This window comes from Sorex fumeus, unplaced genomic scaffold, assembly GCF_029834395.1.
Source record: "Sorex fumeus unplaced genomic scaffold, SorFum_2.1 ptg000072l, whole genome shotgun sequence".
NCBI lineage: Eukaryota > Metazoa > Chordata > Mammalia > Eulipotyphla > Soricidae > Sorex > Sorex fumeus.
This window is the reverse complement of record NW_026606129.1, coordinates 49,414,058-49,521,686: the sequence shown is the minus strand read 5'-3', so window position 1 is coordinate 49,521,686 and position 107,629 is coordinate 49,414,058. Positions and strand designations below refer to the sequence as shown.

Here is a 107,629-nt window from a genome sequence, read left to right as displayed (position 1 = left end):
TCCATTCTCTGGTGTTTTTTGTCATCTACCTCTGGGGAGATAAGACAGGTGTTTTTTTTAATGCTCAGGGGTTACTCCTGGTTCATGCACTCAGGTGGTGCTTGGGGGATCATATGGGATGCTGGGGATCGAACCTGGGCCGGCCACGTGCAAGGCAAACGCCCTACCTGTGTACTGTCGCTCCAGCCCCAATACAGGGTTTTTCCCTTCCTGTGCATGTAGGACCTGTTGACCTACATCTCCCGCTCCAGGTGGCGGGTATTAGAAAACTCCCACCAATAGCAGATTCTTGCTTTTGAAGCAAAAAAGAATTATACGATCAACTTTGAAAGTTGGTTTTTATTTCCTAGGGACAAGGGAACTCAAACACTGGGCGGGAACTGCCTTCTCTTCAGACCTCACAGCTGGGTTTTGGGTAGGCCTTTATCACCTTCCAGCTACTGGGGCAAGTGGGGGTGCAACGGTGACCAGACTCAGTGTGCTGCCTGGGCCTATGGAGTGAGTTGGGGAAGAAAATAGGAACTATCTGGATTCAAAACTCCTGGTTGGGACTGGAGAGTTAGGTTAGCAGATAGGGTATATGCCTTGCATGCAGATTTCAAATCCCTTGGCACCCCATATGGTCTCTCCAGTCTGCCAGGAGTGAGCCTAAGAAACACTGGGGTGGCCCCCCCAAACCAACCAACCAACCAACAAATTTCCTGAGCCCGGCAAGCTACCGAGAGTATCCCGCCTGCACGGCAAAGTCTAGCAAGCTACCTGTGACGTATTGGATGTACCAAAAACAGTAACAACAAGTCTCACAATGGAGACATTACTGGTGCCTGCAATGGGAGGACAGTGACAGTGCTACATTTGCATACGTGAGGCCCTGGGTTTGACCATGGGTACATCCCCCTACCCCAAAACAAAAGTCCTATTTCAGTTACCTGCCTGAGTGGGTTACATAGAGGAGAGGGGTGGTCAGGGCAAGAGATTAAATCCTGTGGTCAGAATTTAAAGGGATCCCTTTTCCTAGCCTGTCACAGCAAGACAAGCAAAAGCCACATTCCATGCCAAAAGTCCCTGGCACAATCCCTCAGCAAAATCAAGAAATGGTACAACTCAAGGCCTGGAGAGGGCGTGCAGCAAGGAGCACCTGCTCTGCCTGCTGGAGGCCTGGCCACCACATGTCCCTCTAAGCACCAAGCTGGCAGCAGTCCCTGAGCACACGTTGTGGCCCCAAAACCAGAGCCAAACCAGTAGGACATAAATAATAAGCCACTAAGAGCACTGATGCTGGGAGCGGGTCTACAAAGACTTCCTTCTCAGTGGACAGGATGAAGCTGGGCCTGGGAGCTGGCCCGCCTGTGCCTCACTCAGTGTATCAGAGCTGCAGGGGCTTCTCCATTCCCAGTTGATCTGAAGTCGCTGTCAGCCTTGACTCTGCCTTGCCAGGCCACCATAGTGTATGATGGGAAACCAGGGAGGAAGCCTCTTAGAGGCAAAGGCAGTTCTGCCGGAATCAGGTGGACACCACCTGGATAGTTCCTGGTGGACAAAGTTGGGGAGTAAATTTACTAATCCCCAGGAACTCTGAAGCTCCGGAGACCTTCTGGAGTTCCTGGGGTGAGCATCTGACCTTTGGGTCTTCCCTGCACATTTTGAAAGTGTTGAAGATTTTTGGGAAGCAAGAACAAAAGGAATGATTTTAAATACCATCAGAATTTTTCTTGAGGAACTGGAGAGAGAATATAATGGGTAGGGTGCTTGCCTTGCATGCAGCCAACCTGGATTCAATCCCCAGTGTCCCACATTGTCCCCTGAGCACCACCAGGAGTAATTCCTGAGTGCAGAGTCAGGAGTAACCTCTGAGCATCACCAGATTGGACCAAGAAAACAAAACAAAACAAAAAACCCAAAAGGAAAAAAATTTCTTCATACCCAATATTCTCATTTAACCTAGAAAAAAAATTGTCATGTTGAAGGATTTTGTAGCATTTTAGGTTGTCAGGAAACAGTAGACAGCAGATAGCATCAGATCATGTTGTAGAGAATATGGTTATAGGGGCCAGGGTGATGTGATGGCTTAAAGGGCTCAGTGCAAGTTTTTTTTTCCTTTTTTGATCACACCCAGTGATGCTCAGGAATTACTCCTGGCAGTGCTCAGGGAACCATATCAAATGTCAGTGATCGAACCCAGGTCAGCTGCGTGCAAGGCAAACGCCCTACCTGATGTAGCAGCCAGAGTGCAAGTTTTGTTTGCAGGAGTTTTGAGTGCAGTCCTGGCACTATAGGACCCTCTAAGCACTGACACGGAACCAGCACCTGAGCACCACTGTGGGTGGCCCCAGAGAAAACACACAAACAAAAGAATTCTACCTGTAAGATGCTTGGATATATTGCTGTGGTAGAACATACCCTTGGGGTCAGCCCCAAAGACAACAAAAAAGGGAAGCTGTTGCAAAGGCATGTTTCAGCCACATTTGAATTATGTTTATAATTACACAGAATATATAAATATGATATATCCTTCGATCTATAATTATCACCTGCAAAGGGGAATATTGCTATGTTTCATTTAAACCAATCATTACTTATCCCCTAAGATCTGGCATATTATAATTTGAAGAGAAGGATTTCATTAAAAGTGAGAAATGGCTTGTAGCAGACAGAAGTAGTTCATGGTTGCAGGTACAAGAGCCAGCAGGAACCTGTGATGCCTTTTGGGGGGGGGGGTGGGAGCACACTTAGTAGTGCTCAGGAGTCACTGGCTCTGCACTCAGGAATCACTCCTGATGGTACCTGGGGAACTATATGGGATTCCAGGGATGGAACCTGGATTGTTGTGTACAAGTGTGCTACCCACTGTGCTTTCTTCCCAGTTCAACCTGTCCTTTGCTTTGACAGGATCCTTCCTAAGGGTACCACCATTCCCCCAACCCTCACTGGGGGCTCCTGGCTTTGTTTGCTAATCTTGCCTGGAAAAGAGCTGAAAGATCTGAGCTAGAAACAGTCTGGCAGGTAGGGCACTTGCCTTGCACTCAGCCGACCTGAGTTCAATTTCTGGCATCCCACATGGTCTCTTGAGTCCTCCCAGGAGTGCAGAGCCAGGAGCAAGCACTTAAATAAAGAAAACCCAAAAGAGAGGTGAAAGATTTGCTCCACAGTCAGATTTTGTTCACCTTCCAGCTCTTCAGAGGTATGCCATGAGCAGGGGCTTTGCTGGCCTCCCCATCTATTTTGGTGCGGGGGTTTCTGGTGACCTTGTCGTTCTGATCATTCGGGAACTTACTAACCCCCGCTCCACCGAACTCCACACCACCCTCCTCTGACAACTCAGCAGTACAGCTTCGTCCTCGTCATCAAAGTCCTGACATCTGCATGGAGGTCGAGGAAACATTTCTATGACTTTCGTTCAAATCCCTGCATCACAGAGAATTAATGCCCTTGCTTATTAAGGGCATACTCAAGACTTTCCATTCAGACCTGAGCATCTCCGGGAAGAGTACTGCTAAAGATATATGGAAATGAGGTCAGACGGAAGCAGGCGGAACCCCAAACCCAAACTTGCTTAATTTAGGCTTCAAGCAACCAAGGCAAGGCTGGGCAGAACAGGAAACAAAACCTTTCTGTGGCCCAAGCCTCCCAGACACCACAGCACTGGCCAACTGAAACTGGGACCTAGTGTGCAAGCCCACGCCCAAAGGTACACCACAGCTAAGGGTGCCAGGCGTGTGTGTAACCCTGTTGCCACAAAAACAATGAAGGGAAGGGGAGGGGAGGAATTTTAAAACAAACAAACAAAAACATCCTATTGCCATTTCTTTTATACTGAAACATTATTTTCTCAAAACTCCATCCTGTTGGGCTCAAAATCTACCTCCTGTGTTTTGTTCTGTTTTGTGTTTTCAGGAAATAGACAAGATAGTTGTTTCAAGTACCTCATTCTGCCTGTATAAATGACACAAAGGGACACGAAGGGACAGGGAGGTGGCTTAGAGTCTGGCTCCTGCTTTTTTCTCTCTCCCCGAAGGCAACAAAGGTCTTTCCCTGCTGGCAGAGGCTGGCGTGACAATACTGGGCTCTCTGATGCACTGGGCAGCAGGCCCTTGTTTGGCGTCCAGCCCAGAGCCTCAGAAGATTAATTCATGTGTTCAAATAAATTTCGGGGACTTGGAGTGATAGCTCGAAGGGGTGGAACACACACTCTGCGTGCAGGCCTGTCTCCATCCCAGCCCTACGTGGCTGGTGACTCATGTGCTGTGGGGGAGAGAAGAGCCTGAAGTCTAGAGAGGGGGAGTCTCCCGACTTCCTTTTGCCCCATCTCATCATCTCAGGAATGTCTGGAAGGTTCAGAGAAGATGAAATCGGTCACGAGCACCAAGCTAGGCACAGGCTTAGCTTGTCACCATGGCAGTTGGCTCCATGTGGCAGTTGTCAAACTGTACCTGAGACCCACTTTTGATCTTCACAGCACGGAAATTTACCCCAACACTAGAGAGCCAACAGCTACAACAGCTGCTTCTGGCTTCTTGGGAAGGCAAGTAAGAATCACATGCTAGAGGCCAGACAGATAGCACAGCAAGCGAGGTGCTTGCCTTGCACGCCACTGGTCCCCTGATTCCTGCCAGGAACGGTCTCTGAGCACCGAGCCAGAGGTAAGCCCTGAGCACAGCCTGGTGTGGTCCCCAAACTGAACAAACAAATAGAATAGCACGCCAAACATTGGTTATCTTGGTGTTATTACATTCCTTTCTTTACAGCTGGAAAGAAGACAGCAACCTCTGTCTAGAGCAAGGGACCCCGTGTCTCTCTTATAGCAGCTTCTCTCCAGCGTCTCTCCCACTGCGCTTCTTTCCAGCAGCAGCTTCTCACAGAAGCTTCTTTCTTTCCCAGGACCACCATTCCTGGCAGCTCACGGCTCATGCTTATGTGCCTTTAATATCCCTGCTCCTATTGTTCAATTGGTTATGCCCGGTCTTAACAAAGGTAGCACTGTAGCACCGTCCTCCTGTTGTTGTTCATCGATTTGCTCGAGTGGGCACCAGTAATGTCTCACAACAATTTGTGAGACTTGTTGTTACTGTGTTTGGCATATCGAATACGCCACGGGTACTTGCCAGGCTTTGCCGTGTGGGCAAGATACTCTTTTTTTTTTTTTTTTGTACAGACTAACACAAGAGTTTATTATTCTTTTTTTTTCCCTTTATTTTATTTTTTTTTAAAGTTGTAGATTTACAATTTTTTGTGCTTTGGTTTCAATTATACAATGATCAGATACCCATCCCTCCACCAGTGCCCATTTTCCACCACCATGGATAATATCCCTCCCACCCCCATCCCCCCATCCCCCCTGTCTCTGTGGCAGGGCAATCCCCTGTGTTCTCTCTCTCCTTTTGGGTGTTGTGGTCTGCAAAAGAGGCATTGAGTGGCAAACATGTTCAGTCCATAGTCTACTTTCGACACGCATCTCCCCTCCTGGGAGGATCCTCCAAACATCCTTTATTTGGTGCTCCCTTCTCTATCTGAACTGCCCTTTCCTCTAGGATACCCGCTGGCCTCTAAGTTATGGAGTAATCCTCCTGGTGCTGATCTCAGCTATTCTTGGGTATTAATCTCATACTTTGTTACTTTATATCCCCCAGATGAATGCAATCTTTCTATGTCTATCTCTCTCTTTCTGACTCATTTCGCTTAGCATGATACTTTCCATATTGTACCACTTGTATGTAAATTTCATGACTTCATCTTTTCTAACAGCTACATGGGCAAGATACTCTTGGTAGCTTTCTGGGCTCTCTGAGAGGGCAGAGGAATCGAACCTGGGTCAGCGCATGCAAGGCAAATGTCTTACCCGCTGTGCTATGGCTTCAGCCCCTTAACAAAGGTACGAAAATTGTCACTGTCACTGTCTTCCCGTTGTTCATCGATTTTGCTCGAGTGGGCCCAGTAACATTGTGAGACTTGTTACTGTGTTTGGTATATCGAATACGTCACGGGTAGCTTGCCAGGCTTTGCCGTGCGGGCCAGATACTCTCGGTAGCTTGCCGGGCTCTCTGAGAGGAGCAGAGGAATCGAACTCGGGTCAGCCATGTTGGCTGCATGCAAGGCAAACGCCCTACCTACTTTGCTATCATTCCAGCCCACGAAAATTAGAAAATTAAATCTATTCTGTTTCACAAAAGAACCGATCAGATAACCTAGGTAAAAACCAATCAGACTGCCTCTTTTTTTTGGTTTTGTTTTTCGCTCTTGAGCCACCCTGGAGCACCACACTGGTGCTCAGGACTGACTCCTGCCTCTGCACACTTACACACAAATTACTCCTGGCAGGGCTCAGGAGACCATGTGGGGCGTTGAGGATCTATTCCATGTTGGCTGCTAGCAAAGCAAGAGCCGGCTGTGCTGTTCCGCTGGCCCCTCAGACTGCCTCTTACAGGCACTACTCAGATGAGACATCTGCCTCCATCACTTTTCCTGGAACACCGCCAGAGGACTTCTCAGGGTGCCGTGGGCTCAGGCTGGAGAGAAGGATTGTTCATTGTAGGAAAAGGAAAATAATTACTAATCTCTGCTCTCATTCTTTTCACTTTCTCCAGTTCACTGCCTACCCGCATAGAAAATAATTTCAGGAAGGAAAACCACAGTGAAGTAAGAGAAGTTTGTTTGAGAAATAAGAGGGAAGCGAAAGAGTGCAGGCTTCTCCAAGAGCACTCAGTAGTTTTAGGGTGGGATTTATATGAATATTTTCCATAACGGCCTCAGTCTGGATTCGTTGCACAAATAGGAGTTGGGGAATTCTTATGGATAGACTTTGAACTCCTAGCAGCTATTTTTATGTTTTTCTCACAGCCTTTGTGTTCCATGGTTCTCCTACCAGAATAGGTTCAAAGATGTTCTGGGACTGGAATTCTGCATCTTGGAAGTTTCCCAGGGTCCTTACACAAGTCCGTATTTCAAAGGCCTTTGCGCCATTGGGCAGATTTTTCTTGGAGACACACTATCTGCCCTAGTCTATATTACTAAGACCCCCCCACCCCTTATCTCTTGCCTGCCACAACTGCATGTGCCCCCACCCCCAGCACCCTAAGCCTAGAACTGAGAGTAGTCCCCAACCTCACCCCAATACCAACCAACCAACCAACCAACCAACCAGGGTTGGGGAAATAGCTTAAAGAACTATTTAAGCTACATTCTGTGAAGCTGGGAGGACAGATTTCAACACCAGATTGAAGAAACAAAAAGAAAAAAAGTTCTGGCACATATACACTTACTGACAAATTCAGTCCAATCTTAATTTATGTTCTGTTTTCCTTTTTGCTTCTTTTCCCCAGCCCCTAATGCTGGGGCTCAAACCTAGGGCCTCACACGTACAAGGTAAGTGTTCTACTTTGAGTCATATCCCAAGGCACAAACTTATGTACTTTTTTTTTTCTTTTTTGGTTTTTGGAACCACATCCAGCAGTGCTCAGGGTTTATTCCTGGTTCTACGCTCAGGGATCACTCTTGGTGGGACTCAGGGTTTCATATAGGCTGGGAGGGATCAAACCCAGGTTGCCTGCATGCAAGGCAAACACCTTACTAGCTGTACTAGTTCTCTGACACCTCTCTCAAGAAGTACAATCTTGAATCAAGTACTCTGTGTGAGGGACTTAGTTTACATAGGTGCGGCTCTGGGTCTGAGGAGGTTGGGGTGCATAGGTATGTAAGACACTTACTCCCACCATTACCTGGAGGAGGAGTAACTTTCTTTGAAACACTGTTGCTATTGTTGTTGTTGTTGTTGTATTAAATTAAGGCCTGGAAAGACAGTGTTAGTGCAAAAGCAGCTTTTCCTGTGCTAGTGGTTTCTTGAGAATTGTATGAATATTTGTGTACAAAACTTGGCAGGGAGTATGGCAAAAATGCATCTGGGCGGCATACATGGCCATGGCTCCAGAGGCAAAAGGGCTTAGTCCAGAGCCTGGCAGAAAAGTGAATGGACCATGTGCTAAACTACAGTGCCATGCCTTCCCAGGAGGGAAAGGGTGTTGCTCCCTTTCGCCCCCCCCCCCACCCCCCGCAGCAAGATGGCCGCCGCCTCAGAGCTTATTGGAAAGCCAGGTATGAGCCAGCGATGACGGGGCAACTGCAGTCTCATGGGAAGGGGGACAGTACCGGCTCGTCCTTCATGTCCTACCAAGGTCCTGAGTTGCCCCCTACGAGCGGCTCTCTGGCACAGCCATAACACCGGACGCACAGAAACCAATCTCGTAATTATCTGGCTCTTTGCAGAAATCCAAAATTGCGTGGCCGCAATAGCGGCTGCGCAACATTGTATGATTCTCATAACCAGCTATAGAAAACAAAGTATTTCACAATGCCTTTTCAGCAATTCTGATTGTTGGGGTGGGGGGAATTCTAAACAATAATGGTGCATCTTTTGTCGAAATAATGAATGTACTCAATGTAGAGAAGAGTTAACTGGAGATCAGCGGCCTCATAAGCATTGGAAGGGGTGGGAAGGGGGTATATTGGGGTTCTTGGTGGGGAAAAATGAGTACTGGTGAAGGGAGAGGTGTTTGATAATTGTATTACAGAGACTTAAACCTGAAAGCTTAGTAACTTTTCCCACAGTGATTCAATAAATAAGACGAAAAATAAATAAATAAATAAATAAAAGTATGAAAAAAAAAGTAAGGTGGAGTTCATGCCCAATTCAATCAGCTAATCAGTGGCTGAATAAATAGTAGTAATCCTCCATTAAAAAAAAAACTTGGCAGATTAAAAGTTAGAGTTTACAGGGCACCCCAGAGGTGAGAGCCCTCCCCGCCCCAAGGGACCCAGCCCTGGCAGCCAAAAACCTCCAGAACCCAACCGCTGCCTGGTGCAAGGCCACTCCTCACACACTTGGGCCGAGCATCACGCATGAGTGAAGTCCAACAAAACCAAAACCCAGGTAATGCGGAACTTTGGGACCTTGGACTCTGAGCTCAATGGGACTGGGAGCGGAGATCCTCTGCCCACTTCCCCCCAGCCTCTGGTGACCCAGGGGTCACACCCCTAAACCACCTCCTGCCGGGCGCCAGATAATCTCATCTGCCACCAGATCAAACGGCTTTTTCTCCTGGAAGGGAACAACCTGACACCCTCCATAGCCATACCACCAGACCCCTTGCCAGGCTGTTTCACTCAGGTGCCCCAGAGGGGAGCGGGTGAGAGCCCTCCCTGCCCCAAGGGACCCAGCCCCAGCAGCCAAAAACCTCCAGAACACAACCGCAGCCATGCTCAAGGACGCTCCCCACACACTCGGGCCAAGCCTCACGTACTAGTGAACATATTCCTGGATAGCGCATCTGAGACACATCATAAGACACTCCCTACCCATTCTCCATCAGTACCACACCATATTTGATGGGGTTCAAATAGTAGGCAACAAATCATAGAGGGAAATATATATATGCATATATACATAGTTTTAGATATATATACAAAAGCTCACATCACTCAACCTTTAACAACAGGTTAGTGATATTCTAAAGAATGTCTTAATGGCCCCTGCCAAAATAGAACAATCTTCACACTGTCTCCTCTATGGATATTTTTTTGTAGCATTTCCAGCATTTTTCCATAACAGACAATATAAAATATATTATTTCGGTTGTACTTTGGGAAAGGGATTGGGGCTTGGGATGGAAACATCCCAAATTTGGTGGTGGGAAGGCGTAATGGTGGTGTGATTGGTGTTTGAATATTAGCTGTAATCAAATATTTTGAACCACCTTATAAAATTAAAAAAAAATAAAAAGTTAGAGTTTATTGTAGACAAAGTAGATGGGTTGGAGTTCCTCCCCAGATATCCACGCCTCTCCCTTACCCATGAATGGTCCTGTCCCTGAGGCTGTCCCGTCCCAGGAATGAGCTCCATATTCATCCTACTCGGTCTGTTCACTTCCGAGGAACATTTGCATCACTCTCTGTCCCGTGGACACTTTCCTTGGTCTCTCGCCATAGCCACCTGCCAGTGGGTGACATCCCTGTGCTCTATAACCTCTCACTGGGCTCCCCACTGTACCCCAGAGGTTCCTGTCATCCTGTCCTGGCTTTCCTAATCTCTGACCATGGCCATGTGTGCATGGGTAAGACACCTGTGCTCAGAGCCTTGTCACTGCCTGGATGTTTGGGCCCTGCCTGCGCCTGAGCTCTCCTGGGTGTCTGAGCCCTGCCTCCTTATTCTGCCCGTATCTGGGCTTAAGTGGCTTGTCTGTACCAGGCCATCTGACTGCGCAGCCCTACCTGATCCTGGAGTCTGTGTAGAGAGAGAGCTTCTCTGGAAAGAAGGGCAAAGAGAGAGAGAAGGGAGGGAGGGAGAAAGGGAGGGAGGGCTGAGCTGGGGGCTTCCTTTTGTTTGCTGCCATATCCCACCTGCCAGCCATCCTGTCATCTATTCTGATTGGCTACCTGTTCCAGGAGAGATTTAAAGTGACTAAATTCACCTGGCACCTCATCCTTCCGCTCCTGTTGTATCAATAGTACAGCAGGTAGGGTGTGTTTGCCTTGCATCTGATTGACCAGGTTCAATCTCTAGCACCCCATATGGTCCCCCAAGCACTGTTAAGAGTGATCACTGAGATATACATGATAACCTTTCAGTATCTCTATTGCAAACCATAATGCCTAAAATGAGGGGGGGGGAGAGAGAGAGAGAGAGAGAGAGACAGAGAGAGAGAGACAGAGAGAGAGAGAGAGAGGAGGTGCCTGCCATAGAGGCAGGCTGGGATGTGGGGTGGTTTGGGAGAGGAGGGTGGGAGAGAAACTGAAGACATTGGTGCTGGGAAATTACCATGTGGAGGGATGGGTGTTAAACACTGTATGACTGAATCCAATCATGAGTAGCTTTGTAATGCTCTGTCTCACAGTGATTCAATAATTGAAAAAAAAAAGAGTAATCCCTGAGTGCAAACCAGGAGTAAGCCCTGGTCACTGTCCCACTGCCAGTTGTGGCACCAAAACAAATGAAAAAATCGTTAACTGTGTGTCCTCCCCCAGTCCTTCACCCCGCCTCCTTCTTTCAGGCACGACAACCCTTACAGTCCGCTGGTCCAAGCAAACAATCAAGTCAGTCTCTCAGTGGGGAGTTCTGTTTTGTTTTTGTTTTGGGGGGAGGCCCTAGATATGCTCAGGTTTACTCCTGGCTCTGTGCTCAGTGTCACTCCTGGTGGGCTCTGGGGACCATATTTTGTACCAGGGTTCAAACCAGAATTGACAGCATACAAGGCAAACACTCTACCTCCTTTACTATCACTCCAGCTCAAATGCTATGCATATTTGTTGTTGTTGTTTTTTGGATCACACCTGGAGGTGTTCAGCTGCTCAAGGATTACTCCTAGTGGGGCTCAGGGAATCATAGGGAATGCTAGAATCAAACTGGGATCAGCTGCATTCAAGGTAAAGGCCCAACCTGCTATACTATATTTCCAGCCCCTGTTATGAAGATTTATTTATTATTTACTTTTTTATTGGAGGGAGGCATGGCCAGTGATGGTCAGGGTTTAATCCTGGCACTGCACTCAGGAATCATTATTGGAGGGTTTGGGGGACCATAAAGGGACTGAATCCGGGTCGACTGCATACAAGCCAAGTGCCCTACCTGCTGTACAGATTTAAATCTGGTGTCTCCACTACTGGTGGAGGTTTGCTTATCCTTCACTTCCTGTTATGGAAAGGAGACACCTTTACAGAAGTAGATTTTCCTTACAAAGGTTATTCCAGAACCGGATCTCCTACTCTGAGCTCTTCCCATCTGCTATTTCTTAAAAATAACCAGCCTACCATAATCCTTGTGCTAAACAGGCATCACTCTCCTCCCATCTAAGTGGTGTTTTTTTCAGTGTGTGTGGGGAGATGGGGAAGTACACCTGGTGGCACTAAGGGGTTGCTCCTGGCTCTGTGCTCAGGGGTCACTCCTGATGACGCTGGAGATTAAACCAAGGTTGGCCACCTGCAAGGCAAGCACCTAACCCCTGTAACTGTCTCTATAGCCCCTTTCCCACCCGCTTTTTTTTGGGGGGCGGGCCAGTAGCACATCAGCAGTGCTCAAGGCTTACTCTACTCCTGGCAGTGCTGGGGCACTGTGTGGTTCCAGGAATGGAATTGGATTGACCACATGCAAAGAAGGTGCCTTACCCACTATACCATCAGTGCAGCTTCACCCAGGTCCTTTTGTAACCATTTTACTATCATTAAGGTAACGCAGTTTATGATACAGATACATTCTTTACCCTATTTTTTTTCTTTTGGGGTTACACCCAGCGGTGTTCAGGGGTTATTCCGGCTCTGCACTCAGGAATTACTCCTGGTGGTGCTTGGGGAACAATATGGGATGCTGGGGATTAGAACTCAGGTTGACCGCGTGCAAGGCAAATGCCCTCCCCGCTGTACTATCGGTCCGACCCTATTTTTTTGTGGAGGAGGGGGAAGTTTGGGTCATACCAGGCGATGCTCAGGTATTACTCTTAGCCCTACACGCAGAAATTATTTATGGTAGTGCTCAGGGGACCATTGATGCCGGGTATCAAGCCCGGTATGGCCACGTGCAAGGTAAACGCCCTCCCTGCTGGGCTATGGCTCCTGCCCTACATCCTTTACCCTTCCATGAACCCAAGCCTGCAGTCTTGTCGAGATGGCCACATTGGACGAGGGACTAGATTTCCATGTTGGAGGGACTGATTTCCTCAGTAAGTGATGAATATGAATATTGCCAGCTGCCCAAATCTGGCCACAGGACATGTGCCCAGCCAAGGCACAGCTGCGATTTCCAAGCCATTGGAAGCCTTTGCCTCCACTCCTCTGTCAATCCACACAGGACCATGAAGGCGCAGCTGGGATGTCTGGGAGGAGTGGGCAGACTAGAGAGTGCTCTGGGGGCCCCAAAACCATGGTCAGAAAGGTGAGGCAGGGGCTGGAGCGATAGCATAGTGGGGAGGGCGTTTGCCTTGGATGAGGCCGAGGTTCAATTCCCAGCATTCCATATGGTCCCCTGAGCACTGCCAGGAGTAATTGCTGAGTGCAGAGCCCAGGAGTAACTCCTGAGCGTTGCTGAGTGTGACCCAAAAAGAAAATAAAAAAGAAGAAGAAGAAGAAGAAGAAGAAGAAGAAGAAGAAGAAGAAGAAGAAGAAGAAGAAGAAGAAGAAGAAGAAGAAGAAGAAAGGTGAGGCAGGAGAGAGTCCCTAAGTGGAAATGGGAGGGAGGACAAAGGGCAGGTGAAGGGGAGAAAGGGCAACCCAGGAGTTTGGTGAGGGTTGGGAGGAGGATGGCAGGACTATGTTAAGAAGCGGAACAAGGGGCCAGAGCCATAGTACAGCAGGTAAGGAACTTGCTCTGCTGTCGGCTAATCCAGGTTCAAACCCTGTCATCCCATATGGTCCCCGAGCACTTCCAGGAGTGATTCCTGAGTGCACAGCCAGGAGTAACCCTGGAGCTCTGCTGGGTGAAACCAAAACTGGAGAGATAGTGCAGCAGGCTGGGCACTTAGTTTGGACACAGTTGATCAGGGTTCAATTTTTGGCACTTCATATGGTCCCCTGAGCCCAACCAGCAGAGAGCCAGGAGTAAGCCCTGAGCATGATCAGGTATAGCTCCAAAGCAAGCAGGCAAACAAACAAAAGCAACCTTGGGAGAGGCAGGAGGCTTGGGGGAGGCAGGAGGCTGGGTGCACGGTATGGAGCCAACAGGGCTGGGAGCTTGCAGCTGCTGTATGGGACAGGGGCACCCAAGGGGGCAGAGGCATTCCTAGGAGGAGGCTGGGCTGTCAGGGAGAGCCCCAGAGCAGGGCTCTGTTCCACAGCTGTCCCCCAGCTGTGTGCCCAGTATGCTGAATCTCCCACAGGCCTTTCCCCATAATGGGGGGCCAAGGGCTCTCGGACTTCTGCTCCCTATTCTCACACGCCAGTCTGGGCACTGTCTCCTCAGGTCTCATTCTCTTTCCTGCAGGTGAGAACCACGTATATGGTGGCTCAAGGGCCCCAGTCAGTAACATTTTTCAGCATTGAGCCTTTTACTGGGTTGGAGCAATAGCACAGCGGGTAGGGCGTTTGCCTTGCATGCGGCTGACCTGGGTTTGATTCTTGTCCCTCTCGGAGAGCCTGGCAAGCTACAGAGAGTATCCCGCCCACATAGCAGAGCCTGGCAAGCTCCCCGTGGCACATTCGATATTCCAAAAACAGTAACAACAAGTCTCACAATGGAGACGTTACTGGTGCCCACTCGAGCAAATCGATGAACAATGGGAGAACAGTGCTACAGTGCAGAGCCTTTTACCAAGCATGCCAGGTGTAGGGAGGGATAACGGGGCAAAAACCCTAGAAGTTTTCTGTTTTTGGGTCATACTCTGCAGAGCTCAGAGGTTACTTACCCCTGGGTTTGCACTGAGGGATCACTCCCAGAGGTGCTCGGGGGACCATATGGGTTGCGGGGTATCAACCAGGACCAGCCACACACAAGGCAAGTGCCCTCCCCACTGTACTATCGCTCTAGCCCCAGTTGGGCATACAGAAATCGTACCCCCTGGAGGAGGCTCTGGGAGATTAGATCCCAGGGTGGAACCCTTGTGAACAGGGTTAGTGTCCTTTGAGAAGGGACACAGGGGACAGACAGACGTCATCTATGACCAGAAGTATAGAATCTGCTGGTCCCTGTGTTGGCCTGTTCAGTGGCCTCAGAGGCTAAGGCAGGTGCTTTAGCTCTTTCTCCCGGCTCTGGGAGACCCCCTGTCCCAGGCAGAGGAGCTAGTCATCACCCCGCATCACAGCAAGGCCAGTGGCCAGCAAGGGAGCAGATAAAGGTACCGTCCTGCCCCCACCCCCACCCCTGGAGCCAGAAGATGGCTGGAGCGAGTGCCCAGGGCTGCTGCTTTCACAACCCCACCAGGCCTGGGGGTTGGATAACCAAGGGATGAAAGGTGTCACCAAAGCGGGGTGGGCTGACTTCAGACTTGGCTTCCAGATGGGGTCCCCTATCTGTAGGGCACCCATAGAGTGCCAACATGTGCCCTGGGCATTGTCCACAAGGCTAACCTGGTCCTTGGGTTCCTCTCGGTGCCAATGAGCACCCTCAAGAGCCTGAGAGGGTCTGCATCCGGGCTCCCATAGCACAGGGCAGGCGTCCCAGTTGCTGCAGGAGGTTCTGGGGAGACCCTCGGGCGACCCTCCAACGGATGGGAAAGTACCGGGAAGCCCAGGCAACTTGGGAGTGAGGGAGCAGACACCGGACGTGGCCTGGGAGGGGCGTCCGCTTCCCCGCCCTCTCCCCTCCTCTCCCTCCGGGGTTCCCGGAACGGCCGGGGCGGGGCGAGGACACGCCGGGCCTCTTGGGTCGCAAAGTCTGAGCTACCCCCGACCCTGGTGCTTCCGGCCGTCGGTCCGTCCGTCCAGCCATGGCAGTGCCGGGATCCGCGCCACGGATCGCGCTGCCGCTGCCGCTACTGCTGCTGCTGCTGGCGCCGCCACCTGGGGGTGAGCTCCGTGCTGGGGGGGGTGGGGGGGGCGGAGTAGGGGCGGCGAGACTCACAGGACCCTCAGGACTGCTTGACCCCGACTCCCCCCCAACCCCAGGCGCAGGACCCCCCAGGACTGCCTGACCCCTATCCCCAGGCGCAGGACCCCCAGGACTGCCTGACCCCAACTCCCTCCACCCCCAGGGGCAGGACCTCCCAGGACTGCCTGACTTCTACCCCCAGGCGCAGGACCACCCCCAGGGACTGCCAGACCCCCACCCCCTGACCGGCGCAGGACTCCCCCACCCCACCCCGACGGTCCCAACCTCCCCCCCCAACCCCTGGCGCAGGACCCCAGGACTCAACACCGCTGTGTGCCAGCAGGGACCCAGCCCATTGTTCTGCCCGGGCATGTGGGGGAGGGAGCCGTCCTCTGTAGTAGCTGCCAAGTGTCTGGGTCCCAGACAGCTGTAGGGGGACTCCCCATGGTGTCTTCATCAGAGGTTCCTTGCCCTGTCTCCTTCAGGGAGGTCCCACTTCCTTCTATGGCTTCCGTCTCAGAGGGCCTCTGGGTTGGGGATGATCTGGAACCCAGAGGCCCTCTGGGTTGAGGATGATCTGGAACCCAGAGGTCAGACCAGAGCTGACTGGTCTGAGTAGGGATCTGCCCCCGACCCTCTGCACCAGGGGTCCTGAGGATCTGATGGCTGGAATGGGGGAGTGAGCAAGGAGGACAGTCCATCCTGAGTGGCTGGGGGCCCACTAGCTAGAAAGGATTTCCCAGCCCCGCCCCCACTCTCTGCTCCAGCACAAGGCCCTGGCCTGCCTGTTTAGGCTGGAGGTGGGGTCACCTGCCATGCTGGGTCTGTTGTGGACTCAAGGTCCAGCAGGCCTTGCCCAGAGCAGGGTTCTGCCAACAGTTACCCAGAGTGAAGCCATCATCTCATTCCCAGCTTCCTCCTCTCTATAGCCACCCTACTCTGCCCATGGCCCTAAGGTTATGATGCCGAGTGGACCCTGCTGCCTCTGCAGACACGTAATTGTTCACCGGTCCTGGCCAGGCAGGGGCAGAATGTGCCAGGCCACTGGGGGTTAGCAAGTGGCCCTTTTCCCTGCACTTGGCATTTCATTTGGTGTGTACCCCGTCTGCTGCTGCCTGACACGTCCAGCCTCTGAGGAGACATGGGGACATTGTAGTGAATTCCTGGAGCTTTCTAACCGTCTGGTCACCCCAAGCCCTGGAACAGCTGCGGGGGTGCTGTCAGTCATCAGGGCAAGGTTGGGGTGGCTTCTGGAATGCCAGAAAGAAGGCCTGGAAGTAGGTGGGGGATGGGAAACAGGAACGAATAGGGACAGAGTGAACCAGGGTGGGAAGTGAGGGTGACCATCAAGGTCCTTGTGGCTTGTCCCCTGCATTGTAGACCCTGGAATTGATCCCGTGGTAAGGGGGACTGGGGTGAGAGTTGTGGAGAGCAGGGGGTGACCCTGTGAAACACTAAGCAAGTCCATCTGCCAGCCGAGGGTGTGCAGAGTGGCGGGCAGAGGGGGACCCAGTTAGGAGCCAGTGCTGCCCAGTAGGTAGGGCAAGACTGGTAGGGGTGGTGGCCAGCGGAGGCCAGTGACTGAATCTGCCCAGTTTGTTTGTGCCCTCTGGTCATGCTGGGATAGGTGCTGTGCTGACCGGATGTGGCTGAGGCCTGGTGTGAGACTGGGCCCCGTGGCCCCAGGCAAACAGGTGTGTCTCTGCTGCAGCCCAAGGTGAGGTGTGTGTGGCTTCCAGTGGACGTGGCTTCCCTGAGTTCTGTCCCGTGTTCTGCTGTGGCACCTGCAGTGACCAGTATTGCTGCTCTGATGTGAGGAAGCGAGTGCAGAACCCGGAGAGCTGTGTTGTGGCCAGGTGGGTGCACTGGTGGGCAACAGGTGGGTGGGCGCATGGAGAGAGATCACCTTGCCCCCGCCCCACCTCCTCCAGGGGGCCCTCTCTGTTGGAGACTCTGTTCAGTTTATTGTATGTTTCTCTCTCCCTCATCCTGGAAGGCTCCACCTTATCCAGCTGACCAAGCAGCCAGCTGTGCATTTCCCTTATCCCAGCATATCCTCAGAGCGGGCACTTTGGTATGAGTACTCCTCAGGACACGCCTGCATCTGGTGGGCTGTGATCTCTGCATGTACCATCTTGTGACCCTGCCTGTGGATCATAACTTGACCTTCTGGCATGACCCATGGATTTACACTTGGGTGTAGAATATAGATGGTTTCATGGGGGGCGAGAGAGATAGTGCAGTGGGGAGGGTGTTTGCCTTGCATGTGGCTGACCCAGGTTCAATCCCCAGCATCCCATATGGTCCCCTAAACCCTCCAGGAGTAATTCCTGAGTGCAGAGCCAGGAGTTAGCCCTGATCACTGCTGAGTGTGTCCCCACAATGCCAAGGCCCCCCCCCCCCACATACACCAAAAGATGGTTTCATGAGCCGATAACCAAGATATGTGCTCCTATCCAGTGGTGCCCTTTGCAATATTCTATGTTTCCTTTACAAGGTGCTCTTACAAATTTACTTCAGTGTTTTTTTTTCCTTTTTTGGGTCACACCTGGCGATGATCAGGGGTTACCCCTGGTGGTGCTTGGGGGACCATAATGGATGCCAGGAATTGATCCCGGGTCAGCCACATGCAAGGCAAATGCTCTACCTGCTGTACTATTGGTCTGGCCCCCATTTATTTATTTTTAATTGTATTATTATTTTGGTTTGGGGGCCATACCAGGTGGTGCTCAGAATTTATTCCTAGCCTCAGGGGTCACTCCTAGCAGGCTGTAAATGCAATCCTATGCAATGCTGGGGATCAGTCCCGGGTTAGCTGTGTGCAAGGCAAATGCCCTTCCTACCCACTGTACTGCTTCTCTCGCTTCAGATTTGCTTTATTTTTATTTAATTTTTTGGTTTTTGGGTCACACCCAGCAATACTCAGTGATTACGTTTGGCTATGGATTCAGGAATTACTCTGAAAGTGCTCAGAGGATCATAAGGATGTCAAGGATTGGGCCTGAGTTGACTGTGTGCAAGGCAAAAGCCCTACCTGCTGTACTATCTCTGAACCCTCCAGATTTACTTGATTCTCCCATGACTGCTCCAGTTCTCCCTAACCCCTTGGCCACCAGTTTTCTGGTCAGGGCATTTCCCTTCTGTTGTGTACTTGCCCAGTCTGTGCTGCTTTGTGCATATCGAGGCCCCTTTGGAGTTCTACGCGGTGTGGTAAGACCTATTCACTCTGCCCTGTGCCCTCCCCTGCTCAGCCCATATCATCGCTACTACAGATGGCTACAGCAAGCATCTTTGTTCATTTGCTTCTGCCTTTTATTGAGCTGTGGAGAATTTCTTGGAAGTGTACCCAGGGGCCAATTTCCAGGTCACAGAGTGGTGAGGCATTGCCAGAGGCTTCCCTGGTGCTCTTGGGAGCAATGCTCTGCACTGTGGTCACCTGATGCTTCCGGCAGGTTCAGTATGGCCTTATGTTTCACAAATATATTTTGATTTTTTTTTTTTTTGAAAAATTTTGGGGCACTCCTGGTGGGGCTCCTGATACTGTGCTCCGGGGTTACTCCTGGTGATGCCCATATGCAATGCTGAAAATCATATGTAGTGTACTTCAAAGTCCGCCTCCCAAAAAAGAGGGGGGGGGGGGGGAGAGAGAGAGAGAGAGAGAGAGAGAGAGAGAGAAAATAATTTTTAGAGAGAAATTTTTTGTTAGTTTGTTTTTGATTTTTGGGTCACACTGTTGCTGTTGAGATGCTTCAGGGATTACTCCTGCCTCTGCAATCAGGAATTACTCCTGGTGGTACTTAGGGAATCATATGGGATGCTGCTGATTGAATCCAGGTTGGCTGCATGCAAGGAAAACACCCTACCTGCTGTTCTATCACTTTTTAGAGAGAAATTTATATCTTAAATGCTTGAAATCTTTTTGTGTTTTGGGCCACACCTGTTGTGGCCTTACTCCTGCCCCTGCTCAAGGATCACTCCTGGCAGGGCTCTGGGGGCATACAGATGCCACGGAGTCCGCTGCATGAAAGGCAAGTGCCTTAACCCCTGAGCTCTCTCTGGCCCCAAGTGCTGAAATAATCTAAAAATAATCTTTTAGACAGAGAGACCGAACGGGGTCAAGGTGCTTGACTTCAGGACCCGGGTTTGACTCCCAGTGCAGCATATGGCCCTGTAAGCACCAGCAGAGGTTCCTCCCGAACACAGAGACATAAATATTTCCTGAATACTTGGGGGAGAGGGTCCCAAACAGTGCTCAGAGGGCCTGGGATCACTCGCTCTGATTTTCAGCCAACTGGGCCAGATGGTTGAGTACTAGAGCTGGGGTACTGTGCCGCTTGGGCACTGTCGTGCTGTGGTCATTGGGCTTAGATCTCAGGGACTTCAAGGGCTATACTCAGAGGCCCTGCATTGCCGTGTGTGTTTTCAAAAGGTCCGGTGGCGCTCTTATCTCTCTTGCTGCCCGCGTCCAGTAGTCTCACTTCGCTTCCCCCACCCCGGGGAGGTCGAGGGCAAGGTAGGCGAAGGAAGGAACAAGGGCCAGGCTGGTCGGTATCAATTGTAGTTTATTCCAATCTTCACTCTCACCTCTGACTCTGCCCTCTGGAGACTGAGCTCTCGAGCCCGAGCCCGCGCCTCAGCCTGAGCCTCTGCCTGAGCCTCAACCTGAGCCTCAGTCTCTGCTCTCTCGAACCCAAGCCTGAGCCCGAGCTTGAGCCCAAGTCTGAGCCTCAGCCTCCTCCTCAGCCTGAGCCTTCTCTCTCTGCTCTCTCGAGCCCTAGCCCCCTTTGAGTTTCAGTCTTAGTTTATGTAGGGTGTTGACACAAAGGTGGGTTGAACATTAACAAATCAGCAAAGAGAGGTAAGACCACTCCTCCAGGAGATTAACTCAAGGATAAAATCTCATCTAAAGATCTAAAGAGATTATTCCAGATTACTAGGCTCAAGGGTGGGATCCCAACAAGGGTGGTTTTTTTTTTTTTTTTTTTTTGCTTTTTGGGTCACACCCAGTGTTGCACAGGAGTTACTCCTGGTTCATGCACTCAGGAATCACTCCTGGCGGTGCTCGGGGGACCATATGGGATGCTGGAAATCGAACCTAGGTCAGCTGCGTGCAAGGCAGACGCCCTACCCGCTGTGCTATTGCTCCAGCCCCAAGGTTGTGTTCTTTCCTCAGCTAGTAATCTACTTAAATAGTTGCAGTAAATCTACTTCCAATATTTCTAGCAATGTCATTCTGTATGAGCACAGAAAGAGATGTAAACTTACAGTTTGGTTCTTCCTGAGGACATCTCACTATATATTCTGCAATCCTCAGGCCAGGTTAGTCTTCCTAGCCCCAGCAGGATCCTAGTCTTGTCGTTACTTACCTTTGGGTCATGACAGCATTTGTCCATGATCATGCTCTCAACTTCTAGTTGAGTATTGTGGTGCTTTGGCCTGACCCATTTCGATGCCAGGGTAGCTCACAGCTTGCCCTGGATCCATTCAGTCCCTCATTGGGACCCTGCTTTTGGGGAGCTAGGAAGCGAGGGCAACTGAGTCAAGAAAGCAGATGCCTAGGAGTAAATATTATTTGGAGTCAATCAACTCCCAAGTTACAAAGCATAATATTAACTGTCTTCCTGTGTCCATACAGAAAGGACATTGCTTTAAGGTAAACTATGCAAAAGACATAACTTACAATACATGTTCAGTGTCCTTAGAAGGATCTGATCTTACAAGCTAACAGAATCTGAATAGGGAGAAAAGGTGATTAACTGGATGGGGAGGAGAGCACAGAGAAGAGTTTACAGATAAACAGAGGATTGGGAGTAACTCGGGAGCACTGTGATGGGTGTAACCCGATAAACTTAAGCTCCCTGTGGCAATGTTATCCTACAGTGCTGGGAGTTTTTTGTTTACTTTCTGGAGCCACTCTGGTGATGCTCGGGGCTTACTCCTGGCTCTGAGCCCAGAGATCACTCCTGGCAGGGCTCAGGTGAGCATAAGGGATGCTGGGAATCAAACCATGGTCAGCTGTGTGCAAGGCAAGTAAGTGCCTTACCCACTGCTCCAATCCCTGGGAGTTTTATTGTTTTCTTCTGCAGTTCTGCGGGTCACGCCTCGCCTCATGCACGTAAAGCATGTACTTTGCTGCTGAGCCACATCTGCCTGATACTGGGATGAACTGGGGTCATAGGCATGAGAAGCAGGTGCCCCTAACCCCTGTGCTATCTCCCTAGCCCAAGGACTGTATTTTATTATTGTTGTTGTTGTTATTTTAGTTTTGTTTCTGGGCCATATCCAACCTGATGATGCTCAGGGCTTATTCCTGGCAAGAGTCTAGTGACAGGCATTGAATCCGGGTGAGAGAGAGAGAGAGAGAGAGAGAGAGAGAGAGAGAGAGAGAGAGAGAGAGAGTATTCCCTAGAGAGATAGAGATGTATGCACTCTCTCCGGCCCTTGTATTTTTTAATTCTGTGATTTCTGTTTGGACTCTCCTTAAATTTCCTCTCACTTTCTTTGTCTTTGTTGAAGTCGTTTTCCCTTGATTGCCTCAGTTTCTGAGCATCATGAGGACTGTTGCTTCTTCAGGTCAGCTGACAGTTTATTATTGCTCCATTGCAAGGCTTGGGGGACTATTTGGGGTCTTAGGGATTAAACCAAGCTTGGCTGCTTCCAGGCAAGCTCCTTTTCTGGTATACTCTCTCTCTCTCTCTCTCTTGCTCTCGCTCTCCTTCCTCTTCCCACTTGGGAGCCCCCACTGTGATTTTAAAAAAAAAGTATTATATATATATATATATATGATTTTTGGGTCACACCCTGGTTCTGCACTCAGGAACTACTCCTGGCAGTGCTGGGGAGGGGGGGGGGGACGACATATGGGGCCATATATATTTTTGCTCCAGCTGAAAAAACCACATATTTTTAACACTTTTTTTTTCTTTTCAGTAATCTTACTGTGGTGGTCTAGATGTGTTTTATTTTCCCCCCCACTAAATTTAGGCTGCTTAGAATTCTCAGCACTTCTTGAAATCCTTGCTTATTTTATTTTTATTATTATTTTACTAGTGATAGCACTGCGGTAGAGCATTTGCCTTGCGCGCAGCCAGCCTGGCCGAGCTGGAATCGATTCCTCTGCCCCTCTCGGAGAGCCCGGCAAGCTGCCGAGAGTATCTCACCTGCACAGCAAAGCCTGGCAAGCTACCCTTGATGTAATACTCCGAACACAATAACAAGTAACAAACACAGTAACAGTATGCCAAACACAGTAACAACAAGTCTCAAAATGGAGACATTACTGGGCCCGCTGGAGCAAAATCGATGAATAGGAGGACAGTGTTTGTTTCATGGTTGTTTTGACGATTATTTTGGTTTGGGGCAACATTTGATGATGATCAGGAGTTACTCCTGACTGCGCTCAGGAATTGCTCCTGGAAGTGCTAAGGGATATATGGGATGCTGGGGATCGAACCTGGATTGGCCGCATGCAGGCAAGTGCCCTACCTGCTGTTCTGTCTCTCGGTTATTTTTAATCAGTGAAAAAGATGTTAGTCGTTATCACTTTTTTATTTTCTCTCATAGTGCGGGGTCTCAAACTCGGACCTCCTACGTGCAAGCCCTGCTCTTTACTGCTGAGCTACGCCCCCACCCACACCCTCTCTGTAACGATCTGTTCCTGCAGCTGCTCTCTGCTCCTTTCAGGCGCTAATCATATGTCTAAGATCTTCCGTAAATTCTGTTCCGTATTTCACTTACAGCTTCTGTATTTACATTTTCCACTTTATTTTGATGACTGGGTTTCTATATATATATCAGTTTGAACATATGCTCAAGTTAATTGATCATGTCGTAGTGATAGCTCATCCTCTGTAAAGTCCATCTAATCACTTACTGATTTGTTGTTGTTTTTGTTTAGTTTCAGTGTTCTTTAAATTTATTTCTTCTTCTCTCTCTTGCTTTTTTTCTCCTCCTTTCTCTTGGATTTTGTAGTGTTAGGGATCAAGCCCAGGAGGTGATACAATGACAAAAAGTACTTCCCTGGGGACCAGAGAGATAGTACAGCAGGTAGGGCATTTGCCTTGCATACCTGGGTTCAATCCCCAGCATTCTATAAAGTCCTCCAAGCACTATCAGGAGTAATTCCCTGAGTGCAGAGCCAAAAATGACTCCTGACCCTAAAACAAAAACAAAAATGCAAAGTACCTGCTTTGCCAGCATGAGGCCCTGAGTTGAACCCCTGATCTGTCCACATGTGCTCAGTATGGTGTCCCAGTGACTCTGTTCTTCGGAACCCGGTGCCACAACAAAGTCCACTGTGCTGATGGGCTAGAGTTTAGCAGGCTGAGCACACACTTTGCATGCAGGAGCCTTGGGTTTGATAAACACTACACAGTCTCCTGAACACCACTCCACTGGGAGTCCCTGGGTCACTCTCTGGTGTGACCCGAGTTGCATGCTTGCCAGGCTCTGTGTTCCCATAGTTTTCAGCCATGGAGGTTGCTGGGGTTCACGTGCTCAGTAGTGCTGTGGACCGGGTTTTGCCCTTGCTGAGTAGTTACTACAGAGCCTGCACATGTGCTCTCCTGGCCTCACATTCTTGGGTTTTATTTATATATTGGATTTGGGGCCATACCCAGCAGTGCTCAGGGCTTACTCCTGGCTCAGGGATCACTCCTGGTGGGACTTGCGGGACCATATGCCGTGCTGGCGATTGAACCCAGGTCAGTTGCCTACAAGGCAAACACTTACCCTCTGTGTTACCCCTGGCCCTTGTGCCCACACTCTCTTTTTTTGGGGGTCATACTCGGCAATGCACAGGGGTTGCTCCTGGCTCATGCACTCAGGAATTACTCCTGGCAGTGCTCAGGGGACCATATGGGATGCTGGGAATCGAACCTGGTTGGCCTCGTGCAAGGCAAACACCCTACCCGCTGTGCTACTGCTCCAGCCCTGCCCCCATTCTTAATCGAGGCATGCAAGTAACATTTGTGGTGTTTACGGGGCTCACTGTGGCTCTCACACCTGTGCTCACTGTGGGTCATACTTCCTGGCTGGTGCACATGCACATTTTTTCTTTAAAGTTGTGGTGTTTCTTGGGTGTTGAACCCCTTTTTTTGGTGATGCTTATAGACTCCTGGCCATAGTGCGGTCAGGGGTTCCTTTTGACACAGAGTTGTCAGAATCGTGCCCAGCATACGTGGGCACAGAAAATTTGAACTCAGGCCCGAACTCTTGCAAGCAAGATGCTCTGAGCCCCTTCTTTATTCCTTTGGGCCCCTTTTCAAATCTCTTTTGAGCAGTGTTCTGTGGTTTCACATGTAGTCCACCCTGGACACCCTGTAGTCCCCTGTACACTTTCTTCGTGTGTATTATCTGTCCTGAGGAGGCCATCAGAGCTACCACTGTGACAGTTCGACATAGAATTTTTTGGTTCGTTGGCTTTTGTTTCGGAGTTTCGGAGGTACTCAGAGGGTCCTCTGACTCTGTGCTCAGGGTTCACTCCTGCCGTGATTGGGGGACCATTTGCGGTGCTTGGAAGGTAAGTGCCTCCCCACCTGTTCTGTGACTTGGGTGTGAACCGAGATTTTTTTTTTTCTTCTCAGTGTGGCTGCTGCTCTGAACACAGCCCCGCGGGAGCAGCTGGGCACAGCTCTGAAGTTCAGCATGGACGATGATCCCATGTCAGGGTAAGTGAAACCTGCAAGCTGGGTGCATGCGTGCTGGAGGGGACGGGAGCTCTGGTGGCCCGCCCAGAGAGGGTTTAAGGGCCTGGATGGGGCACCAGGAAGCTGTGTCTGATCCCCAAGACCTTTGCTTCTTATGCTAGGAAGCTCTTGTCCTGATTATTGAGCACTGCAAGGCGGGCTGGTTGCAGGTGGATAATTAAAGGATAGTGGCACAGATCTGATTTGGTGTCTTGAGACTGGTTTTCAGAGAGGGTATATTGGAAGCCTGGTGTGTGGTGTGGACCTCCTCATAGCAACGTGCCAACGAGAATACACCTCAGTTCTGATGCTGTCTAACCAGAGAGCATGCCCCTTCTTGGGCAGTGATCCACAGAGCTCAGGAGCCCCGCTTGATGCTCTGCGTTACAGAGGAAATGAGGGCAGGAAGGTGGCTCAAGGGCTGAGCATGTGCTTTTGCATTCGGAGTTCTGGGTTGGATTCCTGTTGCACTCTAGCCCTGCTAGGAGTGATCCCACTCCTAACCCCCTCACCTCTCCAGCACAGAGCCAGGAATAGCCCCAGATCATGGCTGGGTATGCTCCTCCCCGCAAACAAACAAAAAACGCAGAGTAAGAAAGAAAACAGAAATAGCCTGGTGGAAGAGATGCAGCTTAGGGGAAGGAGAGGCAGGAGGCATGAGCCTCACCGCACTCCCTTCTCCCCTGACCTTTTGCCCTCCTCTGCTTTGCATGCCTTGCCTTGACTAAGATGGAGCCTAGTGTGGGGAGCCCCCGTTCCCACCCCTTGGAGGGGTGGTTCCATGAGTACTGTGACATGTGCCATGGACCCAGTGACCCCCATCCCAGTATTGTATTTTTTCAAAGTCTCAGGCTTGACTGTCCTACCCTACCCTAGGGGCCCCGTGGGAATTTATTCTATTCCTCAGGGATTTAGTGAACATCTACCCTGGGCCACGCTGTGAGCCACAACAAGTGCATGGGGCCAGATACTGATTAAATTCTGGGAGAGCATTTGTTAAGGAACCTGACCTGGCTTGCCTCCTTACAGGTAATGGGGCGGTGTGAGTGTGAGTGTGTGTGTGTGTGTGTGTGTGTGTGTGTGCGTGCGCGCGTGTGAGCGCACACATGCTCTAGGGCTTCTTCTAGCAGTGCTGGAGGGACTCTGTGTGTCCCCAGAGTGGACCCTGAGCCTTTTGCATTGAATAGATTACTCCTGGCCACAGAAATGAAGTTTTGTGCTGAGGTCTGCAGGGTGAGCAGGAGGGAGTGGATGGGGATGGAAGAGAAGGTGGACGGGTCCCGCTGGGCAAAGTCCCTGAAGGTCTTTCCAGAGCTGAAAGAAGTAGGATGTGTCTGGAGCAGTGAGAAGATGAGGGGGAGGGGATGAGGGTCGGGGCATGGGAGTTTTGAGTATATAAGGAGCTTGGTTTATTTAGAATTTTTGATTTTTGTTTTTTGGGCCACATCCTCCTGTAGGGATGCAAGGGATCATACTGGGTGCCAGGGATGAACACTGGTCAGCCAGGTGCAAGGCGAGCATCGTGCCTGCAATACTATCTCTTTCTGGACCCTTATTGGGGGGTGAGGGAGCGGGGTGCCTGGGGGGCCCTATAGGGAGCCTGGGTAGCTGTAAGCTCTGCTGGAGCGCCTGGGCACTGAGCAGGAGTGAGAGGCGGGGCTTCTCAGACCCTGAGTGGTAGTGCTGCCCTGCCCCTATGTGAGTGGCAGCCGGGAGCGGTGGGAGCCTGGGCCATGCTGTGTCTTTAAGAGGGCCCCAGTGTTTGTCCTTCTGCCATGACGTCAAGAGAGGGCGGGCCGGGGCGGGCCCGGGCAGGCCAAGGAGATTTGCTTTCTTTTTCCCTGAAGGGGAGGAGATCCGAAACTCTTAGAAAGCGGGAAGTAGGGGATGCCAGAGGCCCCTGAGTGAAGTCTGAGGCTAATATGGGGTGAGCTTGGGCTGTGTTTGTGTGCTTGTGTGGGCATGTGTGCGCGCATGTGCATCAGAGGCAGAGGATGGCCCTGTTGTCTGTCGTTGTGTGTGTGTATGTGTGTGTGTGTGCGCACGCGTGTGTGCGCGCACACACACATGATGGCCCTGTAGCATGTCATTTTGTGAGTGTGCATGAGGTAGACCTATTGTCATTGTGGTGTGTGTGTATGTGTGTATGATGGCCCTGTAGGGTGTTGCTGTGGTGTGTGTGAAGGCCCTGTTCTTTGTGCAGTGTGGCATGTATATGTATGTGTGTGAGATCCCTGTAGTGTGTCATTGTGCGCTCATGTGTGATTGTGTGATGGCCTTGTAAATGTGTATCATTTTGTGCAAGGTGTGTATATTTGTGTGCATATGTGTGATGACTTTGTAGTGTGTTGTGGTGTGTGTGTGTGTGTGTGTGTGTGTGTGTGTGTGGTCCTTGATTCCTAGAAGGGGGCTGTGGGTGAGGAAAAGGCAAGGGCCTCCTGTGTTGAGCAGAAGGGCAGACCTCTCTGATCTGGCCTTGGGCCACATTCAAGGCTCTCTGGGAAAGGTTCCTTTGACTCTTGGGCTGCGCTGCCCAGTTTTGGTCTGATAGAAGCCCCTCACCCAGGTAGCGAGGCAAGGCCCTGCCTCCACTCCAGCTGATCTGGCTCCTTTCATAACTACATGCGCTTGCTGCAGCTAAGCGTTTGCCTTCAATAGACTTGACTTGGCCTCTGGAAATGGGAGGAGAGTGCGGGACAGTCAGGAAAGTCAATTTTGCTGAACTTCCCAGACCAGGGCCTGCTTACTCACAGGGAAGGTCACACTGTGGTGTCCCAAACCAGCAGGGCCACATCAGGCCTGTCCCTGTCATTGCCTGACACAATTTACCTGCCAGCCAGCTAGTCAGAGCATGGGATTCCAGGGATGTGTGGACAGCTGGTCTAATGCTGGCACCTGGGGCCAGCAGCTCTGCCTTGGGCACAAAGGTGGCTGTGTGAGGCTGTCACCCCATGCGTTTTCTCTCCTCATTGGTCTGCCTTGTGAACCTTGGCATTGCTGGAATATCAGCCTCTGCTTTCTGAGCCATCCTGCCTTCAACATCTGTTTCCTCCCTGGCCCCGCCAGCTATTCTGTTTCCTGTCGCAGAGTTGGGCTCAGATCACACAGTGTCTGGCTTGTGGCCTGTGTTCCATGACCATCTGCTGATCAGCTGGTGGGGTGGGCAAGATGTGTGTGTGTGTGGGAATTGGTGTGGTGTTGCTCCTGGCAGATGGTGTATGACCCTGGATTGTGATTTGACAACTTTGCAGGTTCGGGGCGACGGTAGCCATCGGCCTGACCATCTTTGTGCTCTGTGTGGTCACCATCATCGTCTGCTTCACTTGCTCCTGCTGCTGTTTGTACAAGATGTGCTGCAGACCACGTCGTAAGCCTGTCTATCCCCACCCTTACTCTGGTCCTTATGCACACCCACTGCAGGGGGGCAGGGGTTGCTGCTCAAGACCCCAGTTGGGTTCAGCTGGAGGGAGACGGTGAGACTGAGGGTCCTGACTGGGCTTCTCTTTTATAGCGGTCGTGACCACCACCACGTCCACCACTGTGGTGCATGCCCCGTACCCACAGCCTCCTCCAAGTGTGCCACCCAGCTACCCTGGACCTACCTACCAGGGCTACCACCCCATAGCTCCACAGCAAGGGATGCCAGCAGCACCCTATCCAGTGCAGTACCCACCACCCTACCCAGCCCAGCCCATGGGCCCGCCGGCCTACCACGAGACATTGACTGGTGAGTACCACTGCCACCTCCACTACACCTGATCCCCCTACTATAGCCACGGGACCTACAACCACCGAGTGTCCTCTCTGTTTCAGGAGGAGCAGCCATGCCCTACCCTGTCAGCCAGCCTCCTTACAACCCGGCCTACATGGACCCACCGAAGGCCGGCCCTTGAGCACGCCTCTGTCTCTGGCTGCCATTGATGTGTGAGTGTGTGTGAATGCGAACGCAGACACGGTTCTCTTTATGAGTAGTGAGTGTGTGAGTTGTCTCTACACAGGCTTTTTTACAATGCTGACGTGGTGGTGAGCGGCCCTCGCCAGAGATGCTGGGACATACTTTGTTCTCTTCCTCCCTTGACATTATGCTTCTTGAAATTACAAGACTCAAAGAATGACTCAAAAGAGCTCTTTTCCGGACCACCCCCAGGAGACCAGAGGGCCATGTCACACTAGAGTCACACGGTTTTTTTTTTTTTTGTTTTTTTTTTGGTGGCAGCATGCATGTGCTCTCCTTTTGGTGGAATGGCCACTGCTTGAGGCCAAGAAGAACCAGAGCCATGATGCAGGCAGGTGGGTAAGGCTTGTGGCCCAGCAATAAGGTTCAAGTCACTAGAGTGGGAATTCCAAGCTCCTGGGCCTGTGCTACGCCCAGCGAGGGCAGGCAGCGTTCGGGCATCAAAGCACCCCAGGCAGAGCCTCATCCACCTGTATGAACCATCTGCTCAGACTGTCCCCAGCTCCTCTCTGGGATCGCCGGGGAGCCATGTGCACCCACAGGTCACCCTCTACTGGTGCCAGCCCATGACAGGTGGTCAGTGTGCCACCTACACACTCAAGTGTCTTCTCCCTGCAGTGTATCCGTTTTACTTTTAGCCAAATATTATGCCTTATCCTGTTGCAAAAGGTGTGTGAAAATTTCAGTGGGCTGAAACCACTGGGACATGAATAGCCCACTGAGAGGGACCATCTGACGCTCGTCATTCCCTGCTTCCTCCAACAACAGCCCCAGCGAGTGTCCAGCTTCTGTGCCTGTCAAGATTGTCTGGGCAGTGGGACCCTTGGGTCAGGGGGCAATGTGGACCCAAGGTGGAGGGGAACTCTGGGTGGCAGCTCAGACCCAAACTTGAATTCCTCCGTGTCCCTGGCCCTCTGTTCATTCTCACCAGGTCTTGCCTAGATTTGTACCTGTTCACGTGTTTCTGTGTTGTTTATAATAAAGGCAAACTTTTGGAGCTGCTGCCCTCTTTTCTTCTGTGTTGGCTGCTGGGATTGGATAGTAGGCCTGGTCCCAATTCCGATGGGCACCTGGGTGTCTTGCCTCTTGTTGAGGTTTAGGTGTCTGACCATCCTGCTGGGGAGGGTGAGAGGGAGGGTGAATCCCTGCCACCCTCTGTGCCCATCTTCCCTAAGTGTCCCCAAGTGGGGCGGAGGCCCTTGTGGCTACTAAAGAGGGGAGGAGACAGGTAGTCAGTGCTGAGTGGGTTTTTATTAGTCAGACTGCTCTTCCTGGCCTACTGTCCAGGTGTGGCCAGGGACAGCCCATACAGTGTGGCTATCGCCAAGGTCAGGAAGGCCAGCAGGCCCAGTGGGGCTAGCAAGCCTTCCTTGGGTGATGCTCCGGGGCCGTGCACGGGAGGAGGGGCATTGGATCTCCTGCCTCTTCCAACGTTGGGATTGGGGTCCCTGACTCTGTTCAGGGATGCAGGGACTATGGTAGCATACGGCCTTGGATTGGAGTCAGCCGAGGTGGGCCCCACCTCATACATGGGCTTGACGGTGCTAAAGGGCTTGGCGTGAGCGTCCACCCACCGCAGGAGGGCCTGTGGCCTCCACTGACAGATGCTGAGCAGAGCCAGCACGTCCCCCTCAGCCGTGTGGGAGTCTGGCGCTGCCTGCCCGTACAGGCGTGTATAGATGCTGCCCAAGCTGTAGCTCTTCCTTGGTCCATGCTCTGAAGACCTGCCCGCTTGCTCCAGGGCCTTCATGGCTGCAATGCTGTCCACACAGAAGGCGCTGTCCAGAACACTGGAAAGGCCCAGAGTGGCCAGCTCCGCCTGGAGCAGAGGGAAGTCGTATCGGTCCCCGTTGTGTGCCACCAGGCACCAGGGCTGGGGCTGGCGCTGCAGAAAGGCCTGGAGCATGTTGGCCACGTTGGTATCGAAGTGTTGACGCCCATGTGCTGCCAGCAGATCTGTGTTCAACCCTGTGATCTCGCTGGCTGCAGGGTTACAGGCCTTCCCTGGAGCCACGCACAGAGAGAGCTTGTCCACCACACGGGGTGGAGGGGGCACTGTGGGAGATGGCCCCTGAGGGCTGGGTGGGCTCTCCAGAGCACATCTGTGGATGGCCAGCAGGCACAACTCCGTGACCTTGGGCTGGGAGAAGGGTAGGCCAGTAGCCTCCAGGTCCAAAAAGATGAGGGTCTGTATGGGGGCCGGGGGCAGTGCCTGCGAGCCCATGGTGAGGCAGGTACCTGTGCTGAGCCTGGGAAGAAGCATGGGAAAGGAGTGGGTATGAGTGCCCGGCAGCAAGAAGGCAGGTGGAGAGGGGCTGGGAGGGGCCAGGCAGAACAGCATATTTCTGGCCCTGGCCAGTCATGCTTGGGAGCTCCAGGACCCATTTTCAGGGCAGGAAGCCTGAAAATGGGGGAGGGAGAGGGGAAGGTGGCTTCCTTGGTGGGGCCAGCACACAGCTCCGGAAGATTGGGCTCCTCCCCCATGTCCACCTAGTCTGGGAAAGGGCACCGGTGGCCTTTCCACCTTGCCCAGCCCATTGAGGGGGAGTGGGGGGTCCTCACTTACCGGTCAGCAAGCAGCGGCACTGACTCTGGGCGCACACTTTCCGGCTGGCTCTCGCAGCTGGCAGCAGTGGCGGGAAGTGAAACTCCCCGGAGCCCGCCCAGGGGCTGGCCTCTGCAGGGCCTGCCCACCTCAGCTGCCTGCCCGGAGGCCCCTCCCTCCCCATCCGTCCTGCTCACAGCCACAGTGGAGGCCTGTTGCCTGCACAGTGCCATGCAGGTTCTCTCATGCTTCCCGCAGCCAGCCCAAACTATGGGAGAATGGTGGGATTTGAGACCTCCCGGAGACCCTACCATGGCCATTATGAGCCCACACTTGTCCCCACATTCCCAGGACTCCCTGGTTTGGGCCTAGGCTAAGAGCTGCCTTCTTTCTTGCCACACCAGATTTCTTCCTAAGGCCTAGGCCCAGAGCGATGACTCAGGACAATTCACAGGCAGGGCAGGGCTCCTTCCCGCAGGCTGACTCGTTACCATGGGGACAGGAAGAAGGATCCCAGCCTTCCCGGAGTCTGGTCTTGCTCCATCCCTCCCACTCAGCCAACACAGATCAGACTCAGGAAACACAAGCTGCACTCTTTTAATCAGCAAAGGAGGTGAGGAAAGCGGTGGTGCTGCTGCCGCCACCATGTGGCCCAGAGCGCACAAGCCTCAGCTACAGTCCATGTCATGGTCGTCGGCATCGGTCTCGGCAGCGCACAGGTCATCCAGGGCTGCCTCTGTGAAAGGAGGATTCAACAGAAAACCCCGAGAGTTGGGGGTAGGGAACCCACCTCTCCCCCGCCCATGCCTGCAGGAACCAACCAGCCCCTTCTACGCCCAGGCCTTGCTCCCTCAGCTGCCGCAAGCAAAGTGATTCAAAAAGGCAATTCAGATAGAGGTGTTTCTGGAAAACTGTGACTCTGCCCAGCTGACTCAACAGTCAGGAGCAAACATCAGCCTACTCAGCTCTAAGACCCGGAGCAGGAAGACAGGAAAATGGGCCCAGTGCTGGCAACGGTGCTGGGGAGGGAGGCCTGTGGAGAGCCCCCAGATCCCTGGCGCCATGGGAAGGCCTGAAGGCGGCTTACCTTCACAATCTGTCAGGTCAGGAAGCCCTCGAATCAGCACGCTGACCCCTGGCATCACCTGGTCGTACTGGTGCAGGACCTCCACACAGTGCACTGTGAAGAGCTTGTCCCTCTGGGCCAGGCTGTGCATCAGCAGCACCGTGTCCCGCAGACACCGCACTGTCCGCTTCTGCTGCTCAGTCTTCGGGTGTCCCCCTACCCACCGTACTGTCAGCCACTGTCTGTGTAGCATCACTGTGAGCGCCCTGACCACCTGCAGGGTGGGTGCAGCCTGAGGCTGGGTTTCCACTTCCCACAACCTCCCCTACCACCAGCATAGCTGGGTGGGGTGTCCAAGGAATGGGGGAGATGCTGCTCTTGCCCCCACCCTCAGCCGGGTACTCACCTCCACATTGCACTGGCAGTCGGAGCCAGTGACTGGAGAGGTGGAGTTGTGCACCCCAAGCTTCGCCAGGAGCCACACGGCCTAGAATGAGAACACTCTGCTGAGTGCTTGGTGAACAAGGCCAGAGCACAGCAGGGGCTGTGATCACTCTCAACAAGAGTTTCTTCTTAGTTTTTGTTTTTTGTCCATACCCAGCAGTGCTCAGGACTCACTCCTGGCTTTGTGAGGAGACTGTATGTGGTGCTGGGGACTGTATCGGGTCAGTCGTGTGCAAGACAAACAAACTAGCCACTGGATTCCTCCCGCCCTTTAACGAGTACTTTTTAGTGGCTGCTCCTCTGCAGACAAGGGGTCCCAGAAGTGGCACTGTGGGGCATTCCTGGACCCGATTCAAGACTGACATCTGCGTCTCACCCACCTCCCACCTAGCTCCCGCCATCACCAGGCCCCACAAATCTGGGATGATCAACTCTGCAAAGTCGCAGGATTCCCTGACTGCCACCAATATTGCATCTGTATATGGAATAACCAAGTTGAATTAACTCTGTTGGCTGCTATATAGTTTTGTAATTGAAGTGAATGAAAACTTTTCTACCCAGACAAAGGAGGAAAGAGGTTGTGCGGGTTCTTAAGGTGGCATGGCAAGCAGTTCCCAGGGGGCTCTCTGGAGTCCTTACCTTTTATGGAGAAGAAAGGGGATATGGGGGCCACATCTGGAGGTGCTCAGAGATCACTCCTGGTAGTGCTTAGGGGCCCATATGTGGTGCTGCAGATGGCACCTAGGTCGGCTGTGAGCAAAAGTGCTCTCCCTGCTGTATCTCTCTGGTGCATGAAGTCTTACCTCTTGTTCCAGCTGAAGCCACTGCGACTCTGAGGCGACTCTGTCAGGCCTTGATATGATGTACATGTACAGCAGCAGGAGGAGGCAGCCTTCTGAAACAGATGCCCCACCTCTGACTCAAGATACCTTGTGCCCACCAGAGCCCGCATACAAGCAGAAGTATTCATTAGGTGGTTGCTGCCCTGTCCTTGTCACCACCCTTCCAGCCCCTGGCCTGCCTCACCTGAGTGGGAGCAGAGCTGAGGCAGGAGCTTCTCATGGTCCACCAGGAGAGAGAGCAGCTCCACAGCCAGAAGCACGCTGGGCAGTGGTGTGTCTGGGCTGAGGCACTGTGGTAGCACTGGGAACACACACTGGAACCTATGTCACAGGGACCCAGAGAGACATGACACTCCCAAGCCTACTCTCTTAGCCCCTCCCGTTCCACTGGTTAGCAGGATACCAGGTCAGGTTCGTGCAGGGGAGCCTTGTGGGTTCACACAGGTTGGGTCAAGTGTCAGCAAACACTGATTGATTGTGACACTGGCCTCATCGGAATATCGTCTATCACTGTGGGTTGTCATGGCTTAGACCTGACACAGGGCACCCAGGGTCTGGGTGAGCCTGGCCTCCCCAGTGCCAGGCTCTTCACTGCCTCTGCTCCCTGACTGGTATGAGTCATGCCCTGTGTCTATCACCAAAGGACTAGCCCTGCTTCTGAATGACAACAACTGGCCCTGGTGGGATCTTGTGAGATCACTTGGAGAAAGGCTCCCCCCTCCCCCACCTGTCATAAAATACCAGTTCTACTGAAAGTATTTATTTGGGGTGCTCATGGGGGTGGGGGTTCTGGGCAAAGGGTTAACTATTACCAAGCAATCAAATCCCAAGACAAACACAGTGCCTGGTAGCTGGGGAGAGGGTTAAATCTAACACGTTCTATGTCACAATTCTGCACTCTACATACAGTGCTTATGGTTAAAAGTATTTCTTATGGGGCCAGGAGCCAGTCCAGAGGTTAGGGCACATATCTAGCACGTACCCAGTCCGGTTTGATTCCTAGAAGAACATGGTCCTGCTGGCATCACCAGAAGCACCTGGCACTGCTGGAGTGGCAGGCACCCCAGGCAACACAGCTCCTTCTGGCCCTTGCACTGAGTGGATGGTTGGGGAACTGACAGTGTGGCCCACAGGACTCCTAAACACTGCTTGGGATATGACTTATCAACGGAACATTTGCTTTGCATCCTGTGTGAGGCCCGACTCTGATTTTGGAACTGCACAAAACAAACTATTTCTCACTGCTGGTGGTGAGGTGGTTCAACATTCAGCATCACCAACAATTTAAAGTTTCTCAGCACAGTATCAGGAAGCAAAGTAGGACACATCATTTATTATTATGATTCTCATTAATATTGGTGCCAAGGATTGAACGAGGGGCCTCACACATGTGGAGGATACACTCTACCACTGAGCTGCATCCCCAGCCCAAGGCCTGGTGACCTTGGTCAAGGTCAGGTGACCTGACTTTAGAGCAAGTGCTATCTTGCAGACATGCACCTGAGCATCACCAGGGAGTATGGTTTGGTGAGGAATTGACATAGTTGTTAACCCAATTTCATTACAGAGGTTCCCAACTAGTATGCTGAAATCCTTGAAATTACCTTCAATAAAAAGCCTTCTTTTTATAAACACAATGATTTCAAATATTTCTATTTTTTGGTCATACCCATTTGTGCTCAGAGGATATGCAGTGCCTGAAATGGAACCTGGGCTTCTATCATGCAGAGCATGTGCTCTGGCCCATAAAACCATCTCTGACTCTCAAATGTTTTTTGGATGGGGATTTTGGTCAAGACCTGATGGCACTCAGGGCTTCCTCGAGTCAGTGCTCAGAAAACTGTATGCAGTACCAGAGATCCAATCAGGGTTGGCTGTGTGCAAGGCAAGTGCGTTAACCTATGAACTGTATCTTGGTCCCTCAAAACCATCTTTTGATTTACACCAGAACCTTCTTATAAAGTTTTTCCTTCTCTAGAGGGGGCATATACAATGGTACTTGGGGATCAGGCAGTGCCAGAAATCAAACCCAGAGCCTCATATATGCAAAGCAAGTTCCCTACCACTGAAGCACACCCCCAATACTAAATCACTAATTTTTTTTGTTGTCTTTGGGCGACACACTACTCTGCTCAGGCTTATTCCTGGTGGGAGCTGGGGGACTATATGGGGGGCAAGGGATGGAACTGGGCCGACCACGTGTATGGTAAACACTTTACCCACTAAACTATCTCTCCAGTTACTAAAGTTTTCTTAACAGCTCTAATAGTTGTTACCCTGGTTGGAGTTGAGGTCCAATTGCTGGTCTCTGCCATAGTCTGTTGAGGACAAGCCTGGCACTATGTTACCACAGATGCAGTCAGATGTACGGGGTGATTTGCTCTACTGCCTGCTTGGCTGCACAGACTGCAGTGCAGACTGCTTTGGACCTGGCGGTACCCATTTTTCCTTAGCTCTTCTTCCTGGGGTATAGGAAGTGGAAGCTGGGTGCTAGGGGTTCAGTTTGCAAGCATGAAGGAATTCTGGAGAGCACTGAGTAGGAAGGAATTCCCTGAGGGGAACAGAGCAATAGTAAAGCAGTGCAGTCTATGTGCGTTTGATCCCTGATACTCCAAATGGTCTTGAGCCCTGCCAGGAGTGATCCCTGAGTGCAGAACCAGGAGTAACCCTTGAATACTGCCCAGTGTGGCCCCAAAACAAAACAAAAAAAGACCAGTAAGCTTGAAACCCACCCATCACACTCCTTCCTGTGTTTCATCAAGTTTTCTTACCTCAACATATGGTCCATTCATTGAACAAATACTGAGCTTTGGCTTCTATAAGCCATGTCCTCTGCTACGGTAAGAGACTAGAGGGCTCTGTGGGTAACATAAGGCCTGTGCCTGGCCTACAAAAAGCACCGAGTAAAAGGCTGGGTGTTTTGGGGGTTTTTTTGCCCACATCCTTGCAGATAAGCACAACAGGAGTGTGAGGATGAGACATTTACCAAGAGTACTGGTAAAAACAAGATTTCTGGAGCTTCATTCGTCTATTATGAAACAAACTTTTACCTTGAGCTGTACACCTGGGTGATGATTCTATACTTAACATATAGCCCATACATAGAGCGGCAGGAGATTGGCTAGTTTTGAGCACCAACGGCATGATGGGCCTGACCAGCCAAAATATATTCAAACTGGAAGCAGGTTTCAGAAATGTTTTTAGTAAACAGGAATGCTCAGCTTGGAAGAAAGACTTCAGTTTTGGGACCACGCCCAGCTATGCTTGGGGGACCAAGAGTGTTACAAATAGGACCCTGGCCTCCAGCATGTCCAGGAAGCACTCGGCCAGCTATCTTCCTAGTCCTGATACAACAATACTTATAGGCCAGGAAGATAGCTCAAAGGCCTGGGGTGCATATTTGCATGCGCTAGACCTGGGTATGATCCCCAGCATCACATGATCTCCTGAGTACTACCAGGAATGACCTCAGAGCAGTACAAAGTGCAGGGCCTCCCAGCTAAAAAGGGCACACTTATGTGCAGTTAGTGGAGTTACCGCAACACAAGAACTGGCCTCTTGCTGGGAGTGCTTCGAGAGAAACTGGATCACCAGATGAGGGGATAGGCTGAGTCTTGAAGCTCTAGAATAACAAATTGATGGTAACAGTGTTCACCAGACTACTCTCTCTACCAAATCTTTAACAGGAGCAAATACCTAGGATCCAGGTACAAGGTATGCTCATGATGATGACTGCAAGGTCACCTACAGGCCACAGTCTTTCCCTACCCTGTGCTTCCTTCAGAACCCCACCAAACTTAATGTGGATGTGACATTTTTGTCTTCACCTCATCTGTGTCCTAGGTTCAAGGTGCCTTGGCTCAGCCTTTGTCCAGGTGTAGATAAAGGTTAACCGCCTTCTTTTACCATCTAGGATTTTTGCTTACCTGCTGTACAAAGGCAGAATTAAACTAAATAAACCATTTCCTCAATTCTCCCAACACTTGGCTCCACTTTCCATCCTTCAGAATGCCTTGAACAAAGCCTCACTATCTAAACCAAGGCGTAGTAGAGTTGAGTAAAGGTAAAAGGTAAAGGCCCTCCCGTTGATTGTCGATTTGCTCGAGCGGGCCCAGTATAGTTGAGTAATGCAGACAAATGAAAATGAGAGCAAAGCACAAACCCACAGGAAAGACCCACAAAAAAATTCCCATGCTGTGTTATACCTGGGCAAGAAATCAAAGGAAGCATTTTCAGCTAATTTCACCAACACCTTAAGGCACTGGCTAAGGACACTGCCTTGAGGGTGACCTGCTGCAGCAGAAGAGAAAGTCAACAGGCGAAGAAGCATCCTCAATAGTGGATGTTGGTCTTGGTCATCAGCAAGCCCCCCTGGGGCCGAAGTCACATCCCCTTGTTCATGTCTCTCAGCCATGTTCTGGCTTCCTTTTCTAGCAGCAGAATCCACCCCCACTCCTGATAGCAACAAGTGGACGACTGCTCCACTGTGGCACACCAGGTGCTGAAGGATGCTAAGTGATGCCACAGAGAAGCCTTCCACGTTGAAAGGTGAATCCTCAGGGCTGGTCTCTACCCCAGAACTCCCACGGGAAGAATGTGCTGGGGAATCCCCAGGTGCTCCGCTTCTTTTGGCTGCTGCCAAATCCTGCAGAGCCTGGCAGTGTAAGCCAACAAAGAACTGTACCAGGGGAAGGAGATGCACAGCTCCAGGAAACTGGCTGAGAGGGAAGGGCGCTGTGCCGTCCTCTGCTGGGTTTCCATCACCAGAACCTTCATTTCTGACAATCAGATTCAGTCCAGTGAGCGCCAGATTCTGTGCTTCTCTTAGGGCCGACAGAGAAAAGGACCCTTCACGAGAACCTGCAGTCCTCAGGCCTGAAATCCCAGTCAAGGTACTAGCAACAAACAAGAGAAAACATGCACATTGTGAAATGGAGGTAAGCTCCATCACAGCCTGCCAGCTGCATTCTCTAGACTCCCTGCCCATCCTGCTGACCTCCCAGGCTGACCAGGACTAGAAAGGGACTCGCTTACTCATTCTGAAACCCCTGTGAGGAATCTTAGGCTTACCTGCCAAAGCCTGGTGGCTGCAACAGGGTGCCAACAGGAGCTTCAGAACAACTACTCAAGAGGTGGCACAGACCAAGGGGTGATCCTGGGATCAAAGGTTGTTTCAAGAGAAGGTTTATCAAAATGGAACCTGCAGAAGACAGGATGACTGTGGGAAGGCCGTGGGAAGGTCACAGGAAAGTTTTTTGAGGGCTTCAGAAGGAAAAGGTGAACGCTCCTTAGTGGAAACTGTTTTCTAAACTGCTTAAGTACCATTAAGATGCCTGTGGGTGCTGACAGCTTGGGGACAGACGTGCTTCTTGGTCCCTATCATCTCAGTCTTTTGTTTAAGTCACAGGATTATTTCTCTGTACTCTTTACAAGTCTGCCCAGGGCTCTGGTTCTTATAATTTCTGAGACAATTCTGCAGCTGGTCCCAGAGGACAATCAGAGTCATAGAAGCTTCCTGAGGAAAAGATGGGATCTGGTACCTTGAGTATTTGATCTCTGTATCCAGCTATCAACAAAACTCTTCTTGAACTCTTCTTGCTTCATTGGGTCAGTTCCTGAATTATGCACTTTATTCTCTGAAACTATGGGGGAAAAAAGAATCAAAACTTGGGCACAAAAGTACAGGCATATCAGAACGTCTTATATGTAACAGAATTTAAAACAGACTGTTTTTACTCCTTCAACTTTGAATTAAACAAGAGTCAAAACGAGAAATGGGCCAGAACAGGAAGGGAAAGGGAATTGAGAAGGGGGAAAAATTATATCTGGTCGCCTGAGCACAGAACCAGAAATAACCCGTGGAGCACCACCAAATGTTCCCACCCTCTTATCATAAAAAAGCTGTTTATGACCTAGCCTTGGAAGTCACATAGCATCACTTCTACCACATCCTGTTAGAAGAAAGTCACTGCCTCTGGGCCATGTTCAAAGGAAAGGGAATGAGGTTGTACCTGTTGAAGGGAGGCATGTCAACAAACTGGCAGGCCTGTTTAAAAAGCTCCCCAGTTAGCATCCATTCATGTGTCAGCAGCTACAGAACATACAGGGACAGGCTCCTGTCACAGCCCAGCTTTGTATTCTACTGCTCAGTCCAGGCTGAGAGGGTGCTGCTCCATTTTCTCCTGTGGAGCATCATTTGGTTTCCCTCTGTGCCTGCTATGCCTGTTTATCTAAGAATTCAGATACGCGACCTCTCTTCCACCATATTCACCCTTTCAAGTCCCTGGGAGTTGTACCACCAAGATACAAGGCTCGCTCATTTTTGTCAGATAGCACATGCAGCAGCTGAACAGGGGGACCGATCAGAAGTAGGCCACACTCACAGCAAACACCTTGATTCCTATATAGCCTATTCAGTCCCAAAAGTATAGCTTTCACCTGGCTCTCTGCATCTGTTAGGTCTAAAGGAAGTAATTCACCAGGTCATGAGCTCACCCAAGCACTTCTGTGAAGAGGAACTGTGTTTCAGTCTTTGAGTGAGCTGCCTTGAAAAAGATCCTCTAGCCCCAGACAAGCCTTTAAGGATTCCAGTACTCCCTGAGTTTAGCTGTCCCTATCGTACCCTGTCAGAAGTGCTGATCTACAGAAATCAGGGGAAAATAATCACTCACTGATTTTTAAATCACAAAATTGGGTAAATTTGGGAAATAGATGATGGAGAGACTTACTTACCCTCTCTGCCTACTAGGGACTTGTATCCAGGCTCTGAATGGCAGGAATGCAGAAGGGACATATTAGCAGTAAAAGACTCCTTTGTGGGAAAAGATGGTTTTCCAAACTGTGGAGAACTTGCTTCTGGTTTTATAATCACAGAAGGGCTTTTCCTAGGGCTAGAAAAAGTAACTATGAAAGTAAAGTAAAACTTCTGCTAAAACTACTTAAAATAACTGGTTTTATAACCAGTAGTTTTATAACTTCCAACATGTTTCATTCTTTTTTATAGCTAGAGGTATTGAAAATTTTTGTTTTAGGGGCCAGAGAAAGTATACTCTTAAATGAGGTTGACCTAGGTTTGATCCCTGGCACTCCATATGGTTTCCTATCAATCCCTAAGCAGAGTCAGGGTTAAGCCTGAGGCACACTGATGTGGCCCAAAAATAAAAACAAAAAAAGAAAAAGAAAATTTTGTTTGTGGGGAGAAGGGTGGTAGAAGAGAGAGATAGTACAGAAGGTAAGGCACTTGCCTTGGATTTGGCCGACCTAGCACCATACATGGTCCCCTGAGCACGGCCAGCAGTGATCCCTGAGCAAAGGAAGGAATAAACCCTGAGCACAGCCAGGTGTGGCCCTGTACTCCTCCCCTCATTCTGTTTTGGATTCAAGCTTCACAGAGGGTTACTCCCTAGTCTGTGCTCAAGGTTGTTCCCCAGTTATGCTTGGAATACCATGTGGTGCTGAGATAGAACAAGGGCCTCTTGCATGTAAAATATGTGCTCTAGCACTTGGAGCTATCTCCCCAGCCTCACAATCCCCTTTCTAATAGTCAGGGACTGATTTTCAAGAGGACCAACTGTTAAAAACCTATGCACTTGGACCAGAGAGACAACTGTACAGATTAGTTAGGCAACTGTACTATTGCCTTGTATGTGGCCCATCCTGGTCTGATTCCTGGCACCTCATACGGATGGTCCCCTGACCACCGCCAGGAGTGATCCCTGAGCACTGAGTCAGAAGTAACCTCTGAGCACTGCCAGATATGTCCAAAACCAAAACCAGATATGTTGTCTTGGGGCTGGGGAGAGAGTTCAGCAGTTGGGGTGCAATACTTCATATGAGCAGAAAACTAAGTTTGAATTCTAGCATCACGTGTGTTTCTAGCACCTCTGGGAATAGTCCTGGAAGCCCATAGTACCACTGGGGTAGCCATGGTGGTCCCCAGCACCACAGAGCTGTGTAGCTCCACACCCTTAGGTTCTTGCACAGAACTACCTAGCTCAGTTGGGTAAGAATCTTCTGGAAGGGCCCTGGAGTCCCCTTGAGCACTGCTTGAGAGTGCCTCCAACCAAAAGGAAAAAGCAATAAAACAAAAACAAAGAGGAAAGTATGTTGTTTTGCAACTTGCAACCTAAGTCAGCTCTTGAGGGTCAGAGTCCTATAAGAGAGCAGGCTTAACTCTGCGGCTCATACTTTGTTTTTTTTGGGTCATATCTGGTGGTGCTGGTAGCTGCTCTCGGCAGGAGCTTGGGGTTCACTCAAGGTGATACTGAGGGTACCATGAGGTGTTGTGGATGGAGCGCAGGGGTCCTGCCTGCTTTTCATGTACTTCTGGCTTCTACTTCCACTAGTGGTTAAGTGAGGAGGTGTGAAGAGATGAACTACCTTAGGCCCCATTTAATATGGACTGCATAAGGCAAAGTCCATTTCACACCTGCTCCTATTGAGTAAAATAAGCAGAATGTTCAACACCAATACCACAAAATAGACATGTTTGCCCACACAATTCATATTTCCAACCTGATACCAATAATGTGCCAGACATATGTGGGTTAGACGTAAAAGCTCTGGAGTGGAAAGAAGAAAAAATTATCCCAATTAATTGTGACTGAAATAACACTAATGCTTTGGGAGAATTCTTTTTTTGGGGGGGAAGTAGGAGCACACATAATACTCAGGTGTGCAGTTTAAACCTATTTGCTCTGGGTCCCAAATCAGTTATTTAAAAAAAAAAATCAAAGTTGAGACTCAAGTGATAGCTCAACAGGCTTGCATGAAGGAGGCCTGGATTCAATCCCCAGCAACACACGGTCCCCCAGCAGCCCTGAGCAGAGTCAAGGCAGGAGTAGCACTTGAACACCCCCAGGGGAGGCTCAAACCAAAAAAAAAAAAAAAAATCAAAAACTGACAAAAATAAAAAACCCATGGTCAGAGAAATAACACAGGGGTTAACGGTGAGAGAAATAATACACGGGTTAATGCACTTGCCTTGCATGTGACTGCATGTGACTGCCAGCACTATCGGAAGCGCCCTCTGAGCACAGGGCAGGAGTACAGGCTCTGCACACCACTGGCTGTGGCTCAAAACAAAACCCAGTGAATATATAGAAAACAATCACAAGTGACTGCTTCTGCTTCTGCTTTAGTGGTGTACAAAGTATGTGTTCTATTTTTGTGAGCTACAAGTATAAAATTAAAAATCACTGATGCAAATTTTGGAAGTTTTTGGGCCACAATGGCAGGCAGTGCACCTGGGACATATGTGGTACCAGGGATGAACCTAAGCTGGCTGTGCAATGCAAGCACTTGAACCCATGTACTATCCCTTCAGCCCCTGGTGTACTTTTTTTGGATGGTGGGGAAGGGTGCCTATACCCAGCAGTGCTCGGGCTTACTCCTGGTTCTGCGAAGGGATCTCTTCTGGTGGAGCTCAGGGGACCAAATGGGGTGGTGGAGACTGATCCTGGGTCAGCTGTGTGCAAGGCAAACTCCATATCCAGTGCAGTATCTTTATAGCCCTGATGTAGACTTTTTAACTAAAAAATTAGAACTGAGGGCAGGGAGGGAGCTCAAAATATTGGAGTATATGTTTTACATGCAGGAATCAGTGGTTTGACTCAGTACCTCGTAGTAGCACTAGCAAGAGTAGATCCTGAGCACCCCAAAATTAAAAAGCAATCAAAACTGAACCCTCAAATCAGGCACAAAAGATAGTTGAAGGGGCTAGAGCACATGCTTTGCATGCAGGAGGCCTGGACTGGTCCTTAGTTCCACCCTATTTCCTAAGCACCTCTTGGTGTGACCTCCTTATATCCAGAGCCAGGCATATCCTTGAACATTTCTGGGTATGGCCCTTATATAAAACAAAACAAAGCAAAACAAAATACCAAACCAATACAATACAAAACAAAAACTGAATATTCCTTCCAGGACAATTACCTGACATGAGAAACAGAGGGAACAGAGAGTTTATTTGTTCGTTCACAGCTCTGAAGCTTTGTCCTTAATTCATTCATCTCTGCATCTTTAAACTGGAGTTCAGACTGCAATGACTGGAGCTGAAAGGCAGAAGAAGTGTACTTGCAGTCGTCCCATTACAGATACAAAACTAGTTCTGGGTTTTTCAGTCTCAAGATAGTAAAGAAAAGCCCAACAATGAAAAATAAGTATGAAAGTCTGTGATATAAATGTCCTAAAATAGCATGCGTGCAAGCAAGCACCTTACCCGCTGTACTATTGCTCTAGCTCCATATCATTCAACCATGAAGATTGATACTTATGTTAGCACTGTAGCACTATCCTCCCGTTGTTCATTGATTTTGCTCGAGCGAAATACATTCCTTTTAGAAATGTATTCCAATTTGAGCTATTGTGAAGTAGTTCATGAGGACTCAAATACTATTTACTCAGTCCCTCTGAATTTTATTATTTATAACATAAGTTGTATACCGATAGCACGGCGGTAGGGCATTTGCCTTGCATGCGGCTGACTCGACTGACCCGGGTTCGATTCCTCCTCCCAGAGAGCCCAGTTCGATACCCCATTCCTCTCAGAGAGCCCAGCAAGCTACCGAGAGTATCTCGCCCGCATGGCAAAGCCTGGCAAGCTACCTGTGACGTATTTGATATGCCAAACACAGTAACAAGTCTCATAATGGAGACGTTACTGGGTCCGCTCGAGCAAAATCGATGAACAACGGGAGAATAGGGCTACAGTGCTAACGTAAGTATCAATCTTCATGGTTCAATGATATGGAGCTAGAGCAATAGTACAGCGGGTAAGGTGCTTGCCTTGCACGCATCCAGCCCAGATTCAATCCCTAGCACCCTACATGGACCCTCAAGCACCACCATGAGTAATTCATAAGCCCTAATCTACAATACAAAAAAATGGTTGAGTGATTAAACAATGATGCTGAAAATCAAATGCCCAGTTGCCAGAGAGATAGAATAGAAAATAAGATGACTGCCTTACATGCAGTTGACTCAAGCTTAATATCTGGCACCACACTGGTCCCCCAAACACCACCAGGAGTGATCCCTGAGCACTGCCAGGTATGGCCTACCAAGTAAAAAAATAAATAAAAATAAAAAGTAAAATGCGCAATATAGAGCTTGGCAAGCTGCCGTATCTCATGATTTTTCCTTTTATTATATAATTTTGTTTTGCTCCATCATACTTGATGGTGCTCAGGGACCATTCCTGGTGGTGCATAGGGAACCACATGAGGTACTGCGTTTAATGCACCACTTCACCCCTTTTACCATCTCTCCAGTCTAGTGATTTGAACTTTTAATGAAGTCAGTGGTACATAAATCCAGGCATTCTTTGATTTTTCATACCAAAAGCACCACCAGGAGTGATCCCTATGCATGGGCAGAGTACCCTAATAGTTCTACCCATATACAATGGAGGAAGGGGAGCCTGTGCTCTGGCCTGCAGGTAACATCTGTCATTTTCCTGACACACTTGGTGCTAGGCACAGCACCGGACACAGAAAACCAGTTCAGTCTCAGAAGGATCTTTCTTGATATTTTCTGGAAATATAAAGGGAGTAATAAAACTTAAATCTGAGTTATGACTTGTTTTCTTCCTTTGCTTTTGGGGCACATCTGGTGCTGCTCAGGGCTTACTAATGCCCCTGCACTTAGGGATCACACTTGGTGGGCTCAGGAAAACATATCGGGTACCAGGGATTGAACTCAGGCTGGTTACATACAGAGTAAACATTTTATCCTCCAGCCTCCTGAAGTCACTATTTGTGATTAAAATTTGAATTCACACTCTGGTTGATCTGACAGAAAGTTCTTTGCTTTTCATCCCCAGTATAAAAAAGTAACTACTGCTGTTATTTTATTATGCTCTTTTTCTCATTCTTTGAGGTCCCATCTGGTGGTGCTGGGGGTAGGTAGGGAAACAACTCCTGGCAATGTTCAGGGAACCTCTGACGACAGAGATTAAACCAAAGGATCCTGCACACAAAGCATGTGCTCCAGCCCATTTGAGCTATCTCTCTGGTCTTGTTTATATTTCTTTTAAAGTTTGCCAAAAGAAGAAATGGCAGAGATTAAAGCTTGGGCTATGCTGAGGGAAGTGGTACTAGATATCTATTGCTTTTCTTCCCAGAATAGCATATCTCTTCCCTGAAACACAATCATTTCCTGTAGAATTAGTGATTTGACGGAAATATATTATAATATATTGTGAAGTAGCGTAGCAATTTCCCTGTGGTTATAGTGATTGGTTCATGGGCAGAATCCAGACTCAAATTAAACCAATAAAAGGCCTTCCAAAAGATTTATTTATTTAAAGTTGGGGCCATGCCTGGTGGTGCTCAGGGCTTACTGCTAGCTCTGTGCTCAGGGACCACTCTTGGCAAACTTGGAGGAACACATGGAATGTGAGGGGAGGGGGATCTTGAACCTGGGTCAGTCAGTAGGGACAGCAAGCAGTGTCCTACCCACTATACCATCCCTCCAGCCCCTTTTAAAGAATCTTAAAGCTACAGAAGAGGGAGCCACCCATTTAGTCAGTACTGGAGCTTAGAAATATGCCAGGGACTTCTGGTAAACATATCCTCTACCAGAAGGAAGAAGTCTAGCCAAATAACAAAGGTGAGTTTAGTCATTCTAAACTCCAGCATACTTGCTTTCCTGACAATTATTTTGTTCGCTTTTTTTTGGGCCACATTCGGCAATGTCAGGGATTACTTCTGGCTCTATCCTCAGGAATCACTCCTGGCGGTGCGCAGGGGATATATGGAATGCCAGGGATCGAACCTGGGTTGGCCACATGAAAGGCAAGTGCCTTACCTGCTATATTATCATCCCAGCCCCTCCTCACACTTAATTAGGGGTGTTAACACATTTCCTTTTGGCCTAAGCTAGGTTACTAGAATTTCTGATCAGAAATAGAATTTCTGATCTATTTCTGTAAAGTCTAAGCTACTGATCTATTCCTGTTCAAATCAACTACCAAAGCAAGACAATTTCATCTAAATTCTTTTCCAAACTACATGTGGAGCCTGGAGGAAAGTACACGTGATTAGCTGATACCAGAAATTATTTAAGACAAACAACCTGGCAGGCTACCAAATGTAACCTGCCCACACGTCAGAGTCTGGCAAACTCCCCATGGTGTACCCAATATGCCAAATGCCAGTAACAATGAGGGGTCTCATTCTCCTAACCCCGAAAGAGCCTTGAATATGGCACTTTTTAAAATCTCAGGGCTAAGACGAAGGAGACGTTATTGGTGCCTGCTTGAGGCAACTGACGAACAACAGGATGATTGTGATCATGAACTGCTGAATATTCTTAGATTTATAGGCAACTTTGATGGTGTTTCTAAAGGAATTTATTAAGCAGGGAAAGCTAGCATCCACAATAAACAAAACAAATGTGCTCAGTCACCTTTTTGGAGAATTCCTTTTCTTTGTCATTGAGTGCTTGGGCTTTCTCTTGTTCAAGAAGGAAATGAGATTTTCTTTGTTCCTCCAGGATGGATTCTGACTGATGCAGTGAGTCCCGCAAAATTTTAATTTCTCCATTTTTAATGAGGACTTCTTCTTCCATTGCCTTCATCTGTAAATGCCAAATCAATCTTGTGAAAAGTTTGCAAGGGAAAATCATATATGTACTTGCTAAAACATGCAGCTGCAGAAACGTAAAGAGCATATTTACAATATGCATTATAGAATAATGAGTGCTAAAAATTTATCTTTGCCAAATAGACCATGATCTCCTAAGCCTATTCATAGGATAGCTGATTTTAGCAAAATAGGTTAAGAACTCACTTGTCACTACATAGTCCATAAATTCTAAAGACTCTAGCAGGTGTTAAATAATCTGGGACTCTAATATGCTTGTCTCATAATGGTAGACCCCAGTTTAATTCTTGGTACACAAGAAGCACCTTGAAGCACCTCTAGGAATGATCTTTGAGCACAGAGCCAGGAATAAGCCCTAAGCACCACTGAGTGTGGAGCCCAAACCAATATAAAGAAATAATCTGGAACTCACTTCTTTGAACTAAAATTCTACTGTTAACAGTTCCTCTCCCCCCACCCTATTCCTCCATGGGCCCACAGGTAGTCATAGAAAGATCATCTTTTTCTGCAACTGTTCATAAAAACAGCAAACATAAGGGGCTGAACAATAGTGCAGTGGGTAGGGCACTTGCCTTGCCTTGCCTAGGCCGACATGGGTTTGATTCCCAACATATGGTGCCCGAAGCACCTCCAGGAGTGATTCCTGATTGCAGAGCCAGGAGTAACCCGTGAGCATCACCAGATGTGACCCAAAACCAAAACCAAACCAAACAAAAAAAGAAATAGCAAACATTATTAAGACGTTGCATTTTTTAATTTTGTTTTGATTTTGGGCCACATTTGGCAGTGCTCAAGGCTTACTCCGGGTTCTGTGTTTCGGATCATTCCAGATGGGCTCAGAGGACCATGTGAGGTGCTGGAGAAGAATCTGAGCCTGTCACATGCAAGGCAAGTGCCCTGCCTATTGTACTTTGGCCCCAGATGTTGTATTCATCGTATCAGACTATAATATATAAATATAAATATGTGCTGCATTCTTTAAATCAGGCTTAATTTTGTCTCAGTGTATACCAGAAACTTTATATCTCTTGGATTTGTTATTTAGTGTTAAGTTTCTTGGCCTTGCTGGTAGAATTTTTTGTTTTTTCTTTTTGGGTCATACCCCGCGATGCACAGGAGTTACTCCTGGTTCATGCACTCAGGAATTACTCCTGGCGGTGCTCGGGGGACCACATGGGATGCTGGGAATTGAACCTAGGTCTGCTGCGTGCAAGGCAAACGCTCTACCCGCTGTGCTACTGCTCCAGCCCCTGCTGTTAGAAATTTTAGGATTTAGTTTCCTTTAACTTTTATTTTCTGGCTTTCCTTCCCCAGCCTTCTCTCCATTTCATGAGGATGAATCTGGATGAATTCTATTTTTCTTAATGGGAGGGTGTGTGCTCAGGGCCCACTCCTGGCAGTGCTGGGGAACAATGTGGAACATCAGAGATTTCAATTTGTTACCTCTTGCTTGCAAAAGAGGTATGCCTTTAAGTTCTGTGCTATTCCTCTGGGCTCTGGATACATTTAAAAACATTTACATATTTTGTTATAAAAGCTTTAAAACACTTGCACAAGTAAATGAATTAGCTACAAATACCCCCAAATCACTAACCTTTTCTTTAAGTTCTTTATATTGTGCTTGAAGTACCTCTAACTCAAAATTATCTTTAACTTGAACACTTTCTCTGTATTTCCCTGAAGAATTTTTTGACATTCCATCTAATCTGGGGGCCTTCTGAGCATCTGTAAAAAACAGTTCCCATATAAATTTCAGTACTCATCATTGTCACACTTTTGTCAGACAATGCAGAAAAGAATCATTCTTAACACACATTAGAACAAGAGCTAGTCAGCAATAAAGCAATGTATTTTCTAACTTAAGAACATGTTTCAAACTCATAAATAATTCTTATGAAATGACAGATCCTAGTACCTTCCCTCTAATCCCAACCAAGATTCAAATTTCATCTGAAGACTGACAGGTACAGTATCTGTCTCACTGGTCAAAACTTAGTGGTCATTTATTAATATTTGCTGAGAACCTTCAATATGCCAGGCACAATTTGATGAGTAAACTGCATTTTTCTTACACTCACAGTTTATATAGAGCATTAAAAAACAATCACACAAGGCCTAAAGATAAAGTATAGGGAGTAAGGCATTTGCCTTGCAAATGGCCAATGTGGTTCGGCCAGCATTCAATATGGTCCCCGAGCACCAGTGCAGAGCCAGAAGTAACCCCTGAGCATTACAAGATGTGGCCCCCCACACAAACAAAACAACTGCACAAATATAAAATTACAACTCTGATGAGTGCTGTAGCAGAGAATAAACCTAGAAAAGCCTCTCTTTTAAGAGTAGGATTTGCTCCAACTGAAATGACTGGTACACTTTTCTATGGAACAGAGGACAAAACTAAGAGCTGAAGAACAATCAAGAATCAATCAAGAGGGGCTGGAGCGATAGCACAGTGGGTAGGGAATTTGCCTTGCATGTGGCTGACCTGGGTTCGATTCCTAGTATCCCATATGGTCCCCCTGAGCACTGCCAGGAGTAATTCCTGAGTGCATGAGCCAGGAGTAGCCCCTGTGCATCGCTGAGTGTGTCCCAAAAAGAAAAAAAATCAATCAAGAGAACTAGGGAGAATGGATGGAAAGAATACTCAAGTACTAGACATAGAAATATACAAAATGTCTGTAATGTAAGCAGGAAGAGAAAACTTAAGGAATGGCGTTCAGCATTCCCTAGAGAGAGTGGATAAGGGCCAGACCACGCTGGGTCTTGTAGGCCATAATCATTATATCAAAATGTTAATGAAAACTCATTCAAGGATTCTCACACGCATCTGTGTGAGACAGCCAGTATCTAAGTTCTGAATAAATCATTCTTGATGTGGTATGAAGTCTGATTTGTAGGGCATCAAGATTAGACATGGAAAGAGAATTTAGCAAACTGTTATCCAGAGGAGAGGTGATGGTTAACATGTTTAAAGAGAAATGGTAGAAATGATGCTGAGAATGGACCACAGAGATGGATTAAGGTAGAGGAGCGCACTAGAAAAAGCACAGCGGGTGAGGCACTTACAGTGTCCATTGTTAACATGACTCTTGATCCCTGGGACCTCATACAATCAGCCAGGAGTGATCTCTAAGCTCAGAGCCAGGAGTAAGCCCTAAGCATAGCTAGCTGTGGTCCCAAAATAAGGAAGGATGGGAGGGAGGGAGGAACAAGAAGGTGGAAGATTGGGGAAGCAGTTAGATGTAGGAGGGCTGATTCCTTGTGCTGGCTGGGAGGAACAGTTGGTCCACAGTATGTTTTCTGTGTGCTTTGCCAGGTGCTATGCGGTAGATGCCAGTGGATGGCCCCTCCCATGTCCTCGGAATATGAGGAGCTGAAGATCCAAGCAGAGATGCAAGGTGCCCTTGGACCCTTTTCTATCTGGGAGGCTCACAAGACTTCACTTGTTCCCCAACCAGAATGAAAATGCCACAAGGAAGGAACCTGTCTTTGTTTTCTTTGCTAGTGCTGCAGTTCCCAGGGTTTGGGCTCAGGTATAATGTGTTGACTGCTTGAAAGAAGTAGCTCATCTTTTTTTCTTTTTGGGGAGTCACAGCCGGTGATGCACAGGGGTTACTCCTGGCTCATGCACTCAGGAATTACTCCTGGCGGTGCTCCGGGGACCATGTGGGACGCTGGGAATCGAACCCGGGTCGACTGCATGCAAGGCAAACGCCCTACCCATTGTGCTATCACTCCAGTCCAAAGTAGCTCATCTTTTGCCTCAGCCAGACTATATTATGTTCCAGTGGCTCAAGGGGGTCAAAAAAATGGGTCCTTGGGTGTCCTCATGGTTCTGACAGTGGTGGTTCATGTTCTAAGGATCTCTGCTTCGAACCAAGACCCCAGTGGCTCAAACTTTAGAAACTCCAGTAAAACGTTAACCATGCTTTCTGGATTTCAAACAGGCGGCCTGATTTTGCTTATACATTTCTCCCTAAAAATCAGAGCAGCTTTTGAGACACGACCGCTGCTTAAAACGAGATCTAAGTTCCTAGACTGAAAAGAGCGAAGGGCCAACATGGGTTTGAGACGGTCGCCGAGGGGTTGTGAAGGCACAACCATCAAAGGGGGCTCTGGGGGAAAGGCCCCGTGGGGCACTCACTGGACACGTCCCGAGGCGCGGCCGGACCCTGGCTCAGAGCCTGTGATGCGAGCGTGTCAAGCTCTTCTAGGTCGTCTTCAGTGAAATCCCCGTGCGCGCCGAACGGGTCTTCGGGGTCCGAGAAGACCACTGCGGGGAAAGCCCGGACTCTCTTATTCGGAGGACGCCCGGCGCTGGGCAGCAGACCAGGGCTAGGCACAGGGAGCCCGCTCAGCCTCCTGCTGCCCGGCGTGGGCGTCCGAGCCATGCCTTCCGCCGCTAGTCTTCGAGAGGACCGGACAGGGCCGCTGGGCCGCGAGCCCAGAACCGGACCAACAGTTCACGCGCCGCCGCTCACCTCAGCCTGAGGCCCCGCCCCCGACCTCCCGGGCCAATCAGCTGACAGCCGGCGGGCGCGGGAGAATGACGCACATCCTAGCGCGCCGTGGCGCTCAACTCCGCCTGCCCCCTTTTTTGGTCGCGCGACCGGACCCCCCCCCCCCCCCCCCCACGGTAGCTGCAGCTGCAGATACTCCCTTCTCTGCGGGGAGACCGTGGGTTGCCGAGCGTGCGGGTTCGAGGCTCGGCACTCCGGCCCTCCACACACACACACACACACACACACACACACACACACACACACACACACACAGAGTTATTTCGTGCGCTACAGACCCATTGCAATGCACAGTTCGCCACTTGCATGTGCAAATCATTTGGAGGCAGTCACTGCGGCCACACTGGGAGGTGCTAAGACCATAAAGGGCTAGGATTCAACTTGGGGCTCCAGGTATGGAAAGCATTGCCCCAGGCCTGTAGGACATCTCCCTGGACCCCATCGTGTGCATCTGAATGCAGACAGCAGCAGCATTCAAGGCTTTGATTGTGTCCTACCGCCCAGAGCTTGTCTTCCCGCTGTACCCATCTCTCACATACTCCCAAATGCTCGGTGGAGGAGCGTGGGAAAACTGGATGGATGAGGAGTATATAAAGGGATGTTGTGAACAGCAGTAAATACCTTTGAATATACAAAGTAGCTCAAAATTTATCCATCTGAGGTCCGGAGAGTACAGCGAATAGCGTTATTGCACACAGTTGATCAGGGTTCAATACCTGGCACCCCATACTGTACCCCTAAGCCTGCTAGGTGTGACAACTAGTCACTGAGACAGGAGGAAGCTCTGAACCCCATTGGGTGTGATCCAAATACAAAAACAAAAATTTATCCATTTGAAATAGGTCTAGGGAGGAATAGCCTAAGAGCAGATGAGCCTGAGAGCAACATGTCTTTGTTGGAGGATGGGAACTACTCAAGCTATTAACATTTATTCCATTCTCATAAGGGCTTTAGGTGTTTTTGTCTCAAGTGCTGGTCATATTGAAATGAAGTTCAGGTCAAAGAAAGTCCCCTGAAGTTGCACCTGATCTATCCTACATGTTGAATGGGAATTACTAAGTGAGCAAAGACGCTGATAACGTAAGACCCCTTAGATAAAAAATAAATGAGCTCTTTTTTTGTGAGAGAAGGCAAACCTTCGAAGAGTAGGAATTCAGACTGGGCTTGAGTCCACTTTGGGCTCAAGAACATTCTGTATTTTGGATTGCATCTGGCAGTGCTCAAGGGGCTATTCTTGGTTCTGAGCTCAGGAGTGTCCCTTGTCTCTACTCTAAGGACCACATGTGGTGCTAGGGATTTGAACCATGTTTAGAATGCAACCCATTGGGATTGTTCTTATTTCTTTTCTATCGCTACAGTCCCTCAATAGGATATGAGTGGGGGGGCGTGGAGGGGTTGGGGCCCACCCTGCAGTGCTAGGGGATCATATATGGTGCTAGGAATTGAAGCAGAGTCAGCTTCAAGGCAAGTGCTTTACCTCCCACACTGTCTCCCCTGCCCCTCGGTAGGATTTTATTGGGCAGTATTGTGTGCACTGACAGCAGGAATACAGTGTTGACTAGCAGGCTGTCTTCATTCTCAGTGGCAAACTTGGCCTCTGAGTGTCCTGTAAGTGAAAGCAAAAAATGAAAAGGGGGATGATTAACAGCCTGAAGTCTTGAACACCTGAGCTTAGTTTTTTTCCCCCCTTTTCTTTTTGGGTCACACCCAGAGACATTCAGGGGTTACTCCTGGCTTTGCACTCAGGAATTATTCTTGGTGGTGCTTGGGGGACCATATGGGATGCCAGGGATTGAATGTGGGTCGGCCGCGTGCAAGGCAAATGCCCTACCCGCTATACTATCATTCTGGCCCCAAGAGCTTAGTTTAAGACTAGCAGACTCTGATCGTTGCCCAAATAGAGTGCATAAGTCTTTGTTTTGTTTTGGGGGTCTCACCTGGTGGTGCTCAGGGATTACTCCTGGTGGCTCCGGTGGACCACATATGGTGCTGGAGATCAAACCCAGGTGGGCTGCATGCAAGGCAAGCACCCTACCAGTTCTGGACCCAGAATGCTTAAGTCTTAATTGGAGTAGTAGGGTCTGTTGTAAAGAGACAGCACTGTACTTCATTTGACAGGAGGGATTAGGTTTCATCCAATTAAAAAAAAAAGCAGTGCTTGTTCTTGGGGACAATATGTTGGCTGACCCTCAGAAAGTTGGTTCTCTAGGGGGTTGGAGCGATAGCACAGTGGGTAGGGCATTTGCCTTGCACATGACTGACCCAGGTTTAATTCCCAGCATCCCCATATGGTCCCCCGAGCACCACCAGGAGTGATTCCTGCGTGCATGAGCCAGGAGTAACCCTGTGCATCACCGGCTGAAAGAAAAGAAAGTTGGTTCTCAGGACAGGGTTGTGTGCTGGCAGGCAAGGCCACTTAGGGTGAGCCTAAAGTCCAAAGAATATGCTGCTGGCGGTGCGACATTCCAGGAAATCAAAGCAGATTGGTTTTAATTTTAACCAATTTACATTAGTTATAACAGGTTTCAAGCTATCAGAATTTTTTCCAGTTTGTTTATTCCCTCCTCTCTCCGTTTTTTTTTTTTTTTTTTTTTTTTTTGGCTATGCCAGGGATCAAACTCATACCCTCAAACAGCTCTATTTCAGAGTTACATTCCAGAGCCTAGAATTCCTTGAGTCTCTCAATCTCCAGAAGGCCCTAGGAACTACTGTTAACATTCAACCCCATGCTGCACGGGCCCATCAGTGCTGCGGTCCACCATGGCCATCCTGGCAGGACTTAGGGACCATGCAGTTCCAGAAATTGAACCCAGAGCCTTTGTATTCCAGGCATACAGTACTTCTCTGGTTCTATTATTTTGTTTGTGGGCCACACTGAGCAGACCTCTTTTTGTGATGCTCAGAGCTGGCAGTGGTATGGCTTGAAATTGCTCGCAGTGCCAGGAATGGGAGACAGTAGGGCTGCTCAATTCACATAGGGCACCTGGAACTTAAACTGATCAGTGCTAGGTAGGCAGTATTCCTCTGGGTCACTTTGTCAGTTTTGCCTTAACAAAATCTCAAAGGAGTTCCCAGAGCACTTCATAGAAAATGTTATTTTCATTAACATTATCCTTCATTTCTTTGTTTTTTGGGATCACCGTTGTCTGTGCTTAGGGACTACTCATGATTCTGCTCAGGAGTGAGCCCAGGGATCAAACTGGGGTCTGTCACATGCACAGCAAATAAACCTCTTAAGCCCCGTACAAGTCACATGACTCTGGGTGTCAAGTGGAGATTAATCTGTAGGGAAGTCAGGGAAGGTGCAGTAGACAAATTTGGATGTGTATGCCATGATCCAGTAAGGAATGATTGGGTTAAAATGGGGGTGGTGTTAGGGCTGGAGGGATAGCACAGTGGGTAGGACATTTGCCTTGCACATGGCTGACCTGGGTTTGAACCCCGGTGCCCCAGATGGTCTCCTGAATACTGCCAGGAATGATCACTGAGCGCAGCCAGGAGTAAGCCCTTGAGTACCACTGGGTATGGCCCAAAAACAAAAATAAAAGGAATGGGGGTGGAATTAGCACTGGAGTAAGTATACAAGAGCTAGAAATAATTCTGCTGATGAAGTATTAGGCACTGAAACCTAGCAGGGATCTTTTGAACCTCCAGTGGAAGTGCAGACCATGTGGGCTTTGAGGTAGACTTGGGTCTTAAGATCCTTTTAGGAATATCCTTTCTACAGCCTTATTCCTCTCACAAGAAGTATTTTTTTCATCCTGCTCCTCCTAAGAGAAACACCTTGACAACAAGAACTATTCATTGTATATGCCCAGTCTGCACATACAAGACTCCTTATATGAAGAATAAACCTTAGAATAAATGGCAACAGAATGTCAAAACCAGAGTGGATTTCTTTACAAAGTATATATTATTCCACTTACCTCACATGTTCTGTTTGGTATACAACCACACAAAAACAAAGCTGTTTCAAATGAGTTGGTTTAATTTCAGATGGTACAGAATAAGGGATAGACCAAACACTTGAGAAAAGTACACTTTGGCAGGATTCTGGGCTAGGTTTACTGACTTCACAGCTACCATAAAAATAGCTGAGAACCAGAGAACCAGAGAATGAGCAACCTTATGAATTCTTTTTCTTCTTTTTTTTTTTTAAATTTTTCTACAGAAGTTTATTCTTAAGTGTACAACAGGTTCCAAAAACACTTCATCCTAGGTACTGCTGGCAACTGAGGTTACGCAGAGAATCCAGATGTTTAACCAGTAATAGAATTAAAGATCACCATTATCTTCAGCACATGGAACAGCTCACTTTTTGCCAGATTTCTTAATTCCACCAGTGGCTACAAAAGGAAAAAGTTTCCAGTTAGGGAAAAACTTACAGTCCCGGGCCCCAGTGTATAAAGCTTGACTCCGGTATTGCACATTCTTTTCGACACAAGCATGCACAGGGCTCTATTAATGTTGTCTATTCTAGGCAAAAGCAGAATGAGGCAGGTGCACAAAAGTCCTGATCTGATTTACACTGTTGTGCACATCATAGACTGGCTCTTTAATTCATATCACCTATCAACCTGCTATAGAGGTAATGAAGTCTTCATTGTTCAAAGCCAGAACTCCAAGCTAAATAGTTTGACTTTCCAGTTCATATCCTCAATTTTGGGGGTGGGGAGACAGAGGCACCCAAGTAGTGCACAGGAGGTCCCAGGAACCACTCTTGGCAGCCAACCTAGGCTGAGAGTTCAACACTAGAGCCCAGCAGTGCTAAAGGGACCATGTGGTACAAGGGATCAAACTCAGGGTCTTACATATGCCCTGGGCCCATAGCTATTCCCCCAGTCCCACAAATCCTTCTTTAAAAAGAAAATGGTGCTAGGGATCAAATCCAAGACCTCATGTGCACAAGGCAATTGTTTTGTCACTGAGCTCCACCCCTGTCTCCTACAAGTCCGTATTTCTTTTCTTTTTTTTGGTGGTGGTGGGTGCACACCCAGCATGCACTCAATAATTACTCCTGGGGAACTTGGACTTGGGCAACCATATGGGATTCAGAGAATCAAACATGGGTTTGCTGTGTTCAAGCAAATGCCCTAATGATTGGACTATCTCTCCTCCCCCTAGTTCATATTAACTCACATGCACACACACAACACACACATTTTCTCTCTCTGACTATATGGGCTGGACAGAATACACAATGGGTCAGGTGCTTGCCCTTTATCCCGCTGATGACAGTTTGAATCCATGGCAAGGCCATGTAAGGCTCTATAGATAAGCCCCCACACTCATATCCAGATAATTCAGAGGACTCATGCTTTGTGTGGGGAAAAACTGGATTCAATCCTCAGTGACTCAGTTTTCTTAGCACCACTGGTTGTGGCTCAAAAATCAGAACAAAACAAACACCAAAAATGCCTATATATTGGCACACAATAGGTAGAAAGCTGTAAAATTAAGTATGACTATACTAAAGACCAAAAAAGGTAGTTAAAAAAAATCTTTATGGGGCCAGAGTGATAGTACTGTGGGGAGGGCACTTGTCTAGCACATGGCTGACCTAGGTTCAACTCCCCGCACTTCATACGGTACCTGGAGCCCATCAGGAGTGATCCCAGAGGAGAGTCAGTGCTTGAGCACTGCTGGGTATGGTCCCAAAATAAATGAATCTTTTTGAAAAAGTAGCTTAGGAATAGAGACAGATAGATAGACAGTACAGCAGATAGGGCCCTTGCCTTGCCTTCCTGCAACCTGGGTTTGATCCCTGTCATCCCACTGGTCCCCAAGCATGGCCAGGATCAATTTCTGAGTGCAGAGCCAGGAGTTTCCCTGAGCACTGCTGGGTATGGGCAAAAACTGAAGCATTAGAATTTAAAAGTTGATATGGAGCAGAAGTGACAGTACAGTGGACTGGGTACTTGCTTTGTACAGGCTGACCTGAGTTCTATCCTGAGCATCCTAGAGTCCCCTGAATACCACCAGAAGTGATCCCTGAGCACAAAGCCGAAAATAAACCTTGAGCATAGCCAGGTGTGGCTCAAAACTCAAATACAACAAAAAGTAGATGATGCTCTGAGAAAATAGTATAAAATTTTACTAAGGGTTAATTTTCTTTCTATACACAAGCACAAATAAATGGAAGGTGCAAAGTATCTTGCACCATTCTTGTTTTGGGGCCACACCTGGCAAAGCTTAGGAGTTATTGGTGGCTCTGCCCTCAGGAATTACTCCCAGTAGGCTTACGGGGGGTGGGGTAGACCATATGGAATGCGAGGGATCACTCCCGGCCCCTTGTATCTTTCTTAAAACAAGCAACAAGAATCCTGGCACTTTGGAAAACTCTTGAGTTAGAAATCATTTTTTTTCAATTTGATTTATTTATTTTGCTTTTTGGGTCACACCTGGCGATGCACAGGGGTTACTCCTGGCTCTGCACTCAGAAATTACTCCTGGCGGTGCTGGGGGACCATATGGGATGCCGGGAATCGAACCCGGGTCAGCCACGTGGAAGGCAAATGCCCCACTCACTGTGCTATCACTCCAGCCCCATTGAGTTAGAAATCTTGCAAAGTCCTGATTAACTTATACCATGCCACCCTCCACAGCCCCAGTATGGCTCACAGTAATGGAGCAGAACAAGTCATTAAGGGGAAAAGAGAATTCTTTTTGTGAATTAATTAACTGTCTCAGAAGCACAAAGTATTATACAATGTTACCACAGTTCAAACAAAAATAATACCCAGAAAGAAATCTGTTACAAAAAATCTTTTTGTAATACCAAGTCCTCTTAGATTCTAGGAAGAGACAGAATAGAGGGTGATTAGGGGGCGAGAGAAATAATAGTACAGTGGGTAAGGCACTTGCCTACCTGGGTTCAATACCTTACCCAGGTTCAATAGTGGCCTTGGCATACGGTACCCCAAGCCAGGATTTATCCCTGAATACACAGTCAGGAGTAACCCCTGAGCAATACCAGGTGTAGCCCCCCCAAAACAAACAAAAAAATAATTAGGTTGAAAAAAGCACAAAGGGACTCCAGCAACTCTTTGGCTAGAGCCATGCTTTCTCTGTTTGCATGCAGGAACCCTGTTTTCTACCACAGCATGGTCCCTCAGCAACTCTAGGAGCTAACTTCACCTCACCATACTGAGTGTAGCACCACAGAAGATTGTGGGGAAGGCATATAGTGGAACAGCAAAACAAAGAGTCTGGACATTATCCTTCAAGTCTGTCAGCACCCAAAAGTAATAAAGTTAAATAAAAATTTGTGGGAGAATCCCCAGCAGTGCATGAGATTCTGGTACTAGACCCCAGAGCCCCTGAGCAAGCTATGCTGACATTCCAGACCTTTTGCGCCATCTCCCAGGTCCCAGTATTCACTGGATTTAACATGAGTAGCAAGTAAATAATTGTGACGGCTGGGGCCAGAGCGATACAGTACAGCGGGGGTAGGGCGTTTGCCTTGCAGGCGGAGGACCCAGGTACAATCCCTAGCATCCCATATTGTCCCCCAAGCATGGCCAGGAGATTCCTGAGTGCAGAGCCTGTCGCACGGCCGGGTGTGACCCCAAAACAAAATAAAATATACAGCAAAAAAAAGTATTGGTTTCGCGTGAAATGTGTGCGCCTTGAGTTAACTTCTCTGCGGTCACTTCTGAAGCTTCCTTAAAGAAGGGGTGCACGGACTGCCCAAGAGACAGGCAGACTTTGTTTCCAGACCTGATCTGGCTCCAGCCCCCTTCTCGTTGCTGGGAGCACCGCGCTGATCACTGGCTGGCCGGCCGGGTGGCCGGCCGCCACGGCGCCCCGGCGAGCACCCCCGCGCACGCCAGATCCGGCCCTCACTCACCCAGGGGGCCCTTCCCCGCGGCCTTGGCTTTCAGTTCCTCGAGTTTCTTCTGCTCTTCCTTCTGTTTCTGCTTGAATGCCTTATCTTCCTAGAGAGAGACAGAGCGGGGTAAGAGCGGGCGGGATTCCCAGCCCTACGCGCCCGTCCACGCCCCGGCCGGCGCCTGCCCTCACCTCGTCCATTTCCTTGGCCTGTTTCTTCGGTTGCTTCAGGGGCTTCTTCTTGCCACCTGCGGACGAACACCCGCACGCTCAAGCCCGGGCTCCGGCGCGTCCCACCCCGTCCCCCACCGTCCACTCCTGCCCCGGCCACTCACCTTCGCGGCCGGACATGGCGCCTGCCGCCCCTCGCCCGGGCTCTGCCACAGGAAGCGGAGAGCGGCAGCTCGGCGCGCGCTCGCTGATTGGCTCCCAACCAGGAAGTGGCACTCCCGGAAGCGGCCCCGGGAGGCGGGCGCGAGAGGGTCAGAGGTGAGCTGAGTGGCAGGCGCTGTTTTGGGACTTCGGCTTCGGCGCCGGGCGCGCCAGGTAAAGAGGAGGAGGGTCGTGAGGCGAGGGGAGGGTCCGGAAGCCGGGACGGTGCTTTACCGGAAGGCGCCGGGACTGGAAAGGCGCCCGGGGAAAGCGTTGCAGGTAGAAGGAAGGGCAAGAGCAGAGGTCTTCCGAGGAACCTTTGCCGCATTCCTGGAGCCGAGGAAGGCACAGCGTGGCCAGGAGATGCGAGAGAGGTCGCGGAGTGGGAAAGGGCTAGAGCACATGAACCTAGAGCTTTGCAGACCACCGGAGGGAGTTTAGGTTTGTGATCCAGGATGTGACTTTTTGCAAATTCTGTGTATTCACCCACTCTACACTTTTTTGCTCATATATGATGTTAATAGACTTTCATACATATGTATGGTGAACAAAAAGTGTCAGCCTTGGCAATACTGAAGTCCTCATGAACTGTAACCAAAGTAAATGAAATGCATGTCATAGGTCATGGGAAGTGTGTGCGCGCGCAGAAAATTAGGTAATAAGGCAGAGATAGTGGGTAAGGAGTTGCCGATGGATGGGATGATACTGAAACAGTATACTTGGATCAGCAGTTCACAGAGAGTGAACAGTTCTCTATCAGAAGACAGAACAGGTAATGAGGCAGGATAGCTTTCGGATGTTCAGCAACATCAAGAAGGTTCATGCAAAATTTATGAGTTGAACTGTGTTAAGCTGACTTTCATCAGCAACATGTTTATTAAATCATTACATTGTACATCTTAGACTCAGTGAAACTGGGGCAAAGGTGCACATGATGAACAAGGGTGGGAAAGAGACTAGTGGGTGATGAGGTCAGAGAAGAATGAGTCAGGAGGCAGATGCCCTGTAAGCCATAGGAAAGTATTTAGGCTTTTACCTTGGAGAAATGAGGAACTGTTGCAGGCTTTGAGCACAGCGGTGGGATCTGGCATGCTTTTGAGTGGACACTGGTTGCTTTCAGACATGGCACAGATTGATAAATAGACCATAGGTGCTAGTGTGGAATCTGGGAGACTTGTTTGGTGGCAAGTTTCTAAAGGAAGTGACAGTAACTAATGGACTATGACGTGAGAAAAAAAGTTCAGTGAGGGGTGAATAAGACTTTTGGCCTTGTGAGGTCATGGTGTTTCTATAAGTCAAGATGAAGGTTGTGGAACAAACAACTTTGGGGCTTGGGGGCAGGGAAATAAGGTCCCTTTTAGCATTTCAAGCAGAGATATGGATGGATTGACAGATCAGTGGACCTGAAATCCAGAGGAGTGAACCGAGCCATAATCAATACAGTTTTTCTCTCTTTTCTTTTTCTGTTTTTTGGGCCACACCCAGCAATGCTCAGAGATTACTCCTGGCTCTGCTCAGAAGTCACTCCTGGTAATTCACGGGGCACCATATGGGATGCTGGGCATCAAACCTAAGTCAGCTGCATGCAAGGCAAGAACCCAACCTGCTGTCCTTTCACTTCCAACCCTATTGATTATTTTTCGTTCTTTCTTTTTTATTTTTATTGTGATGCTAGGGATCAAACTCAGAGCACCACACATATATGGATGCTCTCTATCACTGATCAACATCCTCTGTCCAGCAAAAGCTGAATTGAGATACTTGGCAAGTAATTCACCTGTTTACTATGTGAAGTCAGTGGTTTTGCTTCAACATTCACAATGTTTTGCAGCCATCACTGCAACATGGTCGATTTTAGAACATTTCCCAGGTGGTTTTAGAGCCAGGGGACTGTATGGGAGGAGACAGAAGACTGAACCCTGAGCCTCTGGTAGAAATGGGGAGATGAGTGGGAACTGGATGCACCTTGCACCTTTCAAGGAGGGAACTGTTCCAAGGGATGGACTGCAGACAGGGTGAGTGTCTGAGGACTGAGAACTGATTATTGGGTTTAGCAATGTGGAGATGATGTAAACAAAAGCCATTCTAGTGACCTGTTGGGAGTGAAGAATAGATTAGAGAGGGTTTAACAAAATGGGAAGAGGGACTGGAGATGGTTGGATACTGGTTGTTGGGGAGGTTGATTCCAGATCGAAATTAAGAAGTGGAGCAGAAGTTGGGGGACAGTAGACACTCTGATGACTGGTGATCAGTGACTGATGATTAATGAGTGATTGTGGGGTGGGGAGAGGACTTGGTACCTGGGGCATAGCTTAGTCTTCCTTGTAACATAAATTCTTCATCCTGAGGATCAGGAGGAAAAGATGGAAAGGGGACAGATACTACAGGAAGGTGTAGTGGGGGTACTTTTCCAGTTTCTTGTATTTTTCTGGCCAAGCGAAGTAAGTTATTAATTAAAAGTGAGGATGGATATGGAGGGATTGTACAGCAGGTAAGGCACGTGGCTAACATGGATTTGATCCCCAGCACCCTATATGGTTCCCAGAGCCCCACCAGGAGTAAACTCTGAGTAACGCTGGGTGTGGCCATGACAAAGAGAGTGTTGGATGGGGGTGTGGCCCAGTGGCCTCCTTATGCCTGGCCCCACATTAGACTTGATGTACTGTGTGGTTCCTGTGCATTGGGTGAGGGGTACCGCTGAGCAGCACCTGATGTGACCCCAACACTAAAACAAAATACAAACAAAAGGATGTTGAAAGCTGCAGAGAAACTGAAGCAATCTGAACAGCACCTGCGGGATCTGGCAGGAGTTTTGAGAGGCCTGGGAGAGCAACCTGGGTTGAGTAGGATCAAGAATGAGGGGGCCTGGGAAAAAGCGACAGCCCCAGTGACACTTCTGTATGGGGCATTGCCAAGGGAAGTGGGCACTGTGTTTGGCAGGGCCTCCAAGCTCTGCACTTTGCTTAGATGAGGGGGGTCATTGTGCAGGATTGTTGTAGGTCACAGCTTGGGTGCAGGGTCTTGGGGCTTGCCTGACTCTTGCCATTCAACTGGTGTGTGTGTCTGTGTCAGTGTATGTCTGTGTGTCTGTGTATGTGTGCTCCTTTGGGCTCCTTTGGGCCTCCTTAAGGGGAGCCAGGGATCCCATGCAGTGCCACAGTTTAGAATCAGTTGCAGGGATGTTCCCTCCCATGTCTCTGTTCTGGCCATTTTGCCCAAGAGGCATTTCCGTATTCAACTTTGTTTTCATGGACCTGAGTTTGTCCCAGTGGGCAGGATGGGGAGGGGGCTAAGGTTCTGTGAGCAGGTCTCTGCATTGGCCCAGGAAGCCCCTTTCCTGGTAGCTGGCAAGCCTGCAGTCTCCTGCCTTGTCTCCCTGTTCTTTGTGCTCTTGTCTTTCTGGCTATTCCGCCATTTGGCCACAGGGTGTCACTCTAGCAGATAGAGCTGGTAGAGAGAGGTGCAGGTGGTGAGTTGGGTGGGGGTGGGGGTGGGGTGCTGTTAATCAGAGGAGGGTACAGCTGGTCCAGATTTGCCCAGCATGGGTCACTGGGCCTCACTCTAGGTCCTTAGCAGTCACTGCTGCTCCCGTACTGGGGCAGGGCCTGACTGGATAATGGGAAGCTGACTCCCTGTGTTGTTAAGGAAATGATCTGGAGGCAGTAGGCGTTGGGGCCCACACATCAAAGCCAAGCGGGGAAAGAAGAGATTAAAGAAACCTAACCTGTTGAGCAGTGACTTAAATGGGAAAGGAGGGACTCAGCTTCAGGAGGGTGAGAAATGTGAGACTAGGGTTGGTAGCTAAGTCTGACTCAGGCAGAAGAAGGGCTGGTGTGAGCCTGTGAGCCTGAGAGGAGCTCTGAGGAGGTGCTTGTTCTTTTGTGCCCTCCTCAGCCCCCTGAAATGCCTTCTCAAAGGAGAGCTGAGGAAGGAAATTTCTATCTTGGGCTTGAAGGACTTATGCTCTCAAACTTCATTTTCGGTTTGTGGGCCACACCCTGCAGTGCTGGAGATAAAGCAAACCTGGGGTTCCAACGGGCGAAGCAAAGCGTGCACTCCCGCCCTTGGAGCACGTCCCAGCCCTCCTGGAGCTTAACTGAAACTGCTTCCCAGTATTGAGGCAGCCTTCAGGTCACTGACTCGGAAGTTGATTTTGAGAGGTGGTTTTTTGTTTTTGGAGGCCATACCCAGCAATGCTCAGGTGTTTCTCCTAGCTTTGCATTTGGGGATCACTTCTGGCGGTGCTCGGAGCACCATATGGGATGCCGTGGATCAAACCTGGGTTGACCGCATGCAGGGCAAGTGCCTTACCTAGCCCTGTTCTGTTTTGAGAGTCTTTTGCTGAAACTTTCCCTGAAATCCCCTCAGTGACACAGTTCTCCTTGGAATCTTTATGTGTCTTTTTGGGACTTTGGCAGCAAAGATACAATTTGCTTTGTTTTGTTTTGTTTTTTGGGGCACCACACCCAGTGATGCTTAGGGGTTACTCCTGGTCTGCACTCACAAATTACTCCTGACAATGCTCAGGGGACCATAGGGGGTGCCAGAGATCAAACCTGGGTTGGCCACATGCAGAGGCCCTATCTGCTCTACTATCGCTCTGGCCCTAGCAAAGATACAACTTCGACATTAGAGAACTGGTACCAGGATTCTCATTTGAGCCATAGCAGAATCGGGGAAGGGTGCGGAGTAAGGAAGGGGTGGGGGGTGGCTTGAATGAGAATCCTGGTTCTTTCCCATTCAGTTTCATTGCCCAAGAGCTTGGGGGTGGGGGTCAGGGGGCCGCTGGCTGCAGGCCAGAAATCATGCTGTTCAGAACCATCGTGGGCCTGGGAACCTGACGTGACAGCCTTCCCACTGTGAGCTGATCTGTCTGGTGTCCCCCCTGCAGGTTTCCCCATGACGGGGTGCAGCCCATGTTCAGCATGCAGCACGTTGTGGGTGCATCCCCGGGTCTGGTGCGAAGAGGCCTCCTTGGCAGGGACCTTGTTGTGACCAGGACTTTCTGCAGCCCAGGCTCGAGCCAGCCCAGAGAGAAACGGCCCGAGGAGGTACTCTACAGCCGCCTGTCAGCACTGGGCAGGACCGTGGGGCGCAGCTTTCAACAACGAGTGTCCTCCACAGCCAAGATCTGGTGGGACAGATATGAAGAGTTTGTTGGACTCAATGAGGTTCGAGAGGCTCAGGGAAATGTGACTGAGGTGAGAAGGGATGTGGGCCGGTGTCCTGACATGGGAAGATCTGCCAACTGAGGAAACTTACGGCCCTTTAATGGGATGGTGAGAGCTGGAGTGGGAAGCGGGGACTCAGGAGACAGCGCCGAGGCTCTCAGGAGTGCAGTGTCCACCACTTGTCCAGAGGCCCATGGTTTAGAATGTACTTGACCCCACCACCATCTGGGATGAGCTGCTTTTCAGCCACTGCATCTTCAAACTCCTCCACAGTAAACTTGGTCAGGCCCCAGAGCCAGAGAGATAGTACAGTGGGTTGGGCACTGGTCTTGCATGTGGCCAGTGATCTCACTGAGGTGGCGTGATCTCACTGAGGTGGGGTGGGTGGCGGGAATTGGCTTGTTTTTCACCAGAGAACCTGGCTTCTGTACATGGCAGCACCGAGGATGTCCTGGGTCAGGCTCTCTGTGGAACTGAAGACAGTGGCTGTGTTTCACTAGTTGCTGACCATTTCTGTCCATCTTGTTAGGGCCTGCAGATGCCCTGGCAGCACTGGGGGCAGGTGGTTAGAGGGGTCTGGAGCAGGCATCCCAGGGCCCTCAAGACTGTTGGGAAGACCAGGACACTGAGAACTGCGCTGTGGAGGAGAGCTGCCCGCAGAGGCTGTGTTCTCAGAAGTGCACTCTGCCACTCCTGTTTCCATTCTGTCCTAGGCACAGAGCAGGGTATGGAGGCAAGAAGAGCCTGGGGGTCAGCGGGAGGCCCCCAAGGCCCACTGCTTGGAGGTGACGCAGCTTGGGCTGACCTGGGGTTTCTGCGTCTGTGAAGGAGGCTGTAGCAGTGATGCCTCTCACGGCACTGTGTGGGGCAGAAGGAAGGTGACACACCTGCATCAGCTTAAGAACATGCTCCTCGGGCTGTCAGTGGGTTGGTGTTCAGCACGTACCAGGTCTGGTGCATTGTTAGCTATTTCCAGATTTCCCCAGGGCGTCTTATTTCTGCATGAATGCATAAATCCACCGGCTCTGACAGGCGTAGCCTGGGGCACTTAGAGGACCTCTGGGAGATCCAAGACAACGGAGCTGAGGGGCTTTATTTCCACCCTCTGCACTCAGGGCCCCGTGGCCTCTTCTCAGCAGCCAGCAGCCACCTTGGGAAAAGAGTTGAGCCCAAGTGCATGCAGAGGAAAGGGGCTGCTCACCTCTGTTCTTTTTTCTGCAGGCAGAGAAAGTGTTCATGGTGGCTCGAGGCCTTGTCCGAGAGGCTCGGGAAGACTTGGAAGCTCAGCAGGCCAAGCTGAAGGAGGTGAGGGACCGCTTGGACCGCATCTCCCGGGATGACAACCAATACCTGGAGCTGGCCACCCTGGAGCACAGAATGCTACAGGTAGGCTTGGCGGGGTGGGGGGAGACCCTTAATGGTCTGCTGGTTAAAAAGTAATGTAGGGGGTGCACCAGGAGCTCCTACCAAGCAGATGGGTTCCAGAAGCAAGGTGTATCAAAGTGCCAGAGGGCATATCCACTGCCATTCTTTTTATTTTTCCTTTTTGGGCCATACCCAGTGATGCTCAGGAGTTATTCCTGGCTCTGCACTCAGGAATGAGTTCTGACAGTACTGGGGGACCAGATGGGATGCTGGGGATTGAACCCGGGTTGGCCACGTGCAAGGCAAACACCCTCCCTACTCTACTATCACTGTCCTAGGCACTGCCCTTCTGATAGACACAGCCTACAGACAGTGGTCAGACCTAAGACTGCTTGGGAAGGACTGCAGGTCTTTGTAAGCATGCCCACTTCCTTCACATTCCATTGATGGGGTTTGTGCTGCTTCACAGCCCACGTGTTTCTGGAACACCTACTCTGTGCCAGGCATGAGCCTGAGCCTCAGGGTCCTAGTGGTGGACGTTGCTGGTGGCGACAGTGCTACACAGTGGCTACAGTGGCTACAGTCAGGTGGCTGCCGTCTGACACAGTTTTGCTCCTGCAGGAGGAGAAGAGGCTTCGTGCGGCCCACATACGTGCCGAAGACTCTGAGCGAGAGAAGTTCTCCCTCTTTTCTGCGGCCGTGAGGGAAAGTCACGAGAAGGAGCGCACGCGGGCTGAGAGGACCAAGAACTGGTCGCTCATCGGCTCGGTCCTGGGGGCTCTGATCGGTGTGGTGGGTTCCACCTACGTGAACCGTGTGCGGCTGCAGGAGCTGAAAGCCTTACTTCTGGAGGCGCAGAAGGGGCCAGTGAGCCTCCAGGAGGCCATCCGAGAACAGGCTTCCAGCTACTCTCTGCAGCAGAAGGACCTCCATGACCTCATGCTTGATCTGAGGGGCCTGGTACAGGCCGGACCCGGGCAGAGCTCAGGGTCCCAGGCAGGTACTTCCCCCACCCGAGACAGAGACACAGATGTCCTTTCAGCCGCCTTGAAAGAGCAGCTCAGTCATTCCAGACAGGTTCATTCATGTCTCGAGGGTTTACGAGAGCAGCTTCATGACTTGGAAAAGACTTTAAGCCACACAGCTGGGGCGGTGCAGCTCGCAAAGGCTGCAGCACACCCGGGCCTGGTTGAGCCTGCAGATGGGGCTCTGCCTGGCTCTTTGCTGGAGCACGGGAGTGTGATCCTGGCACTGGCGGACGTGGAGCAGAGGCTCGAAGCCCAGGTCAACAGAAACACTGTCTACAGCACAATGGTCACCTGCCTGGCATTTGTGGCCACGCTGCCTGTGCTCTACATCCTGTTCAAGGCCAGCTAACCTCTGGAGCCTTCTCCAGAGAGTTTAAGAAATAGGCGTAGATGTGGATTTAATTAGATCCCAGCAATGGAGTAAACCTGTGGGGTGCACACCACTCTTTGGGGGTGCTCTGAATCTGAGCACCATCTGCTATGGCTTGTCAGCTGATACACTTTGCTTTTTAGCCAACTCTAATTTATATTAATTATCAAAACTTTGTGCTGGTGTTCAATTAAAATCCCTTTGCATTTGTATCGAAAGTAATTTCTATCAGTTTGAATTCGACCATTGAAGGTTGAGATTTTGGACTTGAGGGTCGGGCCTGGGGTTTGTGTAATTGCTCCCCCTGGTTCCTCCCTCCTTTCTGTCTCAGTCCTGTCCTTGGTTCAGGGCCTATTTGGGATACACTCACCCGTGGAGCCTGGATTTTCATTTTGATTCCCGGCCATCCGTTCACCCAGTCCTCTCTGTTGCTTGGCAGGGGGGCTGTGAGTGGAGCCCAGTCTGCTGCCCATCATGGTTACAGTGGCTGCTGTCTCTCTTCCACATCACTTTCTCTGCTGTGGTAGGGAGAATCTGATGCTGGCGCTGAAAGTGAGCAGAGGGGGTAGAGAGAGAGGACTTGGGGGAATGGTTGATAAATGTTACTGGGGACATAATTATAGGGATGGATGGGTAATCTGGATTCCTGGTGCAGACTGCATTGGGCAGCATTGGTCTACCTGGATTGGGGTGCATATCCTTCCCCCTACACATCCTCCAGCCTCGAGGTGGCCTTGGAAGGCCCAAACAGCCCACAGGCAGGGTGGACATTGAGACAGTGATGGGGAGGGGCCTCTCAGAGCGATGAGGTGCTGTGAGGTTTAGAGGCAGACTGTCCGAAGAACTTCTGACCTCTTTTCAGAGAGGAACAGCCACCTTTGACCTCCAGCACTAAGTGGCCATGGGTGAGTTTGGCCTTGAGTAAACAAGAACAGTGGGAGGCACTCTGTGCTCCAGCTGGTGTGTGGCCTGGCGAAGGAGAATTTACCTTTCAGAGCCTTCCAGACTCTGATCAGGGAGCCTGGGGAGCCAGAAGTGCTTCCTATGAAGGACCGTCTCTTCTTGAAGTCCATGCTGAGGGCATGACCCAAGTGGCCCTGGGGATGCTACGAGCTTCTGCAATAGTGCAAATGGAGTGACTCATTTTTGCATTGCATTTGTATCCGGACATGGTGTGGGGATGGGATGAACTTGTGCCAGAAAGGCTCACACTCCTGACAGGAAGGAGACAGAGTATCTGTAGAGATAGGGGGTGCTGTGGGGCTTGGGAGGCCCAGGTCTCTCTGCTCTCTGGTGGGTAGAATCCCTGAATGGGGATGCACTTGAGTGCATGGGGGGCAGGAATGCACAGGCAGCAGGGGCAGGAAACGGAGGAAGGGAGGGAGAAGAGGAGGGAGAGAGAGTGATAGCGAGAGGGACCTGGGCCTCATTGACTGGGCTGAGGGGGTGATGGATGTAGGTGTGGAGCATAACCTTGGAGGATCCAAATTCCAGATTGGCAGGCATGACTTCTATGTCAGAGGGCAGGGAAAGTGCACGGGAGCAGGAATGGGAGGTGCAGTGTGACCAGGCCAGGTCCTGGAAAAGGGATGGGTGGAGGACAAGGAATTTAAGGGAGAACTTGAAAGCCAGATGAAAGTGAAGGGAGGTTCTTGAGTCAGTGAGATGGGAAGAAAATGTCTGGTCTTCTCATACTAAACTCCGTGTGAATGACCTGAGCCTTTTGGCTCTGCACCTCTGAGCCCTGTGAAGCTCTGGTGGCTTCCAAGGTATAGTATATATCACACATTTTGCGACTCAGGAGGCTGTCTGAATTGCCTTGAACTGAAGTTCTCAGACTCTGAATGGAAGGGCCAAGCAGGGGCTGTTGGCAGTCTGCAGGCCTGTCTGTGAAGGGTCCAGCAAAGGGCACAGCGGGGCCTCGGCAGACAACCCTTTTGCCCAGCGGTTCCTCCCAGAGAAGGCCCAGGTATGTGCCAGTGAGGGGAGTCCAGACTTGCCCAAGGCTTCCCAGCTTGGGGTGGGTCCCATTTTAAACCTGGGAGGAAAGGAAAGAAATGCACCTCACTTCTGCAGCCCGCCTGCCCTCCTCAAACGGCCGCCAGAGCTTTGGTATCACCCCCACTCGCCGGTGAGCAAATAGTTTGTGTATTTGTGTGAGGGGGCAGGGATGGTCAGGTTACTGGCTTGGGGATGGCGCAAACCCAGGCCCAGCCCCCAAAGCCAGGCGTGCTCGTCCTGCACAGCGAGATGGGGGGCGGGGTGGGGGGCCGGAAGGAGGGCTTGGTTATTGGGGAGTCCTGGGGGGAGGGGCGTTGGGGAGAAACTAGGCGTCTAAGAGCCCAGGTAAAGTTGGAGAAAGAGGAACCCCACTGGCAGTCAGATCTCGGAAGGGACCTGGGGACAGCGCGGGGCGGGGGTGGTGGCTAGCGAACAGGCCGGGCAGGTAAGGGGGCTGGGTCCCACGGGGCGCGCGCGGGACCGCGATCGCGGGGCGAGACCTCCGCCCGCAGCCCGCTGCCTTCCCATCCCCGGAGGGCTCCCCCAGTCGGGTTGCCGCGCGCGGCGCTCAGGTGAGGCTCGCGGGGCGGGGCGGCGCGGGGCGGGGCGGGGTGCGGCGCCCCCCGGCCCCCTCGCGGCCGCGACCCGCGTTGCCGTGGCGACCCCGCGAGGGCGGGGCGCAGTCCCCCGCCCGCGGCCAGCGCGGGCCCCGGGGGGCTGGAATGCGGGGTCCCGGGCGGCGCGGGGCGGCGCGGCCGGCTCTGGCGGCGGCTTCCGGCCGGGCTGGGCGGCGGGCGGGGGGAGGGCGGCCCGGCGGGCGCGGGGGGCAGGCGCGGAGCCGGCCCGGCCGGCGCGGCTTTGTCTCCTTTGTTCGCGGCCGTGGCAGCGCGGCGGCGGCGGGCGGGGCGGGCAGCGGGCGCAGCTTTCCGCCCCTCGGTCTCCGGGTAACAGCTGCGGCTCGGCCAGACCCACCTCCGGGGGGCGGGGGGCAGCCGCGCCGCCGCGCGCAGATCCCGAGCCGGGCGCGGCGGCCGCCTCGGCGCGCTCCTCCCGCGGGGCCGGCCCGGTGGTGAGTGCGGGGCGCGGGCGCGGGCGCGGGGCGCGGGGCGCGGGGCGCGGGGCGGGCGGCCGAGCGGAGAGCCGGGACCACGCTCGGCCGCGCCGAGGGAAACTCTGGCGGCGGCGGCTGGAACGCGATTGGGAGACGGAGGAGGTGGAGCTGCTCCTCCGCGCCCCCTCCTCGCCGCCGCACGGCGGCCGGCACCGGCCGGCCCCTTCCCCGCCCTCCCAGGACCACTGGTGGGGTCGCTGCCCCGCGGCTCGGGGGGAGGAGGAGGGTCGCGGGCAAGCGCCGATCGCAGAGACCTCGCCCTCCCCTTGGTGGTAACAGCCCTGCGCCCCGCGCCTCTCACAAAGACGCACCGGAGCCTCCTGCCGAGCACCCCTGCACCGGGGACCCGGCTCTCTCCACGTGGGCGCGGGCGGCGGTGATGGAGAAGCGCCCCAGGGCCCTCGGGGTGCCGGGTCAAAGGGGGGATTCCGCCAGCCCTGCCCCACGAACGACGGGGCGAGCAGTGTGTGCTCCCGCACTGTCAATGAGTAACTCGCTGGGCCGGACCCGGAGCCCAGCTCGCGCGGGAAGGGAAGGCCGCTTCCCACTCCCCAGGACAGACGCTCGCGGTGGGGACCCGGTGTGTGGGGACCCCGGGCTGGCGTGCCCTTGGTGTTGGACGTTCTTCGGTCCCGCTGAAGATGGCCCAGAAGGAACCTCAGGGCACGTGTGGCCGAGGCCAGGCTAGAATTGGGCTGTGAGTCTAGAGGGCCCAAGATTTGGGGAGAAGGCAGGAGATCCCGACCAAACTTGAAGTTTGGCTTCTAAATAGGCTGCCCTTTTTTTTTTTTTGTCAGTTCCTGCCCATCATTTGTAAAAGTGACACTGACTCCTTGTGTGGCCTTTGGAGAAGCATGTGGGCCCCTTATCTCTCCTGCCCACTTGGTTTTACCTGTTAGTGAACTGGAAGTTCACCCAACTAACCGTAGGGAGCTTGGGCTAACATCTGTCCTCATTTTGGGGCCTCTGAATCATCCAAACACCCCAGGGAGCCATCAGGCATGCACTGAATCAGGTGTCCTGTGGACTGGTCTGAGCAGTCCAGCTGCTGGTTCTGGGACCCCAGGGTACACAGCAGGTGGCTGGGTGTGCCCACGCCCACCTGTCTATCACAGGAGGAGCACCCTAGGGGCAGGGAAGACTGGCTGGGAGGCTAAGAAGGTAGGGAGTTAATGGGACAGCTCGGGAGTGGGCATTCCAGGCTGTGGGAACTGCCTGCAGTGGAGGCCGGCAGGCCCGCGGAGCATGTGTGGGGGAGAGCTGGCAGGGAGCCGACCATGGGAGAGGGCCTGCGCCGAGGGGGTTGACCTTTATCCCTCTGCCCAGGGTGGGGTGGGGGTGCAAAGAGAGAGAGAGAGAGAGAGAGAGAGAGAGAGAGAGAGAGAGAGAGAGAGGCATGTGTCCTGATTCTGTTAGAAGGTCCTGAGAGGAGGTGGGTACTGAGGGCTGCTCTGCCCATGGCCGAGGTTTACGTGAAATATGCTACCCACCAGAAGTGTCCTTGCAGACCTTTTTAACGTGGAAGACAGGCAGCCAGATTCACTGGTGGGATGAGGGGGAGGGAGGGGCCAGTGATGAAAGGAGCGTGAATTTTTCCCAGAGAGGTCAGCCTCCCCTCTCTCATGTGGCCTGGCCCCTCCAATTCGTCCATCCTCTTCCTGTGGGCCAGTTGGCTCCACTGTGATTTTTACATTTGGGGAGTGTCTTGGTAGCGGCCCCCTGAGAGCTGGAGAACCTTGGCAAGCAGTAGGCGCTGAGCAAATGTTTGTAAGTGAATGAAAGCGGGAGTGTTGGTAACCTCAGGCTGCTCTGCCCAAGGCGCATCCCTGGGTGTGAGTTGGCAGGGGGAGTGAGTGTCGGGGTAAGGGGGTGCCCTCTGTCCATTCTCAGTTAGACACCGATGTCACACAGTTCTGAAGAAATCCTCTCCCCCCCTCCCCCCCAGCCCTTGAAAACAAGGTGGGGGGCTCCTGGGAAGCCTGGCCTTGCCATAGTCCTGGGCTTCTCGCCGGGTTCACGAATCTCCCTGCCACCTCTTTTCCACCACCCTCCCCTTGGTGGCAAACAGAGGCGGCCTTGTTCCCGCTCCCATAGAGCTGCCCTGTTCTCTGCACACTAAAAATGGAAACCCCCAAGCTATTTTGGGAGCAGTGCCCAGCCAGGCTCTGGCCATGGCTTCCCTGCTCCCACCGGGCTGCTGGACTCTCCTCCGAACCTTTGGCCAGCCCTGCCCAGCCTGGTTCGTTGTGGGGCAGACTGAGGAGGAGCCCCCTGCTGGGGCCGTGGCTGGGAGGAGTGGACCTGCACTGCTGGAAACTCCCAGGGCATTCTGCACAGGCAGATTGGCATCTGGTGGGAGGGGCGGGCAACGTGGCCTGGACATGGGCAAGTAGGGAAAGTATCTGGGGCACTTTCCAAGAGAGCCTAGCCTGGCCCTTCACTAACCCCGGCTCCCGCTGGGTCCCCTGGAGGTCTGGGGGTGGGGGTGTTGCTATGTTTTTCTGGGGCCTGCAAAGAGAGGTCTGTGAGGAGAGCGGGCTCCCACCCAGTGTCTGGGGAGTACCTGGGGGTGGCAGGTACAGCCGTGGGGCGTGGTGACATCCTCCAGGAGAACTCCCCCACCCCTCCACATACAGCCACCCTGTGCCCTGGCTCTGCTCTGACCTGCGGGAGAGGAAATAGCGAGAGATGGCCTGGCTTCACCAGCCCCTAGGACTTAGGGCCCGCCCCAGGGAAGTGTGCATGTGTGTCTAAGTGCCGGGGAGGGGGGGGCAGGGAGGATGTGTCCTCAGGGTGTGGAAAGGAGCTGGGCTGTGCATGTGTGTGAGTGGGTGCATCTGTGCGTCTCTGGGCTCTGCATGCGTCTGTGTGTGGCAGCACCTGTGTGTGTGCATGCAGGCTGGGGCTGTGGGGGCTTGGTGGGGGCGGGGGTGTGAGCATGCCTCTGCTGCGGGGCCCAAAGGTTTGGCCTAGGCTAGCCTCTGGCCTGTGTGGGGGAGGGCTTGCACTCAGGTACCTCCGTGAGGCCAAATTTGGGCAGAGGGTGAGAATGGCAGTGTGCTGGGGAAAGGGGCAAGGGTCTGCAGAGGGACTGAGCCCTGGGGGTGAGGGGCTGCGTGGGCCCTGCTAGCCACACGCCCTGTCCTAGCTGCCCTTTCCCAGGCCCTGCCAGGACCTGACTCCTTTGCCCTCCCCCTCACTGTGTGGGCTCTGAGGAGGCGTCCCCTGTGGAATGTGTTTGGTGGACGAGGGCCAGGCTGGGCCCCATTCCACCGGCAGGCTGGGCAGCAGGGAGGGGGTACCTTTGTGCTGCCGGCACGATGGGCAGCTAGGGGCTCCCTCCTGCCTACAGCCCAGCCCCCAGCTTCACGCTCTGCTTTTCTCCCTGGCTAGGTGACTCCCGTGCAAGGCGCAGGTCATGGTGTTGTCTCCTAATCCAGCCGGCCCTGCCAGGTGAGCACTGACCTCCCGCCTCTGCTGAAACCTTTTCCGGGTGGGGTCCCGCCTCCAGGTCCCACCCTGGCTGTCTTTCCCTTCTGCCTCCCTCTCTCTGGGGGAGCCCTGCGCTAGTTATTCTCGTGGGTCCCTCCCTGCCCTTCGAGACCCATCAACCAATCCTTGCCCTGCTTTAAACCTGGGGGTGGCTCCTGCCTCAGAAGCCAACCTCAGGGCCAGGGAGGTGTCCCTGAAGGGTGGTGCAAACACTTTGGTTGTCGGAGCCACTGGTTGGATCGCTGGCACCTTCCAGTGCCTGAGCACTGCTGGGAGGACTCCTCCAAGTACCATGGGGTGTGGGCCTAAAGCAAATCAAGCAGCAGCATCCCGCAGAGGAGTCCCACCCTCCTGGGGGTGCTAGCCCTTTCTGTCTGCCACCTGCTCTGCTGCTGTTTCTTCTAGGCTCTGGGACCTCTGACCCTCAGGTGGTACAGGGCACCTGAAAAGAATAATGCAGGTGGAATGTGGGCAGCGGGGAAGTTTCCAGAGTGTGTGTGAATTGGGGGATTATCCCGACACCACATCCGTGTCGGCATGGCCCTCCTTGGCTTCTTGGTATTGTCCCAGCTCTGGCCCTTCAAGACAGGGACCCCTAAGCCACTCTGCACCTCTCTCCCTGCCAGGTGACCATGTCAGCCCTCGGCCCAGCTCTGCTGCAGGCACTCTGGGCCGGGTGGGTGCTCAGCCTGCAGTCCCCACCGCCAGTTGCCTTTACTCCCAATGGCACGACTCTGCAGCACCTCGCTCGGGACCCTGTCTCAGGCACCCTCTACCTGGGGGCCACCAACTTCCTGTTCCAGCTCAGCCCTGGGCTACAGCTAGAGGCCACCGTGTCCACTGGGCCTGTACTTGACAGCAGGGACTGCTTGCCCCCGGTCATGCCTGATGAGTGCCCCCAGGCCCAGCCTACCAACAATCTGAACCAGCTGCTCCTGGTGAGCCCGGGGGCCTTGGTGGTATGCGGGAGCGTACACCAGGGGGTCTGCGAGCAGCGGCGTCTAGGGCAGCTGGGGCAAGTGCTGCTGCGGCCAGAGCGCCCAGGGGACACCCAGTATGTGGCTGCCAATGACCCTGCTGTCAGCACTGTGGGCCTGGTGGCCCAGGGCCTGTCTGGGGAGCCCCTCCTGTTTGTGGGACGGGGCTATACCAGCCGGGGTGTGGGGGGCGGCATCCCGCCCATCACCACCCGGGCCCTGCGGCCGCCGGATCCCCAAGCCGCCTTCTCCTACGAGGAGACCGCCAAGCTGGCGGTGGGCCGCCTGTCAGAATATAGCCACCACTTCGTGAGCGCCTTCGCCCGCGGACCCAGCGCCTACTTCCTGTTCCTTCGACGGGACCTGCAGGCACAGTCCCGGTCCTTCCGTGCCTACGTGTCACGCGTGTGCCTGCAGGACCAGCACTACTACTCGTATGTGGAGCTGCCGCTGGCCTGCCAAGGCGGCTACGGGCTGATCCAGGCTGCTGCCGTAGCCACATCTGCAGAGGGTACCCAAGGGGAGGTGCTGTTTGCGGCCTTCTCGTCAGCTGCGCCCCCCGCCGTGGGCCGGCCCCCCTCCCCTGTGGCTGGGGCATCAGATGCTTCTGCCCTCTGCGCCTTCCCCCTGGATGAGGTAGACCGCCTTGCCAACCGCACCCGGGATGCCTGCTACACGCGTGAAGGCCGAGCAGAGGACGGGGCTGAGGTGGCCTACATTGAGTACGACGTCAACTCTGACTGTGCGCAGCTGCCCGTGGTGAGCGCTCACCTCTCAAGCCCTTTGGTCAGAGTGGCATCCAGGGGGCAGAACGGTGCAGGGTGACATGGAACCGGCACCAAGGGGGTCGCGCTTGTGGAAGAGCCTTGAGAGGGGGTTGCAGTTCTTGGCTGAGGCGCTATAGTTTAGAATGTGTATGTGGGATGGGGTTGAGGACTGTGACTGAAAACCTTGGCCTGGAGGGATAGGACAGCAGATAAAGCACTTTACATACAGCCAGCCCGGTAAAAACAACATCCCTCATGGTTTCCTGGGCATCCCTGGGTGTGGCCCAACCCCCTACCAAAGAAAAATGAATCAAAACAGAATATGGCAGGGGTGAGACCTGTTGTGTTAGGTCCTTGAGCAAGAGAGCTTGAGGAGTCAAGACTTGTTTGGCCCTGACCTTGGGACAGTGGGAAAGGATGTGTAGGACATGCGGGGGACAGTCCGAGAGAGGAGGTTACTGGAGGAGGCTGAGTATAGACCTGGGACAAAGCAGCTCTCAGCTGGGAATGGTGAACAGAATGCAGCCCAGCCAGATGGCGTCAAAAGAAGGGAAGGGACTACTTTTTTGGGGGTCACACCTGGCAATGTACAGGGGTTACTCCTGGCTCTGCACTCAGGAATTACTCCTGGCAGTGCTTAGGGGACAATATGGGATGCTGAGAATCGAACCCGGGTCGGCCATGTGCAAGGCAAACGCCCTACCCGCTGTGCTGTTGCTTCAGCGCCGGGAAGGGATTACTGGATTCCAACTGTGGCAGGGGTCGGGATGTGGCTGTGGAGATCCTGCCGGGAGCAGGTTGGCCTGAGACCTTTGCAAGGGGTGAAATTATGGCGGGAGCCCAGCCACCGCAGAGGTGTTTGAGGAGGGCATGACTGATGGTGTTCGTGGCCTGCAGGATACCCTGGACGCGTATCCATGTGGCTCAGACCACACCCCGAGCCCCATGGCCAGCCGAGTTCCCCTGGAAGCTGTGCCACTTCTGGAGTGGCCAGGGGTCCAGCTGACAGCTGTGGCGGTCACCACAGAGGACGGCCACACCATTGCTTTCCTGGGTGATAGCCAAGGGCAGCTGCACAGGGTGAGTGCACAGTGAGCTCTCTGGGGACGGCCTGGGCTGTGATCCCTGTGTGCCCTGGAGCTGTAGAATGTGCCCAGGATCTATGACCCACCCCTGGCCCTGGTCTGGAAGGGAAAGTTTGGCTGGGGTGGGGGGGGCTTAACCCGTGGCACCCTTACCCCCAGGAATGCCTCCTTGTAAACTGCTTCACTGGGGGAGAGGGCAGTGCTTGGGCAGGGTCAGTGGCTGACTTTTGTGTCCTTAGGTCTACCTGGGCCAGGGGAGCGATGGCCGCCCATACTCCACCCAGAGCATCCAGCCAGGCTCTGCAGTGAGCAGGGACCTCACCTTTGACGGAACCTTTGAGCACCTCTACGTCATGACCCAGAGCACAGTGAGTGGTGGGCCTGGGGTGTGTCCGGCTGGGCCCCTGGTGCCGGATCCCGGCCTCATGTGCTCTGCTGTCCCAGCTTCTCAAAGTTCCTGTGGCCTCCTGTGCCCAGCACCTGGACTGCGCGTCTTGCCTTGCTCACCGGGACCCATACTGCGGGTGGTGTGTGCTCCTGGGCAGGTTCGTGCGCCCCGTCCCAGACTATTCTCCCAGCCCAGCATGTGTCCCTCCTCTGCCCCCCCATTCCTCCTGACTCAATGCCCAGTCCCCTGCCTCCATGCTGTGCCCAGCAGACTCTGCCTAGTGTCCAGCCTGTCCCCTCCCCTATGCCCTGCTGTCCCTCCAGGAGGGCGTCCAGTCAATGCAGCTGTTTTTCCGCAGGTGTAGCCGCCGTGCCGAGTGCTCGCGGGGTCAGGGCCCCGAGCTGTGGCTCCCAAGCTTCCAGGCTGACCAGGGCTGTCTGCGTGTGGTGGCCATGAGTCCTGCCAACATCAGCCGAGAGGAGAGACGGGAGGTGAGGCGCCCAGTGGGCAGCTCCCCTGCTCAGCATGAAACGCCACACGGGCCCCCACACGGGCTGCTGCTTGTGGCCGCGCTTTTCCCATCTGCTGCTAACGCAAGCCAGCAGGTGTTGGTGAAGGCCGAGAGGCTGGAGGCCGCTGCTGCCAGGCCTCCCTGGGCACTCCCATGTGCTGGTTGTGGTCTGTAGCTCTCTCTCCCGCCGTTCTCCTGGCAGGTCTTCCTGTCGGTGCCGGACCTGCCGCCCCTGTGGCCCGGGGAGTCGTATTCCTGCCACTTTGGGGAACTGCAGAGTGCAGCCCTTCTGACAGGCTCTGGAGTGACATGCCCCTCCCCAGAGCCGAGTGACCTTCCGGCGCTGCCCAGAGGAGCCGGTGGGTGAGAGAAGGGCCCCGAGACCCCCCCCCCATCCTACTTCGAGGTGGGTGGTGGGGTGGGGTGTGAACCCCGGCACACTGGGCTTTGTGCCCCGCGGGCTGCTCCCCCAGCCCTGGAGCCCCTACCCTTTGGGATCTCAGCCCACTCTGGTCCTGGGCTGCCCCCGTGCGGGCTGAGCAGCCCAGTCTTGCCCCCTTGCAGACCATGTCGTGGTGAATGTGGAGCTGCGACTCGGCGCTGTGCTGCTGGTCCAGGCCCCCCTCGCCTTCTATGATTGCGCGGCCATCACCGAGCTCCACCCCTCAGCACAGTGAGTCCCTCAGCCCGGCCCCACGTCCCCCTGCCCGTGGGGGCCCCTGCCCCATTGCTGTGCTCTGTGTAGGTGCCAGGCCTGCGTGAGCAGCCGCTGGGGATGTAACTGGTGCGTCTGGCAGCACCGATGCACGCATAAGGCTTCGTGTGACTCCGGACCCATGGTGGCAAGCCAGCAGGTGAGCGTCCCACCTGGGCCCCAGTGGGTGGGGATGGGAGGCCGTCCCCATTGCGAGGGTCTCTCCAATGGCTGGACTCTGGGCCGGCCACACATGGGAGGCTCTGTCGGGGCACCGGATCACCGGAGAAGGTGCTAGTCGGTCCCTGAGTCGCGGGGCCTCCTGGAGCCGACAGGCCCGGCCTAGGGCCTCAGACAGCCTGTGCCCCTCACTCCTCGGGAGAATTAATGGGCCGTTTTTGTTTCTCTTTTCCTTCGTCTCCTTTCCTCTAACACACCCTTTGCCCACCCGTCTCCTGCTCCCGTGCCCGCCTGCTGAGTGGCCCTTCCTGCCTGCCTGTGCCACTCCTTCAGAGCCTGCTTCTCTCCCCAACACCTCCTGCAAGGGAGCCTCCCACCCCCTTCCCACCCACAGTCCCGAGGGCCACGGCCACCCCCAACTCCGAGCCCCTTCCCGTGGAGCCCGGGGCTCCTACCACGGTCGCCTCAGATGTCCCATCTGGGACGGGACCTTCCCTGCTCAGCCCCTGGGGACCAAGGGCAGGTCCTGGCCCCCCACCTACCACAGCCCCCACAGAGTCACCTCTCCATGAAGAACCGCCCCCTCCGAGCACCCCCAGTAGACCTGGAACTGCTGCCCCGGCCGCCATTGACCCTGTACCCACGGCCACCCCCGAGGACCTCTCAGGCCCCGACCCTATGCCCTCTGCTGAGGCAGCACCGCCCCCGGCCCTTGCAGACCTCAGTCCTGAGGTTCTTCCCTCTGCGGTGCCCCTGGATCTGGCCCCCGACACTGCTCCCACCACCACTTTCCCAGGGGTCATAGGCTCCCCCAAGCCCGCTCTGGATTGGCTCATGAGAGAAGGCGGCGAGCTGCCCGAGGCGGACGAGTGGCCGGGGGGTGATGTGCCCGCCTTCTCCACTTCCACCCTCCTCTCAGGTGATGGAGACTCGGCCGAGCACGAGGGCCCCCCCGCCCCTCTCATCCTCCTGTCCAGCCTCGACTACCAGTACGACACCCCCGGGCTCTGGGAGCTGGTGAGGCCCAGCCCAGGAAGGAGCCTCAGTGGCGGGACGGGGCTGAGCGGCCCTGCCCCTCCCTGCGATTGTGCCCGGGAAGGACCTTTGGGGCAGGGTGGGGTTGGCGGCAGGGTGGGTTCCACAAACTGCCTTGTTCTTGGTGTCTGCAGGAGGAGGTGAGCTGGGGCGCCAGTGCCTGCCCATGCGTGGAGCGTGTCCAGGGCTCCACGCTGGTACCTGTCCATGTGGAGCGGGAAGTGCGGCTGTTGGGCAGGAACCTACACCTCCTGCAGGTGAGAGTGACTGCTTGGAGGCCCAGGGCAGGCCCCAGGGGCCCGGGTTGGCCCTGGCCTCAGTCCCCACTGGGGAGGGCTGTGCTCAGGCCTCTGCAGATGGCCATCAGCCCAGCCCAGTCCCTGTTCCCGCCTCTGCCTCCAGGACAGCCCAGGGGACAGTGAGTGTGTGATGGAGCTGGAGGGCCGCCAGGTGGTGGTGGGTGCCCTGGTCGAGTGTGAGCCGCCTCCAGATACCTGGTGCCGAGTGACATGCCAGCAGCATCAGGTGCGTGGCCGAGAGTGCCTGGGAAAGGGGCAGGTGTGCCCTGGCCACAAGCTGACTCCCCCACTCCAAGCCCAGTCCAAGCTCTGACTGTGAGGGCGTCTCCAGGTGCATCTCTGACCCTGACCCCATGCCCTGTGGGCTTCTGGTGTGTCCTCTCTGGCCTCTCACCCTGTGGCCCCCGGGGCTTCCCACTCTCTATGCCTTCTCTGACACTGGGTCCCCAGGAGGACTGGGTCACTCAGGCTCTGTAGCCCCATGATTCCTGGCACCCTACTGTGACCTCTGATCATGTACCCCCACAATTAGGCGTTTGGATGCTGTCTCTGACCCCCTCTCCTCCCTGCTCTCCAGCTCAGCTATGAGACTGCGCAGCCTGAGCTCCAGGTGGGGATCTTCCTGCGCCGAGCGGGCCACCTGCGTGTCGACAGTGCCGACGGCCTACACGGTGAGGCCCCGGGGAGACCAGGGTGCTGGGAGGCAGGGCTTCTCTGGACTGATCTGTCACGTCATCTCTGTCCCCCCCCTTCCCCCAGTGGTGCTGTATGACTGTTCCGTGGGACATGGGGACTGCAGCCGCTGCCAGACTGCCATGCCCCAGTACGGCTGTGTGTGGTGCAACGGGCCACACCCACAGTGTGTGGCGCGGGAGGCCTGTGGCGAGGCTGAGTCTGTGATCACCCAGTGCCCTGCGCCTCTTATCCACATGGTGCGTTGGAATGCTGGCGGTGCCCTTCCTTACTGCTGCCCTTGGGGAGCTGGGACCCAGAGATGGCAGTGGGTTTCTCTCTACGGGCTGCCCAGGTGAGCAGTCTTTGTGCTGGGACAGGTGGAGCCGCTGACTGGGCCTGTGGATGGAGGCACCCGGGTCACCATCAGGGGCTCCAATCTGGGCCAACACGTGCACGATGTGCAGGACACAGTCAGGGTGGCCGGAGTGCCCTGTGCTGTCAGTGCCCAGGAGTACGAGGTATCCAGCAGGTGAGCCGGCTGCTCCCCCCTTGCCTTGCTGCCCTCCCTTTGCCTCCATGCTGGGCTTGCATCATGCCCCGGGGCACCCCAACTGTAGACTCCTGGGACCCCTTCTGTTTCCTGGTGCTACTTTCTGAGTGTCCGTGGGTGGAGTTGGGATAACAGTTCTCCCAGTTGCCCCTTTCTCTCACAAGCACTGTCCAGGGTGGGCTCTGGAGAAGGGCAGACTGGTAGAACACCTGCTGAGTGCCCTTAGGGGCTGCTTTCAGCTCTAGGCTCGGCTTTGCTCCTGGTAGTTCTTCGCCACATGCAAGGCCAGTGCCCTTAAGTCCTGTACTAGCTCTCCAGCCCCTGGAAGTTCTGTTTTAAGCAAGACTCCGCCAGATCGTGGGATTTGCTGACACGCATTCGACCAACAGTTTCAGCTGACTGTCTAGACAGTGAATGATTCTAGGACCAGGAGACGGAAGTGATTTGAGAAGGGATGAAAATACATTCTGGTGGGAGCGCCCTGCCCCAGCCATATGTCTCTTGTCCTGTTTTCTCAACTGCTGGCAGTGACTGTGTGGGGTTCCATCCTGCAGCCTGCATGTGCTGGATATGAATGTGCCGCACACTTCTTTTTCTCTGGCTAAGATCCAGCGTTTTCTTAGATGGTTCACTTTCCAGAGGCTCTCAGATTGGCTCGCTCCTGGGAGCAGGTCTTGTCTCTCTGTAAGGGGTGCTGTGCACACGGTGCTGGCAGTTGCTCAGGCCCACACATGAACTCAGCTGCTCACCCCACCTCTGGCCACACAGGGCTGCTTTGGAACTGGGTGCCACACAGAAGACAAATTCTTTCTCGTTCTGTCACTCTGGGGTTGGATCTGAAGGAAAGCACAGAGATACCGTAGACTACTGGGGTACCGTAAGGATTTCCCCCTAAGTGAGAGGGGCTTTTGTCAGTCTCCTGGGGGCGGGAGGGAGCAACCAGGCCAATTGGCTGCTGCCTGGCACCCCAGCCTGCCCTATGTCCACAGCCTTGTGTGCATCACGGAGGCCAGCGCTGAGGAGGTGGCGGGCACTGTGACAGTGGAGGTGCCAGGAAGAGGACGTGGCGTCTCAGAGCACAGCTTTGCCTACCAGGTGCCCACATGCCCAGCTCCTCCAGCTGCAGACAGGCCACTCTGGTGGCTGCTGCCAGTCCACTGGGCTGTGCCTTCCTGGGACTCTCTGCCCACCTCAGGCTCCTTCTGCCTGTTTCTGACGTCACACCTTTCCCCACTCCCATTCCCCTTCCCCTAGGACCCGAAAGTGCAATCCATCTTCCCAGCCCGAGGACCCAGAGCTGGGGGCACCCGCATCACTCTGCATGGCTCCAAGCTCCTGACAGGGCGGCCTGAGGACATCCGAGTGGTCGTCGGAGACCAGCCTTGTCACCTGTGAGGAGGGGGGCTTCCTGGGAAGTGCCACAGGGTGGGGTGGGTGCTCAGGAAAGCAGAAAGAGGGAAGGTGCTGAGGGGAGTGGATGAGGCCTGCATCCTTGATGCCCAGCCTGGCCGCCTTCCCACGCCTCTCTTCTCCCACAGGCTGCCTGAGCAGCAGGCCGAGCAGCTGCGCTGTGAGACCAGCCCACACCCCGTGCCCACCACCTTCCCCGTGTCTGTGTGGTTTGGGGCTGCCGTGCGGAGGCTGCAACACAGCCAGTTCGAGTACACGTCAGATCCCAATGTCACCTCTGCTGGGCCTACCAAGAGCTTCCTCAGGTATGGAGCCCAGGGCACGGGCGCAGGTGTGTGGCAGGCAGGTAGGGTGGCTTGTCCGGTTGTATGTGGGGGGCCCTGAGTCCCATGGTGTCAGTGCTCACCCAGTGAGGGCTGGGCTGTAGAGCCTCATTCATACGGATCATGAATGGCTCTGGGCTGTGTTTCAGTGGAGGACGTGAAATGTGGGTCCGTGGCCAGAATCTGGATGTTGTACAGACGCCGAGAATGATGGTGACTGTGGTTCCAAGAGCTTCGTGGCCCGGCCAGGGGCTTGGGCGGAGGCGCCGTGTGATCCCTGAGACTGCCTGCCCCGCGGGAGCTTCCTGTGGCCTTCAGCATGTAGGACACCCGGGGGCACCTTCTGTCCGCCCTGGGCCAGCCGTCACCCACCCGGCCCACACCCACCTGGTGGTCTGCCGCTGGCGGCTGGTACCAAAGGAGGCACTCCCCATCTTTGCTGGGCATCCTGCCTGCTCACCCCGCCACTCACCTTCCCTCCGCTCTAGTTTGAGGGGCCCTGCCGCGTGGACTCCCCCCAGCTGATCACCTGCCGGACGCCTGCCCTCCCGAGCCTGCCCGAGGAGCCTGGAGTCCGCGTGGAGTTTATCCTAGACAACCTGGTCTTTGACTTTGTGACATTGAACCCCACACCCTTCTCCTACGAGGCGGACCCCACTCTGCAGCCCCTCAACCCCGAGGACCCCACCGTGCCATTCCGGCACAAGCCCGGGAGTGTGCTCTCTGTGGAGGTATCGCTCTAACTGGGTCAGGGAGGGCCCCCACAATGCCCCTGCTTGGCAGATAGCCCCGTTGTATGTGGCCGAGACGCTGAGACGGCAGAGCAGACAACACACCTAGTGGGGGTTTGACCACTTGCCTAGTGGCCTGGGTCCTGCCACTCTCCATGGCTTTCAGCATCTGGGGTGGCATGGGATAGGGCAGGCCTTGGCCAGTACCCATACGGGAATGACCCATGGGGACACAGCAGATGGGCACTCAGGAAGGCCTGTCATCACCTGCAGACAGAGTGGAAGCTCTGGGGACTGGGAGGACTCAGACGCTCCAGGTTTCTAGCTGTAGAAGACTTGAGGGACTGGAGAGATAGTACAGCAGATAGGGCATTTGCCTTGCATGCAGCAACCCAAGTTCCATCCCCAGCATCAAATATGACCCACGAACTCTGCCAGGAGTAATTCCTGAGCACAGAGCCAGAAGTAAACCCTGTGCATTGCTGGGTATGGCCCAAAAATTAAAAAAAAAAAAAAAGTTAAGACTTGAGGAAGATGGACAGGGCAAGTCATGGGATCACTGGGGGGCGTCCATGTATAAGGTGCTGGGGGACCATCAGCTCTGCCCCTTCGGCTGGGGCTCAGGACTACCCTTCCCACCTCTGGGAAACATTCAAAGTGATTGATCATTGACCCATGTTCCAGGGAGAGAATCTGGACCTTGCCATGTCCAAGGAAGAGGTGGTGGCCATGATCGGGGCTGGGCCCTGTGTGGTGAAGACGCTGACCCGGCACCACCTGTACTGTGAGCCCCCCGTGGAGCAGCCCCTGCCCCAGCATCACGCTCTCCGGGAGGTCCCTGACACTTTACCTGAGTTCACGGTCAGTGGGGCAAGTGTCAGGCTAGGGTTGGGCTTGGCTGGGTAGACTCTTGCTCACAGGTGGTTCCTCCTGCAGGTACAGATGGGGAACCTGCACTTCTCCCTGGGCCAGGTGCAATATGACGGCGAGAGCCCTGTGGCTTTTCCCATGGCTGCCCAGGTGGGCTTGGGAGTGGGCACTTCTCTTCTGGCTCTGGCTGTCATCGTCATTGTCCTCATGTACAGGTGTGTGCGGCCATGGTGGCTTGGCTGGGCAGGTAGTAGGATGTGGTTGGATTGGGAAGGGGTGATTAAACCAGAGGTTAGCATCTGTCAGGAGGGGGACGTATTTCCAGCTCAGCATTTGCAGGTTGCTCCCAGTGGTGTTCAGGGAACTGTGGTCTTAGCAGATCAAACTGAAGGCTCCTGCATGCAAATTGTGTGCTTCAGCCCTCTGAGCTCTCTCCCTGGCTCAGCAAACTTTTTTTTTCTTTTTGGGTCACCTCTGGCGATGCTCAGGGGTTACTCCTGGCTCTGCACTCAGGGGTTACTCCTGGCGGTGCTCAGGGACCATATGGGACCATATAGGAATCGAACCTGGGTTGGTCACAAGCAAGCCAAATGCCCTACCCGCTGTGCTATCACTCCAGTCCCGGCTCAGCAAACTTTTAAATTTTTTTTTGTGGGGGGCACACTTAGTGGTGCTCAGGGGATCATATGGGATGCCGGGGATTGAACCTGTATTGGCTATATGCAAGGCAAGTGCCCTACCTGTTGTACTATCGCTTCAGGCTTCAGCAAACATTTTTAAATAAAGGACTGGAGAATAACTATCTCTGGCAGGTGGTCTCAGTTGTAGCTGCTTAATTATGTCAGAGCGCGAGAATCGCCACAAACATTGTGAAGCACATGGGCACGGCTGTCTTCCAACAAAGCTTTTCTGCCAAAATGCTGGGTTAGACAAGGCTTAGGCTGGATGACTTCCTTGGGATGTGACACAGGAAGTTTTGGCTGGGCTAGGCCTTGGCTTGGTTGGATTCAGCCAAGGTCATGGTGACGAAGGATCTGTCCACCTGGACCAGAGAGCACTTACAAGGACTCTGAGTGCCATTTTTCCCTTTCTGACCATGGCACTGAGCAGGAGGAAGAGCAAGCAGGCTCTGAGAGATTATAAGAAGGTCCAGATCCAGCTGGAGAATCTGGAGAGTAGTGTGCGGGACCGCTGCAAGAAGGAGTTCACAGGTGAGGTGGCAAGGGGCGCCCCCCCCCCCTTAGTATGAAGGCCTTGTGTTGACTGGTCCCATCCCTGGCACTATGGAATCCCCTGAGCACTGTGCAGGGTGGAGCTCCCAAGCACTGTTGGGTATGTGCTCCCAACTAGGGCTCTGCCTAAGCTGCGCCCATCACATGGCATCCAAGCCTAAACCCTGCCTCTTCTGCTTCCCAGACCTTATGACTGAGATGACTGATCTCACGAGTGACCTTCTGGGCAGCGGCATCCCCTTCCTTGACTACAAGGTGTACGCTGAGAGAGTCTTCTTCCCTGGGCACCAGGAATCGCCTTTGCATCGGGACCTGGGTGTTCCCGAGAGCAGGCGACCCACTGTGGAACAGGGGCTGGGACAGCTCTCTAACCTGCTCAACAGCAAGCTCTTCCTCACCAAGGTACTGCAGGTCCCCAGGACCTCCCCCTGGACTCCCCTGGCCCCGCCCACCCTGGCTTCACTCCAAAGTTGGCCTGACTGGCCCCGCCCACACATTCCATCCTTCCCGCCTATATGCTAGGCTGGCCCCGCCCCACCAGCCCACATTCTGACTGGCCACACCCCTTCCCGCCCATATCTTGGCTGGCCCCGCCCTCTTCCCCGCCCCTTTCCTCCCACATCCTGACTGGCCTCCGCCCACCCACGCTGTCCTCCCCGCTGTCAGTTCATCCACACCCTGGAAAGTCAGCGCACCTTCTCAGCTCGTGACCGGGCCTACGTGGCATCTCTGCTTACGGTGGCACTACATGGGAAGCTTGAGTACTTCACTGATATCCTCCGCACCCTGCTCAGTGACCTGGTTGCCCAGTATGTGGCCAAGAACCCCAAACTGATGTTGCGCAGGTCTGTGAGTCTGTCCAAAGCCATGTGTGTGTGTGTGGGGGGGGGTGGGGGGTGGGCTGTGGGCTGTGCCGTCCAGTGGGAACAGGGGTCAAGCTTGGGCTCTGGGACACTGCAGCATAGAGAGCCCCCTGCCCTGTACCCCCTTTCCCCCCCGACCCTGATCCTCTTGTCTGTCATCACAGGACAGAGACTGTGGTGGAGAAGCTGCTCACCAACTGGATGTCGATCTGTCTCTACACCTTTGTCAGGGTGAGGGAGGCAGAGTGCGGGGCATGGGGGCAAGGGGTGTTGTATGCTCCGGGGAGGGCCAGGACTCTGGCCACGCAGCCCCCAGACCCTGTGCAACTGTGCTCCCCTGCCTAGCTTATCCTCCGTCACCTGGCCTTCTGTAGCTGCTTCCTGTCCCTGCCCCAGTGTGGTCAGCCTCTGCCTCGTCCGTGCCTGGCTCTGACTGCCTACCATGCCCACAGGACTCAGTAGGGGAGCCTCTGTACATGCTCTTTCGAGGAATTAAGCATCAAGTGGACAAGGGGCCTGTGGACAGTGTGACGGGCAAAGCCAAGTACACCCTGAATGACAACCGTCTGCTCAGGGAGGATGTGGAGTATCGTCCCCTGGTGAGGGAGCATGTGCATGTGCCTGTGTGTGCATGTATACACGCACAGTAGTAAGGGGGAAGGGAGAGGGTATGATTGTGTGTGTGTGTGTGTGTGTGTGTGTGTGTGTGTGTGTATGTGATGAGTACCTGGACAGAGCCAGCCTGTGTCCTCATTGCACTAGGACTGAGTGGTTGCCTAGTGCCCTGCCAGGGATGCAGTTGTTCCAGCCAAACAGGGACCAACCCCCCACCCCTACCCTCACCCCCCATCACTTCCTTTGGGTTAGTCTTCCCCATAGCTATTGGCGAGGAGGTGCGCTGGGAGAGTGTCACTCAGGCTCCTGGTTCAGGCTGGCCAGACTCCCGCTCCTTAGCTTCCTTCAGAGACACCCCCTGCCTCCTCCCCCCCTCCCTCCAAACAGTCCGAACTGACTGAAACTGGAGATTCCAGTGGTGAGAACCTTCTGACACTCCTTTTTCCTGACCATTCACACCGTGTAGATGTTTGCTAGTGTGCTGTGCTCACTGCTAGGTTACAGGGGGAGACCAGGCAAACAGATAAGAATTAGGGCCTGTTTGGTGCTTGGAAGTCAGAGGTCAAAGGCAGTAGCTTTTGTGTGGCTTATCCCTGTCCTTGGCCTGAGAGTGGCGGAATCCCTGACTGGCTGTATGTCCTGTGCAGACCCTGAATGCAGTCTCTGCTGTGGGACCTGGGGCAGGAGAGGCCCAGGGTGTCCCTGTGAAGGTCCTGGACTGTGACACCATTTCTCAAGCCAAGGAGAAGATGCTGGACCAGCTGTATAAAGGAGTACCCCTTGCACAGCGGCCAGATCCCCGCACCCTGGATGTTGGTGAGGGTGGGGGAGGGTGGCCAGGACCCTGGGCTTGGGCTGGGCTGATGCTGCAACAAGGGGAGGGTGTGGGCACATACTCTGGAGCCGCTGCCAGGGTGCCTTCTGCCTGGCCAGGAGCTCTGTATGCCATCTTGGGCAAGGCGGGATGGGGCTGCCCCAGGAAGGAGGTGCTTGCCCTGGGCCCTGCACTGAGTGGCATCTTGCCCTGGCAGAGTGGCGCTCAGGGGTGGCTGGGCATCTCATTCTTTCCGACGAGGATGTGACTTCTGAGGTCCAGGGTCTCTGGAGGCGTCTGAATACTCTGCAGCATTACAAGGTGAGGGCTGTAGCAATAGCACAGTGGGTAGGGCGTTTGCCTTGCACATGGCCGACCCCGGTTCGATTCCCAGCATCCCATATGGTCCCCTGAGCACCGCCAGCGGTAATTCCTGAGTATAGAGCCAGGAGTAACCCCTGTGCATCGCCAGGTGTGACCCAAAAAGTTAAAAAAAAACCATTATAAGGTGAGCAGGGAGAATGGGAGGAGGCAGAGGATGGGACAAGACTGGTGCAGGGGTTACCAGCTGTTGTCAGCAGGTTCCGGATGGAGCAACAGTGGCCCTCGTCCCCTGCCTCACCAAGCATGCTCTCCGGGAAAACCAGGACTACGTCCCCGGAGAGAGTGAGTATGTCGGGTCCCCAGACTCCCCCAGGGTTGTCAGACGTCCCCCAGTATGTCAGTCTCTCTAGTACTCAGAGATTCCTTCACTGGCCCTCCCCACTCCCCCTGGTCCCTGACCACAGATGACAAGCTGTGGGTCCTTCAACAGGGACCCCGATGTTGGAGGACGTGGATGAGGGGGGCATCCGACCTTGGCACCTGGTGAAGCCAAGTGAGGAGCCAGAGCCCCCGCGGCCTCGGAGGGGCAGCCTGCGTGGCGGGGAGCGGGAGCGCGCCAAGGCCATTCCTGAGATCTACCTGACCCGCCTGCTGTCCATGAAGGTGGGGCAGGGTGCAGCCATATGGGAGCTGCTGGGGCAGGTGCTGGGGTCGCCGGCTTAGCGCACCTGCTCCGTACGCCTTTGCAGGGCACGCTGCAGAAGTTTGTGGACGACCTGTTCCAGGTGATTCTCAGCACCAGCCGCCCGGTGCCTCTCGCCGTGAAGTACTTCTTCGACCTGCTGGATGAGCAGGCCCAGCAGCATGGCATCTCAGACCAGGACACGGTCCACATCTGGAAGACCAATAGGTGAGGCTGGGGTGTGCTCAGGTGGGCCAGGGTCCTAGGCTCTTCTCTCCCCGCCCCACTGCATGCTCACCAGCTCGTGGCTCCTGCCCACAGCCTGCCACTGAGGTTCTGGATCAACATCATCAAAAACCCACAGTTTGTGTTCGATGTGCAGACGTCTGACAACATGGACGCGGTGCTGCTGGTCATTGCACAGACCTTTATGGATGCCTGCACCCTGGCTGACCACAAGCTGGGCCGGGTGAGCACGGGCCAGGGACCTGGTCTTTCCAGTCAAGAGGAGGGGCTGGGTAGAGCCTCTTGAGTCCAGGTCATGGCATCACGACACAAAGCTGCGCTTCCTTAGACCAGCGGGGCCAGGTACAGATTAGGACATGCATGGGCAGGGCAGCGGCAAGTGGGGGTGAAGGAGAGGAGGACTCACGGTGACACTGTGGCTCCCCTGCTGTGGCCAGCAGAGGCTTAGAGGAGTGGCTGGGCCAGTTCCCAGATGTGGACTTGGACCCTGGCAGTGTCTGCCTGCCTTTGCTGTAGAGATGGACTCCGGCCAGCTGGGGCACACCGAGAGGAGGTCAGGGCCTGGCAGCTGGGGGTGGGGGATGCCATCACACAGTTGGAGCCAAGAAAGTTCCCATGGCTGATGACAGGTTGACCCTTGTGCAATTTAGGGCCACACCCAAATGTCACCCTGCCACAGGCTGGATGTGGTCTGGTGTCCCCTGGGACACTGGACATTGGAGGATTAGAGTGGGGTGGGAGTCGGGGGAACCCCTGCAGAAGGACACACAAGGGCCACCCATATTCTAGTTGGGCTGGGACTGTGGAGTTCCTGCGATTGTGGATTTGGTTTTGGGGAGACAGTTGGCAGTGTTCAGAGTCTACTCCTGGCTCCAGGCTGGGGAGTGGCTCCAGGGGTACTTGGGGGACCATGTGCTGGGGATTGAACCTGGGACTCCCCCCGAGCTGTTTCTCTGACTCCAGGACATTTAGTTTTATATACAAAACTGTTCTGGAAAACCAGGATGTTCGGTCCCTGAATCCACACTCATCCCTCTTTCCCTCTTCCCTGCTCTGATGTTCAGGACTCCCCCATCAACAAGCTCCTGTACGCCCGGGACATTCCCCGCTACAAGCAGATGGTGGAAAGGTACAGGCCAGCTGGTGGCCGTGCGGGGACTGGTGGGCATAGACAGGGGTGGGCCCCGGGCAGAGTGGCGGCTGTGTTCCCACAGGGGCTCATCTCCATCTCTGGCAGGTACTACGCAGACATCAGACAGACCATCCCCGCCAGTGATCAGGAGATGAACTCCATCCTGGCTGAGCTGTCCCGGGTAAGGGCCTCCCGCTGCAGCTCCTGTGCAGGTCTGGATGGTAGGCCGGGGCAGCGAGCCAAGCCATCTCTGGGGCATGGGGCCTCGGGAAAGGTCTGTGTGAGAGCAGCACAGGGCGGGTCAGCCCATGGCCGCTGCCTTCCCTGGGGTGACAGCTGGAGCCTGCAGGGGAGAGGCAAGCCAGGGGCTCTCACCAGGGAGACCCTTTAGCTCTTTCTTGGCCCTAGATGAGCTTCTGGCTTGGGATCCCTGCTCTGGGGAGGGTTCTGCTTCTCACAAAACCCTTCCTTCACCTCCTGGCCCCCATCTTCTCATTCCTGGGGTCCTCAGCCTCCTTAGCATGTGGCAGCACCTCTCATCTCTCCCCTCCTCCCTGGCCTTCTCCTTAGAACTACTCTGGAGACCTCGGGGCGCGAGTGGCCCTCCATGAGCTCTACAAGTATATCAACAAGTACTATGACCAGGTGGGTGAGCACCCCAGCCCTGCCACGCAGTCAGGAGGACTGGGGTGTGAAACTCAGTCAAGTTCTCGGAGCCTTAGCCTCCCCCTCGCACAGGCTGGCAGTGAGGGAGGCAGCCCCCTGGGTTTCCTGGGGTTCCTGGCCCGCTATTGGAGTCTGATGTGGAGCCAGCCCAGGCACAGTGCCCGACAGCTCAGCCTCTGCCTTTCAGATCATCACTGCCCTGGAGGAGGATGGCACCGCCCAGAAGATGCAGCTGGGCTATCGGCTCCAGCAGATAGCGGCTGCTGTGGAGAACAAGGTCACAGATCTGTAGCGACCCAGAGCCACCTGCTGTTGCCTCAGCCCCACAGCAGCCCTGGCAGCGCCTGGAGAGACACCTCCGTAGATGCTGTAGTGCCCGACGAGCAGAATTAGTGGAGGTGTCCCAGGCCCTATGTGCCTCTGGCCTGGCCCGATGGATGTGCCTGCGGGTGCAGGGCCTAGAGGCCAGTGGGTGGGCAGGGGGTGGCCCTGCCTGCTCCCCTAACCCAGGGACCCCGGGGGACTGTTTTCTGGGTGACGTCAGTCTGTGGGGAGATGGAGACTATGGGCTCCCAGGAGTGGATGCCAGGGCCTCCGGACCCTGGGGAGTTGGTACGGTTCCTGCACATTGGCCCTGGTCCCAGGGACCCAGCCAGGAGGAGGAGGAGGTGGAAGAGGAAGAAGAGGAAGAAGAGGAGGAGGAGGAGGAGGAGGAGAAGGAGCGCACCTCCAGGCTGCCTCTTGACCCTGACCTGAATCTAGCTGCCTCTGGCCTTGCTGCTGCCATGCTCCTGGGTCTGAGAGATGGACGCATTTTCTAGACTCCCGTGGACAGACTCCTCAGCAGGTGGCCGTCCCCAGGGCGGTCACCCTACCTCCCAGAGTGGTGAGGGGCACCTGCTGTGGGGAGCTCAGGGCTCGGAGTGGCCCCACTGACCCAGCTCTTCATTAAAGAATGACACACTGTGTGGCATCTGGTACATGGGTATGGCTCAGTGCTCTGTGCGAGGTGCCAGCTGTGTCCAGCAGGTGTGTGTGTGTGTGTGTGTGTGTGTGTGTGTGTGAGAGAGAGAGAGAGAGAGAGAGAGAGAGAGAGAGAGAGAGAGAGAGAGAGATAGCGCATGTGTGTGAGTAAAGGTTGGGGGAGTCTCATGGCCCCCGTGTCATGCTTCAGGCTGCTCAGCTGGCCAGGCCCTTAGAAGCTCCTAGACAGGGGTGCAGGGTCAACGTGAAGTGAGAGCCCCATGCACGAAGTTGCTGGGGAGGCCCACGGCTGAGGGGCCTCCGGGCCTTCTCCCCCCACTCAAGCTGCATTTTTGCAGCTGTGTCACCATTTCTGGGGCATTGACCTGAGTGGTCCAGAGAGCATGGCAGCTCACAGTCTGTCTGAGGCCAAGACTTGGGGTGGGGGGTGCTTTCCCATACTCCTGTTTCCCACTCAGATTCCTCAGCCGAAGGGGCCTGTGGTTATAGGGTTGTCTTCTGGGTCAGGGCGTCTGGGCAGGGCTTTGAGCCCAGCTCCATGTGAGTAACCCCTGTGACAGCACTGATGGGTCTAGCGGGTTGGGAGTGAAGCCGCTTGGCGGAGACCACCCTGGTGCCCGGCTTGAATCCTGTGTGCATTCAGGCCAGCCCAGTGTTCCTGGGCTCTATCCCCATTACGAGGTCCCTCCCTGTCTGCCTCCCCTCTGACTGGGTCCCCTCCCACAGCACAAGGCGGTGAGGGTTTGATGGGACAGAGACCATGGTGCTGGGAAGGTCAGTGCCAAGTGTACTGTCTCGGGCCTCACAGAACCTTGATCTCATAAGATGTAAAGGGGGTCAGGACTGAGAGGCTGCACAAGGGCTAAGACCTGTGCACAGCTGATTCCATTTAGATCTTGTCACCACATGTGGTCCTCAAATCTAGGTGTGGTTCAAAAATAGGCCAAAAGAAAAAAAAAAGAATGAGGGCTGGGATATGGCTTGGGTGGTGGAGCCCATGCTGGGGTCAAGACCTGAGTTTGGTCTTTGGCACCACCCAAGGCTATCAATCTATCAATCCCCCCCCCCCCCCCCAGCACCACCTTTGGGAGTGGCCCTGAGCTCAATCTTGTGCACCTTCGTGCATGGCTCCTATTGAAAAAAGAGATAAGAAGGAAAGTCTACTCATGATAAGCTAGGAATTTATAACACGTAAGATAAAAACTTTAACACTTGACTGATGAGTCAGAGAGATAGTACAGGGGTAGGTCATTTGCCTTTGAACTGATCCTCCACCGCACAGGCTCCCCCAAGCACCACCAGGAGTGACCCTGAGCACTGCTGGGTGTGGCCCCAAACCTCAGAAGCATCCGTGTGTGTCCTTGGGAACAGCAAAAGCACTCAAGATAACACTGGTCAGTGCAGGCAGGAGGCTCTTGGCTGTGAGTGGGCTGTGCTGTCCCAGGCTTCCCTTTGCAGAACATGTTTAAAGACCCTAGTCGGATGCAGGTGGATGTTTCACTGTGGTCTTTTAAAAGTGTTTGAGTGTCATAGAGATGACTCAAAGGGCAAGAACACATGCAGAAGCCTGGGCTCCGTCCCCAGCAGTTCTTGGTCCCCCAGAGTACTGTGCTAGGAATAATCCCTGAGCACCGCTGCGGCATCCAGAAACAACAAAACTCTCCCCAAACTTTTTGGAGTCAGAAAGATAGGGCAGGAGGTAAGCTGACACTCATTAGGCTCTCTGAACCACCACAGGTCATTCCTGAGCACTGCTGAGTATAGTCCCTAAGCCCAAATCTACATAAAGTATTTGATGCAGGTTTCCTATGCCTTCATCTCAAAACACAACAAAAAATTCAGGAATGCAGCTCGGTGGTGGAATGATTGAACCTTGCACATATGAAGCCTGGCTTTGAGACCCTGCGCTGCAATTATAGAAAAAAAAATCCAAAAAATGTTCCTAATGAAGTCTTATTACTAATGAAGGTTTATTCGAACCCAAGTGTTTATCAGAAATATAAGGCAAGGATAGCATCACAGTGTTTCCTTGGTTGCAGTTCTGGGTCTTAGTTATTGAAAAATCCTTGGTTGATCTGGTTGGTTGGGTGCCTTAGAATCAGAACCATCTGCCTGTGTGGATCTTGTGGCCGTGTGGACCCCGGGCTGCAGGAACTGGAGGAGCTGGGATGGTGAACGACTGCCATCTTCTGGCCACACTGTGGAATATTTGTTGGGAGCAGCCGGGGAGATTTGTGTCCAGAGGAGGAAACGAAAACAATGGGCAGAGGTTGGTGCTAGAATTTGGTGGATAATATTCGTCCCTAACCCGAATTCTGCCTTAGGTGTAAGGTATGGGGCTGGAGATGTGGCTCCATGGGAGAGAGGGTGCATGCTTTTCCCGCGTGAGACCTTGAATTTGAGCCCTTGCATGGGGACCAGCCACCACCATGCTGAGACCACTCTCCGCACACCTGAAGGTACCGGCAGAGGAACAAAGGCAAGCGGGTCCCGGGGCTGAGATCTCCAAGCCTACTCGGATCGGGGCTGAGCATCCTCCACCCAGATCCTCCGAATTCCAGTAGGCGGGGGTCACATCCACCAACTGGTCCCCTGGCGCCAAGACTCAGAGACTATAAAAACCAGCTCCCGGAAGAGAACAGTGCAGTCTCCTGCCCCTGTGCCTGGCTGTCCTCACCGGGGCCCCTTGGAGGGGAGCGGGTTGAGCTTTCCTCCCCGCCCCGACCAGGGCTCTGGCAGCCAAAGACCTCCAGGACCAGCCACCACCATGCTGAGACCACCCTCTGCACACCTGAAGGTTCTGGCAGAGGAACAAAGGCAAGCGGGTCCCAGGGCTGAGATCTCCAAGCCTACTCGGATTGGGGCTGAGCATCCCCCACCCAGATCCTCCAAATTCCAGTAGGCGGGAGGGAGGGTCACTAGTTACAATTTATGTTTTGTTTTTGTTTTTTAGGCCACACCCAACTGTGTTCAGGGCCAGCCCTCAGCCGTCTTCTTAAATATATATCATGTCTCTCTCAGCTATCTTCCTAAACATATATCACGTCTATGTGGCCAGAGAGATAGTACAGCAGGCAAGATGCTTGCTTTGCATGCAGCTGACTTGGATTTAATCCCCCGCACCACATATGGTCCCCCTGAGCCCACTAGGAGTGCTCCCTGAGCACAGAGCCAGGAGTGCTCTCAAAACAAGAAAAACAAACAAATAAGATAGTTGAGGTCTTGTTGTAGAGAGTGGCTAGCAGAAAACAGAAACCACCATGTTTAAACAGAAGAAAACAAATATGAGAATTGGTACAGACGTTAGAAAGGCAAAGAAGCAGTAAAATTACCCAGAGATTAGTGAGACTACAAGTTTTGGGGACTGTAAGACGTTCAGGGGCTGACACACCCACCTTCCAAATGTGGGAAGCCTGGAGTTCAGTGTCCGCTGCCACCACATGCACCAAGCACCATCCAGCAGTTCTGCTGCCCATTTTCTCACCACACAGCAGCCAGATGTGTGCGGGCACCAGCACTAAAAGGGTGCAAGCCCTACAAGCGCACATATGGGCACCATGACCTGACCTTTGGCATATCAAATACACAACGGAATTACAATGGGTCTTATTTCCCTGACCCTGAAGGCGTCACCAATATGGCAGCATTGAGAAGGATGAGAAAGGAGAGGCCAATAAAATCTCAAGGCCGAACTAGGCTGCCACAATGAAGGAAGACAAAAATGATCGTCTTTACTTTCTTTTTTTTTTTTTTTTTTTTTTTTGCTTTTTGGGTCACACTCGGCGATGCACAGGAGTAACTCCTGGTTCATGCACTCAGGAATCACTGCTGGCGGTGCTCAGGGGACCATATGGGGTGCAGGGAATCAAACCCGGGTCGGCTGCGTGCAAGGCAAACGCCCTACCCGCTGTGCTATCGCTCCAGCCCCTCATCTTTACTTTCAATGCACGTACACTAGCATCAGATGCATCCATCGAGGACCTGATGGTACAAGCGCAAAAGATCAAGTACGACATCATTGGTCTGACTGAGACAAGAAGGCACCAATCTCATCACACCGTTTTCGACACTGGAGAAGAATTGTTCCTTGGAACATGCGATGAAAGAGGTGTCGGAGGCGTCGGTGTCCTTGTCAACACAAACTTGGCCATGAGCATTGATTCATTCGAATGCCTAACAACCCGAATCAGATGTTTACATTTGAATAGATGTGGCTCACTGCCGGCAGTTTCTATCTTCATTGTCTATGCACCAACATCCAATTATGATGGAGAAATTGAGAAGTTCTACATGGAGCTGGAGAAGTTCTATAAAGAAGACCACACCTTCTACAAGATCATTGTGGGTGATTTTAATGCCAAGCTAGGACCGAGAATATCAGACGAAGAACTTCATATTGGGACCCATGGCCTAGAATGGAACGAACAGGGTGAGAGACTGTCTGAGTTCATCATGTCGACCAAGACCATCCATGGTAACTCAAGATTCCAGAAGGCTGAATCTAAACGTTGGACATGGGAGTCTCCCGGTGGACAATTCCATAATGAAATAGACCACATCATATTCAATCGACAGTTTTGCCTGACCAATATTGCTGTTGTCCCAAAATTCCAAATGAGATCGGACCACCGTCTCCTTCGTGCAAAATTCTACTTCACAGAGCGGGGAGAAAGGGCTGCAAAGTTTAAAAAGAGAACTCCCAGAACGACCACCAACTGGGAGCTCTTTGGCACTATTGTGGCAACATGGCAAGATGCCATTGTTGACAACATTGACGAGGAATACGATCGACTGGTTCAGCACCTCCATGATTGTGCGAGGAACACCAAGAGAGAGATAGCCACAAAGAAACACCTGTCTTCGAAAACTCTTGAGCTTATTCACCAACGTGGTTTGGCGCATGCCTCAGGCAACCACAAGCGAACGTCCAAGCTCGCAAAGCAGTGCAGAGATGTGATCAAGGAAGACCTCAAAGAGAGAAAAGCAGAAGTGCTGGTAGATGCGGCAGAAGCCGGGAAAAGTATTCGTAACACCCACCTGTCCTTCGCCAACTACAAGACAAAGATGACTGCCCTCCGACATCCTGATGGATCTATCACATCTTCCAGAATGGCAATGAAGAAGATTATCCATGACTTCCCAAATATCTTCGTTAGCCATGTCCACCTGCCAACATACCAAATTCCACAGGATGGATATGTCGTTCCCAATGTTCTCCCTTCCGAAATCTGACACGCCATTTCGTCAGTAAAGAAACGAACAGCAGCCGGCCCAGACAAGGTCAGACCTGAACACCTGAAGAACCCGCTGTCAGTACTCATCAATACACTGGCTCAGTTCTTCACACGCTACCTGTGTGAATGCAAGGTTCCATCCCGATGGAAAACCAGCAGGACTGTACTACTGTAACAAGAAGGGAGACATCCATGACATTGGCAACTATCGCCCGATCTGCCTATTGTCTGTCATCTACAAGTTGTTCACTCGAGTCATCCTGAATAGGATTGGCAGAATACTAGATGAAGGACAACCATGTGAGCAAGCCGGTTTTTGCAAAGGATTCAGCACCATCGACCATATCCACACGATAACCAAGCTCATTGAGGTTTCTTGGGAGTTCAAGATGCCGCTCTGTCTAACATTCATTGATTTAAAGAAGGCCTTTGATTCTGTTGAGATGGAAGCGGTCATTGAAGCCCTAGCCAATCAGGGCATTCAAACTCAATACATCAAGATCCTCCATGAGCTGTATTATGGAGTCACTACCAGGATCTCACCATTCTACAAAGAAGTAATCATTGATGTCAAGAGAGGGGTTCGGCAGGGTGATACCATTTCACAGAAACTCTTCAGTGCCACCCTCGAGAACATCATGCAACGACTGGAATGGGAAGGAATGGGAGTGAAGATAGATGGTCGGCAACTACACCACCTCCGCTTTGCTGATGACATTGTTTAGCCAAGCAGCACAAATGCTGGCCGACTTCGACCACGAGTGTGGAAAGGTTGGACTACAGCTGAATCTTATGAAGACAATGTTTATGAGAAACAGCCTCATTCCTGATGCCCCATTTGCTCTCAACGGAACGACCATCTCCGAATGCAACAGCTATGTGTACCTAGGTCGAGAAGTCAACATGACAAATGACCAGGCACCCGAGCTGCGCAGGAAGAGGAAAGCGGCTTGGAACGCCTTCAAGAGCGTCAAAGAAATAGCTAAGAGGACGAAAAACCTCCGGCTCTGGGCACATCTCTTTGATTCCACTGTTCTTCCTGCATTAACATACGCCTCAGAGACCTGGGCCCTACGCAAACAGGATGAGAACGCTATTTGGGTCTCCCAAAGAGGAATTGAAAGAGCTATGCTTGGAATATCACACTTCACTCAAGTGAGAGAGAGAATCCGGAGTTCCGACCTCCGTCGAAGATCAAGAATCAGGGACACTGTCTCGTTTGCCAAGGTGTCAAAAATCAAATGGGCTGGTCACGTAATGAGATTTAGAGACGATGCTGGACTAGAGCTGTTACCGACGGGATTCCACGGGATGCCAAAAGACCGTGTGGCCACCCACCTACCATATGGTCAGACTTCTTCATCAAGATCATGAACGATCGGTTTGAGGCTTTTCGTGTTCCTAGAGCAAACAGACGCCATTGGGCTACACTAGCACATAACAGGGACAAATGGAGACATTACTGGCACCCGCTCGAGCAAATCGATGATTTAAAGCCCTAGCCATTGGTCCCCAGTACCACATGAGCACTGTGGGGAGCAACACCCAAGCACAGAGCCAGGAACTTGCCACCCCTAGAGTGGCCAAAATAAAAAAACAGACATGGAACAGACATGGAACAGACATGGGTTGTGCAATGTGAGTGCCCCAAATTCCACCTTTGGAATTTGCCTTTTTAAAAAATTTTTGCATTTGGGGTCACATCCAGCAATGCTCAGGGGTTACTCCTGGCTCTGCACTCAGGAATTACTCCTAGAGGTGCTCAGGGGATCATATTGGATGCTGGAGAGTGAACCTGGGTGCAAAGCAAATGCCCTATTCACTTCAGCTCCAAGTTGCCTCTTTCTAAACCTCAGGTTCTGCTTTCTCGGATGTGTGTGTGTGTGTGTGGGGGGGGTGCAGGGGAAGCGGGTACTGGGAAAACTGTCCCCTGGAGACTCAGGCTATGCCTGCAGAAGGAGCAGGGGCTGAGGCCTCACTGCAGTGGAGGATGATTTGGGTGGCCTGAGACACAGTACAGTGGATGGGACACTCTCCTTGCACCCTTCTGAACCCAGTTCACCCCCCCCCCCCCCATACACACATACACACAGACTCCGATCCATTTCCATCAGGAAAATAGATCCCTGAGTGCAGAGCCAGAAGTAAGTCTGAGCACTGCTGGGTATGGCAGAAAAACAAAAACAAATTTTGCTCCCATTGTATTTCATCAAGATGGTCTGCCATTATTATTACACAACTGCTTCTGTAGGAGTAGAAGTAAGTCCTGAGTTTCTATCCTAGAGTTCTCATTAGCACATAACTCAGTCTGGAAAAGTTGGTGCCCCAAGAGCATAATTTGCTTTCCTATGTAATTTTGATAATGACTTTTTTAATAGATGAATTCACAAGTGGGCTAATTTGAGCCCACTTTAGAGGCTCACCCCAGGAGTCTGGGCCACATGCAGTCTGGGTGACAAGTTAATGATATCCCAGTGTGGGTTGTGGTCCCCTGACCCTGTATGTGGAGTCCCACAGTTCACATGCAGGCTCAGCAGGACACCAGCTGGTGACAGTGGCCCCCCACATCCTGCCTCAGCCTGGGCAGGGAGCAATAGAGGGTGCACTTTTGAGGAAGCCCCTTCCCCCTTCAACACCTTGCAAAAAACCCTTTTTCTATTTGTGTATCTCTGATATTTTTCTCATTTTTCATCTTTTTTGGGTCAGTTTTTGTTTTTCATTTCCCTCTCTTCAGTTCCCAATTCTATTTTAATTCTCTCACTTCCTTTTTCTACCCATTTTTTTCCCTACCCATTGCACTTTTTATTCTCTCTTTTTTTTTATTTTGGCCACTCTAGGGGTGGCAAGTTCCTGGCTCTGTGCTTGGGTGTTGCTCCCCACAGTGCTCATGTGGTACTGGGGACCAAACCCTGGCTTCCTCCATGCAAAACATGAACTCCATGCACTCAGCTGCTTTTCCAATATCCTCTGTTCTTTGAAATCATTGCTGTGACAGAGCATTAATCCCGGAGAAAAATCAAATCCTGAATTTTTCTTCCCCTCTCAGCATATTTCTCTGTCTTAGGAAACAGACCTCATTTCCTTCCAATCACTCCCCTTCTGCTTTGGGCTTTGGGGCACTCACATTGCACAACCCATGTCTGTTCCTTTTCTCATATTCTATTCATTTTTCTTTTTCTTCTTTCATCATGATTATCTTAAAACATTCTCTATTGCTATATTCTACCTATACCCCTTGATTTAAGAGGTGGAGGTGCTTGGGGTACCCATCAGTATTTGGGGCTATTCCTGGCTCTGTATTCAGGAGGAACACGTGGTAGTGCTCAAGGAACATATGGTCGGCCTGAAGAGGCCACATGAACCGTAAATTACCCTCATACCTCCTGTACTCTTTCTCAGGTCCCCTGATATTTTTCTTTTGGTGACAAACCTAGTGATGCTCAGGGATAGCTCCAGGTTCTGTGCTCAGGGATTACTCTTGGTGGTGCTCTGGGTAGTACTAGGGATCAAACCATGGTTGGCCGCGTGCAAGGCAAGTGCCCTACCTGCTGTACTCTCTCTCAAGTCCCTGATTTCTTTGTCTTTGTTTTGGAATCACATCTACTGGCACTCAAGGACCACTTCTGGGGGATTCAGGAGACCATATGAGATACCAGGGATCGAACCCAGGCTGGCTACTTACAAGGCAAATGCCTTACCCACTGTACTATCACTCCAGCCGTGGTTCCCCTAATTTCTTATCTAAAATTTCCCTTCTTGTTTATCATTTACTTTTGCAGTGTTTTTGTTTTGTTCTGCTTTGTTTTCTAAGAACTATTTTGATCTGATTTTAGTTGATCAATTTTTCACTGGTAACTGAAAAGGGATTCCACGGGACATCAAAAGATCACGTGGACGCCCACCTACAAGATGGTCAGACTTCTTCGTCAAGACCCTGAATGATCAGTTTGAGGCTCTGCATGTTCCTAGAACGAACAGATACCATTGGGCTACGCTAGCACGCAACCGGGATGAATGGAGACGTTACTGGCACCCGCTAGAGTAAATCGATGAATAACGGGGATTAAGTGATCAGTTCACTTAAGTGATTAAGTGAACTGAAAAGGGAATGTCTGCCAGTGACAGCACATGTGTCATAAAGATTTGTCCTGTTTTATCAAATTGTTTTGGGGAACCTACACCCTGAAGTGCTCAGATTTGTTCCTAGTGGGGTTTGGGCTACTGCACGAGGTGCCAGGGATCAAATTTCAGGTTGGCTTCGAAAACCCAGGTACGTGGGGCTTTGTGACTGAGAACCTGAGTTCAACGGGACTGGGAACGGAGAGCCTCTGCCTATATCCCCATCTCCAGAGACTCAGCAGCCACACCCATAAGCCACCTCTGGCTGGCACCAGATGATCTTGTCATTGGCCACCATCCAGCTTGCATGTCCTTCTCTCCTGGAAGGGAGCATAACATGACGCTTGCCATAACCATGCCGCTGGACCCCGTACCAGGCTGTTTCACTCTGGGCGCCCCAGAAAGGGGCGGATAAGACCCCTCCCCACCCCAAGGGACCCAGCTCCGGCAGTCAAAAACCTCCAGAACTCAACTGCCACCATGCTCACAGCCACTCTCCACATGCTTGGGCCGAGTGTCACCCGTGAGTGAACCTATTACTATACTTCATACCACACACTCTACCCATACTCCAAGAGTACTGCACCACGTTTGATGGAGTTCAAAGTAGGAGGCAACCAATCTTAGAAGTAAATATATGTATATATATATATTATATTTTTTACAGATATGAGGGCTGGAGCGATAGCACAGCGGTAGGGCGTTCGCCTTACACGCAGCCAACATGGCCGACCGGAGTTCGATTCCTCCGCCCCTCTCGGAGAGCCCGGCAAGCTACCGAGTGTATTGGATATGCCAGACACAGTAACAACAAAGTCTCCAATGGAGACGTTACTGGGCCCGCTCGAGCAAATCGACGATCAACGGGAGGGCCTTTACCTTTACCTTTTACAGATATGAAAGCACAGAAAGCTCAACCTCTAACAACATGTTAGTGATCTCATATAGAAGGGCTTGATGGCCCCTGGGTGAAATACAACAGTATTCACACTCTTTTCTCTAAGGATACTTTTTTGTAGCATTTTCAGTGGTTTTTCAAAACAATACAAAATATATTATTTTGGTTCTGCTTTGGGGCAGGGATTGGGGTTCGGAATGGAAACATCTGAAATATGGTGGTGGGAAGGTGTAATGGTCGTGGGATTGGTGTTTGAATATTAAATGTAATGAATTATTGTGAACTACTTTATAAAATCAATCAATCAATCAATCAATCACAGTCATCCTGTTGTTCATCAATTTCCTCAAGCAGGCACCAGTAACGTCTCCTTCATCCTAGCCCTAAGATTTTAGAAAGTGCCAATTTCAAGGCTCTTTCAGGGTCAGGAGAATGAGATCCATCATTGTTACTGGTTTTTGGCACATTGAGTACACCACGGGGAGTTTGCCAGACTCTGCCGTGCAGGCAGGATACTTTCTGTAGCCTGCCGGGTTCCCCAGAATAAGAACTAGATAATAAGATGTCCTTCATGCATGAGGTTTGTCTGAACATGTGGAGAGTTGTCTCAGCATGGCCGTGGCTGATTCCGGAGGTCCTCAGCTGCTGGGGCTCTGCTCAGGGCAGAGAGGGAAACTCAACCGCCCCCCTCCAAGGGGCCCCGATGAGGACAAATTGATTCAAACCAATCTTATCATAAAATAAAAAAAATTAAAAAGAAACAACAAATTTCAGGTTGGCTCTCTTCCTTTGCCTCCATCCTGCCTCATGCAGGCCTTCGCCTCTATCTCTCTGTGTTTATGTGTGCAGGTTTCTCTGTGCATGACCAGGAATGAGGCTGAGGAATCAGACATGAGCTCTCAGTGCTGTCACCAGATATCCCTAAACTGTCCCTTGGGGCCCGTGCTTTGCTCGGGTCTGCTCTGGTTACTAGTGAAGCTATGAATTTACTTAGAACAAATCAACAATATAAAGCAACCTACACTCTTCCTTTCTAAATCTTTGTGGGCAAAGAGATAGTACAGGGGTTAAGATGCTCACCTTACATGAGAACTGGGTTTTACCAAATTTCGTTTTGGTAAATGGCTTGTACACACAGGATTTCAAAATACATTCCAGAAATAGTAGATACCCAAAAATGGAAACTCAGGACTACTAATGGGATTCTATTTTTGGAGAAGGAGATAACACGCAGAATTAGAAGTTAGTGTCTCCTGCTATTGGAATTAAATCACAAAAGTTTACCTGTTGATACTAAACTGATAATAGACTTTACAGGTTTCTCCTCTGAAAAGGTATTTTCACACAAATACTGGTCCTGCAAAATACTGATTTCAACCCAAGGATCATATAAATTGATTTATTGGTTGGGGTTAATTTATTTAGCCACAGTTGGCAGTGTTCAGGGCTTATTCCTGGCTCTGCTCAGGGATAACTCCTGGCATTGCTTGGGGGACCATATGCAGTGCTAGGAATCAAACTGGGGTTGGCCACATACAAGACAAGCACCTCAACCTCTGTGCAATTTCTCTAGCCCCTTATTTATTTTTTGATGCCAGCGATTGAACCTAGAGTCTCATACATGCAAGGCAAATGCTTTATTGTTGAGTTACATATAGCCCAAAATGTAGGGTTTTAATTGAGCACATTCATCACTTAGAAGGCCATTATAGAGTTCTATTTGATTCCAGTAGTTATGAGCATGTTGTTACATTTGAGATTAATCACCTACTTTTGAAGGTCACATGGAACTGCCTCAATTTATTGCTAAATTTTCTTTGACCCTGTATTGAGGTTAAAAAAAAATGCGGTCAATACTGTTGCTTTGCTCAGAAAATGTCTGTTGAAAATTATGTGGGAATGAAACTCCCTTTTGTTTTCACTTTAACCAGCAGGGGAGGTATAGTATAAAGCCATTTGGGACCTAAAAGAGAGCTCAGAGGGCTGAGTGCCTGCCATGTGGGACGTCTAGGTTTGATTCTTGATGCCACATGGTTCCCCAAGCACTGCAAGGAATGATCTGAGCAGCACCAGGTGTGGTCTTTTTTTTTCTTTTTAAAGTCTCTTGACATTACTTGTGAACAACACATTGTATATGATAACATCTGTGGAATAATAATTGACAGTGAAATAACTTGATTATAGCATGTTTTATATGTATTATTTTCTTTTGGGTCATGTCCAGCAATACTCAGGAACTACTCCTGGTAGTGCCTGGGGGACCATATGGGTTGCTGGGGATTGAATCTGGGTTGGCTGCGTGCAAGGCAAACGCCCTACCTGCTGTACTATCACTCTAGCCCCTACATGTATGATTTTGTCCTGCAATTTTAGTTTGTATTAAGAAATATTAGCAAGGCCTCAGTAAAAATAAATTTCCAAATATGCTCAGTAGCCACTGATAGTGGCTGAGGGCATTTCTCATACAGTCTTGGCTCTAAGCTAAGAAAATATTGCAGGTCTAGAGAGATTGTATTGTGGGTAGCACTGTAGCACTGTCCTCCCGTTGTTCATCGATTTGCTCGAGCGGGCCCAGTAACGTCTCCATTCTGAGACTTGTTACTGTGTTAGGCATATCGAATATGTCACGGGTAGCTTGCCAGGCTTTGCCATGCGTGCGAAATACTCTCAGTAGTTTGCTGGGCTCTCTGAGAGGGGCAGAGGAATCGAACCCGGCTCTGCTGGGCCAGCCACGTGCAAGACAAATGCCCTACCGCTGTGCTATCACTCCATAAGACATATATTTTGCACATAGTCAATACAGGTTCAATCTCTGCACCACTTATGGTCCTCTGGGCTAGGAGAGACCTGAATATACAGCTTGGAATAAAGCCCAAACACCACCAAACATGGCCCAACACACACTTCCTATTGCTATCGGTCAAGTAAGGCTATTTAGCCCTCATTCCTGAAAAAAATCAGGAAATTGATAAAGGTATAATTTGAGTGAATAAAGTCCATTCTTGATGCCACTGACTGAATAATACATGACAGATTTAAATAATTTACCCAAAGTACTTGCTGATACAACAAATAAACGTAGGCTCTTATATTTTCACAAACTTTTTTTTTTGTTTGAGGGCCATACTCAGCTGTGCTTAGGGCTACTCCTGGCTCGTGCTCAAAAATCACTCCTGGTGGTGCTCAGGGGACCATCTGTGGTGCTGGGGATCAATCCTAACCCACTGTACTATTATCTCTAGCCCTTTCACAAACTTCAAATATTGGTTCAACTAAGTCTTTTTCTTCTTGTATAACAATTTAAAACTTAAAATTTTTTGGTCTAGTGGTTGGGGGAGTTAGTGTGGCTTTGTGGTGGCTGTTTCAGGGAGCCGGGAAGTGAACTGAGGGTCTCTTACACTTGAGGCCTGTGCTCCCATGCAGGTGTATGTACTTGTGTGTGTGCATGTGTGTATGCAGAAGGATTGGACTCCCACAGATTGCCAGGCTGTGTGGGAAATATTAGGAGCCTCCAGATGATGCTCAGGTTCATTGGTACAAGATTGGACCTGGCACAGGACTCCCAGCAGTGCTGGTTGGAGGCAGATCTGTGCTGGGGTTTGAACTTCACCTAGTGTATATAAGTCTTGTTCTGTAGCCCTTTGAACCTCTATGTGTGTTTTGATACAATCGGTTATGATAGATTTTAACAGCTTCTACTTCTGACTGTGCTGAATTAATGTTTGTCTTAAACATATTTGAAGATATTTTCATCTATGTGCAGATTCTTCATTGAGGCTAATCTTTCAATCACTTCCAGTTAAGCATTAGCTACTTGAATAAACAATAACCAGACAATATTGGCATTGACAATTCATCAAGAGCCAAGGAAAATCACTTAACATCATTTGCTTTTTTTAAATTTTTTTTTTACTTTGCTTTTATGTCATTCTCAATGTCCTGTTATTTGAGCAATTCTTCTTACCTAAGGCTAATTGTTTTAAACAAGTTTAATTTCTCAAGCAGTCATTGTGGCAGTTGCAATCAAATTGTTTCAATTAATTTCCCAAAGAGAACTTACTTTTTGCTTGGCTACCAAAACCTTTTTTTTTTTTAAAAAAAGTCATTTTGGATGGCTTCTCTTTCATTTGTACTTTTATTGTTTAGTTCTGGCACACCCCCTCTTGTGCTTAGGGACTACTCCTGGCTCCATACACAGGAATTATTCCTGGTGGTGCTCAGGGGACCATAGAGGGTGCCAGGGATCAAACCCAGATTAGCTGTGTGCAAAGGAAGCACCCTGCCTGCTGTACTATATAGCCAGTTCCTTACTTTTGGGAGTTTGGGGTCATATCTGATGAGTTTTTTGAAGTTGTTTCTGACTCTGTGCTCAGGAGTGACCCCTGGCCATGCTCTGGGGACTGTTTTGTAATGTCAGGGATTCAAGT

At 52.0% G+C, this 107,629-nt stretch overlaps 5 protein-coding genes and 1 long non-coding RNA gene across 11 annotated transcripts; 3 read left to right on the top strand and 3 right to left on the bottom strand.

Annotated features, from left to right (window-relative positions):
* The first annotated feature begins 15,292 nt into the window (after positions 1 to 15,292).
* On the top strand, positions 15,293 to 30,134 carry SHISA5 (shisa family member 5). 2 transcript variants are annotated; one of them, XM_056129340.1, is made up of 6 exons: positions 15,293 to 15,474; positions 17,208 to 17,352; positions 25,081 to 25,164; positions 28,434 to 28,549; positions 28,694 to 28,909; positions 28,996 to 30,134. In XM_056129340.1, exons 1-6 carry the CDS (start codon positions 15,396 to 15,398, stop codon positions 29,073 to 29,075), a joined length of 720 nt encoding a protein of 239 aa, XP_055985315.1. In that variant the 5' UTR covers positions 15,293 to 15,395; the 3' UTR covers positions 29,076 to 30,134. The 2 variants fall into 2 exon arrangements, with proteins under 2 accessions (XP_055985315.1, XP_055985317.1); XM_056129342.1 differs by lacking the exons at positions 15,293 to 15,474; positions 17,208 to 17,352; positions 25,081 to 25,164 and adding an exon at positions 26,976 to 27,109.
* A 237-nt stretch (positions 30,135 to 30,371) lies between these two features.
* On the bottom strand, positions 30,372 to 32,226 carry TREX1 (three prime repair exonuclease 1). Its single transcript, XM_056129567.1, has 2 exons — positions 31,704 to 32,226; positions 30,372 to 31,386 (listed from the first exon to the last, which is right to left on the bottom strand). Exons 1-2 carry the CDS (start codon positions 32,000 to 32,002, stop codon positions 30,414 to 30,416), a joined length of 1,272 nt encoding a protein of 423 aa, XP_055985542.1. The 5' UTR covers positions 32,003 to 32,226; the 3' UTR covers positions 30,372 to 30,413.
* A 37-nt stretch (positions 32,227 to 32,263) lies between these two features.
* On the bottom strand, positions 32,264 to 52,132 carry ATRIP (ATR interacting protein). 3 transcript variants are annotated; one of them, XM_056129564.1, is made up of 13 exons: positions 51,783 to 52,132; positions 49,233 to 49,363; positions 47,442 to 47,612; positions 43,968 to 44,086; positions 40,767 to 40,924; positions 39,575 to 39,676; positions 39,105 to 39,234; positions 38,240 to 38,929; positions 34,219 to 34,355; positions 33,996 to 34,087; positions 33,155 to 33,235; positions 32,770 to 33,022; positions 32,264 to 32,418 (listed from the first exon to the last, which is right to left on the bottom strand). In XM_056129564.1, exons 1-13 carry the CDS (start codon positions 52,027 to 52,029, stop codon positions 32,351 to 32,353), a joined length of 2,379 nt encoding a protein of 792 aa, XP_055985539.1. In that variant the 5' UTR covers positions 52,030 to 52,132; the 3' UTR covers positions 32,264 to 32,350. The 3 variants fall into 3 exon arrangements, with proteins under 3 accessions (XP_055985539.1, XP_055985540.1, XP_055985541.1); XM_056129565.1 differs by having other exon boundaries at positions 33,996 to 34,084; XM_056129566.1 differs by lacking the exon at positions 38,240 to 38,929.
* Positions 52,133 to 56,126: 3,994 nt separating this feature from the next.
* Positions 56,127 to 60,421, bottom strand: LOC130037856 (uncharacterized). Its single transcript, XR_008794497.1, has 4 exons — positions 60,324 to 60,421; positions 60,181 to 60,236; positions 60,008 to 60,095; positions 56,127 to 56,504 (listed from the first exon to the last, which is right to left on the bottom strand). It is a non-coding gene; the product is annotated as an uncharacterized LOC130037856 (long non-coding RNA).
* Positions 60,422 to 60,448: 27 nt separating this feature from the next.
* On the top strand, positions 60,449 to 68,565 carry CCDC51 (coiled-coil domain containing 51). Its single transcript, XM_056129823.1, has 4 exons — positions 60,449 to 60,534; positions 65,252 to 65,561; positions 66,753 to 66,917; positions 67,518 to 68,565. Exons 2-4 carry the CDS (start codon positions 65,277 to 65,279, stop codon positions 68,271 to 68,273), a joined length of 1,206 nt encoding a protein of 401 aa, XP_055985798.1. The 5' UTR covers positions 60,449 to 60,534; positions 65,252 to 65,276; the 3' UTR covers positions 68,274 to 68,565.
* Positions 68,566 to 71,188: 2,623 nt separating this feature from the next.
* Positions 71,189 to 92,933, top strand: PLXNB1 (plexin B1). 3 transcript variants are annotated; one of them, XM_056129821.1, is made up of 39 exons: positions 71,189 to 71,364; positions 72,204 to 72,262; positions 74,800 to 74,859; positions 75,525 to 76,634; positions 77,540 to 77,722; positions 77,967 to 78,095; positions 78,172 to 78,272; positions 78,474 to 78,606; positions 78,829 to 78,985; positions 79,191 to 79,299; positions 79,372 to 79,480; positions 79,834 to 80,517; positions 80,670 to 80,792; positions 80,938 to 81,060; positions 81,412 to 81,505; positions 81,594 to 81,766; positions 81,887 to 82,038; positions 83,049 to 83,154; positions 83,314 to 83,450; positions 83,598 to 83,774; positions 83,942 to 84,113; positions 84,281 to 84,523; positions 85,208 to 85,384; positions 85,460 to 85,608; positions 86,504 to 86,604; positions 86,810 to 87,027; positions 87,292 to 87,470; positions 87,653 to 87,719; positions 87,941 to 88,087; positions 88,751 to 88,919; positions 89,135 to 89,238; positions 89,499 to 89,583; positions 89,732 to 89,904; positions 89,991 to 90,151; positions 90,245 to 90,392; positions 91,234 to 91,298; positions 91,407 to 91,482; positions 91,872 to 91,946; positions 92,155 to 92,933. In XM_056129821.1, the coding sequence occupies exons 4-39, from the start codon at positions 75,531 to 75,533 to the stop codon at positions 92,257 to 92,259; spliced, it is 6,408 nt and encodes a 2,135-aa protein (XP_055985796.1). In that variant the 5' UTR covers positions 71,189 to 71,364; positions 72,204 to 72,262; positions 74,800 to 74,859; positions 75,525 to 75,530; the 3' UTR covers positions 92,260 to 92,933. The 3 variants fall into 3 exon arrangements, with proteins under 3 accessions (XP_055985796.1, XP_055985795.1, XP_055985797.1); XM_056129820.1 differs by lacking the exon at positions 72,204 to 72,262; XM_056129822.1 differs by lacking the exons at positions 72,204 to 72,262; positions 79,834 to 80,517 and having other exon boundaries at positions 71,192 to 71,364.
* The last annotated feature ends 14,696 nt before the right edge of the window (positions 92,934 to 107,629 follow it).

Excerpts from the sequence above, each read along its gene's own strand:
- SHISA5 (XM_056129340.1), top strand. The coding sequence starts at position 15,396 with ATGGCAGTGCCGGGATCCGCGCCACGGATCGCGCTGCCGCTGCCGCTA. Across the intron at positions 25,165-28,433 it reads GACGATGATCCCATGTCAGG|GTTCGGGGCGACGGTAGCCA; the intron begins GTAAGTGAAACC and ends ACAACTTTGCAG. Across the intron at positions 28,550-28,693 it reads GATGTGCTGCAGACCACGTC|CGGTCGTGACCACCACCACG; the intron begins GTAAGCCTGTCT and ends TCTCTTTTATAG.
- PLXNB1 (XM_056129820.1), top strand. The coding sequence starts at position 75,531 with ATGTCAGCCCTCGGCCCAGCTCTGCTGCAGGCACTCTGGGCCGGGTGG. Across the intron at positions 87,471-87,652 it reads CCCAAACTGATGTTGCGCAG|GACAGAGACTGTGGTGGAGA; the intron begins GTCTGTGAGTCT and ends CTGTCATCACAG. Across the intron at positions 87,720-87,940 it reads GTCTCTACACCTTTGTCAGG|GACTCAGTAGGGGAGCCTCT; the intron begins GTGAGGGAGGCA and ends CCATGCCCACAG.
- CCDC51 (XM_056129823.1), top strand. The coding sequence starts at position 65,277 with ATGTTCAGCATGCAGCACGTTGTGGGTGCATCCCCGGGTCTGGTGCGA. Across the intron at positions 65,562-66,752 it reads CTCAGGGAAATGTGACTGAG|GCAGAGAAAGTGTTCATGGT; the intron begins GTGAGAAGGGAT and ends TTTTTTCTGCAG. Across the intron at positions 66,918-67,517 it reads TGGAGCACAGAATGCTACAG|GAGGAGAAGAGGCTTCGTGC; the intron begins GTAGGCTTGGCG and ends TTGCTCCTGCAG.
- ATRIP (XM_056129564.1), bottom strand. The coding sequence starts at position 52,029 with ATGGCTCGGACGCCCACGCCGGGCAGCAGGAGGCTGAGCGGGCTCCCT. Across the intron at positions 34,088-34,218 it reads TCAGCTCTGCTCCCACTCAG|AAGGCTGCCTCCTCCTGCTG; the intron begins GTGAGGCAGGCC and ends CATCTGTTTCAG. Across the intron at positions 33,023-33,154 it reads ACTGCCAGTGCAATGTGGAG|GTGGTCAGGGCGCTCACAGT; the intron begins GTGAGTACCCGG and ends CCCACCCTGCAG.
- TREX1 (XM_056129567.1), bottom strand. The coding sequence starts at position 32,002 with ATGGCCATGGTAGGGTCTCCGGGAGGTCTCAAATCCCACCATTCTCCC. Across the intron at positions 31,387-31,703 it reads GTGCCGCTGCTTGCTGACCG|GCTCAGCACAGGTACCTGCC; the intron begins GTAAGTGAGGAC and ends GCTTCTTCCCAG.